At 42.9% G+C, this 122,500-nt stretch overlaps 1 protein-coding gene across 1 annotated transcript; it reads right to left on the bottom strand.

Moving 5' to 3' along the window:
* Positions 1-35,010: 35,010 nt before the first annotated feature.
* LOC123770541 (methyltransferase-like protein 27) lies at positions 35,011-116,700 on the bottom strand. The gene is made up of 5 exons (XM_069301904.1): positions 116,655-116,700; positions 95,292-95,407; positions 72,100-72,192; positions 43,562-43,674; positions 35,011-36,812 (listed from the first exon to the last, which is right to left on the bottom strand). Exons 2-5 carry the CDS (start codon positions 95,374-95,376, stop codon positions 36,738-36,740), a joined length of 366 nt encoding a protein of 121 aa, XP_069158005.1. The 5' UTR covers positions 95,377-95,407; positions 116,655-116,700; the 3' UTR covers positions 35,011-36,737.
* Between the last annotated feature and the right edge of the window lie 5,800 nt (positions 116,701-122,500).

Here is a 122,500-nt window from a genome sequence, read left to right as displayed (position 1 = left end):
TTCCCTCCAAACGCCACCGATTTGGACTGAAATTCTTTGCACTGTGTGACTGTGAAACAGGAATTGTGATACACATGATCATGTATACTGGTACAAATGTAGACATTCCTGCTAATGACTAACATGGGTTCTCAGGTAGTGTTGTGAAGGCACTGCTTGCACCATAAGTGAACAAGGGCCACATATTGTACACAGATAATTATTATACCAGTCCTTGCTAACCAGGTTCTTGCTTGATAATAGAACTGTGTGTGGCACAGTGAAGGCAAAACGAAGAGAAATGCCTGTGTTTCACACTGCTATGCAGGTTGGTGATTGCGAGCTAATGAAAACAGGTGCAATGCTTTTAGTGCAGAGGAAAGACAGACGTGAAGTGAACATGTTGACCACCATTCACAATGGTAAAATGTTGGACAGTAGCAAGGTGAACAGAACAACAAAACAAATAATCTATAAGCCAGATTGTGTCTTGGACTATAACATCAACATGCATATGGTGGATAAATGTGATATGATGTTGGGGACAGTGGAGTGTGTACACAAAACAGTAAAGTGGACCAAGAAAATATTTTTCCACCTTGTTGATGTAACAATGCTGAACAGTTACAATATGTATCTTGTCAAAACAGGTGGTAAACGAAATTTCCATGCGTTCAGTTTTACTGTAGAGACACAATTACTAGAGAAATTTGGCAAAAGTAATTCCTGGCATACAGAGGCCCATTCTGAACCCGGTATTGCACCATGCTCCAACACCCAGGCTCGCTTTCATGGATGCTTTTGTCACACACAATCTCAGGTATTTACCACTAACTGCAAAGCGTGCTGTTGGCCAGCGTGAGTGCATTGTATGCAAGACAACTACCAAGAGGCAACAGAAACGAAAAATGGTGATGACTTGGTGCACAGTGTGTCAGGTCCCTCTGTGCTATGTCAAATGTTTTGACGAGTATGAGTCTTGATGAGTTCTAAATGTTCAACACTGGTGCAAAAACATGTAAATACAGAATAAGTGGGTGAAAATATGGAAAATAAATCATAAGAAATAATATATTTTATTGAAAATAAGACATTTTTGTGCAAATACTTGTGACACTAATATGTTGATATAATATACACTAATTCTATGATATCAGTTCTATGATAACAAATCGTCAAGTGAGAACATATTGAACCACACCAGTGAAAAAAATGGGTGTAAAATACGCCATAGATGCTGTAAATAATACCGCGAAAATAAATTCACTTCAACTCTGGCTCCTCCTCTGTCGCGCCTGACTCATCCCTGGGCACACAGCGCTCCAGATGAGGCGTGACGTCATCACCAATCTTCTCGGCTCCTTTATATTGTTGTAAGTACCATTAAATTTTTTTATTTTTCTCCCCGTGTTCAGGGAACACAAATAAAAAGGTTAAAAAGATTTTTTGTTGTTGTTGCACCTGTGGGTGTTGAAGCCATTTGGACCCCCTTGCGGTTTGAGGGTTAAACATATTTTAAATGTGCCCAAAACAATGAAATGTCGTTTTTAGCAAGTTTGAAAACGTGAAAATGTTTTTTGGGCATACCTATCCTTTGGGCAGTTGTGGGCCAATACCCATCCTGCAAGTGGTATGGATCCCTTACCCACCTAGCAGGTGGTAGTGGACCCTATACCCATCCTACATCGTCTTCGCCCCTAAATCAACAACAATAGCATACCTATTCTACAGTTAGTAGTAGACACCATACCATCCTGTTTGCTGTAGTCTACCACATACACATTCTAACATAACATCTAAGTCATTAGATGTCATCATAACATCATTAAGTCTCCGTGGTGTAGTGGTAAGACACTCGCCTGGCGTTCCGCGAGCGCTATGTCATGGGTTCGTATCCTGGCCGGGGAGGATTTACTGGGCGCAATTCCTTAACTGTAGCCTCTGTTTAACGCAACAGTAAAATGTGTACTTGGATGAAAAAACGATTCTTCGCGGCAGGGGATCGTATTCCAGGGACCATAGGATTAAGGACTTGCCCGAAACGCTACGCGTACTAGTGGCTGTACAAGAATGTAACAACTCTTGTATATATCTCAAAAAAAAAAAAAAAAAAAAAAAACATCGTTTTCTGTTGACGTTCCTACCATACATTTTTTAAAGATTTTTAAAGCACAAACTAGTGTATATAATGTTGATTGGTAAAGCACACTTATTCTATGTAATAATTTATAGTGCTTATTATAATTTCCTGGGAACAACTAATATTTCTCAAAACAAAACTACGAGCCTTCAATACGATGTAGCTGATCCGTAATATTTTAAGAGCATGGACAATATTACGTAAATTTCACCACACATGTGGTACTGGAAACTACCATTTTCATTAAAATTGAACCAATCACGACTATTCTGCTGTCTACAGCGATGAATGGGTACTATGAGACGTAAATTGGTACAAGAGAAGAGTTAGTGCCTTGAAAAAATATAACTGGGAATATATTATATATGTACTTATAAGCAAAATATTGACTATAAGCATTAAGTCATATATGTGCTGTCATGTGCAAGAACAGGTTGTATAGTATTATAGATGCCAATATATTAGCTATAGCAGAATTTGTTTTATCCAATCTTCGAGTAACTAAATGTTTTAAGAAAGTTTCATACAGTATGGAACAGTATTCACAATTTAAATATATATAATGTACAAAGATTTAATATTTAAACATGAAAACAATATTTTGTCTAATATATAAAGAAGAGACTGTTGTTAAAAAAGGCAACATTTGTCATATTACATGAAGAAATGCTTTTACAGTTCATGAGTTAAACATTGCTCATGAGCCTGTTGAACCATACTTTAAACTTTTCTTTCCCACAACCCAATGGTAACGTTAGTGAAGGCTACAATAATATTTTGTGCTTGCTGGGTATGGGTAGTCCTCAATGGACAAGAATCCAAAAGCCTCTCAATTGGTGCCAGCGTTCTACAGGGTAGTGTGCTTGGCCCTCTGCTGTGGAATGTTTAATTAATTATCTTCTTCATCTCATTCCTGAAGCTCAAGCCAGTGCTGATGACTGTACTTTAACCTTCATATAAAGAAAGGAAGAAATACCAAATACTGCAAGAAACATTAATCACCAACTTTCAACAATTTCTACCTGGGGAAGGAGATGACTGGTCACATTTGCAGCTGAGAAGACACAAGCGATGATGATAACTAAACTGCACATTGCATATCAGACAGGTTTGCAAATAGCTGTCAAAATCCTAAAGTTCACAGATGAAATTGACATCTTGGAAATGAAGTTCGACTCTTCAATGACAATATAGAGTCATGTGCTTAACCTTGTCGGAAATCCGGCACACATGTCACATAAGTTAACCTTTAAAGAAAAAGAGAATGGGTGTTTAGTGATGTCATCATACAACATGTATGTATATTAAACACTCATCTCTTTTAAACAACAGTCTAGTGGGGGATTCCTGGTTCAACCTTGACGTCGAGCGGATGTCTGGATACTGTTATGATCTCAGCCTGCAGGAGAAACGAGTCTCCCTCCTTGAGAGTTATTCAGCAAGCCTGACCAGATTAGAAGGTCTAGCAAATATTGAGGTAATAACCCATATGTAAAATAGTTGCTTGGATATGTATAACAGTTTGAGATTATGGGCAATGAAGGAGAAAACAGATAAATGACTGGCTAGGAGATGTGGACATTTTGCTGGAGGCGTGAGGCTCGCTTCCGGAGGACCTTGACCTCACTTGAGTGCCAGACATCGCAGGGGAAAGCTGCGCTCCGTGAGCTCCCGTCAGAAGGGAACCCCTAGTGATATATCTCGAAGAGAAGAGAAGTGTGTAGACGTGCCAGCTGTGGAACCGAGCTGGGAACGTTGTGGTATCAAGTCCTGGTCGACGAGCAGAGTTTAATAAGCTACTCAGAGGCATTTTCGTGGGCTGTGTGGAGCGCCCTGACCAGACGCCGTCAGAGGGAAAGCGCCCTCGATCAGTTAATCTGTGGTAAGCACGATATACGCCAGTTCATAGTGATTGCTTGTAGTTTGGTCGTGTGCCCAGCGACAGTAGCAATGTTTATTTATAAGTTAGACATGTTTTAATAAGGCAGAAGGCCTGAAATAGGAGAGTGAAGAGGGAGGAACACGGAGCGACGTCCGTCCTCTCTGAGCTCTGATGGACGACTGAGGGAGGAAGACCCTCCCAGCGAGTGAGGACCGCCGCCGGGCGAGGTGGAGTATGGACCCGCCCAAAACGGGGGAGTCCACTCTCACTGTATGTAGAGAACAGATAGAGGTTGGAGGCAAACATATTGTGTGGTTATTTTTGTTTATGTGTCAATGGGGAACATTTTTATTGGAGTGTCGATGGGTTGCAGGTTTGTCTTTGGGGAAGAAGTTGCTGAGAACTTCGAAGCCAGCAGATGAAGTAGCTGATGAGACTCCAAGGTAGTGGAGCAGAGGACCTCGAGCTGTGAGGAGAAGCAGCAGTGAAGAGGAGTGTCACGTGCTTCTGTAGAGGTGGAGAAGCACCATAGTTGCTCGGGGAAACTTCATGGTGTAGCAGCCAAGAGAGCTGTGGAGGACCCTAGCAGAAGGGTGAAGCACCGTAGTTGCTCAAGGAAACTTCATGATAGCAGCCTGGAGAAGCTGCAGAGGATCCTGGTAGTGAAGCCCGGAAGAACCTAAGGATATTAGGGTAGTGAACTTCCAGAGGTGGAAGGGAAGTTCTGGTGGATTACTTATAGGGAGTTGATAGTGTTTGGTTGTCATTAGCGTGCAAGACGCAGTGAGAGGTGAGTGACTGTTTGCATTCTTATGTCAAGGAGTGATTTATTCTGAAGCTTAGAGTTGCAGTCGTAGGCTTGATTACCTACAGATGTATGTGCTCGAGGACTGACAGTGATCGATTAATCATTGTTGTGTATCAATGAACATTTATACTGATATATGTTATTGCATTCAAATGCTGGTTTTCTATATATACATTATCTTGCTGATAGTGCAACAGTGTATGTAGGCTTGATCAACTTGAGGAGGTTAATAGTATCAGGTGGTGAACCAGGAGATAGGATACCACTTGATAAGCTGATAATAGAGTTCTGATGGTATTGGAGTGCAACCTGATTGTGATATTATAGAGTATAGGATTCATTATTATTATATGTGTGTATGTATCGTGTATGTGCTTTGTCCAGTAAATGTGTCACAATTTGCTGGTGTTTGCCCTTGTCCTAGTGAGGCTTCCCAGGAGGTAGTAAAGAAGGAGAGAGAGAGAGAAAGAACCAAGAACCACTGCTGTGGACAGGGTAGGAGGTAATACTAGTAAGTCATAGGGGATTGAGGAGATCATATCTCATAAGGAGAGAGTGGGGAGTCACAGCGGCTCGAGTGGGTGTGTGCACGTGACAACGAGGCTAAGTGTTGGAGCCGCATCCCCTAAACGTGTGACGTTGAGCCCCTCTCCAAGAGCCAGAAGCGCCAAGGGTGATCTCCTAGTATAAGCACTCTGCCGAATTGTGGGTTGGGTTGTCCATAGAGAAGGATCAACGACGACAACACCAACCAACCCACAGTCTATAATAATACCTCCTCCGCCTGGGAACCGTCGAATCACGCCCTATTTTCGCGTTTTGGCTTTGCTACTGCCGTTTGGCATCCCCTCTTCAACGGTCCGATTGTACGACGCCTGGTGCACATATCGCCTTGGGTCACGGGATTGTTGATAGATTATTTTTGGCGGGTTCTCCCGGCGGGGTGACGGTGTTCAGGGGCCGGCTTGGCCAAGAGGTGCCAGGGGTTGGCAGGTCTTGGTGGGATCCTGGTGTGCCCTCAGCCGTGGTGGGCTGCTGGCTTCTGCTCTGCCGGAGGACACTGGATGACTTTTTGCGTTTTAGTTGGGGGCAGAGTTTTGGTTTTGCTACCTGGTGTTCTCTGTGTGGGGCGGGGCCGGTGCTTGTCACCCTGAGGGACTCCTGGGGCTCCCCAATCATCTGCCTGACTGTGTGTTTATTTGCCGAATGGCATATTAGTTTCTAGTGATTGGCGTCATTCGTTTCGCGTTTTGGCTTGGCGTTTCACCTTTCCTGGCTTCGCAATTCACCCTTAACGGGTACGCCGGAGCGCATCCGATCCCATGATCGTCGTCGCCCCTAAATCAACAACAACAACAACAACAGTCTAGTGTTTAAACTTAATAAAATAGTATTCACTAGCACTGGATATAATTAAATACATCACAAAATATAGCTTATCTTCCTTGCTATTGTTAAATAAACCTAGTCCTTAAGACAGAGTATGGCTTCATGGTATGGTATGGACATGTCTTCAGGAGGGAGCGGCGAGTCACTCTCTCACAGAGACTCATCAACAACAAAAGCACAAGACAGGGAGACACTCCCTGACTACTTTTACAAAGAATAGTTCTCCCTACGAGCTTCGACACAGGATCCCAACGATCCGACTAACTGAAGACCTCACAATAAAGGGAAGAACTACTTTTGGTGTCTGTAACATTTAATAGTGGCCATTATTATCATTGTGGGACACGGGGCATCTACCCCAAACAAGTGAGTTTTACTCAGCCTTACATTACACAAATATTCCATGTCATACCTGTGCTTCTTATGTTAAAGGAGCCAGTATTAATTTCTATTACTTTATAGATACACTTGTGATTTGGAGTTACTGAAAAGAATAAGCTGGTCAGCATAGCTGTGAATTTCTTGCTACCCTGTTGTACACACAAGCCAGGTTGGCCGCCATTATGTGGCACCCTGATGCACATGGGCCACACCCTAAACAGATGGTGGGAGAAATTACAGCCTAATCTGACCACACCTACAGTATCAGCTAAGGAATAATACAAAGCTTTTTAAACAAACTATAGATAAAGTACATAAATCATAATAGTAGATTAGGTTACATATGTAGTATAATTTATATTTTTTATAAGATAAGATAAACATTTGCATTTTATCATATATCCACTCAGATGGTATAAATTGCAAATGTCCCTCCCATTGTGTGTAGATACGTTCTAGCAGGCTGAATCAAAATACACAGTCCACTTTAGAATCATAATAATTCAATACTGAAGTTTACTAAAAAATAATATAATAAAAATAAATAAATGCCTGCTAGGATTTTTCCACATAAATAGGGTCCTCAACGAACCGGATAAGCTAACAGTAACCATTGGTTAATCAAATTTAGGATCAACATAAACCAATAGTGCAATATACACACATATATTAACTATAGCAGGAAGAGACTGTTATACATATTTCTAGCCTAACTTTTTCAACCTCGGCCAACAGTGGACAGAACTTATAGCTGGCACTAATATTGTTCCGAGGACTGAACCAGAGAACAATTATGTGCCTTTTCATTACAAGAGGTTGATAAGAGGCTAATTATACCCATAAATGTATATTACTTTAAGTGATTTTATATAAACACTACCTGTACCCGCCACGCGTTGCTGTGGCTCAGTCTGGTTAAATGGAAAAGAAGAATTGAGAAGGTGCACATTTCTAATATGTTTAATTTCACAATGCTTGTGGGTATACAATATTTTTGGTTGTCCCATTGTCTGTGGGGATATAGAGATTGTCTGGTTTGCAGACTCTAGAACACGCAACATATAATTGTCCATATGAGAAGCATTCCGTGTCTAGATATAAACTGCACAATTCTAAAGATTGGCCCTGAGCTTTGTTGATGGTAATTACAAACGCCAATCGAATTGGAAATTACAATATCTTAAATTGAAATGGATATCTGTTGGAATCATAGGAATGCAAGGAATGAGGACATCTTCACTTTTCCATGGTCCTGTCAAGATTGTTGCTTCCACGACGTTGATCACTAATTTTTTGCTGCAAGAGGCGTGGTGTTGCAAAGTTTCGGCTGGTTTATATTTCGCAACATAATAATTGGCACGCCGATTTTCAATTGACGTACGTGTGATGGTATCCCTGGCAGATCGAGTGAAATAAAAATTCTGTTGGATAATTAACCGCTTCATTTGCTTCCTCAACAGTGTCGAGGGACTTGTATGTGACTGCCTTGCTTTGAACGTTAGACTAAATAATATTGTTTAGTTCGTAGACGTCTTTGTTCTTGCCCGCAAGAAGAGCTCGTTCATTCAGCCAATAGTGATTCTTATAATTGGTTTGAATATTGGGGAATACTTTTTTCAAAAATATCTTCTTTGACGTCACTAAATTGTAGAAGTTAGGAGGCAATGAAATTCGCCTTGAGGTCAGATCAACCGGCACATTTCCGTTCTCAATTTTAAGAAATTGATGTGAGAATATCCCGGTTGATGGATCGTTTTGCTGCTAGACACGCATATTTGTAGTAAATTTTAACGTCTTTTCGTGGTGCCACAAACTAGATTATTTCAGGTTAGGATTTATTTCGTCTGCTGGTGTCGATCGAGAATTAAAGGTAATATTTGCCTGAAATCTCCTGCAAGAAATATTAATGCATTCCCAAATGGTCTGATGTTTCCACACAAATTTTGTAATGATCGATCAAGAGCCTCGACATTGTGGGACATTGTGCATTCATCCCAAATAATAAGTTTACATGTGTGCAATGCTTTTCCCATGCCGGATGCTTTGGAAATGTTGCACGTGGTTGTTTCAATGAATTGCATGTTCAATGACAATTTCATAGCCGAAGTAGCAGCTCTTCCACCTGGTAGCAATGTCGCAGCTATTCTGGACGATGCAAGAGCTAAAGTTAGGCCATTTTGGGCTCGAAATGCTGCCAGAATCAATCTAATTAAAAAGGTTTTAAAGTTCCTCCTGACACATCTAAAAGATTTCTCCAAACCCGTTATTGACAGTTTAAATTATTTTGATTGTAATGCCTTTTCGCTCAAGTGTTAGCTTAGGAATGTTAGACTGCACATACAACAACAGATCACCCGTGTTGTAATTTTGTTTATGATGCAATTCTACATCTAACGAAGCAGCAGCCTATCGATTCAGTGATGACCTTTCCAATTGATTTAGAACTTTGTTCGCGATTTCTAAGCACAATTCTTCAGTCATTATCAACGCTTCGTTGTAGATTTCTGATGTAAAATCTAAGTTCATATATGAATTTTCCTTAGGTATTCGACGGATAATATCTTCAGCCATGTTCGATTTATATTTCTCCCATAACTCTGATGGAGACAAAGGAGAGTAGGTGGACAATATGATTGCATCCCTGTGTCGGTTGTTCTCCAATAAATTAAGAGCTTGACATGCACTACGGACATTTACATAAGTTAAGCCGTTGACAAATCTCAATGGCTGGAAAGACATTGGACCGGTCACATTTACCAACAGCATGTGAAGAAAGAAGCATTCATCTTGATTGGGATGCACCATGTGCAGTCTGCCTATCGTAGTTTATTTGAATATGCCAGGTTGTACGTCGACTCCCTCTCCTTGTTTGTGTCGTTCAAATGATTTTCTACTCATATTTTATGTGTAATACGTAGGCACTTCCGAATACACCAGTGTTTTTCCAAACATGTCGTTTTGACATAAAGTGAAGAAAGCAGTTAACGTTGTAGTCGGTGGATTCATAGCTGTTTGTTGCACATTTGCAGCTGTGAAATAAACGTGTTGTCCATTTTCTTGTTTTCAAAACAAAAGCAAAAAACACTTAACGAAATATTTAAATTCAAATGCAGATCAATCGACACAGTTTAAATTCACCACCAATTGCACTGGAAAATAATAACAGTTAAAAGAAACGAAATGAAAAACAATGAAAAAAGAAACAAATAAGCTGTACCCATGAAATAAATGGTATGGTAAACAACACAGCTCAATTCCAACGCAACGTCAAAAAACAATTAAATCAAAATGAAAATATATCAAAATCTTTAAAAATTCAATTTATCAATGCAATTGGGAACACTGAAATGGAATTGTAGCATATTTTGTATATCATGTGTTGCTCTTACGTGCAACAGATGGCGCTGTTTTACAAAAAATGCATGTATTCACCTGTCACAGGTGTGACATCTAAATAGTATGTATATAAAAACATGTATGTATTCAAATGGAACGCTGTGTCAAAATTTCAAAGCAATCGGTGAAGAACTTTTGGAGATTACAACTTGTGTTGCACTTACGTCCTACAGATGTGCAGTTTTTCAAAAAAAGCATGTTTTTTCCTGTCACAGGTGAGGCATGTATATAGTTGTATATAAAAACACTCGCATATTTGAATGCAATATTGTGTCAAAATTTCAAAGCAATTGGTAAAGAGGTTTCAAAGATTTCCCTGACATGAAAAACACACGAAAAACACAGCTTTTCAAAAAAGCTTGTTTTTCCCGTCACTGACGTGACATCTATATAGTATGTATATAAAAACCTGCTCGGATGCGAATGGAAAGTTGTGTGAAAATTTCAAAGCAATCGGTGAAGAACTTTCGGAGATTAGCGATTTTGAACAAACGAACATTTCCATTTTTATTTATATAGATTACATAATATTACACCATAACAATTACTGCATATATTACCATTATTTACAGCCAACTCTTATACAAGGGTAGGACAATATTAGACTGGTGTTGTACAGCATCCTAGTCTAACTTAATTTATTGTACTAACCAGGTGTAAGGGTAGGATTTTACACTTGTCTCAAGTTGAACCTATTTTACAGCCTAGCAAATATATATATTTATTGTGCAGTATTTATGACAACACGAGTTGTGTTGTACATGCAATATTACCATAACCATAAGAATTTAACTATAATCATTTCACCCCTGAGTGTTAATCTGTGTCTCTGTACCAACTAAGAGTGATAATTGAGGAACTAACTTGATGTGAATCCAGCATAGATACAAGGTTACCCACTCAAATCATAGTGTGTATGTTTATATATAGTGTATTAATTAAAGGATAAGTGGCTCTAGTTCAGGTTCTAGCAGCCCAAGTCCAAGTCCTATCAAAGCTTGGCCTTAGTACAACTACAGCAAAGCTAGCAAAAACAGCCATCATTTTACTGTATTAAAAGTGAAAGCTACCCTCGTAGGTATGAAAGGCCGTTTAACCAGTCAGATAAAAAATGTGAGGATCTGAGTAACCAAACTCCAGTTGATCATGTCGAACTGGAAGGCTATCATAAAGTTGCCGAGAACAAATTTGACCAAGTAATAAGCCAAATAGAAAAATATGAGGCTGTTCTTACAGACACTGCAATACATGAAACATCAATAGTGGCTGTCGTACAAGAACAGTCAGATTACAAAGATGGCATTCAAATAAAGGTGCAACAATTTGTCAAGGTAATAACAAATTGCAAGGCAACAACAAATATTACAACCACAATTTCCTAAAACCCAACACATTCAGAAGTCAAACTACCATCACTTAGTCTACCAGCTTTCTCTGGAACAGAGGACGAAAATTGGGATAACTTCTGAAACAAATTTGTCGATTCAGTGGATGCTAATGCCAATATTCCGAAGACCACTAAATTTACATACTTACAGGCTGCTTTAAAAGGTGAAGCTTTAAAAGTGGTCTGTAATTTAACATTGTCAAATGATGGCTATGATAGCACAGTACAGCTCCTTAAGGAAAATTATGCTAAACCAGAACTAGATATCAGACTTTTAACACAAACATTGGTGGACATACCATCTACAGATGGATCTGCTGACTCACTCCGAGCCTTTAGATGGGAGCTTGAGTCCTTACTCAAGGCACTTAGTGGTAAAGTAAACCTAGATGAATCGGATTGGATAATTCAATTTCTTATGAGATGCAAATTGCCCAGTGAAATACTGGATAAGTTGTGTGTCTTACATAATAAATCTTGTCTGACAGTAAAGGAGATTACAGAAGGTTTATGCTCTTTCATAGAATGACAAAGAGACGACACAGATGGTAAATCAACATCTAAACCTGCTTTAACCACCCATAGTAAACAACACAGTACAAACAGTACTCCAAATAAATCTAAACAAAATACCTCCACCCCAAGGTGGAGGTATTTTTTACCTCCACCTTGTTGTTGTTGCTAATTGAAATTGGCAACAACCTGTATGTGGACAAGTTCCAAGGAACAACCAGCAGTGAAAGCAAACTGCTGAATATATATGACGAGGTCAATCAAGAATTATTGGGAGCTAATATGCCTCTCCAGTCGTGGGTCTCCAAAAAATGCGAAATTAAATCACCTGATCGAGACAGAATTTCCTGACTACAAGGTACCCCAGAAGACAAAGGTACTAGGCGTCGAATGGGATACGACTGCAGATCAGTTGACAATCAAGTCTGTGGAGACAGATACCACAAACCAAACAATGAGAAAATTACTCTCCTAAGTCAGCAAACCCTTCGTCCCATTGGGACTATTAAGTCCAATCTTAATAAATGGGAAGATGATAATGCAGGAATGTTGGCAATAGAAGATAGGCTGGGATGATCTTCTAACACCTGTCTTACAAGAAAAATGGCAGGGACTAGTGAAAGATTTAAGTATCCTAGAGTCTGTCAAGTTTCCTCAGAACAGTGTAAATGAAAAACAACCAATTAAGCTACACGTATTCTGTGATGCCTCAGGAAAGGCTTATGGCACAGTAGCTTACCTGGTATCAAATGGGCAAGCCAATTTGCTCACCTCAATGGCCAGAGTGGCACTGTTAAAAAAACGATCATTGCCACAACTGGAGTTAACATCCCTATTAATAGGAGTAAGATTAGCTCATTATCTGATTAAGGCCTTAAGCAACATCCACTTTGAAGAAACAGTGGTATGATCAGATAACGAGGCAGTACTATAGTGGATGAAAAACAATAACAGTAAAAATCATTACGTGAGTAACCGCGTTAAGGAAATACGAGAGTTTTTTGCAGGGTACAAACTATGTACCAACCAAAGGGAATACAGCTGACTATCTCCCCCGAGGCTTGACTTTACAATAATTAACCAAAGCAGAGATGTTGTTCAATGGACCTCAGTGGCTAGTCAGTTACCTGAGCAAAAGCCTACCTGAGCCAGAGCAAAAGCCACAAGTCATTGTGACTAATGTCACTGTTCCCACTGAGATTCCAGAACCACCTAGGACTTTGGTAATTGATCATAATCGGTACTCTGAACTGAAAAAAACTAATAGGTGTCACCCAAGTGGTGTTTAATTTTCTAAAGAAAGCAGGAATCAACATAAATTCGCTAGTGCCCTAAGGTGCTGGGTCAAAAGAGGCCAGACAGACACATTCGGGATAGAATTTGACAATGTCCCTAAGAAACTTCAGAAAATCTGGGTCTCTGGATAGACACCAACAATTATAACCTGATAACGTGCGGAGGCTGCTTACAGCATGCGGACATAGAGCTGGAAGCAAAAAGTCCAATAGTGCTTCCTCGTCACCACATAATAAGTAAGCTAATTGTGCTACATATACACACATACAACACTCTGCACGGTGGGATATTAGATACCCCTCACAGACTTAAGACAACAGTACTGGCTTAACTTGACTTCTAAAGGTCGACTGTTTCTTCAAGTATGCTTCCAAAGTTGCCTAAAAAAATTGCTTTGATTTGTTTTGGTGTTCAGGGTGCTTTGTCTTTAAATGACATGCAAGTTTTGAAGGAACAACATTTTAATTACTAAACGTAGCATGACAAAAGAAGCCTGGTGCCTTGGGAAGGGATGTGACGCTTCATGTACTGGCTGGAAGAATCCAAATACAATGTGCTCATCATTCAACCGTTTTCGTCGCTTTTTATGTGATGAAGATGCATCCTTTTTGGAAGCCTCCTTTTCCCCTGTGAGGTCCTGTGATGCAGCTCTATCTTGATTTGAAACATTATCTTTTCTTGTTGCATCAACTGCTGCACCAACTGCAACAGGTTTTGCAGGCTCAGGATTACCATCTATCTTTTTTAAGTACTTGTAAATTGACAAAGCCAGCAAAAATTTAGCAATAAGGTTGAAATCTGGAAAAAATTAGGATGAGTTAGCTTTTTTGTTATAATAACGCATAATAATTCAAATATAAAATCTGGAACCAAACTAATCAAAATGGGAACGACACAGTACTAAGACAAAAAAACTAATCAGAATTAGTGTGGCAATAATACTTGATTTAAATATAATTTTGAAATATAATAAAAACCAATTAGTTCTCCTAAGACTGTATTAAAGGCAAGTTGTAATAATAATAATAGTAATAATAATAATAATAATAATAATAATAATAATAATAATAATAATAATAATAATAATAATAATAATAATAATAATAATAATAATAATAATAAGTATTACTTACACACAGGAGTCACAAGAGGTGCAGGCTCACGGTCCAACGTGAAGTGAACAAGCACAGTTACACTGCAGTAATAACTGATATACCAGTCACCACTCCCTGAGTCCACAGTTGACAGTGTTGCAATTCAGCCAATTGAGAGCAGGAACTCAGCCGCGTGATTCGTGACAACCAATAGCGAGACTGTCTCTTGCGTGGTTGTACTATCGGGGTCTTGCGACTAGGCGAGGTGGCAACCTCGATGTTACAATAGGTAAATATGTATTTGTAGTATGTAGCTTAAGAAATATAGGAGAGAGAAAGAGAGAGAGAGTCTCTTGTAAATTATACAGACACGTGCAGGTAAGGATCTCGTCCACCCAGTAGTCCACCCCTAGACAGCCGTCCACCTATCACTTATTCTTGTCCTTTATAAGGTTGACTGTCCACCCAGGTTGAATAGTACTGGTCTAGGTCACCTTGCAGCCTCATACTATCTTCCTCTGTCTTAATCCTCCTCATAATCTTTGCATCATCAGCAAACAATGAGAGGAACGATTCTATATCCTCTGGGAGATCACATATATATCAGAAACAGTATTGGTCCAAGGACTGAATCCTGCAGGACTCCACTGGGGACGCTCGCCATCTAAGACCTCACCTCTCACAGTGACTCCCTGTCGTCTGTTGCTAAAGTACTCCTAATCCAGTGGAGTACCTTACCTTTCACTCCCGCCTGCTTCTCTAGCTTGTGCATTAGTCTCTTATGAGGTACTGTGTAAAAGGCTTTCTGGCAATCCAGAAATATGCAGTCTGCCCAGCTCTTTCTATCTTGCCTGATTTGAGTTGCCTTGTCATAGAATTCAATTAATCCTATGCGGCAGGACCTGCCATCTCTGAACCCATGCTGCTGTTGTGTTAGAAAGTTCTTTCGCTCCAGATGTTCCACTATTTTTTTTTTGGCATAATCTTCTCCATCATCTTGCATGGTATGCAAATTAGGGACTCTGGCCTGTAGTTCAGTGCCTCCTTCCTATCACCCTTCTTGTAAATTGGGACTATATTGGCCATCTTCCAAATTTTTGGCAGATCATCTGTTACCAGTGGTTTGTTGTACACCATGGATAGTGGCAGGCACAGAGCTTCTGCTCCTTCCTTTAGTATCCATGGTGAGATTCCATCTAGGCCTATAGCCTTTGTCACATCCAATTCAAGCAGATGCTTCTCGGTCCCTCTCACCCTCACCCCCGGTAATCACAAACCCCTCAAATAGTGTTGGTTTGATATTCCATCTCTTTGGGACTTCTCCTTACTCTACTGTGAAGACCTCCTGGAATTTCTTATTGAGTTCTTATTATACCTTATCATACATTGTTCATTACTTCCCACCTTTTAAACTGAGAGGAATAATTCATTAGCTACCCCACCTCTCATTGATCTAATGCAGAGGCTACATTAATATCTGAAATTCTATCCCCAATCCAATTCAGATTCAATTCCATCCTCATTATCTTAATCATAGCATTTTTTGAGCATCCTAAGATCATTCTCATTTTGTATCTTCTTCAACTTGCCCAGTCTACCATTATCAAAACAAGAAATGACAGGTGCAGCATAATCAATAAGGGATCATGCAGTACTCAGGTTTATCATTCGTAGCACAGGGAAATGTCTTGTACACAATGTGTCAACTTTGTGAAAGAGAAAACATGCACTCTCTTGAACATTATATTGTAGAATGTCCCTTACTGACTGACTTTCGCCTTCCTAAGGTATGCTGAACTCTGTAATAACTATATGAGTACTGGAACACTTGATGATATATTGGACTTGTACCCAAGATTGACCATGTAATGTATCAATTATACAATGTATGTATGTGATGTAACTATATAACCAGAGCTTGTAAAAGCACCTTAATCACCTTCAGTGATAAAGTGCTTAATTACACACTAGTTTCTCAATCTCACCCTGTCAGAGTAAAAGAGACAAATGTATGTGAATGCATGTGTGTGTATATATATGTATGTATATGTGTGTGTGTGTGTGTGTATGTATATGTATGTGTATAAAGTATATAGGAAGCTGATCAGAATTACATTTCACCTTTCTAAATGCACATTAGTGACACTATGTAAAAGACGCATTGAGCACGTTATGTAGGGCATACGTAAATCTGTGTATCTACGTATTTACGCATGTAGATTAGCTTAGCATTTTAAAAGCACCAATATCTTCTGTGGTTGATTGTTCAATAAAACCCTGAACTATATGATTAACACATCTCTAACCCTGTCCATGGAGGACAGAAGAAAGTGTATATATGCTGGTTAGCATTATAAATGTGTGGCCACGTCTGTGGTAGAAAATAATAATAATAAAAAAATACTCCCTTTCTACAGCATGCCAAGTCCATCAGAGGGTGAAATCTTTTCCGACATTGACCTAACAGTCTGTTCATCTCAGCTTCCAAAATCTCATGCGTATATACCACATATGTGCCTAAATATTTATATGAATTAACTTTCTTTATTTTTACTGTTTATTTTCAATATAATAGGCCTCCGACTTCTACATTCAAACTTAGTTTTGTCTTCATTAACCACCAGTCCCATATGGTAAAATAGAATTCCGAAATTATCCAACATTGTTTGATCCTTTGAAATATCTTTGCCCTGAAACAAAATATCATTATCAGATATGATCGGAGTTACCCCATTTGAGTATCTCTAGATGCTATCCTATTCATTAGTATATTAAACAGGGTGGGACTCAGCTCTCCTCCCTGAGGTGTGCCGAGTTCAAAAGATCTCACGCCTGACATACATCCTTGATACCACACCTGAGCCTTTCTTTCGTGAAGATAATCCCCTATTCAGCGCAATAATCTCTCTTTAACACCAAGACCAGCTAGTTCATATAAAACAACTTCTTTGTTAGGTTAATCAAAAGCTCCTAGTAAATCAATAAAATTATATTGTAATCATTATCATTAGCAAGACATTTAACAATGCAGTCAAGGGTACTTTTGCCTCTGATGAACCCATACAAATTATTAGACAGCTGATCACCTATCATATAAGTCTATTTAAAATTATCCTCTCCATCATTTAACAAAAACACGAGGTTAAGGACAGAGGTCTATACTCTCCATTGGCTTTAGAGATAGGGATGATCATAGCTTCCATTTAATAGGAATAGTACCCTCTGTGTAACTAATATTAAAGTAGTCTAACAGTGGGCTTTTCTTCATAATGGTAAATTCATGAAGTATTTCATAAGTTACTCCATTCTCCCCAGGGTCGATTTCCCAACTTTAATCGGCATTATTAGTATTTCTCTGGTTAGAAACTTTCTGTATGAAGAAAGACTTACAAAGCTTAATTTACATTCTCTAGAAAGGCAGAGAATAAGGGTGTGATATGATAATACATGATATAGGTGTACTCACCTATTTGTATTCATCTATTTGTACTTGCGGGGTTGAGCTTTGGCTCTTCGGTCCCGCCTCTCAACTGTCAATCAACTAGTGTACAGATTCCTAGGCCTACTGGGCTCTATCATATCTACATTTAAAACTGTGTATGGAGTCAGCCTCCACCACGTCACTGCCTAATGCATTCCACCTGTTAACTACTCTGGCACTGAAAAAGTCCTTTCTAACGTCCCTGTGGCTCATTTGGGAACTCAGTTTCCATCTGTGTCCTCTTCTTCGCATACCACCAGTGTTGAATAGTTTATCCTTGTCTACCCTGCCAATTCCCCTGAGGATTTTGTAGGAAGTGTTCATGTCTCCCCCTACTCTTCTGTCTTCCAGTGCCGTAAGGTGCATTTCCCGCAGCCTTTCCTCGTAACTCATGCCTCTTAGTTCTAGGACTAGTCTAGTGGCATACTTCTGAACTTTTTCCAGCTTCGTCAATTCTCAATGATTCTTTACACAGGTTCCTGAATGCTGTTCTGATGTTAGCCAGCCACGCATATGCTGCAGACGTGATTCTTTTTATGTGGGCTTCAGGAGACAGGTTTGGTGTGATATCAACCGCTAGATCTTTCTCTCTGTCCGTTTCATGAAGTACTTCATCTCCTATTCTATATCCTGTGTCTGGCCTCCTGTTTCCACCGCCTAGTTTCATTACTTTACATTTACTCGAGTTGAACTTTAGCAGCCATTTGTTGGACCATTCACTCACTCTGTCTAGGTCATCTTGTAGCCTCCTACTACTCTCCTCTGTTTCAATCCTCCTCAAATTTTTCCCATCATTAGCAAACATTGAGAGAAACGAATCTGGGAGGTCATTTACGTATATCAGAAACAGTATAGGTCCAAGGACTGACCCCCGCGGGCCTCCACTTGTGACGTCTCGCCAATCTGAGACCTCACCCCTCACAGTGACTCATTGTCTCCTGTTGCTTAGGTACTCCCTTATCCAGTGGAGTACCTTCCCTTTCACTCCATCCTGCATCTCCAGCTTTTTCACTAGCCTCTTGTGTGGTACTGTATCAAAGGCTTTCTGGCAATCCAAAAATATGCAGTTTACCCACCCCTCTCTTTCTTGCCTGATTTTTGTTGCCTGGTCGAAGAATTCAATTAACCCTGCGAGGCAGGACTTGCCGTCTCTGAACCCATGTTGATGCTGTGTTACAAACGTCCTTCGCTCCAGATGTTCTACTAGCTTTCTTCGCACAATCTTCTCATCAGCTTGCATGGTATGCAGGTTAGGGACACTAGCTTGTAGTTCATTGCCTCCTGTCTATCCCCCCTCTTGTATATCGGGACTACATTAGCAGCTTATCAAATTTCTGGCAGTTCCCCTGTTGCCAGTGATTTGTTATACACTATGGAGAGTGGCAGGCACAGTGCTTCTGCTCCTTCCTTTAGTATCCAAGAGGAAATTCCATCTGGGCCTATAGCCTTTGTCACATCCAACTCTAGCAACAACTTCCTTACTTCCCCACTAGTAATCTCAAACTCTTCTAGTGGTTCCTGATTAACTATATCCTCTCTTATCTCTGGAATTTCTCCTTGCTCTAAGGTGAAGACATCCTGGAATTTCTTAATCCCAAGGTGTTCAAGTGGATGAGCGGGGGAAACAAAGGGGATATTATTAGGATATGAAAAGTATCAACGCAAAATAGAACACAAAAAAGTGGGTATAAACTGGATAAGATTTGATTTAGGAATGACCTGGCTAAATACTGGTTCGGTAACATTTGATTTGTGGAACCCTGCAATTACCGCATAACATAATAAAAGTAGGATCACTGGTTGTTTCAAGCGTAGGTTATATGTGAATGAGTTTGGGAGTATATAAATGAGCTGCCTCGTATGGCCAATAGGCCTTCTACAGTTACCATCACTGTAGATTGGTAACAGTTATGTTCCTAATTCTGTTCTTATGGTAATCACATGGGCATACATAAGAACATATAGAATCAAGGTAACTGCATAAGGCCTATTGGCCCATATGAGGCAGCGCCTTTTAATTTCCAGCCAATCTCATTCATATATATTTCTAACCTATATACTATAACAAATAGTATAGGTTTAAGAATGTTAAATTTGGCAGATCATTGATGTATATAAGAAATAGGAGAGGTCCTTAGATGCGGCCCTGTGGCACTCACTCCTACTGTTATGATAGAGTGGGAGAGGTAATGTGTGTATTTATATTATATTTATTTATATATTTACAAAAGTTCTTTCATTTTTGTACAGCCAGATGCACGCAAAGCGTTTCGGGCAAGTCCTTAATCCTCATTTTCAGATACACACTTCCCCTAAAAGCAGCCAGAGCAGCTTTTTAAATCCCAGGTACCTATTTACTGCTCACTATATAAGTGAACAGGGGGCATCAGGGTGAAAGAAACTGCCCGTTTATTTTCGCCTCCGCCGAGGATTGTCATTGATTGCTACATATTGGTGCCTGTCACTACAATAGGATCGAATATAGTTCAGAGAAAGGCTTCGGATTCTATAGTGGGGATCTTTTAGTAAGAGATAGTTATAGTTGACAAACAATTGACAGTATCAAAGGCCTTTCGCAGCTCAATGAAGGCCAATTGGGGACTCATTTTTGTCAAGGTCTGCGTCGAGTATATCAAGCAAACTCGATCTCTCTTTGCTTGATTTAATCTACTCATTCGTACTCTTTTGGCAGCGGAAGCCAAACTGCCAGTGGCTTATTAATATGTGGATTTTTTACAAAGTAAGAGTAAAGTTGTTTGTAAATAATTTTTCTAACATTTTTGATAGTATTGGTAGATATGATATTGATCTTTAATTGTTTGTCAGTTGTATCACCTCCTTTGTTAACTGGCGTTACTCCGCATTTTTTACGGATATCAGGAAAAGTATGTTAAGACGATATATCTTGACAATAATCTTGATATGAATTGTAACTCCTGTCCGCGTGTTACTGAAGACCTCAGCCATTGTGTTTCTGGAGAGCAGGTGTGAGGTATTTGGATATCGTGACGATACGGTGTGGGACTGGCCCATGTTAAGTAAGGTGAACTTGCCGGTGTTGGAAGTAGATAACTTATACTTGAAGATAGTGGACTGACCAAGATTTGAAGAACATTGCAGATATATTAAGTGTCGTGTGCGAAAGAGACACTGTGCACACATGTGTATTTATATGAAATAGATAATATATTTGTGAAGTGTTATTTAGTCTTGGTCTCCCCCCCCCACCTTTACTTCTTGCACAATTATTTGCCACCACCAATGCTTGATTACCTTCCACTGACTTGGGGTGGAATCACAGAAGATGAAGCTCTAAGGGTCCATAAGCAGAATGAGCCCGGTTACTGCCTCAAGCAGGCAGCAACAGTGTCAAGCTGTGGGATGGCACAGGCCCAGTAGACGTCAGTGGGTTAATATATGACGAGATGGAATGTCTGTCGTTAACCCTGAAGCAAATTGGAACGTGGAAACGCGGTTGGCTCAAATTTAATTGGATTGAGAGATAGGAGTGAGTCAGGGCAATCTCACTCCTGACAGGGTCAGGAAAGAGATTGTCTTCCTGTCAAAACATGGCCGCCAGGAAGTCGGTCACCATAAATCTGTCAAGGTCGTCTGGATGAATGGCGATTCTCCGAGTGGTGTTTTGTTATTGTCAGCAGAACTTAAAGGGATAACTAACGGTGTCATGTGCGGTGTCAGAGTTAGTGTCATGTGCGGTGTCAGAGTTAGTGTCATATGACACGGAAGGCGACAGTAGCCGACGATATGGGCTTATCTATCGCTACAAAGAATTTAAATATCAGGAGAGACGATGTCATCCTTGGTATCATTAGGAGCGTCAAGTGTAACAGGACACAGGTTGAAGAGGTAGCTTGCAAGGGTTTAAGACCGAAGCCAACTGCGCGTGTTGACACTCATGGGAAATGGTATAATATTAGTGGCAGGTGTCAACCGACACCAGAGAAGATGGAGGCAGCTGACAGGGGTGTCAGACTGGTCTCTACGGGAACGATAGACTCTGTGGAGCGGTATGTCACTCGGTGTCATTCAAAGTGTCAGGTGTCAGATGACAACTTATGAGGATATGAAGAGAATTGAAGATGTTAGATTTTCAGTTACAACGGAAGTTGCATCTTAAATTGGGGGTGGAACATAGAATTCTAACCTAAGTGTCAAGTGCCATATGACACCGGACCAACTGACAGTTGTCGATGGTGCAGAAGCGAACTGTGTTGAAAAGGAAAGAGGCGCTGCTTGTGTTTTACAGTGCTTGGTTTGCTTGTTTTACTGTCAAAAAGGATGAGACAAGGTGATTGGGCCATTTTTACATTCGCCTGGAGACGAGCGAAGTGTCAAAAAGATGTAAAGGTTTTAATGTTTTTGACAGCCAGCGGTTATTTCAGCTAGGAGTCACGTGAACTCCGATTGATAAGGAGTTTGTCTCCTGTAGTTTGATTGGTTGTGCTAGTCACGTGTCTGGTGGCATATTCGAGGTGTTGTGCCATTTGTTGCAGCGGTGCATGCACAAGCGCTTTACCAAGCAGCTGCACGACAGTCCTAAGTATGAGAAGCAGAAAAAAAGATTGACACTTAAGGGAAAATAGTAAGTGTCATCAACAGATGGAGAGGATAGAGTGGTCAACATTAATCACTCACGTTGTCATATTGCAAGCATGCTTGTGCATTACTTGTTGCAATGTTCTATATGCAAGCATAAGGTTGTGCTTGTGTTTATGCATGATTGCAAGCAATATGCAATTGAAATTGGGGGGTGATGCATGAGGTGGATCTCTCAGCACCCTAACTTATTGCTTTCATATGTGCTTGCAAGAACTAACTTTGTTAGCTGGTGGCCAATGTTTGTCAAGAGGAGTGTCATTGTACTTGTCTTGAGGAGTCTCAAGATGTCATTGGATGTAACCTGAGTCCTCTGGATGTCGTGCAAAAGATAATGCAGAGCCATATTACCAGGAGTGTGGATACTCCCTAATAGGGGGAGAAATTTTCAGAGTGAAGAGTGGTGGAGGGGGGTGAGAGAGAGGCTTCCCCTCTGAAAAACGGTTGTTCTGTGGTAAGAAACCGCCCCCTTCCCCCGTCTATTCCCGAACGACAGTGCAGACCTCTGTCGGGATGCTGGCAAACTAGGCCTCGTGCCACGAGAGAGAAACATGCCGGACCCAATAGAAATAGAGTACATGAAAGCGCGGGAACAGCCTTGTGACCTCCATTGACCTACAGTGGATGACATCACCGCATTCTCAAGACCGCATGAGCCGACTAGAGACGCCATTCGGGAAGGACCTACACCAGTGGAAGGTGGACAAGAGCTCCGAGATATGACGCTTGTTCCAGGCCCTGAAGTATTGGTATAACCCTAACACCAGCCATTTCACCAGCAACCAAATCACTGAGTAATTACAGGTGTTCAGAGGAGTTATTTGCATCACTAAGAAGGATTTACGACATAAACGGTGGTCAAGAACGCCGGGACCACGTGCGTCGTGTAGTTGGTACAGCAGTGTGTGAAGAACCAGCAACGTGTAATTTCACAAGAAGGAGATAAGGATTTAGTGAGAGAAGTGAAATCAAGCATAATTAATTCAGGGGAAGACTCAGTGTCATATTCCAGTCTGAGAGAGAGGTGACTGTCCATCTAGCAGCGATCATCTGTAGGAGACAATCAAGTGAAAATTCCCAAGAGTGTTAAAGGCTTCTTGAAGTTATCTTGAGATGATTTCGGGGATTAGCGTCCCTGCGGCCCGGTCCTCGACCAGACCTCCTTTTTATTACACAACCCCAGGAAGCAGCCCATAGCAGCTGTCTAACTCCTTGGTACCTATTTACTGCTAGGTAACAGGGGCATCAGGGTAAAAGAAACTTTTTGCCCATTTCTCTCTGCCTCCACCGGGGATCGAACCCGGAACCTCAAGACTACAAATCCGAAGCGCTGTTCACTCAGCTGTTAGGGGCCGGTGTCAGCTCTCACAGGTTAGTGGCAGTAACAAACCGGTTGGTGTCTCGCCATAGCGTAAGAGTGAGGAGAGTTGTGTGATGCCTACCCTCTCCCGGCGGGTTTACTTACCAAGTTGCACGTACCTAGTTGTGATTGGGGGATTGAACTCTGGCTCTTTGGTCCCGCTTCTCAACCGTCAATCAACTGGTGTACAGGTTCCTGAGCCAACTGGGCTCTATCATATCTACACTTGAAACTCTGTATGGAGTCAGCCTACAACACATCACTTCCTAATGCATTCCAGTTGTCTATTACTCTGACACTGAAAAAAAAATTCTAATGTTTCTATGGCTCATTTGGGCACTCAATTTCTTACCAGTGTCCCCTAGTGCGTGTGTTCTTGATGTTAAATAGTTGGTATTTTTCTACCTTATCAATTCCTATGAGAATCTTGTATGTGGTGATCATGCCCCCCCCCCCTAATGCTTCTGTCTCCCAGTGACGTTAGGTTTAATTCCCATAGTCTCTCCTCGTAGCTCATACCCACTCAGTTTGGGTATTAGTCCGGTGGCAAACCTTTGAACCTTTTCCAGCTTAGTCTTATGCTTGACTAGATATGGACTTGTTACGGTCTCGTCACCTTCGTCGGTGTGTAGTGGCAATACCAGCGTCATCTATGAATCTGCACTTCAAAACCCCCGATATTGGACGTTACGTGGACAACGCCATCTATTGGTAGTGGCGTGACAGCAACAAAAGGCTCTGGTTTCCTGCCCCAGTTAACAGAAGGTACGGGCTCCATGCTGGGGCCGCATACTCCAGGATTGGTCTTATATATATGGTTTACAAGATTCTGAATGATTCCATACAAAGATTACTGAATGCTGTTCTGATGTTAGCCAGCCTCACATATGCCGCAGACGTGGGATTCTTTTTATATTGGCTTCAGGAGACAGGTTTGGTGTGATATCAACCCTTAGATCTTTCTCTTTGTCCGTTTCCTGAAGTACTTCATCTTCTATTCTATATCCTGTGTCTGGCCTCCTGTTTCCACTGCCTAGTTTCATTACTTTTGCATTTATTTTAGCAATTTGTTGGACCATTCATTCAGTCTGTCTAGGTCATCTTGTAGCCTCCTACTATCCTCCTCTGTTTCAATCCTCCTCATAATTTTTGTATCATCAGCAAACATTGAGAGAAACGAGTCTATACCCTCTGGGAGGTCATTTATATATCAGAAACAGTATAGGTCCATGGACTGACCCCTGCGGGCCTCCATTTGTGACGTCTCGCCAATCTAAGACCTCACCCCTCACAGTGACTCGTTATCTTCTGTTGCTTAGGTACTCCCTTATCCAATGGTACCTTCCCTTTCACTCCAGCCTGCATCTCCAGCTTTTTCACTAACCTCTTGTGTGGTACTGTATCAAAGGCTTCTGGCAATCCAAAGATATGCAGTCTGCCACCCCTCTCTTTCTTGCCTGATTTTTGTTGCCTGGTCATAGAATTCAATTAACCCTGTGAGGCAGGACTTGCCAGCCCTGAAGCCATGTTGATGCTGTGTAACATAGTTCCTTCGCTCCAGATGTTCCACTAGCTTTCTTAGCACAATCTTCTCCATTAGCTTGCATGGTATGCAGGTTAGGGACACTGGCCTGTAATTCTGTGCCTCCTGTCTATCCCCCCCTCTTGTATATCGGGACTTCATTAGCCGTTTTCCAAATTTCTGGCAGTTCCCCTGTTCCCACCTACTCTCAGCTTGGTCCTGGAAGACGGAGTGTACACCAGACCGGAGTTTATTCAACGTAAAGAATGTGGTCACTGTCTAATTTAGTCAGTAAGTTGTTGAATAAACTTATTTTTGCTAAGACACTTTCCTTTGATGTTATTCCTCTTTCTGCAGTACTGCCTCCTCCCATTATTTACTTGCTACTATGCCATTGATTTGAATTGCTCGGGTTCTAGCACCATAACTCCACATCACAATATATAAAATTTGGTGTGAGAATCCACCCTCTACCTGCTAGATTTGCTTGCAAGCAAACAGTAGAGGGAACGACCCAAGTGAGAAAAGTCTGGTATTGCTTGTTGAAATTGAAGACCGCCTGCCATCATCTCCACCTGAAGTACTTAGACCTTTGGCGTTTTGCTCATGTGACCGGAGTGTATTCATTTATTTGTCTAGGCAAGCATTCGTTCGAATCCACATCGCCTTCAGCAGCATTCATCTCACATTCTGGGGCTGAATGCGGTGCAAGACTTGTGGGGTAAAATTGGTCATTTCACATCTGACGTCCAAGGTTGGGCAAAGTATAAGGTGTGACGGGAAAATGTAGGAGTGTTGATGTTCGGCAGTCCTCCGATGGCTGGTGTCAATGCCTAGTCACACTTACAAAAAAAGATAGACTGCTTGGATGTTTATCTGTGGTAAAGTAAGGGTAGACACACAAAACACATAGTATGAACAATGAAACTTTAATTAATATAGAAAACAAATTAAAAACAAAGACAATCCCTTGGCTATGTACAGTGCAAACAAACAAGTCAAAAACATAACATAAATGAAGAATAGGGATGACGTTACACTACAATAATATAAAGACAAAGTGAAAAATAAGCAGGTGCTGAGAATATAGCGCTAGCTGAGAAACATCCACCTGATAGACAGCGTATATCAGTTAGTTGTTCACAGCTTAAGAGCACAAGGATATTCTGACTTCAATGGCTGGTTCAAGCCCAGACATCGACTTGTAAAGGGCGCTGAGGTACAGAGGTGCAGGTGTGCAGTCAGCGAGTCACCAATCAGAAGCAGGCAAGCTGGGAATGGTAGTTTGCTGGTTGATGACGGAGCCGGCATGGAGGGAGTGTGGAGTAGGAGGGAGTCTTGGGTACGTTTGCCTCCTGGTCAAAGCGTTTTGTGCTACTGGTAGACGTATCTTGACGGTAGCATCTTATTGTTGTATAATATACGTAACTTTATGTAGAGAAGAGCAGGCTCAATCTCTCTTGAAAGAGATTATCGTCACAACTCTCCCCCGAAGCCTGCTCTAATGGGTGAAGTTACATCTTCAGATGGTAGAGTGGTAGGTGGAGCTGCCTCTATCTCATAGACTCTGGAGAGGGCATCTGCTATGATGTTGTCAGAACCCTTGATGTAGAAGATCTCCAGGTTGAAATTCTGCAGATACAAAGCCCATCGTAGAAGTCGTTGATTATTGAATTGGGCTTGCTGCATGAAGCGTAGGGAATTGTGGTCCGAGTAGATGGTGGTAGACCGAGCACTTTGTAGGTACGATTCAAAGTGCTGTAAGTTCAGGACAATGGCGAGAAGCTCCTTTTCGATAGTGCTGTAGTTCTTCTGGTGAGGTTTTTAACTTGTAGCTGTAGTAGCTAACAGGCAGAACCTCCTAGCCTCGATGTTGCATCAGGACGCCCCCGATGCCGGTACCACTGGTGTCGACCTTGATGAGGAAGGGCTTCGTGATATCTGGAGAGGCGAGAATGTGATCAGAACATAGCAAAGGAGCACTATTATAGTCCTGTAAATTGGTATGAAGATCAGTTAGGATTTCCGAGTTGGAAGGCCCTGACTCAGTGTTAGTGCTTTCGGGAGGAGAAGCAGGGAAGGTCTCACTGTGGAGGTATGGACCTTTAAATGTGGATACCAATACAGTATTGGTAATGATACCAATACAGAGGGAGGAATACCTTGATACTGCTTCAGGAGGTTGACATGGCACAACTGGGTCTTCCGCTGCCTATCTGGAGTCTCAAGAACGTAGTTGTGGCTGTTTATGCACTCCTTGATGCGGTAAAGTCCTGAAAACTTTGTTTGCAATGGAGAACCTGGGACAGGAAAATATGCCAACACGAAGTCTCCTGATTTAAATTTCCTTAGTTTGCTGCGTTGGTCAAAATGAGTCTTCATCCTCTCCTGAGCTTTCAATAGATTGTCATTAGCAAATTTATGTACTCTCTCTAGAATGTGTTTTAAGTTTTGAAGAAACTGGGGGCACATTCTGAGGGTCACTGAAGGTGGTATTACGTAGAGAGTCTTTGAAAGCTTTGAGAGGAGTACGGCACTTACGTCCGTAGAGTATCTCATAAGGAGATACTTCTAGAGACTCATTGGGGAGACTTCTGAAAATGCACATAATGAGGTCAAGTTGTTTATCCCAGTCCTTCAAGGTTTCATTGCAAAATTTCTTTAGGAGTGCTTTAATAGTCTGATGACTACGTTCAAGAGAACCCTGTGAAGCAGGATGATAGGGGCTGGACAATACCTGTGTGATGTTGAAGTCTTCCAGTGTCTTCTTGAAGAGATCACTGGTGAAGTTGGTGCCACAGTCACTTTGAACCTCTTGGAAATCCATACTGGGTGAAGATCTTCAATAGGTGTTTCACCACAGTAGCAGCCGTAATGTTCTTTACTGGAACTGCTATGGGGAATCTGGTGGAAGGACACAGGATAGTTAGTATATAGGCGTTGCCAGAACTGGTCCGGGGTAAAGGACAACACAGTCTATGATGAGTCTGTGGAAAGGTTCCGTAGGCACCTGGATGGGAGTTAATGGAGCCTGGGGAATAGAGATGTTAGGTTTACCTGCCAACTGACATGTATGACACTGTTGCACGTAACTTTTGACGTCTTTAACCATACCTAGCCAGTAGTAGTCTTGTCTGATTCCATGGTAGGTTTTGTTATCACCATAGTGAGAAAGTGCTCCGTGGGCCAGGTGTAGAATATTGGGCCGTAGGCTGGTGGGAACCACTAGTTGTTCGACATTTGCCCAATCGTCGTCCTCCTTCAGCTTACTGGGTCTGTACCTGCGGTAAAGCAACTGATTCTCTAGGAAGAACCCAGGGATACTGTCAGGTTTAGTCTCAGCCTGGAAGAATAATGGTGTTAATGATAGATCTTCCCTCTAACTTACGGAACTCCAAACTAGTAAGATTCGGTGGTAGATTCTGAGGGTCTTGAGAGACAGAGGTAGCAGTAGAGTCAGCTGGTTGCGGGCGGCCAGCTTGTGCACGGGTGGTCACCAAAACCAGCGGAGAAACTTACTTTTTTTTTGGACCTCTGCTGAAACATAGTTAAAGATGGGATTGTCCACTACAGAGTTACACACCTGGGGTTTGTCCATGATGATCAGGTTGGGCGGTTGCAGAACTTCTGCCAAGTCGTTGCCCAGGAGAAGTTGCACTCCAGACATGGGAAAAGGCTTTTCCCCGATGGCGACTTGGACTTCACCGGTCACAAAAGCACAATCCAGGTGGACTCTGGCGAGTGGATAAGGAGTGTAGCAGTGAGGTCAGAGATAAGGACGGTTTCCCCGGTGAGGGTGATGTTAGGCACAGCTGATTTCAATATTGACTGAAGAGCCGCTGTGTCCCTCAAGATCTTCAATTTGAAACGTCCCTCCGAATCTGTACTGCTGGCAGAGACAGTTCCAGGATACAGGTGTTTGCTGAAGAGAGAAAGATCGCTAACAGGAACACCAACATTCATCACAGGCTTACCGGACTTAGGAAGAGTCGGTTTGGGTTTAGGAGTTTCATTGCCTATGTATTGAGCCTTCCTACATCTATCTATGGTATGTCCATAGAGTTTGCAATACTTACAATACAATTGAGAGCTCGCTTGATCGACACTCACTTTATCATAACTATACCAAGACTACTTACTGGGAGGTGGTTCTGGTGTAAGCCGGTGGATGAGGCTGTAGGTGTTAGCTGACTTCGCACATCTGATGTAGTCGGTTTCTTCTTTGTCTGCTAAATATAAACGGATCGAAGGGGGAACACGTCTCAAAAATTCCTCAACTAGCATGAGGTTGACGAGTCCTGAAAATGGAGAGACATGTGCTGCTTCCAGCCTGGTTGATACCTGGTTGATGGGGTTCTGGGAGTTCTTCTACTCCTCAAGCTCGTCTTCGGATCAAAGCACCCTATCTTCTGCAATCCGACCGAAGGAGGATAAAGAGGGCCATAGATCCTCTAGCACGGACTAAGTTGCTGAGTTGGGACCTTAACAGCAGTTCTCGTCACCAGTTGACACTCGCACCCCTACACGTCGGTCAGAGATGATGATATTTACTTAGGTAGGGAATTTGCTTTCTTTTTTCAGAGTACAAAGTTCGCTAATACTGTAAGTATCATATTTCATTTAGTGGGGAAAACCTTGCTTTTGTCCTACAGAGACTCGGCAATGTATGCCTACATTCTTTGACTACGTTATTCACTTTTGAAACAATTAAATGTTTCATTTGTTTTAGAAACTATCGGTTTCATTTGTTTAGTAGGATTTTCTTGCCCTTATTCTCTTACACTGAGTACCGGGTACAAGATTTCCTGCGCTTTTGATTGACTAATCATTTACCCTACTAAAATTAACATTAATTGTTAACTATTAAAATTCCTCAGGATAGTTACCAGTTGCCACGTTATCCTGTTACTGACACTTCCATATCACAAGTATTCGTTGTACATTGATTTGCTATTTTTCACCATGTTTCGTCTCCAAGCTTTTCGTAACGATCCAGCAGGTGAAATAGGGAACTTTAAGTCGTGCCAAGAAGACCGAATTACAAACTCTTGCACACGAGTATCAACTAGATGTTCCCCATGGAGCCAACAAAAATGAATTGCACAATTTAATATTGGATCACCTCTTAGATAAGATTGACTCTGAAACTCCCGAAAATTATTCTATTGCAGATAGACATGCTCTGACAACTATGAAACTCAAGCTCGAACTTGCAAAGATCGAGCGAGAGCAACAAAAAGCTCTACAAATGAGGAAAGAAGAAGCTGCAATCAGGAAAGAAGAACAAGAACGAGAGGCGGCCCTAAGGAAAGAAGAAGCGGCCGTAAAGAAAGAACAAGAACATGAGGCGGCCCGAAAGGAACGCGAGATGGCCCTAAAGAAAGAAGAGACGGCCCTACTCCAAGAGCGTGAGCGAGTACAGCTTGAAGCAAGACAACGTCACCTGGAGATGCAACGCGAGCATGATAAGAAGCAAGCCGATATGGCTATAGCATGTCGTCAACAAGAACTCGCGTTGGAAACTACACACCACACTCAGCGCCAACAAGCTACCGCTAGTCTTCCCGTAAGTTTCAATGTCTCCCATGCAAGTAAGTTAACGCCACCATTCCTTGAGACAGAGATTGATGTATTTTTCACCACATTTGAAACCCTAGCTAAAAAACTTAGCTGGCCTGCAGATCAATGTTCTACCCTTCTCAGAGTGCATCTCACTGTGCGTTTTGGACGCCTACCTTCTCTCCACCGAAAGCTACAGACGAAAATTCCTTGCTTATCTAATGGCAAGTACCACCACCTTTTTAGAATTTGCCAATACCAAGAAAAGATATTTCATGAAATGGCTCTGTACCTCAGGGTACAGTCCTTGCACCGCTGCTTTTCCTTATTCTCATATCAGATATAGACAAAAATACAAGTCACAGCTTCGTATCATCCTTTGCAGATGACACAAAAATCAGTATGAAAATTACCTCGGCTGAGGACATTGAAAAACTTCAAGCTGATATTAATAAAGTTTTCGACTGGGCATCAGAAAATAACATGATGTTTAACAGTGATAAATTCCAGGTACTCAGGTACGGTAAAAATGAGGACCTTAAACATAATACAGAGTACAAAACACAATCAAATGTACCCATAGTAGGAAAACAGCATGTAAAGGATTTGGGAATAATAATGTCTGACGACCTAACGTTTAAGGAGCATAACCAAGCAAATATTGCGACAGCCAGAAAAATGATAGGATGGATTACGAGAACTTTCAAATCCAGGGATCCCATCACAATGGTTGTACTCTTCAAGTCACTTGTGTTGTCCCGTCTTGAGTACTGCTCAGTACTCACTTCCCCCTTCAGAGCAGGAGAGATTGCTGAAATAGAGGGAATACAGAGAACATATACGGCACGCATAGATGCAATAAAGCACCTAAATTATTGGGATCGTCTCAAAGCCCTCCAAATGTACTCACTAGAAAGAAGACGAGAGAGATATCAAATAATATACACCTGGAAGATACTGGAGGGCCAAGTGCCAAATCTACACAGTAAAATAACAACGTACTGGAGTGAACGACATGGAAGAAAATGTAGAATAGAACCAATGAAGAGCAGAGGTGCCATAGGCACAATCAGAGAACACTGTATAAACATCAGAGGTCCGCGGTTGTTCAACGTCCTCCCAGCAAGCATAAGAAATATTGCCGGAACAACCGTGGACATTTTCAAGAGGAAACTAGATTTATTCCTCCAAGGAGTGCCGGACCAACCGGGCTGTGGTGGGTATGTGGGCCTGCGGGCCGCTCCAAGCAACAGCCTGGTGGACCAAACTCTCACAAGTCGAGCCTGGCCTACAGGGTACCAAAATGATGATCTGTCCGAGATTGAGAAATATCCTAGGGACAAAAGGTAGAAAACACGAGTAATAACACGGAGGGAGGGATGACCAATTAAGAGAATGACTGAGGCCTACAGTCACCACGTAATCCAAAGTTATCCAACACTCACAATATGCTACTCTCGGAATGCATAATACACACAGCACCATATAAATATTAAAAGTAATGAAAATATTGAAAAGCAACTCCATCAAAGCCAAGTACACTTACCACAAATTGATGTTCTGGTACTAGTACCTGAGTGAAGCTCCCGGACAAGCCCCCATTAAATGTGACGGGAAAGTGTAGGAGTGTTGATGTTCGGCAGTCCTCCAATGGCTGGTGTCAATGCCTAGTCACACTTACACAAAAAAAATATAGACTGCTTGGATGTTTATCTGTGGTAAAGTAAGGGAAGACACGCAAAACACACAGTATGAACAATGAAACTTTAATTAATATAGAATACAAATTAAAAACAAAGACAATCCCTTGGCTATGTACAGTGCAAACAAACAAGTCCAAAACATATAACATAAATGAAGAATAGGGATGATGTTACTCTACAATAATATAAAGACAAAGTGAAAAATAAGCAAGGTGCTGAGAATATAGCGCTAGCTGAGAAACATCCACCTGATAGACAGCGTATATCAGTTAGTTGTTCACGGCTTGAGAGCACAAGGATATTCTGACTTCAATGGCTGGTTCAAGCCCAGACATCGACTTGTAGAGGGCGCTGAGGTGCAGAGGTGCAGGTGTGCAGTCGGCGAGTCACCAATCAGAAGGAGGCAAGCTGGGAATGGTAGTTTGCTGGTTGATGACAGAGCCGGCATGGAGGGAGTGTGGAGTAGGGGGGAGTCTTGGGTACGTTTGCCTCCTGGTCAAAACGTTTTGTGCTACTGGTAGACGTATCTTGAAGGTAGTATCTTATTGTTGCATAATATACGTAACTTTATGTAGAGAAGAGCAGGCTCAATCTCTCTTGAAAGAGATTATCCTCACAAAGGATAAAGGGAAAATCCATACTCTCACTTTCACTGACTGTGGTTGTAGAGGGAACACTCACACATCTGTGTGGTTGTGTGACCCGGGAGTATACTCCTACGGGCGGTCATATAAACAAGAACGCCTATAATAACCAAGGGGTCTGTGAGATGACCGACAACCCCCAGAATAACCAAGGTACTGTGAGATGACCGACGACCCCCAGAATAACCAAGGTACTGTGAGATGACCGACAACCCCCAGAATAACCAAGGTACTGTGAGATGACCGACAACCCCCAGAATAACAAGGCTTTTAAAAATTAACGACAACCGGAGTCTTTCATCTCACAGTTCCTGGTTATTCTGGGAGTTATGGTTGATAACACCACACTCTGGAGATGCTGGGAGTAATGGTTGATAACACCACACTCTGGAGATGCTGGGAGTAATGGTTGATAACACCACACATGAGCTTAACCCTGGATGGTATTTATAGAGTGGAAAATCGTCATAAGTAATGGCCTGTAGAATTCCACGAGTGCTATTGATAGTGTTAATAGGATCTCCAGCATATACACTGCACTTGAGGTGGTGTCGTGTGGAGGTGACATGTTAAACACCATTTACGTCAACGGATGAAAAAAATGAATGATTGTATGCAAGTTATGTTGGGGAGGAAAAATATTCGGGATTCTATGCATGGGGAAAGAATAGGAGAAAATATTAATATTACAGACGATTTTTGTTTTCAGAAAACGGGATCAACACAATTTCTGTCTTAGTGCTTATGGAAACAATGTAGGGAAAGCTAGAAAGCAGGCATTATAGTAACTGTCTTCCTTTTCTGTCGACAAGAAGTAGCAACAGTGGTATTCCAATCATATAAGAAATTCATAGTAGGTGGCGTGTTTGTATCAGATGATTTTCTTGAGCAATTGGTATTAATTGTCATCTTGACAATTATTTCTAGGACAATATAATATTATATATGCAGAAATGGGAACATTTCTTTGAAAGTAATTAAGTAATTGCATAAATGCAAGTGGAAGTGTGGGCTTTTATCTAGGAGCAGAAGGTAATAGGCTTTGTCGGTGTTAAAACTTTAAATAGATATGAGTATGGTCAAAAAACTAATAAAATAGGACCATACCTGTATGTTTACAAAGGACATGAGAAATAAGAGTTAAAAAAGACAAATTAATAAAACTAAAATGTAATTGGTGAATTTGTACATAAGCCAGCATGTTTGAGTAGAATGAAGATAACTTTGATTTGGGGTGAAATATGAAAGGCCTCAAGGAATGACAACATTACAGTGGCACATTTTCAATATAATACAACAAATCCCCAGAAATAACTGGGGATAAGGATACCAAGGCCTTCTTGGGGAACATTAGTTATTGCTTTTTGACAAAGATTGTTCACAATCAAATCAGGTAACACAATATTCTTCATATAGGGTCACTAAAAAAAGGAAGTGTAATTTTAAACGTTGAAATATTTAGAAATAGTATTCACAATGAAAATAGTATTCGATGTTGTTTTGACACGTTATATGAGGAATAGTCCGTATTCAAGATTTTCATAAATCTGATTACATGAGACTGGGGCAGGATTTCTGGGAGGTCAATAAGACACAGTTAATCTCTCAGCACATAATTCCAGTCACTACGAGAAACATACAATATTTGTACGGGCATTATACATAGTGCTCAGGAGCCGACCGTTCCAACTTGATTAGTTAAATGAAGTAATAATAATTAGAAATGTATAAATTTTGTACAAAATGCTCTAAATGTGGAAGATGAGAGCTCTGTTTAGGTAATTAAAAAATCGGGAAGTTTTGATACGTGAATAGTTTAAATAAAATATAGCAAGAGGTGTTGAAATGGAAGCAAAAAATCTTTATTATAATTTTATTCTAATCTTTACAATGGGAAAACTGGGTTAGTAAATTTGTAGATGCGGTGAAAAAAAATTAACTGACAATTATCTATAAACTCAGGTCTATAACTGAGAAGATCTATAAATCAAAAAGAACATAAGCCTAACAAACCTCCAGGTAAGGATGAAATATTTATTAGCATTCAGAAAAGTTCAGAGGTAAGCTTAGTAAGCCTAGGTAGGTAAAGGCCCTGACAGCTGAGTAGACTGCGCTTCGGATTCGTAGTCCTGAATTTCCGGGTTTGAACCCCGGTGGAGGAGGAAACAAATGGGCAGAGTTTTTCACCCTGATGACCCTGTTACCTAGCAGTAAATAGGTACCTCGAAGTTAGACAGCTGCTACGGGCTGCTTCCTGGGGGAGTGTAATGCGGCCCGGACTTGGACGAGGACCGCGCCGCGGTGACACTAAGCCCCAACATCATCTCGAGGTCTCAAGATAGCCAACACTTGTATTAATAAGTCGCTAGATTCCGGTAGGGTGCCTGAATCATGGAGGGATGCAAACGTGGTGACAATTTTGGTAAATGTGGACACAGATCTCATTCATCCAAATATCTACTAATAAGTTAAATGTCTACAGTGGGGAAGTTGCTTGAACCAAAACTGAAAATACAATGCAGACCCAACATGAGGATCATTGTTTGATAAGGGTTTCTCAGCATGGGTTTACTATGGGCCAGTCTTGTCAATTATATTATCAATTAATATTATTATCATTATCAACATAAACGATTTAAAGTTTGGAGTAACTGGCAACATCATTTAATTTGCAGATGATTAAAAAATATAGAACATCTTGAATGCCTTAGAAAATGGATAAGTGCTTCAAAGATTCCCGAATAAGCTTCTGCTTTGCTAAAAGACTGATAACGGCAATTTACTTAAAAATTGCATAAATTTTTACTTTATAAATTTTAAATTGGTAACTGAAAGCTGTAATTTAAAGCAAACAAATACAGAGCACATAGCTTTGGAAATAAGTATTGAGGTGCTATATATCAGTTCAATAATGCCAAATCACAAGTGTTTTTTGTAAAATGGATCTTGAACCATTGATTAATGGTAATCTAAGACTAATCAAATATTGGCTAAGTACTCGAAATAAGCAAACATTATGCTAGGATTCATGTTTAGAACTGTTAGTAATAATTCCTCCTGTGTTATTCTTCAGATTAACATCACCTATGTTGGATACGATTTGCATTATGCAGATAAGTTTTGGTTATCATTATATTGGATGGACAAAATTTCTATCAAAGAATACTAAGATGGAAAAATACTAAAATGATCTCAGACACAAGAAACCTTCTGTGTGAATAAAGAATAGGCAAACTTAATTAACATTCATTAGAAAGACGGACAGGGAGTGATATGAATGAAGAATTCAAAAGGTTGATGAGCTGCAAAAGGGGATAATAATAATCTAAATCACATAGAGGATACCCAGAATACAAAACAATTGGTTTTAATTTTGATAAAGTTTTGATTTAGAAGTCTGCCATATAGTATATCGGGGGTATGCTCGTTGGATTCCTTCTGTTGTTATCTGGATCAATAAATGAGTTTAAGTGTAAACGGTAACTGTAGATACTTTTTTTTTGTTTATTTTGGTGAAGGAATTGATGGTTAACCAGAGCATATCTTGGTGATTGTCAGTGTGGAGCTCGCCGCTGCTGGCAGGGACCTACTTGGCCACACGATAGAAGAACATGGCTCCATCGTCGTCTAAGGAATAGTTTGGTACCACTTTTCTTCCTTCCTGTTGAACAATAAGTCGAAAAATTATAGTAAATGTTATGCAAAATTACACTGGAAACAAAGTAAATTGAATAGAGGTTCAGTGTTATGGGAACAAGTTAGAGTAATATATTGTACAGATAAACACTCTCAACCTGATATAGAATTTACATATAAATATACTCAACCAGTTATGAGTCAGAAGCAACCAACTCGTACTTGGATCTTGCCACTTTCAAAGCAGAAGCACTCCAAAGAATCATAATTGTTTTCTCGGAATTCTCGTGTTAAAAAGATTATATAATGCTAAACAGAACAAGAAAGTAGTTGAATTTGTATTTTCATGTTATTTACATGAAATGATATAAGCAAATATATACATATGTATTCTGGAAAAACTACCTGGATGTGACGAGGATTGTGTATCACGTACCCCTCTTCCACCCTCTTCTTTATCTTTCCTCCTCCTCTTCCCTCCACCTCTGTCCCACCCCTTCCCATTCTTCCCTTATTGTCTCTTTCTCTGCTCCTTCATCTCCCCCATTTTCTCCCTTCACCCTCCCTATCCTCTTAACCCATCTACTTACCACTCTCCCTTCTTTTCTCCCCTCTTTTCTGTCTGCCCTCCAACCTCGAACAGATAGACTCATATCTATATAAATAAAAATATAAATATTCGTTTGTTCAAAATAGCTAATCTCTGAAAATTCTTCACCGATTGCTTTGAAATTTTCACACAACGTTCCATTCGCATCCGAGCGGTTTTTTTTTATATACATACTATATAGATGTCACGTCTGTGACCTGAAAAAACATGCTTTTCTGAAAAACAGGTGTTTTTCATGTGGTTATCTTGAGATGATTTCGGGGCTTTAGTGTCCCCGCGGCCCGGTCCTCGACCAGGCCTCCACCCCCACAGCCCGTGACAGCTGACTAACACCCAGGTACCTATTTTACTGCTAGGTAACAGGGGCATAGGGTGAAAGAAACTCTGCCCATTGTTTCTCGCCGGCGCCCGGGATCGAACCCGGGACCACAGGATCACAAGTCCAGTGTGCTGTCCGCTCGGCCGACCGGCTCCCACTCGCCGGCTCCCACTCCCACTTGACACAACATTGCATTCAAATAGGCGCATGTTATTATATACCTAATACATACAGACCTAACCTGTGATAGGAAAAAAAAGTGTTTTGTTTGAAAAACAACGCCATCTGTTGGACGTAAGAGCAACACACGCTGTAATCTCCGAAAGTTCTTCACTAATTGCTATGAAATTTTGACACAACATTCCATTCGAATACGTGCATGTTTTTGTATACCTACTATATAATTGCCACACCTGTGACAGGCAAAACCATGCTTTTTTTTTTTTTAAAAACAGCACCATCTGTTGCATGTAATAGCAACACACGTTATTCTAAAATGTTACAATTCCATTTCAATGTTTCCGATTGCATTGATAAATGGAACTTTCATAGATTTCGATTTATTTTCATTTTAGTTTATTTATTTTATGTAACATGGCGTTGAAATTGAGCTGTGTTCTTTACCATACCATTCACTTCGTAAATATAAGTATAGATGCCTTCAGTCGTAGACGGGAATCCACTGGTTTCGACCCAGTGAGGAATATAAAAATGGTGCCAAACGTGAATGAGGAGGTGTCAAAGTTCTTTGCTGCCTGGCCGAGAGACAATTGGGCTATAATGATTCAATCAGTGATGACTGGTAAAGCCCAAACCGCGCACTCCACACTTTCATTAAGTGACTCGAGTGACTATAACGCTGTCAATAAGGTGGTGATGATGGGTTACCAGTTGGCGCCTGAGGCATCTCGGCAGAAGTTTCGTAACTTTAAGAAAACATCTGAGCACACTTTTAAGGAGTTTGTTGGAATTAAAGAACGGTTATTTAAGAAATAGTGTGCGTCTCGGAAGGTCGAGACTAAGGAGCAGCTAGAACAACTAATCCTGTTAGAAGATTTCAAGGAGCGCCTGTCAGGTGATCTGAAAACGTTCTTGGAGGAGCAGAAAGTATAGACTTGGGTGCTGCAGCTACCATGACTGAAGAATACATTTTAACCCAAAGGCCATCTACAAGGTAAGTCTCAAGACCTACTAAAAACCGTTTACCAAGTATAAGCAGGAAAGAATTATCCCCCATGGTGCCTTAAAGAAATCCCCATGTAGTCCAAGACGAACAAGCCCATGGAGAGACGTAGTGTGTTGGACATGGAGGAAGAAAAGACACGTGTCTGGTAAGTGTTAGAGCAGGGCAGGTAACGACCTGCATGTGGGAAATTATGCTGGTAAGTTGTGACACCAAATGTGGAAACCCGCTCCATATGGAAAGGTATGAGTGAGAAACCAGGATTATTTGCCCCATTAACTTCGAAAGGGTATGTATTAAGTGACCAGTGTGGCAGGTTAGTAGTAATTCTCAGTGATAGTGGAGTAGCCCAATCTCTGATTTTGAAGAGCTCATTACCCAAGGAAGTGTCTACTGGAGGGAAGAAAAGTGTCATTTTAGGTGGGTTTCCCTCGACTTTGTTCGTTGCCCCGTTAGTAAAGGTTCACTTGGAATCACCACATTTCAATGGGAGTGTACATTGGAAGTAGCAGACCATCTTTCTATTGAAGGGATAGAAGTAATACTAGCCAATGACTTAGTTTTGGGTTTGGACAGTAACCATCACATAGTTGTTGCAGATCCTGTAGAAGACGTGGTAAGACCAACAGTAGCAGTTCAAACCAGTTCACAGGTAAAGGCACATCTGAGGTTAGATGCTCTATTTAACTTTACCCCTACCCCACAGGTTATCTACAGTACTCCATCTAACCCTCTTGAGTATATTACAGAACAGAAGCACTCGACTAGATCCACCTTGATTGCAGAGCAACAGAACAACCCCCAGGTGAAAGCACTCGTAGACACTATGGAGTCCAGTTCGTAGGCAGGTGACCAATACTTTCCAAAGAATAAGGTACTATGCCTGATGTATCGAAGAGGAACACCCCAGACTCCTGATGTACGAACTCGGGGAGTCGTATCCTCAGCAACGGCTCATGATGGAATATTTTCCGGACACTGCAGGATATCGAAAACTTTTCATCGCCTAGCCAGATGCTTCTTCTGAGTCTTCTGTATTTACCTTCTCTTTGCCATATGATCAGCATCGAATGAGTCTCTGAGCCTATCCCCATTCAAGAAAGTGTATGGTCACACAGTTAAAAGACTATTTGAGGTTATCAAGGACCAGTGGGTGGACAAAGAGAGCAACATGGATGCGCTTGACTAATTATCTACGCACAATAGCAAGTTGTTTACTGCATGGGAACTAGCCAAGGAAAACCTGTTATATTCTCAGGTAACGACAATTTGCAGAAAGTTAATGCCACTAAATATATCCTCAGCACTCCAGGCAGGAAAAGAAAGCAGATGTTGGTACACGTGAACATGGTGAAGATGTGCTAAAGGTCGGGGACATTCGCCCAGTGACGATGGTGGTCTCAGGGGACCAAGACCAAGAGGTAATGGAGGACTCTCAGATAGCCTTTGAAAGCCTGAAATCCATACAGATATCATCTCCCATTCTCATGCCCATTAAATTTCGATGACAGATTCAAATTAACCGTCGATGCTTCAGTATTGGTATACGGTATAGTGTCACGGTATAGGAGCAGTGTTATTACAAAATGATACAAAATAAGTAAAACACCCTGACACCCTGTGGCTTATTATTCCAAGAAATTAAGTGGTTGTCAACGGAATTATTATATGACTAGCTGTACCCGGCCACACGTTGCTGTGGCTTAGCAATGCATATGTGTGTTGCCAAGCCCCAGCATCCTTTCCCTGTTTTCTAGTCCTCCCCTCCATTTCCCCCTCCCACGTCCCCTCGTCCTCCCCACCATCTTCCACTCCCCCGTCCCCTTGTTCTCCCTATCATTCCCCACTTCCCTGTCCCCTCGTCCTCCCCACCATCCCCCACTCCCTCGTTTTGCTGGAGACCCCTGCCAGCATGTTCTTGGAGACCCCTGCCAGCGTGTTCTTGGAGACCCCTGCCAGCGTGTTCTTGGAGACCCCTGCCAGTGTGTTCTTGGAGACCCCTGCCAGCGTGTTCTTGGAGACCCCTGCCAGCGTGTTCTTGGAGACCCCTGCCAGCGTGTTCTTGGAGACCCCTGCCAGCGTGTTCTTGGAGACCCCTGCCAGTGTGTTCTTGGAGACCCCTGCCAGCGTGTTCTTGGAGACCCCTGCCAGCGTGTTCTTGGAGACCCCTGCCAGCGTGTTCTTGGAGACCCCTGCCAGCGTGTTCTTGGAGACCCCTGCCAGTGTGTTGCTGGAGACCCCTGCCAGCGTGTTCTTGGTGACCCCTGCCAGTGTGTTGCTGGAGACCCCTGCCAGCGTGTTATTGGAGACCCCTGCCAGCGTGTTCTTGGAGACCCCTGCCAGCGTGTTCTTGGAGACCCCTGCCAGCATGTTCTTGGAGACCCCTGCCAGCATGTTCTTGGAGACCCCTGCCAGCATGTTCTTGGAGACCCCTGCCAGCATGTTCTTGGATACCCCTGCCAGCGTGTTCTTGGAGACCCCTGCCAGTGTGTTGCTGGAGACCACTGCCAGTGTGTTGCTGGAGACCCATGCCAGTGTGTTGCTGGAGACCCATGCCAGTGTGTTGCTGGAGACCCCTGCCAGTGTGTTGCTGGAGACCACTGCCAGCGTGTTCTTAGAGACCCCTGCCAGTGTGTTGCTGGAGACCCCTGCCAGTGTGTTGCTGGAGACCACTGCCAGCATTTTCCTGGAGACCCTTGCCAGTGTGTTGTTGGAGACCCCTGCCAGTGTGTTGCTGGAGACCCCTGCCAACGTGCTGTTGGAGACCCCTTGTCAGTGTGTTGCTGGAGACCCCCTACAAACGTGTTGCTGGAGACTTCTGCCAGTGTGTTGCTGGAGACCTCTGCAAGTGTGTTGCTGGAGACTTCTGCAAGTGTGTTGCTGGAGACCTCTGCCAGTGTGTTGCTGGAGACCTCTGCCAGCTTGTTGCTGGAGACCCCTGCCAGTGTTGTTGGAGACCCTTTCCAGAGTGTTGCTGGAGACCCCTGCCAGCGTGTTCCTGGAAGTAGTGTAAACCGGGGCCAGAAGCTGCATTTTTCATATTTTGGGCAGCAGGCTTCTTGCCCCTGGGTTTTACCGCAAAAACGGTCATACTGCATTCATATGTAACATAAATATGCAATAAAAACTGGACAGGAGTCGAATACAGTCTTCCTTAATGTTAGCTTGACAAATCATACCATAAATTGGGGCTTAGCATAGTGAATTGCATTTATCAGCGGTTTGCAAAAGATAAATTTAATTGAGTCAACGTTGGTTTCCAGGTTTGTGGGTCTTCATATTTCTTCATCTATATTTCTGGGTTTAAACTCTCCTTTACCTTTCGGGAGACCATTTTACATTATCAGTTTTAACCAGTCGGTTTCCTTTGCTTTCATGTTAGCAGTTTCATCCCTAATGTTCCCGTTGAAATTTAGTTAGATCAGAGAGAATGAGCTTTATTTTCTCCATTTATTTATAATATTTTGGATGACATATATTGGTAATTTATCACCTCTTCTGACAACTATTTCCTTGTTCTGACTAAGCTCCTTAGCTGCCGCTTTCAGCTCCGGAGACAGTAAGAGGCTTCCGTAGTTACCTCGAGTCATTCCTCCGTCTACAATAAGCTATGCTTGCAAAGTATCCTTAGAGGCATTCGTCCGTTGTGTCTTTAGGTCGAATATGTCGTCCAGCGGGATCTACAACTCTACCTTCAGGGCCATCTCTCTTGGCCTGGACATAACACGACAGTTTAGTCCCAGATTTAAGAGAGTAATTTGGTCATTGGTGATTGGCCCACAAGAGAGGGCCAAGCACACTACCTTGTGGAACAATAACACAAATTGAGTGGCTTTCGAACTGACTCAACTCTAAGATGGAGCTTGAGATGCCTCGTTCAAGCTTCACTACTACTCCAGAGTGCTAGAACAGATCAAAGGCTCCTGCTGTGTACAGAGCCATAACACAGCTGATCTTGGATTCATCCAGTGACTGATGCCTCTTAGTGGAGAGATTTAACAAGAGATGAGCAGCAGATCGGCTTTTTCTAAAACGATGCTATAGATCACATATTAGCCAATGATGATAACAAAATTATATCCTTTGTTTAGTGATTAATGATTACAGGATTTTACCAGTAATGGAGAACAGCGACACTTGTATTATTACCAAGCGCTAAAGTACTTTTCATAAGATCTTTGTAAAACAAGCAAGATTCTACAATCCGTGAAAATCACAGGGGATCACTATTAGGGCCGATCCATGTTACAGGGGTTAAGAGGGCAATGTGGTCGATCCTGGCCAACCAATGATGGACATCTTTCCCCTTAGTTATCACCCAGAAAAAATCGTTTAGGCTAGCCCCACGCATGTATCCTCCTCCCCAAAATATAAAGACTACACCAGTGAGAAAGACGAAGACAATAAAGACAGACGAACTGATATGTCCATTTACCGACGCATATATATATGTATGTATGTATGTATGTATGTATGTATGTATGTATGTATGTATGTATGTATGTATGTATGTATGTATGTATGTATGTATGTATGTATGTATGTACATATTGTAAGTATGGAATATAATTTTATCAATTTATCTTATTTTCCTCAAATCGTCTTTCATGAACGTTAAATTTACTTGGAAAGATCAACACAACATTAAGTGAACTATATTACCTTCCGCCACAGCCCCTGTTGCTCTAGATGCTCCATGTGGGGCTCCAGCTTGTCCTTGTATGCCGCCACCTCCACCAGAAGCTTCGTCCCCATCAAAATTATCACTAGACCACCTGTGTGACAGGAACAGCATTAGTGCCTGGAAAATGTGCTGCCTTTTAACACTCAGTGAAGGCAGGCGTTCAACATCTAGTCATGCCAGGCGTTCAACATCTAGTCATGCCAGGCGTTCAACATCTAGTCATGCCAGGCGTTCAACATCTAGTCATGCCAGGCGTTCAACATCTAGTCATGCCAGGCGTTCAACATCTAGTCATGCCAGGCGTTCAACATCTAGTCATGCCAGGCGTTCAACATCTAGTCATGCCAGGCGTTCAACATCTAGTCATGCCAAGCGTTCAACATCTAGTCATGCCAGGCGTTCAACATGCAGTCATGGCAGGCGTTGAACAATCAGTGATGACAGGCGTTCATCACTCAGTGATGACAGGCGTTCAACACCCAGTGATTGCAGTCATTCAACAGAGTGATGGGTCAGCATTCAACACTCAGTGTTGGCAGGCCGTCAATACTCAGTGGAAGCAGGCGTTCAACACTCAGTTAGGGCAGGCGTTCAACATCCAGTCAAGGCAGGCGTTCAACACCGATGATAGGCGTTCAATACTCAGTGCTGGCAAACGTTCAACACTCAGAGATGACAGGCGCTCAACACTCAGTGATTGCAGGCATTCAACACTCAGTGAGGGCAGGCGTTCAACATCCAGTGATAGCAGGCGTTCAACATCCAGTCAAGGCAGGCGTTCAACATCCAGTAAAGGCAGGCGTTCAACACCGATGATAGGCGTTCAATACTCAGTGATGGCAGACGTTCGTTCATAATCAAAATAGAGATCCTAAATGTAGTTATCGTCCTTGTATATAAGTCACCGGAGGCAAACCTTCAGCAGTTTAAAGACCAACTAATGAAAATAGAACCCTGCTTGGAAAACCTCACAAATCCAGCTCCGAACATCATCCTGTTTGGGGACTTCAACCAATGGCACCTGAAATGGAAGCACCTGACTAATACAGTAATATCAGAAAGAATACCAGGAAGTAGCCAAATGAACAGGCACATGCAAATGACCTGCTACGGATATGCGACAGGTTTGCCTTAAACCAGCAAATAGTAGAACCAACTAGGAAGGAGAACATGCTGGACCTCATTTTCACTAATAATGATGAATTGATCGGGAACATAATGATTACAAATACCTGTTACTCAGATCACAACTTAATTGAAGTTCTGACAACCATGGGGAATAGACCTTCAAAACCAGTCCAGATTTCCAGTGGAGGAGATTTCAGCAAATTCAACTTCAATAATAAACAGATAAACTGGGAGCAAATAAACCAGGACTTCACAGAAATAAACTGGGAAGAGCAGCTAGAAAATACAAACCTGAACCAGTGCCTGGAAAAAATAAGCTCAGTAGCACTAGAAATATGTTCAAACCGCATACCGCTAAGAAAAAAGAAAAAGAGATGCAGATTGGAACGGGAACGTCGTTCCCTATATAGGCGAAGAAAACGAATCGCGGAACAATGTGAGAGTCGCACCCTATCTCAAGAACGGCGAAGATGGTTAGGTAGAGAAATAGAAACAATTGAACTCAAGCTACAAGAATCATACAAAACCCAGGAGAGGCAAAGAGAGCAAAAGGCCATCAGTGAAATAGAGAGAAATCCGAAATACTTTTTCTCCTATGCAAAATCAAGATAAAAAAACACATCTAGTATCGGGCCCCTGCGAAAGGGAGATGGAACTTTCACCGATGACAACAAAGAAATGAGCGAGTTACTGAGGAAGCAGTACGACTCTGTTTTCAACGAGCCACTAAACGCACTAAAGATTGATAACCCAAATGAATTTTTCATGGATATGATACCAACATCAAATCATATATCAGACGTCATCCTGTCCCCACTGGATTTTGAAGAAGCCATAAGCAGTATGCCTATGCACTCTGCACCAGGCCCGGATTCTTGGAACTCCATATTCATCAAGAACTGTAAAAAAACACTATCGCAGGCCTTTCACATTCTGTGGAGACAAAGCCTAGATACTGGCGTTATCCCTGACATACTAAAAACAGCAGAGATAGCACCACTCCATAAAGGAGGAAATAAGGCAGAGGCAAAAAATTACAGACCGATAGCACTAACATCGCACATCATATAATTTTTTGAGAGAGTGCTAAGAAGTAAGATCACAAAATACATGGAATCACAGCATCTTCATAACCCCGGACAACAAGGTTTCAGAACAGGGCGCTCTTGCCAGTCGCAGTTGCTGGACCACTATGATATGGCATTAGATGCTATGGAAGATAAACAAAATGCTGATGTAATATTTATAGATTTCGCAAAAGCTTTTGATAAATGTGACCATGGTGTTATTGCACATAAAATGCGTTCAAAAGGAATTACCGGAAAAATAGGCAGATGGATCTACAATTTCCTGACTAATAGAACACAATGTGTAATAGTCAACAAAATAAAATCCAGCCCATCAACCGTGAAGAGCTCAGTCCCCCAGGGTACTGTGCTTGCTCCAGTACTTTTTCTTATCCTCATATCGGACATATACAAGAACACAACTTACAGCACTGTATCATCCTTTGCAGATGACACTAGGATCTTCATGAGAGTAGGCAACATAGAGGACACGGCAAACCTCCAATCAGATGTAGATCAGGTCTTTCTATGGGCTACAGAAACAATATGGTGTTTAACGAAGATAAGTTCCAGCTCATGCGCTATGGAAAAAATTAAAATATAAAAACGGAAACCACGTACAAAACTCAGGCAAATCATAACATAGAACGTAAAGTCAATGTAAAGGATCTGGGTGTACTCATGTCGGAATACCTTACCTTTAAAGAACACAATAAAGTATCCGTCACAACTGCAAGAAAAATGACAGGTTGGATAACAAGAACTTTTCACACTAGATATGCTATACCGATGATGATACTTTTCAAAACGCTTGTGCTCTCTAGAGTGGAGTACTGCTGCACAATGACAGCCCCTTTCAAAGCTGGAGAAATTGCTGACCTGGAGAGCGTGCAGAGAAATCCTTTACTCCTAGAATCCACTCAGTAAAACATCTAAATTACTGGGACCGACTAAAGAGCCTAAATCTGTACTCCCTTGAGCGCAGGCGGGAGAGATATATAATAATTTACACGTGGAAAATAATTGAGGGCTGGTCCCAAACCTGCACACAGAAATAACATCACATGAGACCAGAAGACATGGCAGGATGTGCAGAATACCCCCGTTGAAAAGCAGAGGTGCAACAGGTGCTCTGAGAGAGAACTCTATCAACATCAGAGTCCCGAGACTGTTCAACACGCTTCCACTACACACAAGGGGCATAACTGGGAGACCCCTCACAGTGTTCAAGAGAGAACTGGATAAACACCTCCAAAGGATACCTGATCAACCTGGCTATGACTCATACTTCAGGCTGCGAGCAGCCGCGTCCAACAGCCTGGTTGATCAGGCCAGCAACAAGGAGGCCTGGTCGACGACCTGGCCGCGGGGACGCTAAGCCCCGGAAGCACCTCAAGGTAACCTCAAGGTAACCACAGAGATGACAGGCGCTCGACACTTAGTGATTGCAGGCATTCAACATTCGGTGATGGCAGGCGTTCAACATTCATTCTAAGCAGGCGTTCCACACTCAGTTATGGCAGACGTTCAACATCCTGTCATGGCAGACGTTCAACACTCAGTGATTACAGGTGTTCAACCCTCAGTGATAGCAGACTTTCAACACCCAGTGATGGCAGACATTCAACACACAATGATGGCAGGCAATCAATACTCAGTGATGACAGGCGTTCAACATTCATATTAGGCAGGCGTTCCACACACAGTTCTAGTAGACGTTCAACACCCAGTGATGGCAGGTGTTCAACACTCAGTGATGGCAGGTGTTACACATCCAGTGATAGCAGGCGTTCAACACTAAATGATGGCAGGCGTTCAATATGAAGTCAAGGCACGTGCTCAAGACTCACTGATGACAGGTATTCATCACTCAATGATGGCAGGCGTTCAACACTCAGTTATACAGAATTCAAAACTCAATGATAATAGGCATTCAACACATAGTGAAGACAGGCGTTCAACACTCAGTGATGGTAGACGTTCAACACCCAGAGATGCCGGGCGTGCAACATTCAGATATAGCATATATTCAACACTCAGTGATGGCAAGCGTTCAACATCCAGTCAAGGCAGTCATTCAACATTGATGACAGGCATTCAACACCTAGTAATAACAGGCATTCAATACTCAGTGATGAAAGGCATTCAACACTCAGTGATGGCAGGAGTTCAACATTCAGTGATGACCGGCGTTCAACACTCATTGACTACAGGCGTTCAACACACATTGATATCAGGCGTTCAACTCACAGTGATGACAGGCGTTCAATATTCATTCTAGGCAGGCGTTCCACGCTCAGTGATTGCAAACGTTCAACATCCAGTCAATGAAGGCATTCAAAACTCGGAAATCGCAGGCGCTCAACATCCAGTCAAGGTAGGCGATCAACACCCAGAGATGGCAGGCGTTCAACGCTCAGTGATGGCAGACGTTCAACACTCAGTGATGACAGGCGTTCATCATCCAGTGATGCAGGCGTTCTACACTCAGTGTTAGCAGACGTTCAGCACTCAATGAAGGCAGGAGTTCAACACTCAGTGAAGTCAAACGTTCAACACTCAGTGATGTTAAGCGTTCAACACTCAGTAAAGGCAGGCGTTCAACACTCAGTTATGGCAGACTTTTAACACCCAGTGATGGCAGGATTTCAACAGACAGTAATGGCAGACGTTCAACACTCAGTGATATCAAGCATTCTACACTCAGTGATGTCAGGCATTCAACACCCAGTGATGGAAGATGTTTCACATCTTAATGATGGCAGACATTTTACACTCAGTGATGGCAGGGGTTCAAATCTCAGTAATGGCAAGCGTTCAACACTCAGTGATGGCCGGCGTTAAACATCCAGTGATAGCAGGCGTTCAGCACCCAGAGATGGCAGATGTTCAACACTCAGTAATGACAGTCTTCCTAAACCTTGTGATGACAGACTTTCAATAAATGCAAGCGCTCATCACTCAATGATGGCAGACAATAACACTCAGTGATTGCACACGTTCTATACTCAGTGATGGCAGGCTCAACACTCATTGATGGCTGGCGTTAAACATCCAGTGATTGCAGCTGTTCAATACTCTGTGAATGAAGACGGTTTAACACCATGTAATTGCCGGCGTTCAACACTCATTGATGGCAGACATTTAACACTCAGTCAAGGCTGGCGTTCAACACTGATGACGGGCGTTCAACACCCAGTGATGGCAGACGTTCAACACCCAATGATGGCAGGCTTTTAACTCTCAATGATGACAGGCGTGCAGTACCCAGTGATGGGAGGCGTTCAATACTCAGTGATAACTGACGTTAAACAGCCAATGATGGCAGGCGTTCAATACTCTGTGACTGCAGACGGTTTAACACGTTGTAAAGGCCGGCGTTCAACACTCGGTGATGGCAGACATTTAACACTCAGTCAAAGCTGGCGTTCAATACTGATGAAGGGCGTTCAACACCCAGTGATGGCCGACGTTCAACACCCAGTGATGGCCGACGTTCAACACCCAGTGATGGCCGACGTTCAACACCCAGTGATGACAGCCATTCAACACTCAGTGATGACAGCCAATCAACACTCAGTGATAACATTCGTTCAACACTCAGTGATGAGAGACGTTCAACACTTAGTGATGAGTGGAGTTAAACATCCAATCATGTCAGGTGTTCATCATCCAGTCATGGCAGACAATCAACACTCAGTGATGGCAAACAATAAACACTGAGTTATGGCAAGCGTTCATCAACAAACGATGGCAAACGTTCAACACTCAGTGACGGCCGGCGTTCAACATCGCCATGGCAGGCGTTCTACACTCAGTGATATCTGGCATTCAACACTCAGTGATGGCAGGCGTTCAAAGTGCAGAGATAGCAGACATTCAACACCCATTATTGGCAGGTGTGCAACATCCAGTAATGGCTGGCGGTCAACACTCAATGATTTAATGCGTTCAAATCTCAGTGATAACAGACGTTCAACACACAGTGATGGCAAGTGTTCAACACTCAGTGATGGCAGGAATTCAACACTCAGTGATCGCAGGCGTTCAACACTCAGTGATGACAGGCGTTCACCACTTATTGATGACAAGTGTTCAACACCCAGTGATGGCAGTCGGTCATTTCTCAGTCATGGAAGCCATTTATCACTCAGTAAGGGCAGACGTTCATCACCCAGTGATGGCAGGCATTCGACATACAGTGATGGCTGGCGTTCAACACTCAGGGATGGCAGACTTTCAACACTCAGTTATGACAGGCGTTCAGCACTCAGGGATGGCAGGCGTTCAACATCCAGTGATGCAGGCGCTCAACACTCATTGATGTCAAACATTCAACACTCAGCGATGACAGGCGTTCAACACTCAGTGATGGCCGATGTTCAATACTCAGTGATAGCAGGCGTTCAACATCCAGTGATGGCAGGCGTTCAATACTCAGTGATGACAAGCGTTCAACACTCAGTTATGGCAGACTTTCAACACCCTGTTATCTTCTTGATGTTATCTTGAGATGATTTCGGGGCTTTTAGTGTCCCCGCGGCCCGGTCCTCGACCAGGCCTCCACCCCCAGGAAGCAGCCCGTGACAGCTGACTAACACCCAGGTACCTATTTTACTGCTAGGTAACAGGGGCATAGGGTGAAAGAAACTCTGCCCATTGTTTCTCGCCGGCGCCTGGGATCGAACCCGGGACCACAGGATCACGAGTCCAGTGTGCTGTCCGCTTGGCCGACCGGCTCCCTTCAGTGATGGCCTTCAACAGTCAGTAATGGCAGGCGATCAATACTCATTGGTGGCTTGTGTTCAACACTCAGTGATTCAAGGCATTCAATACTCAGTGATGACAGGCGTTCACCACTTATTGATGACAGGCGAACAACACCCAGTGATGGCAGTCGGTCATTTCTCAGTCATGGAAGCCATTTAACACTCAGTAAGGGCAGACGTTCATCACCCAGTGATGGCAAGCATTCGACATACAGTGATGGCAGGCATTCGACATACAGTGATGGCAGGCATTCGACATACAGTGATGGAAGGCATTCAACATGCAGTGATGGCAGGCGTTCAACACTCAGTGATCCAGACATTCAACTCTCAGTTATGACAGGCGTTCAACACTCAGTGATCCAGACATTCAACTCTCAGTTATGACAGGCGTTCAACACTCAGTGATGGCAGATTTTCAATGCTCAGTGATGGCCGGCGTTCAATACCAAGTGATGGAAGGCGTTTAAAATCCAGTGATGGCAGGCGTTCAACGCTCATTGATAGCCAGCGTTCAACATCCAGTGATGGCAAACGTTCAACAACCAATGATGGCAGGGGTTCAAAATACAGTGATGGCAGGCGTTCAACTCTCAGTTATTTTCAGACGTTCAGCATCCCGATATTAAAGGAGTCCAACACTCAATGATGGCAGGCGTTCAACATGCAGTGACGGCAGGCGTTCAACACTCAGTAATCTGCACATTCAACCCTCAGATATGACAGGCGTTCAACACTCAGTGATAACAGACGTTCAACACTCAGTGATGGCAGACGTTCAACACTCAGTGATGGCAGGCGTTCGACATCCAGTGATAGCAGGCTTTCAACGCTTGGGTAAGGCAGACAATCAACACTCAGTGATGAGAGGATTTCAACAATCAGTGAATGCAGGCATTCAACACTCAATGATAGCAGGCGTTCAACGTCGAGTGATGGCAGGCGTTCAACACCCAGTGATGGCAGCCGTTCAACACCTAGTGATGGCAGGTGTTCAACACCCAGTGATGGCAGCCGTTCAACACTCAGTGATGGCAGGTGTTCAACACTAAGTGATGGCAGGAGTTCAATACCCAGTGATGGCAGGAGTTCAACACCCAGTGATGGCAGCCGTTCAATACTCCATGATGGCAGGAGTTCAACATTCAGTGATGGTAGGAGTTCAACACCCAGTTATGGCAGGCGTTCAATACTCCATGATGGCAGGAGTTCAACATTCAGTGATGGCAGGAGTTCAATACGCAGTGATGGCAGGCGTTCAATACTCCATGATGGCAGGCGTTAAACACTCGGTGATATCAGGAGCTCAACACCCAATAATGGCAGGCGTTCAACGGCGAGTGATGGCAGGCGTTCAACACCCAGTGATGGCAGCCGTTCAACACCTAGTGATGGCAGGTGTTCAACACTCAGTGATGGCAGCCGTTCAACACCTAGTGATGGCAGGTGTTCAACACCCAGTGATGGCAGCCGTTCAACACCTAGTGATGGCAAGCGTTCAACACCCAGTGATGGCAGCCGTTCAACACCTAGTGATGGCATGTGTTCAACACTCAGTGATAGCAGGCGTTCAACATCGAGTTATCTTGAGGTTATCTTGAGATGATTTCGGGGCTTTAGTGTCCCCGCGGCCCGGTCCTCGACCAGGCCTCCACCCCCAGGAAGCAGCCCGTGACAGCTGACTAACTCCCAGGTACCTATTTACTGCTAGGTAACAGGGGCATTCAGGGTGAAAGAAACTTTGCCCATTTCTTTCTGCCTCGTGCGGGAATCGAACCCGCGCCACAGAATTACGAGTCCTGCGCGCTATCCACCAGGCTACGAGGCCCATCCCTCGGGAGTGATGGCAGAAGTTCAACACTCAGTGATGGCAGGCATTCAACACTCAGTGATGGCAGGCGTTCAACATCGAGTGATGGCAGGAGTTCATCACTCAGTGATGGCAGGGGTTCAACACTCAGTGATGGCAGGAGTTCAACACTCAGTGATGGCAGGCGTTCAACATTGAGTGATGGCAGGAGTTCAACACTCAGTGATGGCAGGCGTTCAACACCAGTGATGGCAGGCGTTCAACACCCAATAATGACAGACTCTGCTCGCTAGGCATGTCTGACAGTCATAGTGTTAGTGGCTGTGGAAGGAGCTGTTTGCCACCTCTCAGTAATTATAGGTGCCTCTCACCTCTGTATTTGTATTAATGTATCTATGATCACTGGTGTACTTGTACTAATGTATCTCTACTCACCGGTGTATTTTTATTAATGTATCTCTGCTCTCTGGTGTACTTGTATACATGAATTTCTGCTCTCTGGTGTATATTGTATTCATGTATTTCTGCTCACTGTTGTACTTGTATTAATGTATCTCTGCTCACTTGTAAACTTGTACTAATGTATCTCAGCTCACTGGTGTACTTGTTCTCATAACTCTGCTCACTGCTCACTTGTGATAAATATGCATCTTTATCTTGTTTTTCTGTTTCCCATTAACTCACTCAACTAGAATGGAGAAAAAACTTATATCTCTCAGTTCTGGGATTATCGTGATGAGGCTGTCCTCTGGATATTCTTCTGCTTCATGTTGTGTTTAATATAATACAGACTCCACAATAGTCCAGCATATTTATTAATATATATGATATTTGTCGTATAAGAGGATTACATATACTTTTTGTTGATATTTATAAAACTAGTTATGTTTTCTTTCTCTGTCTACCGTAAACCCATGCATAGTGGCATGTACATTCACTTCTTTTCCTACCATCCTCCTTCTGTTAAGAAAAGTGTCCTCGTCTCTCTCTTCCTCCGCGCTCTACGCATCAGCGACCCTCAGTTTCTTGATTCTGAAATTGCCTTTATCTACAAATCATTCTCTCGCCTTGGTTATCCTTTGCATTTCATCAACTGTGCCCACTCTCAAGCTAAACGAAATTTCTTTCATCCTAAACCTGCTTCCAACACTACTAGCACTGTACTATGCCTTCCCTTCATATCTGAACTCAAAACTTTTACCAATACCTTTCGTCCTCTTGACATTAAACTCGCCTTTCGACAAACTAACACACTTCGTAGCAATCTAGTTCACACTGCTCCTCCTGCTTCTAATGCTGCTGGTGTCTACTCTATTTCCTGTTCATCTTGTCCTCTCCAATACTTTGGCGAAACTGGCCGTACACTGAATGACAGACTTAAAGAACACAAGAGAAGTGTTAAGTCTGCAGACACTAACAATGCTCTCTTCTGCCATGTGAGGGATTCTAATCATTCCATTGATTGGTCTTCCTCCAAAATAATCTTTCCTGCCTCTACTCTACACAGACGCCGTCTTGTAGAATCGGCTCTTATAAACAATGTACCCAACATGAACTTGAGTCCTGGCTTTGTTGCTGTGGACTCTTCCCTTTCACAGTATATACTCAAATGCTCTAATCTTTCTAACAAACGTGACTTAACATAAGCTTTCCCCCTTCCATTTCTTTCTTTCTCTTTCCTTGTCTTTCTCTCTTCTCCCTTTTTCTGTTCATTGTCTTCTCCTACACTCCCTTGCTATCCTCTTCTTTTTCCTATTACTTCTCCTTCGGTGGTTATAATAGGAGCTGCCTCGTATGGGCCAATAGGCCTGCTGCAGTTTCCATTACTACTATCCCCTACACCTGACTTTCCTCCTCAGCTCTCTCTTGCCTATTTATTGCCTGTCCCTACCTCCTCATCACAATCGACTTGAGAATGGTCCAGGACGGACCGAAACGTCGTCGTCCCTTCAATTTCTAGTGTGTGGTCTGTTCAACATAGTTATGTTTTATTACCTATGTGTTTGCAAGTGGTATTTGTTTCATATGGAAGTATATTGAACAGTTCAAAGTTACATTAATCTTCAAGTCAATACATCTGGCTGACTTCCTAAAAGGTTTCCAATATCACTGGTGCCTCATGTTCAGCCTCGAGCATCCCGTCTCGTTGGTACCTCGTGTCCAGCCTCAAGCAACCAGTCTCAGTCTTGATGGATTTATTATACACATTGCGTGAATGATTCTTCTGTGCATACTTACCACTCACCTGGTTATCTTTGTGCGTAATTAACACTCACCTGGTTACCTTTGTGCGTAGTTGCCACTCACGTGGATAACTCTGTGCGTAGTTTCCACTCACCTGTGTTGGAAATTTCCAACACTAATACATCTATCTCTATTGTATCACAATACTCAACTGTTTTATATTAATTACAGTATCAATTAACCTTACTTACTGTAATACTAACGTAAATTAATATTTCTCTATCTGTGCGTCATTTGCTGAAATTCTCACCACATCGAGAGGCAGGATTGCGTCAGTTATTGTCTTGCATGACATATTTATTACCAATATGTTAGAAAATTGAATAAGGTTCTCTACTTTTATCAGTATTCTGTATAATAATTAATTACTGATAATATAACCACTAACGATCCAATAACCGAGAATTATTAACTAAACATATCACTAAATAACAGTTTTATCTGTTATATACGAACGCCACAGAAATTCTCACCATTTCTCATTAATAAGGACACTGCTTTATCAACACCATCTAGCAAGAATATAAACAATATTTAATTCCCAACAATTGCAACCCTATTCTCTTTAACGCATTACCTAAGTAATTACACGAAAAGAATTCTCCGTCCTTACTAAATTCTATTGCGAATGTGAGAGGGGTTGAGGGAGACGCTAGCGGCGAGACGCCATATTATAACAGACGAGACGTGAGGAGTGGCGTGGCTGACGAGTCACACACCATTAGTCGCGTGGTAGCTCCACAGACGGCCGCCATTCAATACCATCACGTGGTCTACAGTGCTCAACTGTTTAATAACGCGTCTACAATTATAGTCACGACCCGTAATTACGCGTACACAGCAGTGGACGCCAGGGACTGACAGACGCGATACCGGCAGTATCGCACGCTCACGTTAAGTATACTTTTCTGGTTTGATGTATCATTCAAGATCGTGTATTTGTGGGTAGTCTGTCGTTATATTACAAGAAGACCTATACTACAATGTTAGTTGATTTTCCTTTTTTATTTCAATTTCAATGAATATTGAAATAATTTATAGCCTAATCAAATGCTACTCAAATTTCCATGATTGCAGCGTGTAGGCGAGGATGTAACAAGTTGTCTCTTCTCCTACGATGTTCACTACTGGTTTCTTCTTTATTGGGATCTGGTGATCACGTGGATGAGTAACGAAACGGACTTAATGAAGTCGTCATACAGCTACGACATATGTTTTCGTAGAAATTTGAATAAGATTATTAGTAATTTATATATATAAATTCATATATGGGATAGTTAAAAGGAATAATCTAACGCAAGAATTTATTACTCGGTGCTTAATGAATCTACATTTATTATTTCTTAATATATAATAATCTTTCAATATATTGATTATCTAATGTGTCATATCTTGAATCTACACTCTAGTTCAGTTTTTGCCATGTTACTAACCTTTAAATGAACTAGTGACGAACCACACTGGTTCCTAGATATATATGAACTTCTAGAAATAACCCCCCAATGTTGATATTTGAGGCTTTAACTTTAATTAATTAATAATACCGTCTATTCATTGTCTTTAAGTGATTGGTAAATCAATTACCATACATAGACACTGGTTCTATAGTGTCAAATTTATAATCACTTTTATTAGTTTTCCCTCTTTTCTCAAAAGTGGGTGGTCCTTAGATTTATGTTAATTATCATTATTAAATAATTCAATATATGAGTCAAAGCCCCAGATACCAACAACCTGGTTATCTTTGTGCGTAGTTGCCACTCACCTGGTTATCTTTGTGCATAGTTGCCACTCACCTGGTTATCTTTGTGCATAGTTGCCACTCACCTGGTTATCTTTGTGCGTAGTTGCCACTCACCTGGTTATCTTTGTGCATAGTTGCCACTCACCTCGTTATCTTTGTGCATAGTTGCCACTCACCTGGTTATCTTTGTGCATAGTTGCCACTCACCTGGTTATCTTTGTGCATAGTTGCCACTCACCTGGTTATCTTTGTGCATAGTTGCCACTCACCTGGTTATCTTTGTGCATAGTTGCCACTCACCTGGTTATCTTTGTGCATAGTTGCCACTCACCTGGTTATCTTTGTGCATAGTTGCCACTCACCTGGTTATCATTGTGCATAGTTGCCACTCACCTGTTATCTTTGTGCATAGTTGCCACTCACCTGGTTATCTTTGTGCATAGTTGCCACTCACCTGGTTATCTTTGTGCATAGTTGCCACTCACCTGGTTATCTTTGTGCATAGTTGCCACTCACCTGGTTATCATTGTGCATAGTTGCCACTCACCTGTTATCTTTGTGCATAGTTGCCACTCACCTGGTTATCTTTGTGCATAGTTGCCACTCACCTGGTTATCTTTGTGCATAGTTGCCACTCACCTGTTATCTTTGTGCATAGTTGCCACTCACCTGGTTATCTTTGTGCATAGTTGCCACTCACCTGGTTATCTTTGTGCATAGTTGCCACTCACCTGTTATCTTTGTGCGTAGTTGCCACTCACCTGGTTATCATTGTGCATAGTTGCCACTCACCTGGTTATCATTGTGCATAGTTGCCACTCACCTGGTTATCTTTGTGCATAGTTGCTACACACCTGTTATCTTTGTGCATAGTTGCCACTCACCTGGTTATCTTTGTGCATAGTTGCTACTCACCTGTTATCTTTGTGCATAGTTGCCACTCACCTGGTTATCCTAGTGCATTTTTGCCACTCACCTGGTTATCTTAGTGCATATTTGCCCTGAGGTGTAGCTCCACTCAGGGAGCCCTGAAGTGTAGCCCCACTCAGGGAGCCCTGAGGTGTAGCTCCACTCAGGGAGCCCTGAGGTGTAGCCCCATTCATGGAGCCCTGAAGTGTAGCTCCACTCAGGGAGCCCTGAAGTGGAGCTCCACTCAGGGAGCCCTGAAGTGTAGCCCCAGTCAAAGAGCCTTCTAGTGTTGCCTCATTCAGGGAGCTCTGAAGTGTAGCTCCACTCAGGGAGCCCTGAAGTGTAGCTGCACTTAGGGAGCCATGATGTATAACTCTGCTAAGGGAGCCCTAAGTAGTGAAATATGTGACTACGGCGACGCGCACCAGCTGCCCCAGGTGGCACTCTTGAGTGCCATCTGAGCTGGTGAGGCGCGACGTCGTAGTCGCAGGGCGTCGTCGTCGTCACACGGGGTTTTTGGGGAATTTCCCGGACGTTTTGACGCGTGTGAGCGTCCGGTGTTTTGGTATGTGGTCAGGAAAGAGGGGAGGTCATGTTGTTGGGTGCCAGGTGGCGCGCGACGTCGTAGTCGCAGCGCGTCGTCGTCGTCACACAGGGTTTTTGGGGAATATTCCGGAAGTTTGGCGCGTGTCGGAGGCAGCCCTGAGTGGCGGGTGAGCAGGTGTACCGCATCGCTCTAGACACAAAGGGAATTTCTGGGAAGATGTATGAAAATACAAGGATAAGAGTGTAATATGAGGAAGGAGACTGTCATAGACTTAATGATAATAGTTTGATGATTGTGAGTAGAGGAGGTTTGGGGAGGGGGGAGGGAGAGGAGAACCCCTGTACCTGAGAGGAAGGCCTGGACGTCCATTAGCTCCCCTACAGGAAGTCACAAGTGTCGATGGGTAAGAGAGCGAGAGGGCACTCTCCAGCGGAAGTGGGGCCATTCCCTTGGGCCATTCCCTTAAAGGGTTTTCATTGTCTTCAGAGTGGCGATGTTCGTCCCACGGCGAGTCCTCATACACTCGATTCGTTAAGGAGGGGAGCTAAGTATATACGACAGACAGACCCACACCTGTCAGCCATCAATCACTTCTCATTTGACCCGGGCATTTCACTCCCCTCACACACAAACGCCGCCGCCAGTTCCCTGCGAGACTTCATCCGCTACACACGCGTCATACAGCTCCATGTCATGGAAAGGCGAAGCTCTACAGCCTGCATGAAATGCGGAGTGTTTTATATTCCATCTCCGAATCAACTGTGTCGGCTGCAATGCGCAAGCTGTGAAAAACCGCCCCTAGGACATTACGACATCAAATGCAAGCGATGTCAGCAGATTTTCTGTGATAACCGTGAGTGATATTCATATTTAATATTCCACAGTTCATTTTATGGCACCCACAGGTGAAATATCGCGTGTAAACTACTATAGTGTGAGAATATTTTCTCATTCGGGCTATTACATTCCACACAGTTAAATATGTTCTTTCCAATTTCAGTTTACAAAACCGTGAAGTGTCCTTATTGCTCACCTGCCCCGCGAGGAGGTCATCGTCGGAATGAAACTTCACATAAACGTAGGTAGCATATAAAAAAATATACTTCTCGTAACTGTATTTCATCCACTTGCAAGCGAACACTCATGCATAATAATCATATTTTCCCCATTCAACTGTGCTGAATATCATTTTGTTCCATTTCAGGTTATAATCCCTACCTCAATCGACGGAGTGAACAGATCGACGGTATCGAGCCTATACCCTTATTCCTCACACACTGAGCTAAGGAGAGCAGATCTCACTCGCGGGCACCCACCGCCCCTTCATCAAGGTCAGCCACCCCGACAGATGAGGGGCTACAGATGAGGGGCTACGAGACCATATCTCATCCTGGTAACACGATGTTACGAATTCATACACACTCACCTGCTCAACCCCTTCACCAGGACATAAGTAAGTTATTACTGTCCGATTTCAGTCTATTTCCTAAACATATTAATCCCCCCCTAGTCTGTTCCCATACCTCATAATATATACGCTTTCATTCTTTCTAGATATATATATATGTATATATATATATATATATATATATATATATATATATATATATATATATATATATATATATATATATATATATATATATGCTTAATTCTTTCTAGAGATAATATGTTTTCTTTTTTTTACAGACGGCACACCGCTGTGCATAGATTTGGCATCCAGCGACAGCTGCAGCAGTGGCAGTGAGAGTGACACAGCAGGGCGGACAGTAGCCACTTCCGGCTCTCACAGGGAGGGGAGGAGGACTCGTTCACCCGCTCACTCAACCCCCCCCCGTTCCTCCATCAGCCCCGTACCCTAATCATCAATCAGCGACAGCTATGACAGCAGCAGCAGCAGCAGCAGCAGCAGCAGTGGTGAGAATCATACCATTTTCATCTCAGACAGCGACTCAGACATCTGCTCAGCAGACCGCGACCTTGACCCGCCAGCGTCTGTCAATTCTGACTTGTTAGCACCGTCTGGCGTAATAGCTGACCCAGCGGTCTCACCCATTCATCTCGGAGGGGGAGGGTTATCACCACCCCCCACCCCTCCCAGTCCTATCCCATCACCCCCGCCACCTCTTTCCCCCTCTCCTCCACCTGCCCTAGAAATTCAACCTCAGTTGCTGGATCGAATTGATAACTATAACGGCAGCTACGTCCGGCTTTCATTTTCCATACCAGAACATGTTAACACCTCCCCAGGACTCTATCTGCGAACATACAGGGATTTTTTCATTAATGAGATACGCGCCCTCTTCTCCCCACAACACCCATTCCTCCTAATTTACCCAGACATCACTCTATATGTGAGAAATTTAAATGTACAACAAGACGGGGAGGATAATCTATTGGATCCCATAAATAACGACGGCTTTCCCATACGAGGTGAGGGGCAAAGAATTACTCTAGAGGAAGTGGAAACTCTTATTGATTTTTGGGCTGATGAATTGACAGAGAAAATATCCCAGTATCTGGAAGCGAAGGAAGGCTCCAATGTCTTGGTTGAGCGGCTCACTGGGTTTTACATTAACTGTGGTCAGATAGAACATCCGATAAGATTAGGCTCGCATGTTGACTATCCTGAAGGCTTGCGTGGAAAGCAGTTGGTTTTCAATCCAGAGGGAGAGGCTGATATTTGCCTTATGCAGTCTGTTGCTGCTTATAAATGTTTAGCTAAGGGAATGCGACTAGGTAATATTCGCGCTAGATCTGTGAATGCTAGTTGGTGTCTCAGACACATGAAATGGCCAGCTGATGTCAATTCTGCAGTAACATTCGAGGATATTCACAAGGTAGAGAAAATGAATAAAGTCAGTATATTCATCTATTCACTAGAAAGAGATGAAAATGCTAGACGACAACAGCGACACTACATTACACTAGCTAGGAAGGGAAGAGGAGGATATACAGACGTCATACCATTGCTGATGTTGGAAGCTCAACATTTAGTATTAATTAAGGATTTTAACCAATATGTACGTAATATGCGAGGTCATGGAGATCTAATCCCAAGTCATCACAGCTTCTGTCACTGTTGTTTGATATCACTCCCAGCAGATAGCATGCAGAGTCATGAAAGGACATGCAAAGTACATCAGACTCTCAAATTCTACCCACCAGAGAGGAAGATTACTTTCCGTAACTATGGACGGGGTTATGGTCCTAGTCACATGTGCTTTTATGACTTTGAGTGCATGCTAGACCGCTCGAACCCTAAGGGAATGATAGAAACACGTCACAATGCAGTGGCGAATGCGTACATCATCATTGACAGACAGAAGAATATTGTTGAGAAAGATACTTATTTGGGTAAAGATGCGGTCAATCACTTTATAACCACGCTAGAAGCGTCATGGGCTAGAATCAAGAAGGGGTTAGCATCCTATGAACTTCACATGTCCCAGCAACAGCAGGCACTATTTGAGACAAAAACAACCTGTGAACTCTGTGATGTACCTTTTAACGGAGAAGATGTAATCAAAGTCCGTCATCACGACCACACAGTAAGATTCCACAATTATCAAGCAGCTTACTGTGATAGATGTAATTTGCAGTGTATAAATTCATACAAGTTCCTATACACTTTTTCACACAACGCTTCCTATGATTTAGGAGTAATCCTAAACGAGATGAGAGATAGACCAGGAAGTGAAATAGATATATTAGCCAAGGATGGATTTAAATTTATGAAAGTTGATGTGAACAACTTAAGATTTTTGGATAGTTTAGCCCTTCTCAACGGCTCGCTAGGAAGAATAGCCAAGGATCATATTGATAGTGGGAAACCTACCACATTCACTTGGCTATGTTAAAAGGGGTAAATAAAGCCGCCATCCCAAAACTGTTGAAGGGTAAACAATCATTCTGCTATGATTATTTATCCTCTATGTCTGTGTTAGATGAACCACAACTCCCTTCTCGTGATAAGTTTTACAATACACTAAAAGACGAAGAGTTGTCAGAAACAGATTATAAACAAGCCTTAGAAATTTTTTATTTGGCTAAATGTCGTAACATAGGGGAGTATCTGCTCCTTTACCTCAAAGTGGACACAGGATTGCTAGCCGATGTGTTCACAGTCTGGCGAGATACCATGCTTGCTCTCTACAAATTAGACATTTCACACTACATTTCTTTACCCTCATTTGCTTGGGATGCGTTCTTGCTTAAATCGAAAGTTCAACTCGATGTTGTGTCAGACCCATTGTTATATGATTTACTTCGTCGGAATCTCCGAGGTGGGTTCACCAGTGTGACGAGACAGTACACGAATGTGGAGAACCAGCACACAGGCTTAGATCTAGGGGAAGATAGTAGCTACATCATTTACTTAGATTTTAATAGTCTTTACGGGGCGTGTATGACTGAACTACTCCCTCGGGGTGGGATTCGGAAACTGACACACAATGAGCGTGACGTGCTGCTAGAGCAAGGCTTGGAGAATATCCCATGTGATGGGACCAAGGGGTATTGGGTGTTGTGTGATACACTGCAGGTCCGACCTTAGGTGGCTAGGTATACAGATGAACTGCCCCTTGTTCTTTCACATACATGCATTACTGAGGAACACATTTCACCCTACAGTAAGAATATTCTTACAGAAGAAAGTCGTGGGCTGCCTAAAAACAACACTAAATTAATTGCTTCTCATCTTCCTCAGAAAGACTACCTCGTTAGTCTGGACTTGTTACAGTTGCTCATGCGCATTGGATTAGAAGTAGCTAAAGTTCACGACATCTACGAATTCGAGCAGGAGAGTTACCTTAAAGACTTCATTGAAACCAATGTTCGTGAACGTGCCAGTACCAAATGCGCGATAAAAAAAAAGGCTTTCAAACTCGTATCAAACTCTATATATGGAAAGAGTCTCACAGATGTATCTAAATATGGGAACAAACACTATTTGGTCACAGATCGTAGTCATTTCCTGAAACATGCTCGAAACCCTTTCTTCAAGCGGAGTCTTTTGTTAAGTAAGGATCGTGTGATATGTACTATCAAGCAGAAGTCTCTCCTAGTCAACACTCCTACCTATCTGGGTTATCATATACTTCAAATTGCTAAGAGGCGACTCTATGAGTTCTGGTATGATGTTGTCAAACCTGCGTATGGGGATAAAGCGAGTCTGTTATATACAGACACAGACTCTTTCATCATTAAACTGGACTGTCAGGATGTGTTTGAAGAGTTGAATAAGTCTCCTCTCTTCGACTGTATGGATTTTAGCAATTTTAATGACACACATCCATCATACTCTAAAGCGCGAGAAGGTGAACTAGGATTGCTCAAGTCTGAAATAGGCTCTAAGATTATTAACCAGTTAATTGCTCTCAGACCTAAAACGTATTCGTTCACCACACATGATGGGGAGCACACTTGTAAGTGTAAGGGCGTACCTTACCATCTACAAGAGAAACTCTCACATGACTCATTTCAACACACTCTTGAAACAAACACTTCAATCAGGTATGTGTCGAGATCTATACGCAACGTGCAAGGAAAGATTTGTACATGTCGCAGTACCTGCAGAGGATTGTCAGCATTTGACGATAAACGCTACATTTTAAGCCCCACACAGTCCCTAGCGTATGGACATCCTGATATTCCCAATAACAATGATGATGATGAGATGGATGTAGAAGTGAGAGAGGAGGAGGAGATGGAAGAAGAAGTGTTTATGGAGGAGGAGGAAGTAGAGCAAGCACAGAGACTCTACCCAATATTCCATCCCTGGAGCAAACGCGATGCTACAGCTCAGAAACTATTCAACCCTCGCTAGATTTTATGTTGTACAATTGTTAGGTAGTATTAAGATGGATGCCTCATATGACTAGAACTTTGTATACTAAATGAATAGGATGTTTAATATTATTGTTTGTGAACTGTAAGAACTATGATTAGTTTTAAAAATATGCTGTTTAATATTATTGTTTGTGAACTGTAAGAACTATGCTGTTTAATATTATTGTTTGTGAAATGTAAGAACTATGTTTAGTTTTAAAATATGATGTTGCTGTACATAAAATATGTGAATATACACCTGTAAATGACTATGTTTGTATAAATACCACCTCAGTTCCTTAGTTTTAGCAGTCTTAACGAAGCATTAATCATGGATAGTTCCTATGATATAATCCATGCGGAACATCTAGATATTTTCAGAGAACCATCTCGTGTTATTATTGCTGGTTATTCAAACAGCGGAAAATCCTACTTGTGCAGTAAACTTGTAAGGAAGTATCAACACAAGTTCTCCTCAATAATCATATGCGGAGGAGGTTACTCTGAATTACGATCAGATCCACAAATTAAAGGGAAGCTGATCGAGCATTCAACCATTATTGATCCTGTGGAAGAGCGAGTAGATAATGACTCGCATATCTTAGTAATCTACGATGACCTTTTTACTGAGTCTGCGAATTCAAAAATCGTATCAGACATGTTTACTAGGGGCAGACATTTCACGGTTTCCGTCATATTGATTACTCAAAATATATTTTTTCCTGGTAAATATTCGAGGAATATTAGTTTAAATGCTTCTCATTTCATATTGGTTAAATCACGAGATCTGTCACAAATTGAAACACTCGGACGACAAGTATTTGGGAAAGTGGATTCAAAGAAATTTGTAGAGTTATATAAGCAAGTTATTAGCCAGCCCTACGGCTATTTGCTAGTAGATCTGGGCTCGAACACTCCATCTACGATAACATTACGCGGTAATATTGTTCACGAACCGCCCTATGAGATAGTTTACCAATGGTGAGCAAGAAAGATGTGCTGGAACGAGTATATAACGACCCCTCATCTAGCGGAGGGCTTGGAGGGGTACAGAGATTGTATAAGGCCGCCAAATTAATTAACTCTAGTATAACTCTAGCCGATGTAAAGGACTATCTGAAAAGCTCTGACTCCTATACGTTGCATTATTTAGAACCACATAAATTCCCTCGGCGTCGGGTGTTAAGCCCTAAACCACGACTATTTCAAGCTATAGACTTGGCCGAGATGAGTTTATTGGACAAACATAATGACTGAACGAAATATTTACTCGTATGCGTAGATATTTTCTCCAGGTACGCCCAAGTAGTACCCTTACGCGCTAAGGATGGGAAAAGCACCACTAATGCTCTAGCTTTAATTCTAGATTCACCTCATTCTCAGGGAGTGCGCAAAATTAATTCTGATCGAGGTGGAGAATTTTATAACGCCACTATGAAAAAAATGCTGGCAGCAAGGAAAGTACGGTTATATAGTGTATTTTCTCAGGAGACTAAAGCTTCAATCGCTGAGCGGTTCATACGTACTTTAAAAGGTAAACTTTACAAGTTTATGACGGCGCACAACACTTTAAAATACATGCAGGCTCTACCAGATATTGTGAAAACATATAATTTAACCCCGCACAGAGGATTGAAGGGGAAGACACCTGAGGAGGTGCACGCTCTATCCTCGCCCAGCGAACACGCCAAACAATTTGATTTAATGTATAAAAGCCCGAGCAAAACAAAGAGAGCTGTCATTCCACGATTGAGTGTTGGTGATACAGTACGCATCACTCTATCCGATCGCATTTCCAAGTTTAAGAAAGGGTTTAAGCAGCAGAACACCCGAGAGATCTTTACAGTTACACGTATTGATCGGAGACAACACATCCCTTTATACTTTCTAAAAGATCTGAATGGGGAAGAAATTGATGGTGGCTTCTATAAACAAGAATTAACACCAACACATTTGCCTCAAACCTTTAATATTGAGAAGGTATTGGGACAACGCAGAGTCTCTGGCAAACTCCAGTATAAAGTTTGGTACGCAGGTTATGATCGATCATTCGATCAATGGATTGGTGCTGGTGAGATATTACATTTATAATGAAGAAGTCCTTAGTTTATAAATACAAGGAATTGATCCAACTATTATCAAAACTTCAGTATTCCTCGAGAAAGCAGTTGATTGAAAAATTGAAGAAACCACATATAAATTGTTTATCAGAAATTTTTAATAACTTTTTAAAAAAAAATTGCCCGTGCCTGACAAGGTCGTTAAAAAGTTGAAGAAATATAAATTGCTTATTCGGTCACTAGCCTGTAAGAAACCTTCTGTGACAACTAAGAAACAGATATTAACCAGCAAACGAGGAGGCAGTATTTTATCCATTATTTTACCGATTGCAGCTAGTTTAATTACACGGTTGTTCAGTAAGTAAGTAAAATGAAAGCCTTTTATCTCGTACCGCGTAAAATAGTGGACAACCGGAAAGCTGCACACAGCCCTGCCTACCCCCCTGTGAAAGCGGTTGCTCGTCATCTTACTGTCAAACCACCTCCTCCTCCTCCTCAGCTGCATACCAACCCTTCAATAAAACATTTAATAGATTTGAAGTTGAAAGTGAGAGATCACGAATATGCGAGATCCTTGCTAAAACCATTATGATGCTACCGGAATCGTTCGTTGGGATCTGAATGGAAATGTATTGGCTCCAGTATCTGGCATACATATAATTAATGACATTATACATAAAATGACTGTGCTTAAATCTGTTTTTTTACCGGATAAACTCCCCATTGCTCAACTGTTTTTCACACTAACATCTACATCGCGAGATTTATTCTGTAATACTACGGCAAGCAGTCAAGTGTATGAGCCTCCATCTGTTAAGAGAAAGGCAACTGTCAAGATTGATCCTCACAGTAAAAGGAAAGCTTCCTGGATCGTATATTAGCAGGTGAGTGTATATAAATGAGCGTGTAATGTGTAGATGGCTTTACTAGACAAAAAGCGGTCTAAGGAGATAGAGCGATGGACACTCACGTGATATACGCCACCAGTGTATCAGATACGCATTTATTCCCCAATAACATCCCCGCATCTTTCCAAAATCGATTGTTTAACCAGCTAGAATTAGATCCCAGGAGGAGTTATGAAATGTGTCTACAAAAATTACTCCTCCCCACTTCACATTACGTTATTAAGCGTGATAATCCTGAGGCATATATACGTGTAGGCGTTACGTATGAGAAAGTGAGCGAGGGGAAATACATGCATTCAAAGCATTTATTATCATCTGATGTTTTAGCTGGAACTATAAAAGAAATTAATACCACGATTAATACAGAAATAGAGGTCATATTTTCAAGTAATGCTAAACTGAGTTTTTTAGGAAAGTCATTAAAACAATTTTCAGCTAAATATGGAACGCATTTTATTAAATATGATTCTTCCTCCAATCGAAACAAGTTCACTACTGTGATTAGTGATGAGAATATTAGCTCTGCAACGGGGCATAAAAACATCAGTAGAGTTACATTATCATTTGGAACCGCTTTTGGGAAAGTGTTGGGCGTAGTTCCAGAAATAGAATATGACATATTCGCAAAACGTCAGTACGCCTCGAGTGTAGTTAACACATGTCTATTCCCGCCAATGCCTAGAGGAGGAGTTGATATTCTGTGTGTTTATTGCGATAGAATCTCTTCTACTAGATATGGAAACCAGTCTGTAAATATTTTGGATGTAATCTCCCTAAATGGAAGTGATAACAGCAACAATAAAAAACTATATGTGCGTCTTAACACTAACATGATAGATAGCGTCAGCATCACTATTAGGGATCAAGATGGTAACCCCATACATTTTGATGAACGTGGGTGCACCATAGCAGTCTTGCATGTACGCCCCGTTGCAGGAGGTATATAACACCAATGCTTTCCCCCCACTCCTCATTCGTCTGAAACAAGCGGAGAAATGCGTGTCCACTTTATTCCCCCCTCTGTTGAGGAATTATACATTCTGTTAACCCCTCCTAGAGGTGGTGGGACTGATGATATACGGATTTTCAACAGCAGTAGACGTTATACGCGAGGAGGAGGAATATTTTCCTTTTTAAGCGGGATAGCGCGTCGAGCTGCACCCTTTATCATGAGGACTCTGGCCCCGGCTGCGCTTAGCTTGGGGCAGAACGTACTAGACGACATTAATAATGACAAACAAACTTTCAAACAATCTCTTAAGAAACGCGGAATTGAAACATTGAAAGGAGTGGGGAAGCAAATGATAGGTGGAAGAGTGCAGAAAAAGAATAAGCAAACAAACAAAAAATTAGTAAACATCAAACGTTTTACTAAAGCGAAATATAATGATGTGTTGTCATAACTTCTTCTCACTCGGTTGGTGTTGTCTAAAGCGCGAACATGGCCGGATATAACGCTCTGGGCCTCCAGGTGCCATTAGAACATTATACAGCTGCTGTTAGTGAAGCCTTTCCTAAAGTATTTTCCCCTCGATTGGTAGAATCAACAATTGCCAGCAGACAAACGGTGGATGTATTACCTGTGAATTCTGGGGTCAATAATAAGTTTACAGACACTTATCTGGAATTCATCATCAAGGGAGTGAATGGTCAACTGGTGGATTTATCATCTATAGCTTTGGAGTTGACTATTGATCTAACCGAAGAAGATGGAATAACGCCTTTAGGAGATGCTAAAAACGCATCGTTGGTGAATGGATTATCGCAAACTCTATTCAAATCCGCTATTGTGTATTTAAACGAAACAGTAGTTGAAACCAGCTCATTATTCTCATTCTGGTCATACGTAAAGTTATTATCTACGATTTCTGGGTGTAAGGCTAACCGCTATGATAAACTGTCGCAGTTTTTTAACCGAGTCGATCCTGGTAAAATTGAAGCTGGTTATTTCACTAATGCCTCGGCTAGTGAGAAGCAGCGGATGACTGATATGAAAACGAGTGGCGTGAATACATGTTTTAAACTAATGCTGGATGTCACATCCGTTAGTGAATACGTTTTGGATAATGTGGACATCAGGGTGAGGCTCGAACTTCAACCTGATAAGTGGCTTATACTCAGCGATAATGAACATGCTAATTTTAAATATAATATCAAGTCTACACGTCTATGGGTGGATCGGGTATTGCCATACCCTGAAGGATTAGTAGCCATTAATAAAGCCATGGTGCAGAACAACTCTCCTATTACGTATACTTTTAATAAAACTTTATACAAAACGTATATATTGGGCACAGGTCAGCGCTCTATAACAATGGACCAGCCGTGGGGGACTGTTATACCAGAACATTTATATATGATCATCCTTGATATGGAGGCCGTGTCTGGTGCATATAATCGCAACCCACTTTATTTGGAAAACTGCGAGCTTAGTAAAGTATTAATATCGCAGAATTGCAGTAATATTGTCAATATTGGGTGCGACTTCCCTCATAACTGCGCCAAGTTGTATTACACAGCATTACAAGCCTTAGGCTTCGATAAAGACAATATATTATCTTATGACACATATGTGAATGGTGGAACCATACTGGCCTTTAATTTACAACCCGAGGATATCGATGACACCATCCCGATTGAAAAAAGTGGTAATCTGAGGATCGCTTTGGAATTTAAACATGGAGTAGCTAGAAATAAAGTCATTCTAGTTTATGGGTCTACAACAGGTGTGATTAGCATTAACGCGGATCGTCGCGTTATTTGCGATACGCGAGGATAAAATACTAATATGAATTGTTTGGAAATAAATGAGGCTATCAGAAGTAATTTAGGTGATAAGGTGGTCTATCTAGGATGTTTCCTAGCTGATGACGTACGGCAAATACTGACAAAAATACATAAAAAAAGACCTGTGGTGTTCATAATGAACACTCTGGACTCGGGTTCTCGTAATAAAATGGGTCATTGGATAACATTCTATGTAAATAAGGATGAAGGTAGAAGCGAGATAGTTATACTAGACAGCTATGCCAATCCAGCAATAGGATCTTATTCAAGATATTTCGAAGAGTTTATGTCTTACTTCCAAGACTATACCCTATATATTATGAAGAAAAGGATTCAATCCTTGAATAGTTACTTCTGTGGGAATTACGCCGTTTATTTTGCATATCATTTTTGCAGACTAGGCTTAGAGACTGCCCTGCTTCACTTTGATGAAGCGTTTAAATATGGTAATTTTCGCAAGAATGATGAAAAAGTGTTGAAATTCAATTACGCTCAGATGAAAATGCCTGTGTGTAAGCAAACATTCTGCTTAAACGGTAGTGATGCTGAGTGTGAAACGCTGTGTGACGAAGTTGGCTAGGATGATAGTGCGGTGAGTAATACTTTATGTTAGGATTGAATGATGAACACAATAATGTCTGTAGTTATGTTTACAACATTGACAACAACAAAACTTATAACCTTTTCCCCTTTCTACAGATTGACTGATTGACTAGCGTGTCGGGAAGGATCGATGGACTGAATGAAAGCCTTTCTACATCTGTCTGCTAGCTAAACCACCAAGAAGAAGTCTTATTATTATTATTATTATCATTGTAAATCGCTTAAGTGTTTAATAAAGAAATAAATTTATATAATGTGTTTACTTTTCCCTCGTTATTGCTCTCACCATGTTGATCACGTTACAATATAGCTTACACATACTAAAAGGTTTTGCACAGAACAATGGTTGATGGTATGGGGGCGGAAGGGGCTGAGGGGTGGGAGTAATTGATGGCTAACAAGTGTGGGTCTGTCGTATGTACCTCGCCCCTCCTTACCGGAATCCGCAGTGTATGAGGACTCGTCGTGGGACGAACATCGCCACTCTGAAGACAACGAAAACCCTATAAGGGAATGGCCCAAGGGAATGGCCCCACTTCCGCTGGAGAGTGCCCTCTCGCTCTCTTACCCATCGACACTTGTGACTTCCTGTAGGGGAGCTAATGGACGTCCAGGCCTTCCTCTCAGGTACAGGGGTTCTCCTCTCCCTCCCCCCTCCCCAAACCTCCTCTACTCACAATCATCAAACTATTATCATTAAGTCTATGACAATCTCCTTCCTCATATTACACTCTTATCCTTGTATTTTCATACGTCTTCCCAGAAATTCCCTTTGTGTCTAGAGCGATGCGGTACACCTGCTCACCTGCCACTCAGGGCTGCCTCCGACACGCGCCAAACTTCCGGGAAATTCCCCAAAAACCCTGTGTGACGACGACGACGCGCTGCGACTACGACGTCGCGCGCCACCTGGCACCCAACAACATGACCTCCCCTCTTTCCTGACCACATACCCAAACACCGGACGCTCACACGCGTCCGAAACGCGTCAAAACTTCCGGGAAATTCTCCCAAAACCCCGTGTGACGACGACGACGTGCTGCGACTACGACGTCGCGCCTCACCTGCTCAGATGGCACTCAAGAGTGCCACCTGGGGCAGCTGGTGCGCGTCGCTGTAGTCACATATTTCACTACTGCCCTAAAGTATAGCCCCACTCAGGGAGCCATGAAGTGTAGCCCTCCTCAGGGAGCCCTGAAGTGTTGCCCCCCTTCAGGGAGCCCTTAGGTGTAGCTCCACTCAGGGAGCCCTGAAGTGTAATCCCCCCTTAGAGAGCCCTTATCAATAGTCCTACTCTGGGAGCCCTGATGTGTAGTACCACTCAGGGAGCCCTGTTGTGTAGTACCACTCAGGGAGCCCTGTTGTGTAGTACCACTCAGGGAGCCCTGTTGTGTAGTACCATTCAGGGAGCCCTGATGTGTAGTACCACTCAGGGAGCCCTGATGTGTAGTACCACTCAGGGAGCCCTGATGTGTAGTACCACTCAGGGAGCCCTAAAGTGTGGTACCACTCATGGAGCCCTGATGTGTAGCACCACTCAGGGAGCCCTGTTGTGTGGTACCACTCAGGGAGCCCTGTTGTGTAGTACCATTCCGGGAGCCCTGTTGTGTAGTACCACTCAGGGAGCCCTGATGTGTAGTACCACTCAGGGAGCCCTGTTGTGTAGTACCACTCAGGGAGTTCTGAGGTGTAGTACCACTCAGGGAGCCCTGATGTGTAGTACCACTCAGGGAGCCCTGATGTGTAGTGCCACTCATGGAGTCCTGAGGTGTAGTACCACTCAGGGAGCCCTGATGTGTGGTACGACACAGGGAGCCCTGATGTACAGTACCACTCAGGAAGACCTGATATGTAGTCCCTCCCATGAAGCTCTGATGGGTATTGGGCTCATAAGTCAGATTATTCATTATTCATCATTCATTCCTCACAAAATCTGTGGAACACTGTAGGAACTTCATCCTCCTTACTATCACATAAATACAGTCAACAGTAACAAACTACAAACAATTCATCAGTGTTGCAGTAAAACAAATATTGGTTTGTTATCTACTTAGTAAACTGTATTCTGTAACGGTTCCTTTGTGTGTTGGGAATACAGTTTGAGTTCTCACCTGGCTTGGCGACCCGGATAAATTCATTGAGGCCTTGAACAGGCATGTGGCTCTCACCCATGCCGCCACAGATCAGCACAACGTCATATGTATCTGGCAACACAACACAAGATAAACATTACCACATGGGTTATTATAAACACAAGTGTTGCCACCACGTCATAGGTATCTGGCAACACAAGATAAACATTACCACCAGGAACATTATAAACACAAGTGTTGGTACATGATCACACTCCTCAACATGTCATTGGATGGTCTTCAACATGTCATTGGATGGTTACAAAAACAAATTAATAATGGAAATAAAAATCATCTAATCGAAGGCGTTTAATTATTTTTTTATTTAATCTAAATAATTTAATATTAATTTTAAGCCATGAGACTAAATAGTCGTTGACATTTTGACATTTGACAGAGAAATCAAAACTTTTGCATTCTCAATTTGTCAAATTATTATATTTTTTCAAGTAATAAACATATCTTTACAAATCAGTCAATCAACGGGTTTACCAGCCCTCCATGTTATGGAATAATGATGATGATGACTGAGGCATGAGATAAAGCCTGAGCTGAGTCTTAGTCGAGATGATGACAGGATGTACTAGAAGATAGTAGGATGTACTAGAGGTTGGTAGGATGTACTAGAGGATGGTAGGATGTGCTAGAAGATGGTAGGAAGTACTAGAGGATCGTAGGATGTACTTGAAGGATATACTAGAGGATGGTAGGATGTACTTCAGGATTGTAGGATATACTAGAGGATGGTAGGATGTACTTGAGGATGGAAGGATGCCCTTGAGGATAGAAGGATGTATTTGAGGGTGTTAGGATGTACTTGAGGATGGTAGGATGCCCTTGAGGATGGAAGGATGTACTTGTGGATGTGTAGGATGTACTTGAGGATTGTAGGATGTACTAGAACATGCTAGGATGTACTAGAGGATGGCAGAATGTACTTGAATTTGGTGGGATGCCCTTGAAGATGTAGAATGCCCTTGAGGCTGGTAGGATGTACTTAATTGAGGATAGTAGAGTATACTAGAGGAAGGTAGGATGCCCTTGAGGATATAGGATGTATTTGAGGATGGTATGATGTTCTTGAGGATTGGCACCCAGTAAATCCTCCCCGGCCAGAATACGAACCCAGGCCAAAGCGCTCGTGAAATGCCATGCTCTTCCTTCCTTAGTTAATTACGATATATATATACCCATTTACGCTCGAGATGTCTATCGAGAACCGCGCATCGGCAATCGAGAGGAGGAGGAAGAGGAGAGAACGTGCCAGCCACCTCCCGACTCGGACGCCATTGACAGCGTGCAGCAGAGAGCTACGTTTCGACCGTACTTATTTCGCCCGCACGACCAGTAGAGCGGTGCCACGTTATCTGGCATATTATAGCTGTGTTTCAGACTAGTATATCTGCAATTCTATAGTCAACGCCTTTCAAGCAGCAGCTGGAGGACGAAGGATTGCTCAGTTATCTACATCAACGGACACGCGGCTCGGCAGCTAGGTTCACCAGTTTGTTATCATGTGGCCACAGTTAACATTTAGGCTAGATGTCGTTAGGCCGTATATAAAATAATAAAATCCCGTACGTGTCTTTAGTAATTTTACAATCTAAATAGATAATTATTTTCATTATTTCTGCAGAAGAAATTTACAGTGCTTTAATATAAATTGCACAGATATTGGCTGAAGATTTCTACAGTTATCTTTATAATGTAGGATTTATTTGTAGTTACCTATTATGTAGAAGATTTCTACAATGTAATTGCCTTCCAGTTCCAAGTCGACGTCAACCAAGGTGCTAGGCTTCCTCAACTTCACGTGCAACAATTTGCTCTAAGCAACACGTCGTCGGTGGAGCGTGGCAACTGATTACACCTCACTAGATTCACAGCTAAGCTGTCTCTCTTTTATCTGTAGTAATAACTCTGTAGTTACAGTAATGATCTCTCAAAGAGATCAATTACATTAACCCGTTGATTTATATCCACTGTACTATTCTATCCAGTAGTATATTGAGGTGCATTTACCTCCAATTAATATTATATAATCAACCTTGTTTACTTTCATAAGTTATTTACTCTGGTGAAGAACCAGCACCAGAATAATGCTAGGGATGTATTAATCTTTTAGCATGTAACCCCCCAATTTTGTGCAGGTTAATTTGGCTCCATTTATATAAGAAATACAGTTTCACTAAGATCCATAGGACACTAGTTCTTGGGGTCAGTTTAATCCATTGTCACATTTTGTTTTCCACTTTTTCTCAAAAAGTGGTGGTCCTTCATATCTATGGAAGTATTTATTTAATACAAGTTATTGGAGTCAGGTTTTCCCCCACAAAGTCCGTCTTCCTGCCATTAACTTACCAGTATTTCATGGCAAGGACGATGAAAATTTTGAATGTTCCTGAAACACGTTTGATTCATTTGTGAACTGTAAAGGTTCCATTACCAAATAAAAAAAATTCCTTTATTTGTAAAGGACCTTGAGAGGTGAAGCAACAGCAGTTATTGACAAACTGATTCTTAGCGATGACGACTACAATATCGCCATACAGTTGTTGCAACTCAATTATTGTGACAAAGAGCCAATAAATTGGCTCTATAAATTACTATAATTTGAGAGCTGAACCTACACCAGCTTAAACACTTGAGGCAATACAAGACTCTAGAGTCCAAGTAAAGTCTCTTAGTCAAAGCTGTAGCTGCTAAGGCACATGTTTGCCACGCAGAATTGGTGTTAAAATTACCAATCTAGAGCAAATTACCCAAGGAAACCTTGGAATCTCTTTGCTCTCACTATAAAACAGACATCCTCTCCCTGGACGAAATTTTTGTGGGTGTGAGGATGATTGTGAATCGTATGAGAGCACATGAGAAAATACAACAAATACAGAGTTCATCAACTGACAAGTCTAAAACGACGAAGTCAGAGTAAACAAATAGTACATCAAGTACTAATCCAAAACACAAGCAAAACACTTCCACTTCTAAGTGGAAGTCAGGCAGTGTAGGCACTCATGAAGTGGGTCCCTTAAAGCCTACAGATACTGTGTCACCCAAGGGAGTGACTCGAGAAGGTGCTGTAGGCTGGCAGACATGTCTATTCTGCCAAAAGGAACATTCTGTCTACCACTGCACAAATTATCTTGATCATGTCACCCGTGTCAAGCGACTGAAGGAATAGCAAAAATGTACTATGTGTCTCAGATCACATAACATTAACACCTGTGAGACCCAACTACATACCTGCAATAGGTGTAACAAGGATCAACACAATGTAGTACTTTACACGAAAGTAAAGTCTCCAAAACCAAAGGTGGAGGAAGATAAATCTTCCACCTCAGTAAGTACTATAAGGTGCGACAGGAGATTATTGTCCTGTTGACAAAGTCCAACAATAACGCGACTTTGCCCACTGCCCAACTGACTATCAAAAACATGGGAGGACCAAGGTCTATACTAGAGGATTCTTTGACCAAGAGGTCCCAGAACACTTGTCACTGTAAAGGTGGCAGATGATCTTCAATTAACACCTGTTACCCAGGTAAAATAGAATATTTTGGGGTTCTTGAGAAACACAGGGCCTCAAGTACACCTGGCGGTACAACGTCTTGTACGTTTGGGGTTTATGTCCGTTCATTACAGACCATCATAGTTGACATAATTCCGTCGGACCTATATGTTCATAGTCTATGAGCAACTGCTAAACTCCTGAACGAAAGAAGAGTTAAATTTGCAGACAATAAAATTATGTCCGACCACCTCACCAAAATTGGAATCCTTGTAGGTGCGGACTACTACCATAAATTCATCACTGGACACATAAAACAACCGGGAATGAGCCTGTTAATGTTCCTGAGAGGCAAATTATTAACAGGTCCAGTAATGTTTGTTGTATACACCTATAGACAACAAACAAATCAATTCAGTGGTGGTTTCGTGAGTAGCCAAAGAGGAGTCACCAATAATGTTCTGAAACATGATAAAGTAAGAGCTGGATCCCCCTGTCCTTAAAATATGGGATCTAGGTACCTTGGGCATCGTCCCTGAACAACCTAGTCCAGACGATGCCTGGACATATCAACAATACCTCGACTCAGTTGTATACAGCGACAAACAATACTTGGTCAGGCTACAATTTCATGGCACAAAACCAAATAAGGTCTCAGGTGTTGCGCTTACAGAGACAACTTAAGCACCTGAAACTGTACAATGAAATAATCCAACAACTCTGAAATATAATAATTTGAATCGTAGAAAACGACGACCCTATGGAGGAACACATTTCCTCATTCTATTGAAAGCCTCAGTTACTACCCCACTGAGGATAGTGTTTAACTGCAGTGTCAAAGGCAAAGAGAATAGTGTCTCTTTGAATGATTGCCTTCAAACTGGCCCTAGCCTAACCCAAAAGGTTTATGATGTGTTATTAAAATTGTGAACAAGAATTTATACATATACAGCCGACATAAGCAAGGCATTCCATAGGGTAGGCCTCCAAGAGGAAGTTATCTTGAGATGATTTCGGGGCTTAGTGTTCCCGCGGCCCGGTCCTCGACCAGGCCTCCACTCCCAGGAAGCAGCCCGTGACAGCTGACTAACTCCCAGGTACCTATTTACTGCTAGGTAACAGGAGCATCAGAGTGAAAGAAACTCTGCCCATTGTCTCTCGCCGGCACCCGAGATCGAATCTGGGACCACAGGATCACGTGCCGAGTGTTCTGTCCCCTCAGCCACCGGCTCCTCTAGAAACCGGAGGACAGAAACTTCACAAAGTTCCTTTGGATCAAGGATCTCAGTGATCCAAATAGTGATTTAATTTGGAGGACTTCTTCTCCCTTTCAGCTTCAGGCCACTTTAGACATGCACTTGAAGAAGTTCAATAGCTCCTACAGAGACTGAAATTAGTTACAATCTGTATTTTGGCAGTTTCCATGGAACTACTAGCAGCGGAAAAGAACTGCTAACAATTTACCATGGAAGCCGATCGAGAGTGGTTGGGAGCCAATATGCCTCTCCAGTTGTGGGCTAAAAATAATGAAAAACTAAACAAACTTTTAGAATCATAATTTTCTGACTACCAAGGGCCTCAGAAAAGGAAGGTATTAGGAGTAGAATAGAAAACATTAACTGATCAAATCGCAATCAAGTCGGAGGAAACTGAAACTACCAACTTAACAATGAGGAAACTGCTCCCCAAATAATCAAACCCTTCGACCCCTTGGGACTATCAATTTCATTATTAATTAAGGACACGTTATTGATGCATGAATGATGGATGGAGATATAGGCTGGGATGATCCTCTGGCTCCTATACTTCAAGATAAATGGCAGAGGGTTAGTGAAAGCTTTAAATGCCCTAGAATCTATTAAATTCCCATGAACGGGAAAGGGAATTTAATTTAAGTCGGGAAAGAAACATGCCTGAGGGAAAAGCTAAGTAGTGTTCGCCAAAAGTACAGCAAAGTGAAACTCACACCAACAAAATTCCAGACTATAGTTGACGAATTTTCTGATCTTGATCTTGAAAGTGTAGAAAGTGACAGTGATGTAGATTGTGAGGTGGTTGAAACTGAAACAGCAGGTGAGGGTGAAATTAAAAGCGAGCTGAGTGATGATAATGTTGATACCACCCTGCTATTAGAACACAGACTACTCGTACCCCATGCACAAGTTCTGTTGAAGCTTGGTCTACTGACAACACTCCGCCTTTTGTACACAGTTGTACTGGAGCATCAGGCCTGTCTTTGCCAGTACCAGCATTCCTCTGGGATTTTTACAGTTATTTATCACGCAAGATTGTCTGAAATTTATGGTATGTGAAACCTACTTGTACGCATCACGAAGCTTGTCGAATGCTTGTAACACCACAAACAATTATTGGGTTGAAGTGAGTAAAAGATCTTGCCAGACATTTGGGACTGACAATATTGATGGGCGTTGTGAAGATGCCAACGATGAGTATGTACTGGCAAACATATAAATTGTGGCATTTATTTCTTTTCAATACTTTTATAACTGCGAAACGATATGTACTGATAGGAAAGTGTTTTCATACTTATAACAATAATGCCATTCCCAAAGACAATGAACACAGTCTAATAAAAGTTAGAACACTCATGGAATATCTAGCATATAAATATAAAGCAGTATACAATCCTTAGAAAAAATTGTGTTTGGAAGAAGCCACAATGCCACTGTCTACATTTCATGGTATATAACCCAAATCAACCTGATAAGTATGGAACAAAGCTGTATATGCTGGCTGAATCGCATACTGGTCACATCTATGATTTTGATGTGTATGCAGGAATTAGGAAGATAACAATTCAAACGGTTATGGGCTTGAATTGAACCACAATTATAACAAAAGTTATAATTTATATATGGATAACTACAATAACTCTGTTCAACTTAGTGAAAAGCTGTTTGAACAAGGTGCATACACCTGTGGTACTCTCAGACTACAGCGTGGTGCACCAAAAGATTTTCAGCTACAAGGAAAGGGTAAATTGCTAGTAGATAAACCTTTATAAATGGAAGAAAAAAACTTTTATAATTATGTGGAAAGATGAGCGAGTTTTTCACTCATCACAACATGCCACAATGCAGATACACAAGAAGAGGAACGAACTAACGAGTACGCAAACCTGACGGAACATCTTCATAGCAACAGGTCACTGTGAACAAACTAAAGGCAATCTGTGACTACAATAACAACATCAAAGATGTTGATCACTTCGACCAAATGGTCATATATTATCATTTCACATGGAAATGTTACAAGTGGACGATGAAATTCACGTTCTTCTTTCTGCAAATGGCTATCCATAATGCTTTTCTGTTATACAATTACTACACAACTGGTACAAAGAAACTCTCATTGTTCCAGATCCACGAAGTAATCATTTGGTCACTACTGAACTTTGAGTACAAGAATTGTTCTCTCCAAAATTGCAACATCATACGTGCAAGTGATGTACATGACGATGAGAGCAGACCAACTGGAGACAATGTTGCAACACCTGTACCATCAGGTGTGAGGCGGCCACTATTCCCTTTTTCTCCTCGAAATGGAAGTTCATCATCTGACTCAGAAGATGAGGTTCAGATTACTCCTTGTGGTGCTGCTGCTAGGAAAAACCCTCGCATTGTTGATAAACCAGAACGTCTGAACCGGAACTTGAACCATTCCCTAATTCGCATCGACAAAGGTCTGAAGTGTCGTGTTTACTACAAGTCTGGAAAAAGGAAGGACACCAGGTGTAAGTGCAAGTCGTGTGTTGTGGCACTGTGTTGCAGCACCATGCTCCGGCTTGTACCATCGCAAGAGGACATACTGGGTTGATTAGCAGCAATGCTTACTCCCATCCACTCCACCTATAAAACATTGGTTGACAAACTTCAGGAAACCTTTTCCTGGAACAGGTGGAGTGGTTCAACCAAATGCTCAACTCATGCTCTACAAACATTATTAGGTGGTAAGTACAGACATGTACTTACCACCTAATTTAATATTTACCACCTAATGAACTTTGTATTTTCACATGATGACATAATTATTCTTATGTTATTGGTAATGTTGTTCTTCCATTTGACTTAATATGCATATATTCCTTTAGAGAATTATATTGCAAACAATTTTACACCAAAATATACGATGTAACACGGAAATTGAGGCAACTGAAAGGCGTGTAAACATTTCAGTGCGAGTGTGCAGATGGGTGCTTGCTCTCTGGTAACACTCGCGCAGATTTTCGAGTTTGCTGCAGGTGGCACGCCAGGCATTTTGACGTAATATGCATATATATCCCATTAGAAAACTCTACTGCGAACAATTTGATACCAAAATTAACGACATAGTGCAAAAATTGATGTGGGAAAAATTAAAAGAATATTCACATTTTAGTACCGGCGTGCTCACGGGAAACGCCCGGCCCACCTTGGGGTAGGCTGTGGCTTGTATGCAGGGCCAGTCATAGTAAAAAGGCAGCAGTACTGGCTTCCTGAGGGTCGCTATACTGAAAAGTCGATACTTAAATCCTGTGTTGTTTGCCGAAGGTATGTAGTGCACCTTCATCCTTTTGAGACCACTGGGGTGACTTCACAGGACCATAAACCTAACTGGCACCAGGGACAAAATCTCAGTGAAGACATACATCTGCCTTTTTCCATGTGCCACGACTTGGGGAATCCATTTATAGGTGACTCCTGACATGAGTGCAGTCATTTATCCAGGCCTTTTGTAGGTTTACTGTCCGCCGATCCTGCCTCCATGTTAATGATCTCAGACGATGGGTCCAGCTTGTTGGCCGGGGAAGCATGCTTTAGGGAGGTCTGTGATTATTCAGTCGTTTGCATTGTCTTGAACCAACAACAGTGCTACTGAAAGTTCATCTCACCCTGAGCACTGTGGTACAGAGGCTTTTATGAGTGGATGGTTGAGGCAGTAAAACGCTGTCTAAGGAAAACCTTACACTGCCCAAAAAAAATTCTCCAGGAGCTCCAAACCGTTGCCATGGAAATTGGAGTCTTGAGTCAATAAGAAACTACTGACGTAGCTCTCTGACGATAACTCAAAACATCCATTCCATCTGATGTATAGAGGAACTCTCACTCCTGTTGCATCCCTCACTGACAAGGAACCTGGAGATATTTCATATATTGGAGAGAGCAACTTGGTTCAGAGTTATAAACACCTGACCAGAGTAATCAGTCAGTGGAATGAATTTTGGACTAGAGAATATTTAACTGCTGTGTGCGAGAATTATTATGGGACAATCAACTCCAATAACAGAATCCAATTAATGTCTGGCGTTGTATTTCTGGTGGACAAGGAATGTCCATGCTCAGAGTGGCCGCTAGGCCGATTAGTTTCTTCATCTTCTTCTTGATATTAGGTGCAGTTTGCATGAATGGTTAGTCCTCCCAATGACTTCACAAGTACAGATGTAGGGAGACTCGCGTATTTTGAGAATAAGAAGAGTGACAAAAGTGCTTGTTGCGTCGATCCGTAGATATAGAAGCGTCGACGAGAACAGAGGCGTATGTAAGAGGGAGACTTGCCGCACTGGAGGTCTATACGTGGCGTTTAAGGCGTCGCAAGATGATCTACAAGTTCAGTATGGAGTATACCACATTGCGCTGGGACCCATTGGATAGAAAATACAAAACACGGAACATAACTAAAGTCAATGCACACAACCATACGTCTGATGGGCCCACATCAGACATACCAAACGGGAGACGAGAGCAAGCTATGCACACCAACTCATATTTCCCTGGAAAGTCCGCCACCCGAAACCGGAGACAGTACGACTCCCAAAGACACTTTGTATCAGGATTGACAGGTGCACGAGAACAAACCATGAATTTCGGAACCCTGGACATTAAAACATATACACGAGGTACCCAAATAATAGACGGGCACAGAGGGATCGTCAACACCCGCTCCCACTGTAAGGGCGTCTCGCTAGTACGTATTTTGTCGAAAACATCTTCACCAAGAGGCCGGTCATCCAGGTCAACCTTGCCAGACACGTCCACAGCGGGCTGCATCACAGGAGACGGCACGTCAAGGGACAACACCACAGTGGCCACATCCGAAACAACAGCTACAGGGTCTGGCACTGGCACAGAATCCCCGCGACGGACATCCTTCCGGAGGACCACCACAAGACGCTGACCCACACCACCACCATTCGCGTTACCCACCACAGGAGGAGGGACCTCCTCCCCCCCCCCCCACTGTGGGGAATCTCCCTGAAGGAGAACAAACAGAGGTTAACGGAAAGACTTTGTTACTGGCGGCAGCAGCAGGCACGTGAACCCCCTCCACCACTGTCATAAGTGGGGGAGGGGGCACTGCTGCTCTACGTACCACCCCATCGACATCCACAGACTCACAAGCATCAAATTCTTCCACATCAGCCCAGTCAGGAGGAGTGAAATACTGAGAGCGCTTGGAACCCGGCGGCTGCACATCGTCAGAGCTGGAGACAGAACCTGAAGCCTAGGAAGCGCAGGAGGGGCGTACTTTCGCACGACACAAGACATCAGCAGCCACGACGACAGGGGGGGGGGGGGGGGCGGGGGACCGGTCCCAACATAGCAGGAGACCCAACCTCCACATCACCCCCTGCACAGCCAGGACAAGCAGCAAGGATGGAGAGACACTATCCACAGGACAAGGCAGATTAACAGGCGCAGAAGACGAAGAAGCTGGAGACAGAAAGTGGAGCACCTGGGAAATCCACTACAGCACCAGGAACGTCACCAGCAGCATTACACCTAACCGAGGACGGCACAACCACCGAAACACAAGCCCCACCAGGAGCAAGCACACCGTCCGACACAGGGCGCGTCACATCAGCCAAGGGCATGTCCACAAATGCATCCACCGGGTCCTTCTCCACAGCCAGTGGCTGGAAATCTTCCTCGTGAAAGAGATACACTGAAGGGACGACAGCCGCCGAGCTTGCAGCAGCTAGGTGACCCGGCAAACCACAGCGAAAGCTGGTGGAAGTCAGACATGGGTAGTAGACTCGGACGTAATATTCCATGAGCAGCACCTAGAACGGGATGTCCGACTGCACCCATATCCCCAGAGTGCTGATACTAGGTCGAATGCCCTTATGCTTCCCGGAAGAAACCATATTGAGCCGCACACTCAAGACAGCACCAAACTGCCCAAAGTAGCGCCGTAGCAGCTCCTCCGGGAATTCAAGGGGCGCACCAATCACGATGACAAAGGTAACATCCCTACTGCGGACTGAGATGACCACCATATAAGCAGCATCTGGCAGGGGCAAGGACTGCCCCTCGTAATGGCGGAGAAACACCCTGTAGTCGTCGTCACTCGCAAACTTCACAATAGCCCGATGTGATGACACTAATTCCACACCATAGATCACCACCACGAAGACATGCAGCATATCACACAACACTAATTCCACGACTGCATAGTTGGCCCATCCAGTAAATTCCAGGCCCACCGAATGTGCCTGCAAAACGGAGAAAATGGGGCCCCCCCTCCCCATTCACGCAAGCCACGTCAGTAAATGACAAGGCAGACAACCATAACACACGCCGGGCAACGACTGGGCACAGGTAAGCACCTCCGTGCCCCCTGCCAGCTGGGGGCGAACCCGTATAGTTTCTGTCTATCGAGACAGCCAGTGTGACTTGAGGATAGTAAACGTGAAGTGCAACTGCACCATTAGCCTCCAGACACTAGAACAACTAGTATCATTGGAATTACTGGTAAATAAAGTCACCCAAAAGCATTCACAATCTGCGGCTCTAGTATGGGATGTCCATCCTGTATGAACTGCTGCACAGAAGTGCAAAACCAAATAAACAATCTATGTAAATAAAAATATGTTGTTAAATATGACCGAAAAGGTAAGTTTAATAATTCTAACACAAATTTTCTCAATATATCTTATGTTTCTTCTCACTGTCGATGGTAATTGAAAAATCAATTCTCCAAGATTCATTTTTATTTCTAGTCTGATGAGACGCCTGAACGCGTTTCGTAATAAATAATTACATTTCCAAAGACTTTAGCTTACACACACAACTGTAACCTGTAAACACTCTAATCTAATCATACTTAGACTCACATTTGGGTGAGGTGATATGGTACAACAGTTTTGGGTTAGGTGAACAAACTTGTGACAAACACAAAACAAAACACAAAACTATGGGTATTAATTGGATATGAGAACATAAAAATGGAAGTAACTGCAAAGGGCCTATTGGCCTATACTTCCTCGTGATGCTTCTATATTGGAGCGGAGTCTTGAAGTGGGTAGAATATAGTTGTGCATTAATTGGCTGTTGATTGTTGGTGTTGACGTTTTGATGTGTAGTGCCTCGCAGATGTCGAGCCACCTGCTATCGCTGTATCTATCGATGATTTCTGTGTTGTTTGTTAAGATTTCTCTGGTGATGGTCTGGTTGTGAGAGATTATATGTTCCTTTATGGAGCCCTGTTGTTTATGCATTGTTAATCGCCTGGAAGGAGATCTTGTCTTGCCTATATACTGAGTTCTTTGGGGGCTTATAGTCCCGAAGTGGGCATTTGAAGGCATAGACGATGTTGGTTTCCTTCAAGGCGTTCTGCTTTGTGTCTGGAGAGTTTTTTAGTTTTTTAATTTTCGCTCGGGAGCCGGTCGGCCGAGCGGACAGCACGCTGGACTTGTGATCCTGTGGGCCCGGGTTCGATTCCGGGTGCCGGCGAGAAACAATGGGCAGAGTTTCTTTCACCCTATGCCCCTGTTACCTAACAGTAAATTAGGTACCTGGGTGTTAGTCAGCTGTCACGGGCTGCTTCCTGGGGGTGGAGGCCTGGTCGAGGACCGGGCTGCGGGGACACTAAAGCCCCGAAATCATCTCAAGATAACCTCAAGATGAGTAGATTGCCCGTTTTTTGGGCTTTATAATAAATTGTCAATTGTATTTTCTGATTTTGTGAACTGTGTTGTTTACCATATCGTTCATATTGTCAGTATAATTTATTTTTTATTTTTCTCCATTGTTTTTCATTTGTTTTTTAACAGTTTTTTCAGTGATGGGACCATCAGATCATTTGATTTTCCTATTTTTCTGATCGAAGCATCAGATCACTTGGAAACGCATTGGATGATGGAGTGGAGAATGGTGGGGAGGATGAGGGATAGTGGGGAGGATGATAGGATGGAGGAGGGGGGTATTAGTAGGGATGATGAGGGGACAGGGGAGTGGGGGATAGTGGAGTGGAGAATGGTGGGGAGGACAAAGGGACAAAAGAGTGGGGGATGGTGGGGAGGGCGAAGGGCTGGTGAGAAGGGAATGGTGGGGAGGACGAGGGGACGGGGAAGTGAGGGATAGTGGGGACGGGGAAGGGTGGAATGGTGGGAAGGACGAGGGGATGGGGGGAGTGGGGAATGATTAGAAGGTCGAGGGGATGGGGAAGGGGGACTGGTGTGGAGGACGGGGGAACAGTGAAACAGGGGAGAGTTGCTGTGGCTCAGCAATGTGCATGCGTTGCTGGGTACAGCTAGTACAGCAATGCGTGGCTGGGTACAGCAATGCGTGGCTGGGTACAGCTAGTACAGCAATGCGTGGCTGGGTACAGCTAGTATTTTGACAATTCTGATGATTAGTAATGAAGTGTTCATTCTGTCCTTAACAGTGGACTCCAAACCGTGTTTTTCCTCCCTGGAATTATTTGGGAAAATTTCCCTTATCGCATAAGGTTTTTTTATACAGCAAACAGCAGGAAATTTCTACTGTTCTTGTGTTAATCATGTTACGGTATCGACACCATTATTGGAGGATGGAGTGGAGAGTTCGGCGCCATCTATGGGTCGGCATCTCAGTCCCCGATATTGGACGCTACATGGACAACGCCATCTTTTGGTGGTGGTGGCGTGGCAGTGATAAATGGCTCGTTTCCTGCCTTAGTCAGAAAAAGAGGTCGACGTGGATGACCTCTGGAGCGTGGCGTCACGATCAGCACTATCTAGGTTATAGCCACAAAGCATAATGTCAGCTCCCCGGTGAATGAGTGTTACATCATGGTTTCCCCAGTAAACTGTCCCTAATTAATGACGGTTATGTCCACAGAAGCGACGTGTGGAGGCGACTGTACTGAGGAGAGCAGTTTACCTTGGGCAGTCCACGAACTCTTATGCTTGGTTCTAAAAGAAGACTAAGCCACTGCCGACAGTGGTATACCTATTGTGAAGTGCTGCTAGCAAGTTGCTAGAGGCTTCTTCCTGGGTATTCGCTATCTCTGTATATGGTTGTTTTGAGACCCGCTGTCAGCGTGTTGCTGAGGCCCTCTGCCAGTGATTGCCTGGAGTGAAGTTGGTGCGTAGGTACATCGTGATACTGTGTGGTTTACGGGCCCAGGTAAAAGGTGAATTCGCCAGTGTTTGCCAGTACGAGTGGACAGGGTACTGGACGTCGTAATCACTAGAGTTAGTGAACACTGCTAACGCATTTGTGACCTCAGTTATTACTACACTATTGTTCATAAGTGTAGTAATAATTATATATATATTATATAATGGAAATGTTCGTTTGTTTAAAATCGCTAATCTCCAAAAGTTTTTTCACCAATTGCTTTCAAATTTTCACACAATGTTCCATTTGCATCCGACCAGGTTTTTATATATATACTATATAGATGTCACGTCTGTGACGGTAAAAAAAAATGTTTTTTCTGACAAACGGTGTTTTTTTTGTGAGGGAAATCTTCGAAACCTCTTTACCGATTGCTTTGAAATTTTAATGCAACGTTGCAATCAAAAAGGGACAAAAGAGTGGGGGATGGTGGGGAGGGCGATGGGAGCATCAGATCATTTGATTTTCCTATTTTTCTGATCGAAGCATCAGATCACTTGGAAACGCATCGGATGATGGAGTGGAGAATGGTGGGGAGGATGAGGGATAGTGGGGAGGATGATAGGATGGTGGAGGGGGTATTAGTAGGGATGATGAGGGGACAGGGGAGTAGGGGATAGTGGAGTGGAGAATGGTGGGGAGGACAAAGGGACAAAAGAGTGGGGGATGGTGGGGAGGGCGAAGAGCTGGTGAGGAGGGAATGGTGGGGAGGACGAGGGGACGGGGAAGTGAGGGATAGTGGGGACGGGGAAGTGAGGGATAGTGGGGACGGGGAAGGGTGGAATGGTGGGAAGGACGAGGGGATGGGGGGAGTGGGGAATGATTGGAAGGTCGAGGGGATGGGGAAGGGGGACTGGTGTGGAGGACGGGGGAACAGTGAAACAGGGGAGAGTTGCTGTGGCTCAGCAATATGCATGCGTTGCTGGGTACAGCTAGTACAGCAATGCGTGGCTGGGTACAGCTAGTATTTTGACAATTCTGATGATTAGTAATGAAGTGTTCATTCTGTCCTAAACAGTGGACTCCAAACCGTGTTTTTCCTCCCTGGAATTATTTGGGAAAATTTCCCTTATCGCATAAGGTTTTTTTTTATACAGCAAACAGCAGGAAATTTCTACTGTTCTTGTGTTAATCATGTTACGGTATCGACACCATCATTGGAGGATGGAGTGGAGAGTTCGGCACCATCTATGGGTCGGCATCTCAGTCCCCGATATTGGACGCTACATGGACAATGCCATCTTTTGGTGGTGGTGGCGTGGCAGTGATAAATGGCTCGTTTCCTGCCTTAGTCAGAAGGAGAGGTCGACGTGGATGACCTCTGGAGCGTGGCGTCACGATCAGCGCCATCTAGGTTATAGCTACAAAGCATAATGTCAGCTCCCCGGTGAATGAGTGTTACATCATGGTTTCCCCAGTAAACTGTCCCTAATTAATGACGGTTATGTCCACAGAAGCGACGTGTGGAGGCGACTGTACTGAGGAGAGCAGTTTACCTTGGGCAGTCCACGAACTCTTATGCTTGGTTCTAAAAGAAGACTAAGCCACTGCCGACAGTGGTATACCTATTGTGAAGTGCTGCTAGCAAGTTGCTAGAGGCTTCTTCCTGGGTATTCGCTATCTCTGTATATGGTTGTTTTGAGACCCCCTGTCAGCGTGTTGCTGAGGCCCTCTGCCAGTGATTGCCTGGAGTGAAGTTGGTGCGTAGGTACATCGTGATACTGTGTGGTTTACGGGCCCAGGTAAAAGGTGAATTCGCCAGTGTTTGCCAGTACGAGTGGACAGGGTACTGGACGTCGTAATCACTAGAGTTAGTGAACACTGCTAACGCATTTATGACCTCAGTTATTACTACACTATTGTTCATAAGTGTAGTAATAATTATATATATATTATATAATGGAAATGTTCGTTTGTTTAAAATCGCTAATCTCCAAAAGTTTTTTCACCAATTGCTTTCAAATTTTCACACAATGTTCCATTCGCATCCGACCAGGTTTTTATATATATACTATATAGATGTCACGTCTGTGACGGTAAAAAAAAAATGTTTTTTCTGACAAACGGTGTTTTTCCTGTGAGGGAAATCTTCGAAACCTCTTTACCGATTGCTTTGAAATTTTAATGCAACGTTGCATTCGAATAGGCGCGTCTTTTTATGTACCTACTTTATAGATGGCTCCTCTGACAGGTAAACACATGCATTTTAGAAAAAACAGCGCTATCTGTTGCACATAATAGCAACATTCACACTATACTAAATGTCACGAATTCCATTTCAATGTTTCTGATTGCACTGATAAATTTAATTTTCATAAATTTTGATATATTTTCATTTTGATTTAATTATGTTGTGTGAAATGCGTTGGAATGGAGCTGTTTTTTACCATATCGTTCACTTCTTGAGTATAGTTTATTTTCTATTGTCATATTTTCATTTAATTTTTTAACTGTTTTTCTTATATATCAGTGTTGGGAACATCAGAGTACTTGATGTTCCCTATTTTCTGATAGGAACATCAGACCTTTTGGGAAGGCATCTGACGAGGGAGTGGGGAATAGTGGGGATGACGAGGTTAAGGAAGGGAGAGATGGTGGGGAGGATGAGGGGACAAAGTATGGGGGTAATGATGGGGAAGGACGAGGGGACGAGGGAATGGAAAATGGTGGGGAGGACAAACGGACAGGGGAGTGTGGCATGGTGGGAAGGAAGAGGGGATGGTGGAGTGGAGAATGGTGGGGAGGGCGAGGGGACGGTTAAGTGGGGAATGGTTGGGAGGCCGAGGAGACGGGTGAGGAGGGAATGGTGGGGAGGACTGGGGGACAGGGAAGGTTGCTGTGGCTCAGCAACGCACATGCGTTGCTGAGCCACAGCAATGCGTGGCCAGGTACTGCTAGCTAGCTAGCTAGATTATATATATATTATTTATATATATATGTCGTACCTAGTAGCCAGAACGCACTTCTCAGCCTACTATGCAAGGCCCGATTTGCCAAATAAGCCAAGTTTTACTGAATTAATATATTTTCTCTAATTTTTTTCTTACGAAATGATAAAGCTACCCATTTCATTATGTATGAGGTCAGTTTTCTTTTATTGGAGTTAAAATTAACGTAGATATATGACCGAACCTAACCAACCCTACCTAACCTAACCTAACCTAACCTATCTTTATAGGTTAGGTTAGGTTAACCTATAAAGTGGCGTATTTTTTCCATTGAGGGGTTCCTGTTGCTACGGTCTTTCTTATGGAAGTGTCGGTGATATTTTGCTGTGGGCTGTAGTAGTTTCTAAGTGGAGTGTTAATTTAATAACACTTTCACGCTTTAGATTAGAGATTACTCGTCACCGTTTTTTCTTACAATTGCGCATAACAGCCTACTTTTCTCCTCCATCGAAAAAATATTTCTATAAATTCCATTTTTTAACCGAAATGGATGGGGATACTCTCAGATTGGCCTTAGCCTTATGACTCAGCCTTATTGGCGTGGAACAGTGAGGAATGGCCAATAACAACAAGCATACCACATGTTCCCGACATAGATGCCAGCGCAGCTCCTCCTGCTGACGCGGCAGTTTCAACACCCGGCCCAGCTGGTGCGAGGCGTCCTCTGTTCACCTCAACACCTCAAGCCCACTCATCAACCACAAATTCTGAAATGGACATTGAGGACATAGAACCACTTGATGTTTCTGATTTCATAGAAGATTCTACTACAAGTTTGGTGGTTCCTGTAGAAGACAATATTCCTCCAGTGCATCCAAGAAATACAAGAATTATAGATTCAGAACAACGTCTCAACTACAAGTTGACGCATGAACTAGTGCACTTGGCTAAAAAAAGAAGATGCCGTGTTTGTTTCAAGTCTGGCAAAAGGAGGGACGTGATATATGGATGTAAAACTTGTGATGTGGCACTGTGCGCTGCGCCTTGCTACACAAGGTACCACCGAAGAAAGATATTTTGGGTGGAGAAAAAATAACCACCGGCAACAGCTTCACTCCACCTAAGAAACATCAGATGAGCAACTTCAGGATCAGAAGCCTGAAGATGGTGGAGTGAAGAAAATATGCTCAACTGTTGATCTTCAATCAACATAGACAGGGTAAGTACACCTATTTGGAATTTTTTATCATCTATAAGAAGTTATATTATATACGTTTTGTAGAGAATTTATTTGCGAATTTTTTGGTACCAGAATGAATATTATATCACATAAACTTCTATGAGTAAAAAAAAAAAAAAACAAAGTATGTTTGGGGGTGTGGCGGGTGTGGCTCTGGGTGTGGCGGGCGTGTGGCAGTGGGTTCCCTTTAGCCGTTGATATATCCAACACGTGGGAAATATTTGTATGTGTTATGTATATGTCTGTGTAGGGAATTTTACTGCGATCACTGTCATACAAATTATAAAATGTTTCAACAAGTATAAACATGACAAACATCAAACGAACGAAAACAATGCGTTCGTTTCTGCCGCGAACGCATACTGAGCGACGTGGTTCTATATTTAGCGCTTCTCTTACACATGCTTTGTACAAATGTTATACATTTCATCTTATAGAAAATTTTATTGCGAACACATTGGTATAAAAAAGAAATACGTACATAGAAAAGTAGGGTCAGGAAACGTATAAATGTATAAACTTTCCAAGCATGATTTCCCCCCTGTGTTTTCGCCAGTGCTCTCGCGGCCAACTACTCTCCACTTCACACACTCTTGCGGGTGGGCAATTACCTATATTAAACATTCATATGCATATGTCCGTGTAGAGAATTTTATTCCGATTCCAATGATACCAAAATTAGCGATGTAGGACAACTGTAGGCTTCGCAACCATTAAGAGAGTGGAAACATTTTGTTGCTGTTTGGCGCTCTCGGCGAGTGATTTGCATAGTTTTTTATTTGGTGTTGATACTCCTTATGCTTGGGCGGCATTTTATAGGTATGCTCTTATAGACAATTTCATTGCGAACACAGTGATACCAAATTTAAATACGTGCGCCTTCAATTATTGTCAGGACAGTCAAAATGCCCGAAGTTTATGCCCCAAACGCTTTGCGTAATAGTGGCTTTAGGCATTGTATGTACTAGTACCTATAAGTCAACCAATCCATGTAAAAATTTATTGTATGTATGTACCTTACCTAAATAAAATTGTATTGTATTGTATTGTATAAAAGAGTGTACACTTTTTCGGTCTTACCGCATAGGCGCGCGAAGTGCCGAAAGCATCTGGGGTATTGATTTCTTTTTGAGCGCCGAGAGCGCGAAAGTGTGATGTTTTTTGTTTGAACCTATCTTTATAGGTTAGGTTAGGTTAAGTAGCAGAAAAAGTTAGGTTAGGTTAGGTAGTCGAAAAACATTAATTCATGAAAACTTGGCTTATTAGGCAAATCGGGCCTTGCATAGTAGGCTGAGAAGTGCGTTCTGGCTACTAGGTACGACATATATATATAATATATATATATATATATATATATATATATATATATATATATATATATATATATATATATATATATATATATATATATATATATATATATATATTATATATATATGTCGTACCTAGTAGCCAGAACGCACTTCTCAGCCTACTATGCATGGCCCGATTTGCCTAATAAGCCAAGTTTTCCTGAATTAATATATTTTCTCTAATTTTTTTCTTATGAAATGATAAAGCTACCCATTTCATTATATATGAGGTCAATTTTTTTTTATTGGAGTTAAAATTAAAGTAGATATATGACCGAACCTAACCAACCCTACCTAACCTAACCTAACCTATCTTTATAGGTTAGGTTAGGTTAGGTAGCCGAAAAAGTTAGGTTAGGTTAGGTTAGGTAGTCGAAAAACAATTAATTCATGAAAACTTGGCTTATTAGGCAAATCGGGCCTTGCATAGTAGGCTGAGAAGTGCATTCTGGCTACTAGGTACGACATATATATATATATATATATATATATATATATATATATATATATATTGGTGAAGGAAACCGTGTATTGTTTATTCCCACCTTATTTCTACATTGCACTATACAGCCAGTTCTTGAAAGCATACTACCGACTTGGGGGTCGGTCACTATAAAAAGGGTTAACATCAAGAATCGGTTACTGGCCCTAAGTGACCATAACAATCAAATGATCAATTAAATAAAATAAGTTAGCCCAAAAAAGGTGTTAGTGATAATTTATCTCTAGAAAAAGTATAACGATAAAAGTTTTCCCATGTCATCCAAAAATCCTTTGGCAACCAATTCTGATTACCTATTATAACCATAACTGTTTCAGTCTGAGGACTGAATATATTACAAACTGGTTCTCTAAATTAAATTATGAGTTGACCAAAATACACTTTAGAAAGTGAAGGGACGACGACCTTTCGTCGTCGTCCCTTCCCACCACAATCGACATGAGAATGGTCCCCCCTCCCTGTCCAGCTCGTTGTTGCCGTGGAGGGGCTTGGTGGGTGGCTGCCGGAGTGATGCTCCTTAGGGCGGTCCCCTGTCCTTTTCTAGCCTTGTGCTCCTGCTGCTGTCCTCACAAATTTTGCCGGACGCCTTTTCCTTTTGTTTCGTTTTTCTTCCCCCCCCCCCTCTTCTCCTTCCTTGTTGTCATTTCCTGCTGACCTTGTGCCTGTTTTGATCATTCTTTTAGCCTTCTTTTGTTTTGACGCCCGGGTGTTTGAGGAGGCATACTCTTGCACCCGTAGAACTGCAGAACACAACGTCTTAAGTGAGGGGAACCTTTTTTTGTCAATCCTCCTTTCGACACTGAACCCGATCTTGATGGACTGACGGTTCTTAAAGTGGGGTTTGTGGGGTGTATACTCACGACGCACCCCCTAGGAGGCCCCGGCATGATCGGCGATAGCTTGTTGTTGGGTGTCCTGCCTCTAATTGTTGCTCCATGGGGGGTATGGGGGCACATTCGTAAATGAAAATGTCTCTTTTTCGTCTTTATGTCATTGAATGTTTCTCTTGTACCCTCTCAGGCTCATGGGGTGAGTGACCAAGTCCCCGAGTCGGACTGTATTGGAAGACCAGGCTCTGTTGCCCCTGCTGCGTTGGGCCCCGTCCTTGCTATTCCTTTGACCCTCCTGACTTCTCCCCTCGGCTCCCCTCCCTACTCTGTGGTTGGGTCGAGCCACAAGCTCCCAGTGGTGACCATTTCGTCCCTTGGCACGGATCAGTCTCTCATTGCTGCATACTGCACCTTTTAACCCCTCTCTGGCGGTTCTCAACGCCGTCCATGCCACGCCCGCACTCGCTCGGTTCTTTCCCGTACTGATGTGTATCAGGCCTTGTTTGGTCCCGCTTCATGAGCCAAATACTTTGATCTCCTCCCTCTTGATTCTACGCCTCCTGCCGATTTCTCCCTCCATAGGTATCTTGTTGATTCCGTAGATACCTCTGTTACCTTCAACCCCTCTCGTCTTGGTACAAGTGTCGTTGCTGCTCCTTCTCAGGATGCGGCTTCCCGCTTGGCTGCCTTATCCTGCCTTGGCGAGACCCCTATTCAACCGAGACCCCTCGGTTGAATGCCAGTGTTGGCACTATTCTCCTCCCGCCCCATGTTGCAACTGGTGTTCAAAATTTGCAGGACTGCCACGATGATATTCGGCATATCCTCGATGCCCAAGGCCATTCTGTCCTCCAGGTAGACACGTTTACTCGTCCCCCTCGTGGTCGTCGCCATCAGCCCCTTCGGGTTATGAAGATTACCTTTGATGGTAGGACCCTTCCGCCCTCAGTCATCCTTGCTTGTGCCAGGTGCTCTGTCCAGGAGTACATTCCCTCTCCTCGGCTCTGTAATAAGTGCTGGAGGTTTGGGCATGGTGCCCTCCGCTGCTCTGGAACTGTCTCGCTGTCCTTTGTGTGGGGACGAAGGTCACTGTAAGTCGGAGTGCACTTCTCCCCAGACTCGCTGCCTCAATTGCAGTGAGGCCCACCCTACCTTCTCCCGTGCGTGTATACATTACAAGCTTGAGGCAGCTGTCCTCAACTTGAAGCACCGGGAGTGTTTATCTTTTCCTGAGGCGAGGCACCAGGTTCGCCGGCTCCCACCTTATATTAACGTCTCTTATGCTCGCATGTTGCGCTCTTCCTCTCATCGTCCTTCCCACCTTCCTCAGACTCAAAACCGTATATAAAAACCCGTGCATATTCGACTATAACATTGTGTCAAAATTTCAAAGCAATCGGTGAAGAACATTCAGAGATTACAGTGTGTGTTGCTTTAACGTCCAACAGATGGCGCCGTTTAAAAAATAGTGTGTTTTTACCTGTTACAGATGTGTCATCTATATAATAGGTATATAAAAACACTCGCATATATGAATGGAACGTTGTGTCAAAATTTCAAAGCAATCGGTGAAGAGCATTTGGAGATTACAGTGTGTGTTGCTGTTATGTCCAACAGTTGGTGCTGTTTAAAAAAAAATGTTTTTACCCATCACAGGTGTGCCCTCTATACAGTAGGTATATAAAAACATGTGCGCATTCGAATGAAAGGTTGTGTAAAAATTTCAAAGCAATCGTTGAAGAGCTTTTATAGATTAGCGATTTTGAACAAAACAAACATTTACATTTTTGTTTATATAGATTGGCTTACGTTATTTAGTATAATTACATTGACGTTAGGTAGGAGGTAAGTATCTATACATATATTAACATTTACTTTATACACGGAGAGTAATCACATTAACGTGATGTGTCAATGAGAAAATCCGTAGGCACCGTATGAGAATTCAAATCTATGTGGTGGGTGTTCCCACGCACATGCTATAGTCAGCTAGACCATGACATGGTCAAAAGAATCGCAACCTGGAGTTCTACTGAGCTCACCAGGGTTTCCTGAGGATTCCACTGAAGCTGAACCAGAATTTTCACACAATCCCCCCATTCTCTCTGGCTCTGTCATCCAGGAAGTAATGAGAAAGGAGTGTCAGGGGAAAAACATTCCTTGATAACAGAGCCAGAGTGCATGGGGTGATTGTGTGAAAATCCTGGTCCGGCTACAGTGGGAGCCTCAGGAATCCCTTGTGAGTTCGGTAGATCTTCAGGTTGCAATTCTTTTGACAGTGTCGTGGCCTAGTTGACTAGGGAGTGTGCGTGTGAACACCCACCACATAGGCTCAAACCCTCATCAAGGCTCCTATGAACTTTCTCAATACTTTATATTACAGAAGCGACGACACATACGGTTCCATACCCCAGATTTTGTTACTTATTCATTACAGCATTAAGGCTGAGGACAGGGACGTGTTCTAACCTTGAGGAATGGTTGTCGGGTTCTTGCTTATGAACTCGTGATATGTAAGGTTGTACACTCCTTTCTTTTTAAGAACGTTCAGCATTCCTTCCGAGGGTTCCAGGGCATCTATGTTCCTGCAAGGTTACAGTCATTAACTTTTATGGCCAGAATCTTTTGTTTACATTTTAATTATAAACTATATTAATTTATAAATGAAATATTCGTGTCTATAATGCCACAAAACACAATTAATTTTTTTCCAGTGAATACAAAATCAATTGTCCAGGCACGAAACATATTATTTCTGTTGAACTGCAGAATAATTTTCCTTCCAAAATCATTTGACAAATAAAAGATGCCTGTGATATACGAGTGACTGAGACTGAGAGAACCATTACCTGATTGTTGCCTAATGTTATATATATATATATATATATATATATATATATATATATATATATATATATATATATATATATATATATATATATATATATATATATATTAGTATATTTTGGTAGCAGTCTTTCCCGTAGACATATATTATTAAATATGACCGAAAAAGTAAGATTAATAATTCTAACACGAATTTTCTCAATCTTTCGTACATTACGCTTCACTGTTGGAGGTAAATAAAAAATCACTTCTCCAAAATTCATTTTTATTTCTAGTCTGACGCGACACGGGCGCGTTTCGTAAAACTTATTACATTTTCAAAGACTTCACAAATACACAACTGATTAGAACTTACGTCTCTCTGATATTATATCTACATTTGAGTGAGGTGGGAAGGATGATGTGGCATTAACACAAGACAGAACAGGGGATATTAATAGGGTATTAAAAGTATCAACACAAGACAGAACAGAAAACAATGGGTATTGAATAGAAGTGTTTGTAGAAAGCCTATTGGTCCATATTTCTTGATGCTTCTATATTGGAGCGGAGTCTTGAGGTGGGTAGAATATAGTTGTGCAATAATTGGCTGTTGATTGCTGGTGTTGACTTCTTGATGTGTAGTGCCTCGCAAACGTCAAGCCGCCTGCTATCGCTGTATCTATCGATGATTTCTGTGTTGTTTACTAGGATTTCTCTGGCGATGGTTTGGTTATGGGAAGAGATTATATGTTCCTTAATGGAGCCCTGTTGCTTATGCATCGTTAAACGCCTAGAAAGAGATGTTGTTGTCTTGCCTATATACTGGGTTTTTTGGAGCTTACAGTCCCCAAGTGGGCATTTGAAGGCATAGACGACGTTAGTCTCTTTTAAAGCGTTCTGTTTTGTGTCTGGAGAGTTTCTCATGAGTAGGCTGGCCGTTTTTATGGTTTTATAGTAGTCAGTTGTATCCTCTGATTTTTGTCTGTAGGGATAACGTTTCTATTAACAATATCTTTCAGGACCCTTTCCTCCGTTTTATGAGCTGTGGAAAAGAAGTTCCTGTAAAATAGTCTAATAGGGGGTATAGGTGTTGTGTTAGTTGTCTCTTCAGAGGTTGCATGGCTTTTCACTTTCCTTCTTATGATGTCTTCGATGAAACCATTGGAGAAGCCGTTATTGACTAGAACCTGCCTTACCCTACAGAGTTCTTCGTCGACTTGCTTCCATTCTGAGCTGTGGCTGAGAGCACGGTCGACGTATGCGTTAACAACACTCCTCTTGTACCTGTCGGGGCAGTCGCTGTTGGCATTTAGGCACATTCCTATGTTTGTTTCCTTAGTGTAGACTGCAGTGTGGAAACCTCCGCCCTTTTCCATGACTGTTACATCTAGAAAAGGCAGCTTCCCATCCTTTTCCGTCTCGTAAGTGAAACGCAGCACGGAACTCTGCTCAAATGCCTCCTTCAGCTCCTGCAGATGTCTGACATCAGGTACCTGTGTAAAAATGTCGTCAACATACCTGCAGTATATGGCCGGTTTCAAGGAGGACCTATGGCAATTCAAGGAGGATTATATGGAGGACCTATGGCAATTCCACGACCAAGAGATGGCTTCCTGAACCTTGCAGGAATTAACCTCACTGAGGACCAAGTCACTCTCCTAAATCTGGGCATAAACTGTCATGTTATGTCCAGACCGAGTGAAATGGCCCGGAAAGTAGAGTTGGAAATTCTGTTGGACGACATATTCGACCTCGAGACACAAAAGAGGGTCACTACCAAAGATACCTTACAAGCAGAACTTATTGCAGAAGGAGGAAAGAATCGAGGCAACTACAGAAGCACCATACTGTCCCCCGAGCTTAAAGCGGCAGCTAAAAGCCTTCGTGAGAACAAGGAGATAGTTGTCAGGAGAGGTGACAAGTCGCCAATATATGTCATTCTTAAAGACGAATATCTGGCGAAAATGAACATCATACTCTCTGACCAAACTAAGTTCCAAAGGGTAACGAAGGACACTACAGCCGAATTAAAAGCAAAGGTCAACAAACAGATCGAAACTGTGAACGCCAAGAAATCCGGACTCCACCTGCCAAAGATCATTGGGGAATATAAACCTGGATATGCGTATGGAAATGTCAAGACGCACAAGCCTGGAAACCCACTTCGGCCAATCATTAGCCAGATACCCACACCCACGTACAGACTGGCGAAGCGACTCGACGGCCTGCTGACTCCTTATGTTCCTTGCGCCTTCAGCCTGAAGTCTCCAAAGGAATTTGTGGACTTACTGCGGGGCACACGGGCCACAGGGATAAGAGCCTCGTTGGACGTAGAATCGCTGTTTACCAACGTACCTGTGGACGAGACAATCGGAATGATAGCCGACAGAGTGTATCGTGATCCAGCCTGTACTCCTCTTGACATGCCAGAAAGTATTCTGAGGAAACTACTCCAAGCTTGTACTAAAGAGGCACCCTTCTTGAGCCCGGATGGGCACATGTATAAGCAAGTAGATGGGGTCGCCATGGGTTCTCCCCTAGGTGTCCTGTTTGCAAACTTCTACATGGGTACCATCGAGCAAAAAGTCTTAGTCGACATGAACTTGAAACCGGCCATATACTGCAGGTATGTTGACGACATTTTTACACAGGTACCTGATGTCAGACATCTGCAGGAGCTGAAGGAGGCATTTGAGCAGAGTTCCGTGCTGCGTTTCACTTACGAGACGGAAAAGGATGGGAAGCTGCCTTTTCTAGATGTAACAGTCATGGAAAAGGGCGGAGGTTTCCACACTACAGTCTACACTAAGGAAACAAACATAGGAATGTGCCTAAATGCCAACAGCGACTGCCCCGACAGGTACAAGAGGAGTGTTGTTAACGCATACGTCGACCGTGCTCTCAGCCACAGCTCAGAATGGAAGCAAGTCGACGAAGAACTCTGTAGGGTAAGGCAGGTTCTAGTCAATAACGGCTTCTCCAATGGTTTCATCGAAGACATCATAAGAAGGAAAGTGAAAAGCCATGCAACCTCTGAAGAGACAACTAACACAACACCTATACCCCCTATTAGACTATTTTACAGGAACTTCTTTTCCACAGCTCATAAAACGGAGGAAAGGGTCCTGAAAGATATTGTTAATAGAAACGTTATCCCTACAGACAAAAATCAGAGGATACAACTGACTATTTACTATAAAACCAGAAAAACGGCCAGCCTACTCATGAGAAACTCTCCAGACACAAAACAGAACGCTTTAAAAGAGACTAACATCGTCTATGCCTTCAAATGCCCACTTGGGGACTGTAAGCTCCAAAAAACCCAGTATATAGGCAAGACAACAACATCTCTTTCTAGGCGTTTAACGATGCATAAGCAACAGGGCTCCATTAAGGAACATAGAATATCTTCCCATAACCAAACCATCGCCAGAGAAATCCTAGTAAACAACACAGAAATCATCGATAGATACAGCGATAGCAGGCGGCTTGACGTTTGCGAGGCACTACACATCAAGAAGTCAACACCAGCAATCAACAGCCAATTATTGCACAACTATATTCTACCCACCTCAAGACTCCGCTCCAATATAGAAGCATCAAGAAATATGGACCAATAGGCTTTCTACAAACACTTCTATTCAATACCCATTGTTTTCTGTTCTGTCTTGTGTTGATACTTTTAATACCCTATTAATATCCCCTGTTCTGTCTTGTGTTAATGCCACATCATCCTTCCCACCTCACTCAAATGTAGATATAATATCAGAGAGACGTAAGTTCTAATCAGTTGTGTATTTGTGAAGTCTTTGAAAATGTAATAAGTTTTACGAAACGCGCCCGTGTCGCGTCAGACTAGAAATAAAAATGAATTTTGGAGAAGTGATTTTTGATTTACCTCCAACAGTGAAGCGTAATGTACGAAAGATTGAGAAAATTCGTGTTAGAATTATTAATCTTACTTTTTCGGTCATATTTAATAATATATATATATATATATATATATATATATATATATATATATATATATATATATATATATATATATATATGCAATTGACGATCACAAAACACTGATCATTTTATGCGGAAAATCCACAGAAATAAGAAATGAGGTGAACGTTTCGGCTTTGTTAAAGCCTTTGTCAACACCAGACTGACTGAGTCAGTCTGGTGTTGACAAAGGCTTTAACAAAGCCGAAACGTTCACCTCATTTCTTATTTCTCTGTGGATTTTCCGCATAAAATGATCAGTGTTTTGTGATCGTCAATTGCATATATATATATATATATATATATATATATATATATATATATATATATATATATATATATATATATATATATATATATATATATATATATATATATATATATATATATATATATGCAGAATAACCACATATGAAAAATAGAAAATGCTTAACGCGTTTTCGGCTAATTCGCCTTCATCAGAGCAAAGTAGAATGAAGATAAGTTTGCTGATCAGACCTTTATATCCGCCTGGGCAGATCACCTGACCACCAAAAATAAGTGGAGGAAAGGAATTATAAGAAAGAATATTTCTTTCTTATGATTCCTTTCCTCCACTTATTTTTGGTGGTCAGGTGATCTGCCCAGGCGGATATAAAGGTCTGATCAGCAAACTTATCTTCATTCTACTTTGCTCTGATGAAGGCGAATTAGCCGAAAACGCGTTAAGCATTTTCTATTTTTCATATGTGGTTATTCTGCATACTTGGATCAGTGTTTTTGTGATCATTGTTGCATATATATATACATATATATATATATATATATATATATCACTGAAAACTCACACCCCCAAAGTGACTCAAACCCATACTGCCAGAAGCACTCTGCAATCTGGCATGCAGGAAGCCTTAACCACTCGACCAACATGACCGGACAAAAGAGTATGGTAGCCGAGGCTATTTCCATCCCCCCCCCTCCATGGTGCCTCCTTGCCGTGGTGGGGGCTCACGTACACCTCCCTGGGACAGGTGTGGGTTGCCTGTGCCCCCTCTCCTGCCCCCTCTTTGGGTGGTGTACGTGCTGAAGGGCTCCATGTAGAGGCCTTGTGAGACATCAGACCACCTGCTGGCGGGGTCGCCTGTGAGAGGCCGCCCTGAGTGGATGGTTGGGTGTCCAGGCTAGAGCGATATGGAGACTGGGGTCTTAGCACCAGTGTGGGAGAATGAACGAAGTAGTAGGACTCCCCTGTTGTAAAGGGGGAGCACTGCTGGGGACGACACACCCTTCCTGCACTGGCCCGCTTGGCCAGAACCTCGGCCGAGCAGGCTGCCCTGGTAGGCGGTATCCCTTGGTTCCGGGTCCCATCCCTTATATATTGGTTTGCTATATGGATGACGACTTGACTACTCCTAACCAGGCTCATGGGGTGGGCGACCAGGCCCCTGAGTTGGACCGTCCTGGAAGACCGGGATCTGTAGCCTCCGCTACAGGGCCCGGTTTAGGCCCAGACGTGACTCTTCCTCCCTGCTCTGTGGTTGGGTCGAGCCCCAAGCCTGCTGTAGTGACCGTCTCGTCCCCTTGCACGGCTCCATCTCTTCTTGTGACTACTGTACCTTTCGACCCGTCTCTCTCTACGGGTTCTCATCGCCGTACCCGCCACGGCCACTCTCGTATGCTCCCTTCCCATCCTACTTCGTTCCATGCTTTGTTTGGTCCTGCTACATGGACTAAGTACTTTGACATCCAACCTTTTGACTCAACTCCTCCTGACGATTTTTCCCTTCATAGGCATCTTGTCGATTCCATGGATGCCTGTGTCACCTTCAACCCCACTCGTCCTGGTACCCGTGTCGTTGCTGCTCCTTCTCAGGATGCGGCCACTCGCTTGGCCGCCTTATCCTGCCTTGGCGAAACCCTTGCTCGGTTCTCGAAGAACGCTCGGTTGAATGCCAGTGTGGGCACTGTTCTCCTCCCGCATCATGTTGCGACCGGTGTTAGGGATTTCAGGGACTGCCACGAGGATATCAAGCATGTCCTCGAGGCTCAGGGTCATTCTGTCCTCCAGGTGGATACATTTACTCGTCCCCTCTCGTGGTCATCGCCGTCTGCCTCTTCGGGTTGTGAAGGTTACCTTTGATGGTAGGACCCTTCCATCCTCTGTCATTTTTGCTGGTGCCAGATGCTCCGTTCAGGAGTATATTCCATCTCCTCGGCTCTGCAGTAAGTGCTGGAAGTTTGGGCATGGTACCCTCAAATGCTCTAGTCCTGTCTCTCTCTGTTCCCTGTGTGGAAGCGAGGGTTCCATAAGTTGGAGTGCACTTCTCCCCAGGCCCGCTGCCTCAATTGCGGTGAGGCCCACCCTACCTTCTCCCGTGTGTGTATTCGTTACAAACTTGAGGCTGCTGTCCTCAACTTGAAGCAACGGGACCGTTTGTCTTTTCCTGAGGCTCGGTGCCAAGTTCATCATCTTCCCTCTTTCACCGGTGTCTCCTATGCTCGCGTGGTGCGCTCTTCCTCTCCTCGTCATTCCCGCCTTCCTCAGTCTCACAACCGTTTCCGAGCCTTAGACCCAGACACGCCCACCACCACCTCCCCTGTTTCCCTCCGTTCTGTCCCGAAGGGTCCCTCTCCTGGTTCTCTGTCTAGGGCTCCCCTTCTTTCTACCCAGTCTGTCATGTCTCCTGTGTCTCCTATTTCCTCTCCTTCTAGTCCTCCTTCCCGTCCTTCTCCTCCGTCTCTTGGCTCTCCACGCCGCCTGACTGTGTGGGCCGACGTCCATCGCTCTCCTGATGGTTGTGTTGTTCGCTCTCGCTCTTCTTCTCCTATCGAGACATTGGAGTCTGTTGCCCAGTACATTGCTGCTGGGACGCCTGTATCTTTGAGTCAGAAGTGGAAACCTGGCTCCTCTCCTTACTCCTCCCCTGTCGGTAAGAAAGCTTCGCTTTCTTCTTCATCCCCTCTCTCTGATTCTATCGTTCCTTCCCCTCCCGCTTCGGTGGTGGTGCCCCCTGTTCCTACTGTGAGGGTTTCTTTAGCCCCTGGTTCCATCTCGGTTACTGCCCTTGCTGAGGTGCGCTCCCCTCTTTCTGCCCCCCCCTCCTTCCCTTCCTTCTCCTCCAGACCCTGCTCGTCCACCTCTGGTCCGTCCTTCCGCTTCTTGCCCTCCTTCTTTACTCAGTTTACCCATGCCCCCTAACCCTGACTTCGCTGACCCTGATCCTGACTCTGTGCTTTTTTAGCGTGCTGTGTTCCTTCTTCACTTTTGTTTCTTCTTTGCTCTCTGTTGCTCTCCTCTCTCTCTTTGGGGAGATGTCTTTTCTTCAGTGGAACATCCGTGGATTTTACGCCAATTTCCTTGTCCTCCAACTTCTCATTTCACAGTTTTCGCCCCTTTATGTCTGTCTCCAGGAGCCAATGCTTGGTTCTCATCCTGGTCGCTTCCGTGGCTATTCTTTTCTCTCCCCTCCCGGTCCATAATTCTTCTGCTCTCTTGATTCGTTCCGGTGTTCCCTTTGTCCCTTAACTTTTTTCCTCACCTCTCCACTGTTCTGCCGCCTGTGTCTTTTTGCGTAGATGGTACACGGTTTGTTTCATTTATCTTCCCCCCACTGTCCCACTTTCTCTTCCCGATCTTAAACACCTCTTAGACTCCTTGCCGGAGCCTGTGTTCCTGCTGGGTGATTTCAATTGTTGTCATACCCTTTGGGGTGATGTGCTGACAAACACCCGGGGTCGCCTCCTTGAACCTTTCATCTTCTCTTCTTCCCTGTCCCTTCTTAATTCTGGTGAGCCCACTCATTTGGACTCTCGGACTCGCTCCCTTTTTTGTCTCGATCTTTCTCTGTGCTCGTCATCCTTTTCCTTAGATTTTGGGTGGCGAGTCCTTGATGACCTCCATGGCAGTGACCATTTTCCTATCCTTGTCACTTTTTTCTCCTTTCGCCCTCCTCTCTCCTTCCCTAGGTGGCGGTTTGCCGAGGCTGACTGGCACCTCTTTACTCTTCGTGCTACTATTTCCAACCTCTCCGATTTACCTCTTCCTTGCGCCCTCCTTCTTTTTCATGACACTGTCTTTGACGCTGCCCTCCAGTCTATTCCTCGCTCTTCCTCTCGAGGAACGCGGAAGTGCGTTCCCTGGTGGAGTTTGGACTGTGCTCGGGCTGTCCGCTGTAAGCGTGCAGCCTGGATGAGACATCGCCACCGGCAGACGGTTGAGTCTTTTCTTTTGTTTCGGAACGCGAGTGCGGTGGCCTGTAGGACCATTTGTGCGGCTAAACATGCTTGCTGGGCGTCTTATGTCTCCATCGTTACGTCCGAAACTCCTCTTCCACTGGTCTGGAAGCGTATCCGCAAGATTGCGGGTAAGTTCGTTCCCGATGTCACACCGGTCCTTCGCCTCCATGGTGCTCTTGTGGCGGACCCGTTGCAGGTTGCGACCGAACTGGGATCCCGTTTCTCCTCTGTTAGTTCTGGTTCTCATCTTCCCCAATCCTTCCTTCTACGTAAGCCTCTCCTTGAATCTCGTCCTTTAAATTTCTGTACTTATCTTCACCTTCCCTATATTGATCCCTTCTCTCTCTCTCTGAACTTCGTTCTGCCCTGGCCCTCTGCGGTTGTACGGCAGCGGGCTCCGATGGCATTCATTATGAAATGCTTCACCATCACCCTCCTTGCACGTCTCAGTATTTACTGAGTCTGTACAATCGGATCTGGGAATCGTCGTCAGTCCCTGAAGATTAGCTCGATGCTGTTGTCCTCCCTGTTCAGAAACCAGGGTCTCTCGGGTCATCCCCCCAAGGACTTCCGCCCTATTGCCCCTCATGAGTTGTGTCTGCAAGCTCTTTGAACGTATGGTCAACGTTCGTTTGATGTGGTTCTTAGAACACTATCGCCACCTCTCCCCTTCTCAATTTGGTTTTCGCAAGTGCCGCAGCACGACAGATGTCCTGGTGAACTTGGAGGTCTATATTCGTACTGCTTTTGCTGCGAAGACCTCCATTGTTGCCGTCCTTTTTGACCTGGAAAAGGCTAACGACACTACATGGCGGTATCATATTCTGTCTCAACCTCATTCTTTTGGCCTTCGTGGGAACCTCCCTCTCTTCCTCCAGAGCTTCCTCTCTCGTCGTTCCTTTCGTGTGCGGCTTGGTACTGCTCTCTCTGCCCCTTTTCAGCAGTATGAGGGTGTACCCCAGGGTAGTGTTCTGAGCACTACTCTTTTTCTAGTTGCGCTCAACGGTCTTCTTTCCTCTCTTCCATCTGGCGTCTTCTCTGCTCTCTATGTTGATGATCTTACCCTTTGCTGTCGGGGTGATGATTCCCCTCTCCTTCAACGGCGGCTTCAACTTGCGATTGATGCCGTGTCGTCTTGGGCCACCGATCATGGCTTCAAGTTCTCTGCGTCTAAGACTTGTGCTATGACTTTTACTGGGAAGCATGTCATTCTTTGTCCCTCTTTGTCGCTTTATGGTCATCCCATTGTGTACAGGGATTCTGTGAAGCTTTTGGGGTTAGTCTTTGACACTCGATTGTCTTTGTCAGCCCATATCTCTCACCTCCGAGTTGAATGCTCTAAGTCCCTTAACCTCCTTAAGGTTTTGTCCCATACTTCTTGGGGAGCGGATAGGCGCACGCTCCTCTATTTGCACTCCTCTCTCGTCCTGTCTAAACTTGATTATGGTTGCCCTGCATACTCTTCTGCTTCTCCTTCTACTCTTCACCGTCTTGATGCTTTGCACCATACTGGGTTGCGTCTCAGCTCTGGTGCCTTTCGTTCGACTCCCGCCCTTAGTTTGTATGTTGACACTGGCTTTCTCTCTCTTCAGGACCGCCATGATCGCTACTGTCTTCGCTATCTTGCGCGGTCCTTCCAACATCCTTCTTCTCGCCTCTGTCATGCATTGACTTTTCCTCCTCCTGGGGTTCCTGTTCCTCTTCATTGTCTCCCACTTTCTGTCCGGTTGTCTCGCTTACAGGATTCTCTTTCTGTTCATATTTCTAATGTTTCTCCTCGTATTGTTCCTTCCTTACCTCCGTGGAGAGTCCCCCTTCCCAAGTTTTGTACGTCCTTGACATGTATTACTAAAGCCTTTACCCCTCCTACAATTCTGAAAAGCCTCTTCCTTGAGCACTTTTCTTCGCACTCCCACTCTATTTCCATCTTCACTGATGGGTCTAAGTCTTTGGACGGTGTGGGCTACTCTGTTGTTTTTCCTGACCGTACTTATACGTGTCGCCTCCCTTCGGAGGCTAGCGTCTTTACGGCAGAACTTTATGCTATTCTCTATGCTCTTTGTCTCTTGCTTTCTCATTCTCATTCCTCCTTTGTGGTTGTAGTTGATTCTCGTAGTGCCCTCATGGCTTTAGGGTCCTTTAATCCTGTCCATCCGGTGATCATCGAGATTCAGCATTGGCTGTTTCTTATTTCTAGTAAACTTAAATCAGTATAGTTTTGCTGGGTTCCCAGCCATATTGGTGTTTCTTTCAATGAGCGTGCGGATGCTGCCACTAAGGAAGCTGTCCGTTCTTGTCCCATCTCCCGTAAAAGTATTCCTTATTCCGACTTTTATCCTGTTATTCATTCTTCCATTCTTGCCCGTTGGCAGGGTTGATGGTCCTCTGTGGTTGGTAACAAGCTGCGTACTCTCAAACGTAGTGTGTCCCCGTGGCCTTCCTCCTACCACCGTAACCGGCGGTGGGAAACTGCTTTGGCACGGCTGCGGGTTGGTCATACCCGCTTAACCCACGGTCACTTAATGGAGCGCCGCCCTGCTCCTTATTGTCCGAATTGCGTTGTCCCTCTTACAGTTGTGCATATCCTTGTTGAATGTCCTGACTTCCAGGACGAGCGTGTGTCTTCCTTTCCGACCGTCCCTCGCGGTCACTTGTCCCTCGATAGAATTCTAGGTGAATCGGATACTTTTGATATCGTTCGCCTTATGCGTTTTTGTTCTCGTATTGGCATTCTTGGTGATATTTAGCGCTCTCTGATTATTTCGCACTTTGAGGGTGCTACATAGCCTTCTCGGTTTGGTGCCTTCTTTCGATAATTACCTTACCTTTACGGCAGAACTTTATGCTATTCTCTATGCTCTTCGTCTCTTGCTTTCTCATTCTCATTCCTCCTTTGTGGTTGTAGTTGACTCTCGTAGTGCCCTCATGGCTCTAGGGTCCTTTAATCCTGTCCATCCAGTGGTCATCGAGATTCAACATTGGCTGTTTCTTATTTCTAGTAAATTTAAATCAGTAGAGTTTTGCTGGGTTCCCAGCCATATTGGTGTTTCTTTCAATGAGCGTGCGGATGCTGCCGCTAAGGAAGCTATCCGTTCTTGTCCCATCTCCCATAAAGGTATTCCTTATTCTGACTTTTATCCTGTTATTCATTCTTCCATTCTTGCCCGTTGGCAGGGTTGTTGGTCCTCTGTGGTTGGTAACAAGCTGCGTACTCTCAAACGTAGTGTGTCCCCGTGGCCTTCCTCCTGCCACCATAACCAGCGGTGGGAAACTGCTTTGGCACGGCTGTGGGTTGGTCATACTTGCTTAACCCACGGTCACTTAATGGAGCGCCGCCCTCCTCCTTATTGTCCGAATTGCGTTGTCCCTCTTACAGTTGTGCATATCCTTGTTGAATGTCCTGACTTCCAGGACGAGCGTGTGTATTGCTCTCCGACCGTCCCTTGCGGTCACTTGTCCCTCGATAGAATTCTAGGTGAATCGGATTCTTTTGATATCGTTCGCCTTGTGCGTTTTTGTTCTCGTATTGGCATTCTTGGTGATATTTAGCGCCCTCTGATTATTTCGCACTTTGATGGTGCTACATAGCCTTCTCGGTTTGGTGCCTTCTTTTGATAATTATCTTACCTTGCCATCCCCCCCGCCGGCACTCGGTTGGTAATCTTGGGCATGTTATTTTATCAAATCGCCTCATTCTTTGGGGCACACGTGAGGAACACAAATGCGAACAAGCCTGAACGGTCTCCAGGCATATATGCCACTGAAAACTCACACCCCCGAAGTGACTCAAACCCATACTGCCAGAAGCATTCTGCAATCTGGCGTTCAGGAAGCCTTAACCACTCGACCAACACGACCGGTCGTCCTCCGTTTTTTTTTATCAAAGCTGGGGGTGTGAGTTTTCACTTGCATATATGCCTGGGGACAATTCAGACTTGTTTGCATATATATACCGAATACAGGTGAATTTGCGGCGAGGCAGAGGCCGACAGGTACGGACGGCATGGCTTTCTCTGCCAAAGGACAGGAGGATGGCATGCAAGACACGGCAAAGTCAACGACATTATTAAGAGAAGCCTTACCACAGCCGGTTGTCCAGCAGAGAGAGAGCCCCATTACCTAATGTCCCGCAACTCTGATGAGCCTGTCGGTCACCCAGACAGAATCATGGTGAACCCCTGGAAGAATGGTAGACAGTTGGTGTGGGACTACACTTGCGTTTCAACTTTAGCCAATACCTATGTTGACTTCAGTGCTACACAAGCAGGAGGAGCTGCCAATCACCGAGAAGCGGCCAAGTTACGTAAATACAGAAACTTTGAGCACCACTACAATTTTCTCCCCATTGCCTCAGAGACACTTGGTGCCTGGCGTTAAAGTGCTGCTAGCTTTTTGAAGTTGTTGGGGCCTAAGCTAATCAAAACAACTAGAGACACTAGAGCTGCCAGTTTTCTTTTTCAACGCCTTAGTGTGGCAATCCAGAGAGGAAATGCTCACTGCATCCATGGTTCCTGCCCACCATCTGAGGTGCTGGAGGAGCTATACAACTTGTGACAAGCAGACTTGTACCCTGCATGTAATCAATATTGTAATTTTTTTGTGTCCACAAGGATCCACAAGGTCTTCTCTGAGTACTCTTTATTATCTTCTCCGAGGCTATGGGTCCCTACACTTGCACCAGAGGTGGTACCCCATCTTTCCTGTAGAAATAAATTATTATTAAATATGACCGAAAAACAAAGATTAATAATTCTAACACGAATTTTCTCAATATTTCTTATGTTTCTTTTCACTGTCGATAGTAATTGAAAAATCAATTCTCCAAAATTCATTTTTATTTCTAGTCTGACACGACACTTGAATGCGTTTCGTAATACCTTATGTTACGGTGCCCTCTCCTATTTCTTTCGTTTGCCGGCTTAAAGAGTCATATCAGCTCTCCCTACTGATTCTCTGAGGTTCAGGGAGTCCAATGATATATGTGGCGACCAGACCGGCTGCCAGTAAAGGGAAGGAAGTTACATTATAAGTTGTAAATATGGGGAAATTGGCGCCCTGATATAAAATGAAAGAGTATCCCCTAATGCAGATATGACCTTTTGGAAGGGACACTAGCCGATCGCGGATTGGCCGACTTAGGTCACGGGCGACCAATCAGGGCCCGCCGTGACGTCACCGAGTGCCCCGGGCGGCGCCAACGTCAGAGTTGACCCGACCTTGGAAGCGACAGGACGCACCTCGGTCTGCTCTCAAGGATTAGAGGCTCTACAAGCCTTTCTTAGTGGATTTGTGCAGGCTATCGCAGCCCATCGGATATATTGGAGACCCAGCGCTTCTGGGAAGCAAAAAGGAACCAAGTTTATTGAGCGAAAGAGGGCCAAACTTGGAAAATATTCGGCGACGACGCTGGGCGGCGACGCTGGACGTTTGGGGGCCCGAAAAGGTGTGGCGGGCAAGCCTAGCTGTGACCGGGTCACATCCACTGAGGGTCTTGGAAGGACGACACCGTGCCTAGGACAAGGAGCAACGCCTTGTGGAAGGGGCGAGTGTGGGAAAGATAGTGATTAGCTCAGCGCCCATCGATGAACCAGGATTGGGGTAGCTGAATCTCAGGGATTGGAACGGCGACGACGCGAAGGCTCCACGACACCTGAGGACCTGTGGAGCGTCCTGGATCGTCAAGGATCGACCCAAGGAAGCGTGGGAACCTCACACCATCGAGGGACAGGCGTCGTGAGCCAGGAATGTAAGGTAGATCATTTTCCCTCTCATTACCCCTTGTGTGAGTAGGCTAGTTAGGCCACAATATTTACTTATGTATGTGGCAACAGGACATTAATACTTTAGTAGTAGAATAGGTTGCAAGGCAGCTTGTGTCCAGGACTGTCAGAGGGGACAGTGTGTATGGATGGCAGGACAGTGAAGAAGAGGCGCCGACGTGGTGAAGAGGCCCTCCTGTGAGAGAGTGTGGGACTCCTGTCTTTCTGCCCAGTTGAAGGAGTGTTGGAGGTCGTGGAAGAAGAGGCTGATGATCTTCAGACTTATTATCCTTATTTTCATATTCATGTATTACTTGTGATTGTATGTGTGATTATGTAATTTGCGTCAGTAAATTCACACATTTTATCATTGTGTTTAAGTGTGCCTCCATTTATAACATTTCTCTATGAGCATACACGAAGGTTATCATAGTACCACCTAGGGAACACTACATTCTCTATAGAAGTTCTTATTGCCTGGAGACAGCACAGACTTACATAAAAGTGTACCCTTAGCCATCTGATCAGTGTCAGTGCCTGAATGGTGGCAACTATTAATGTAGCGGCTATAGAGGTAAAGCCACACAGACCTTCTTGGGAGAGTACCCTGGGCCAACAGTCTAGTAGCAGATCTATGGGAGTAGCAATCTTCTGGCTACAAACAATATATAATACATCCACTGAACTGCATTGCTGGGGTGCAGATATAATAACCCAGCTGGCGACCTTGTTAAGAAGAAGATAGAGAAGACAGGCGGGAAAGGAGTTCCTGCAACCTTTTTGTCTGGCAGGCAAGATTCAGGGAGGTTATTGTTATAAGGTAAGCCTGAGTCTTCCTTCACTCCTCCACGGGTCTAGGCCGGAACTGTTAACAGCAGTTTCCCCGTGTTTGACTGAGGGGCTTCCAGGGTGAATCAGTGGCACCCCCTTTTGTGGTGGAAGCAAAGACCTGCAGAGGTGGGCATTGTTGGTCCTCTCCTGTGTGACCAAGGAGACTCCGGTGAATCCTGATAGTCGGAGGGGCTGAGTATTCGGCCTTTTGAGCCCCTAGCAGCCGAGTGCTAGCAGAGCCCCGGCCCACCTCCACGTGACACTTATTACATTTTCAAAGACTTTAGTTTACACACACACAACTATGACCTGCAAACACTAAACAGTTTAAACAGCTTTCATTTTATACCTGCATTTGAGTGAGGTGATATGTTACAAAAGTTTTGGATGAGGTGAAAACAAACTTTCAACACAAGACAGAACACGAAACAATGGGTATAATATTGGGTAAGTTAAAGGTAAGAATGCAAGTAACTGCAAAGGGCCTATTGGCCCATATTTCTTGATGCTTCTATATTGGTGCGGAGTCTTGAAGTGGGTAGAATATAATTGTGCATTAATTGGCTGTTGATTGCTGGTGTTTACTTCTTAATGTGTAGTGCCTTGCAGATATCAAGCCGCCTGCTATCGCTGTATCTATCGGTGATTTCCATGTTTTTTGTTAAGACTTCTCTGGTGATTGTCTGGTTGTGGGAAGAGATTATATGTTCCTTAATGGAGCCCTGTTGCTTATGCATCGTTAATCGCCTGGAAAGAGATGTTGTTGTCTTGCCTATATACTGAGTTCTTTGAGGCTTACAGTCCCCAAGTGGGCATTTGAAGGCATAGACGACATTGGTCTCTTTTAAAAACGTTCTGCTTTGTGTCTGGAGTTTCTCGTGAGTAGGTTGGCCATTTTCTTGGTTTTATAGTAAATCGTCAATTGTATCTTCTGATTTTTGCCTGTAGGGATAACGTTTCTATTAACAATATCTTTCAGGACCCTTTCTTCCATTTCATGAGCTGTGGAAAAGAAGTTCCTGTAAAATAGTCTAATAGCGGGTACAGGTGTTGTGTTAGTTGTCTCTTCAAAGGTTGCATGGCGTTTCACTTTCCTTCTTATGATGTCTTCAACGAAACCATTGGATAAGCTGTTGATGACTAGGACCTGCCTTACCCTACAGAGTTCTTCCTCGACTTGCTTCCATCCTAAGCTGTGGCTGAGAGCACGGTCGACATAAGCGTTAACAACACTCCTCTTGTATCTGTATGGGCAGTCACTGTTGGCATTGAGGCACACTCCAATGTTTGTTTCCTTAGTGTAGACTGCAGTGTGGAAACCTCCGCTCCTTTCCATGACTGTTACATCTAGAAAGGGCAGCTTCCCATCCTTCTCCATTTCGTAAGTGAAGCGCAACACAGAATTCCGCTCAAATGCCTCCTTCAGCTCCTGCAGATGTCTGACATCAAGTTCCTGTGTAAAAATATCGTCAACGTACCTGCAGTATATGGCCGGTTTCAAGTTCATGTCGACTAAGACCTTTTGTTCGATGGTACCCATGTAGAAGTTCGCAAACAGGACACCTAGGGGAGAACCCATGCCGACCCCATCTACTTGCTTATACATGTGCTCATCTGGGCTCAAGAAGGGTGCCTCTTTAGTACAAGCTTGGAGTAGTTTCCTTAGAATTTTTTCTGGTATGTCAAGAGGAGCACAGGCCGGATCACGATACACTCTGTCCGCTCTCATCCCGATTGTTTCATCCACAGGTACGTTGGTAAACAGTGATTCTACGTCCAACGAGGCTCTTATCCCTGTGGCCCGTGTTCCCCGCAGTAAATCAACAAATTCCTCTGGAGACTTCAGGCTAAAGGCGCAAGGGACATAAGCTATTGAGTCGCTTCGCCAGTCTGTACGTGGGTGTGGGTATCTGGCTGATGATTGGCCGAAGTGGGTTTCCAGGCTTGTGTGTCTTGACATTTCCATATGCGTATCCAGGTTTGTATTCTCCAATAAACTTTGGCAGGTGGAGTCCGGATTTCTTGCCGTTCACAGTTTTGATCAATTTGTTGACCTTTGCTTTCAATTCGGCTGTAGTGTCCTTCGTTACCCTTTGGAATTTTGTTTGGTCAGAGAGTATGTGGTTCATTTTCGCCAGATATTCGTCTTTCTTAAGAATGACGTATATTGGCGACTTGTCACCTCTCCTGACGACTATCTCCTTGTTCTCACGAAGGCTCTTAGCTGCCGCTTTGAGCTCGGGGGACAGTATGGTGCTTCTGTAGTTGCCTCGATTCTTTCCTCCTTCTGCAATAAGTTCTGCTTGTAAGGTATCTTTGGTGGTGACCTTCTTTTGTGCTTCGAGGTCGAATATGTCGTCCAACAGCATCTCCAACTCCACTTTCCCACAACCAGACCATCACCAGAGAAGTCTTAACAAAAAACACGGAAATCATCGATAGATACAGCGATAGCAGGCGGCTTGATATCTGCGTGGCACTACACATTAAGAAGTCAACACCAGCAAACAACAGCCAATTAATGCACAACTATACTCAACCCACTTCAAGACTCCGCACCAATATAGAAGCATCAACAAATATGGGCCAATAGGCCCTTTGCAGTTACTTCCATTCTTCCCTTTAACTTACCCAATATTATACCCATTGTTTCGTGTTCTGTCTTGTGTTGATAGTTTGTTTTCACCTCATCCAAAACTGTTGTAACATATCATCTCACCCAAATGCAGGTATAAAATGAAAGCTGTTTAAACTCTGTTTAGTGTTTGCAGGTTATAGTTGTGTGTGTGTAAACTAAAGTCTTTGAAAATGTGATAAGTTAATTCGAAACGCATTCAAGTGTCGCGTCAGACTTGAAATAAAAATGAATTTTGGAGAATTGATTTTTCAATTACCATCGACAGTGAATATATATATATATATATATATATATATATATATATATATATATATATATATATATATATATATATATATATATATATATATATATATTTAGTCTCATAATTTGCATTAAAGTTACTAATAATGCGCAGCATTTAATGGTTTTATGACGCAAAAGGTTTCACTGTTCATTAGGTTCTATTGCCATACTTATAAGGAACCGTGCATGACATAAAGGTCATTGACTCACTGCAGGCGATGAGTCACAATAACGTAGCTGAAGTATGTTGGCAAGTCCACACACTAGAAAATGAAGGGACGCCGAAATGACGAAACATAAATGTTTTGTCGTCGTCATTCTTAAGACAATCGACTTGAGAATGGTCCAGGGTTTACCGAAATTTCGTTGTCCCTTCATTTTCTAGTGTGTGGATTGGTCAACATTGACTCGCTGCTCATAAGAGTTCCAGTGTTCTGGGAACCCTTCGGTAGAATAAATGCAAATTTACTTAAAGCAATATATATATTGATAACCATATTAAACCTATGGCTAGAAACCTCCCTAAGGCAGAGATCAATAAATCTCAGTTTACATTTCTTAGAGCGACGTCCATATATACGCTTTGTATAACGTCCGAATCACACACCGGACAATAAAGAAACGACAGCGTTTCGGTTCGTCCTGGATAATTACATTTGTAATTGTGTGATCTGACGTAGCTTTGCCCCGTCTAGACTTTCTTTCCTGTCTCTCTCTTTCATTACTAGATTTTTTCTCTTCGTTATCAAGTTATCGTTGCAGTTTTCTTCTCTTTTATTATTTTTACCTTTCTGTTTTTAAAACTTTTGCTTATTCATACTTCATTTTCTATTCTTTCCCGTCTTCCTTCCCTTCCCTTCCCTTCCTTTCCATCTAATCTTTCCTTTACTCTACCTATTGTCTTTATTCTTACTTTTTCTCTTTTCTAACCTTGTTCTCGTATTCTTTCCTTTCTTCCTAGTTTTCTTTCAACTTATTCTTACCTTTTATCTTATTATTTCCTTCCTTCTCCTTCATTCATCGCACCTTTCATCTCATTCTCTTCCCTCATATTGTCTATCTCTTTCCATCACACGACTTGATAATGCAGACCGAAACGTCGTCGTCTCTGCCTGTTGTGATGTGTTATTTGGTCATCATATTCAGCCACGTTATTGTGACTCATCATCTAAATACGTTTTGTATTACTGAATTAACCGAAATGTGATTCCAATAAATCAGAAATGTAGCTAAAGGACCTAACCTAACATCTGCAAGTAATGTTACATGCTATGTTACACATAATATAGTACCTATACGTACTATTTTAGGTCTAAGAATATTTAATTTTGAGTTTACTTTTTCTCGGACTCTATCAAACTAATGTTTCAAAACGTGAAAATGTTTAGGTCCAACAGTATACTCTGGTACGTTCGACCAAACAGTGTATTTGGTTCAGTGAGTATTATCGAAGAAGTATTGTGTTCAGAATATTGTATACAACACCTTGAGAAAGGATGTAGGTTTCATATGAAAATTTGGTTTGTAATAGAATTACTCATATATTGGGTCTTTCCTTTACCTTCATTCAAGCACTACGGCAATGTAGTAAGTTTCACCATAAGTATTATAATTTTAGCAGAATGGGTTGCCAAGTATAAGAAATATTTTCACATGGGGATAAAAACCAGGTGTTAAAAATATCTACTAAAAAAATAATTAAATAATAAATTTCAGTGTGGAAAAAATTATTTTTAATCTTAATTAATATATCTAATCTAAATGTTAATCTAAAAATATAAATAAGGGAACACTAACTAGAAAATTTTGATGCAATCTTGTGGAATAAGTTACAGTGAAACGTCAGAGACAAAGACACTGGAATGTTTCAAGTCTTTGTGAGACAAATATATGACCTTTAGTTGTTTGAAATAAATAAGAGCTGCCAGGCATGGTCCTTCAATCTTATGTTCATACATTTGGATGAGAAGAATTGCATTCTCTGTGTGGCTTGAAATGACATATGAATTTAGCTTACCCAAAATGGGGGACAGGAATCCTTTCAGTATTACTGAGGGCCCTTGTTACGGACCCGAGTCCAGTGTCCGAGCACGGAGGAGTGACGACAACGCCATCTGTGAGTCTGCTCCTGAAACCCCCTCCAAATGGACAGCGCCATCTAATGAGGATGGGATATACCGGCCACAGGTGCTGGATTCCCGTCTTGATCAGCTCATAACATAGCCGCTGCTGACCTCTGGTGAGGTGGCGCTTAGACAGCAACGCCATCTATGGAGTGGATAGGTGGACGTTTGTGTCAGCCTGTCAGTGAGGTTCCTTAGTCCCATTATTAATGACGTGTCTGATTACAGAGTCGACCTGGGACTGCTGTATTGGACGATGGGGCAGTCTACCCAAGGCAGCCAAGGTCTCTTCATGAGTTTGCTCTGCAGAAGCTGTGAGTCACCCCTGGACGAACACTGTTGAGAGTGTTAGCCTGCCTGTGACGTGGCAGTACCAGGAATCGTCCTATCCGGGGCTGGCTGCTGGAAGAGACTAGCCACTGTGGTGCTGAGAGAGGAGAGTGATCAGCGGAATCACACGAGGCTCCTGCCTAGGGCTCGCAACCCTAGTATCGGTCGTGGAGTGGCCTACACAGCGTAGCTGATCGGAACCTTCCAGCTACAGGCTGGATTTGTAGTTGAAGGACTCCACGACAGAGCACCCAGTGGGACTGTGATTTGGCTGGCCTGTGGCCAGGGTAGATTCGCCTAGAGAAGCCAAGAGGATTCAGCGTGGGCCACGAAGAAGGGAACCAGAGCTACTCATTGTGAGCACCGTGGAGCATCCCTCGTCTTCAGAGGAAGACGATTCTGTACATTGTGTATTTATACCCCCCGTGTGACAGTTTATATATTTATTTATGGTGGTGGTGTATATATATATAAAGCAGTGCATTTGTATCCCTTCCCCTTTAATTTAACTTGCGTTACGGAACTCACCCCTTGAAAGCCACTACTAACTTGGGGCCGGATACCCAAACTCTAATAACATCAGAGAAGAACCCGGTTGCGACCCAATAGGGCCGTAACAGCCCTCCTTATACCAACTACTGACCTCCCACAGGCTATAACCCAAAATAGTTGGCCAACTCCTAGGTTGGGACAATGTCATAGGGTAATCGAGCACAGGATTTTTCTGTTGTCAGCAGACTACGCTGACCACTGTGCTACGGATATTTATAAAATCTTCAGAACTTCAGTTAAGAAGTTGTTGTCTGGTACAATTTTCCATTATACTCACGTGAATCCTTTCTTGTGCAGCTCGCGACCGACAGCGCCGGTACCTGTGGAATATATTCCACTCAGTTAATAAATAGTAAAATAATAGGTCTTTGGCATAAGATTATATATATATATATATATATATATATATATATATATATATATATATATATATATATATATATATATATATATATATATATATATAATTTATTTATATATATATATTACTAGCTGTACCCGCTACGCGTTGCTGTGGCTCAGTCTGGTTGAATGGAAAAGAAAGAAAAGAGAAAGTGCATGTTTCTTATATGTTTATTTTCACAATGCTTGTGGGTTTTCAATATTTCTTGTTGTTCAATTGTCTGTCGAGATATAGAGACTGTCTGGTTTGCCGACTCTAGAACACGCAACATATAATTGTCCCTGTTAAAAGCATTCCGTTTCGTGATATAAACTGCACAATTCTAAGGATTGGCCCTGAGCTTCTTTGATGGTGATTGCAAACGCCAATCGAATTGGAAATTGCAATATCTTTAATTGAAATGGCATCTCTGTTGGAATCATAGAAATGCGATGAATGGGGACATCTTCACCTTTGGAAGGACCTGTCAAGATTGTTGCTTCTGCGACGTTGCTGATTATTTTTATTACTGCAAGGCTCGTGGCGTTGCATAGCTTTAGCTGATTGATATTTCACAACATGATAATTTGAACGCAGATTTTCAATTGCCGTACGTTTGATGGTATCCCTGACAGATCAAGTGAATTAAAAAATTCTGTTGGATAACTAACAACTTCATCTGCTTCCTCAACAGTGTCGACTGTCTTATATCGAGGAATTACAGGCAAGTTTGCCTGAAATCTCCTGCAAGCAATATTAATGTGTTCCCAAATGGTCTGATGTTTCCACGCAAATCTTTCAATGATCGATCAGGAGCCTCGAGCGATTTTTGTGGGCCATTGTGCATTCATCCTAAACAATAAGTTTACATTTCTGCACGACTTTTCCCATGCCGAATGCTTTGGAAATGTTGCACGTGGGAGTTTCAATGAATTGCATGGTCAATGGCAATTTCAAAGCCGAAGTAGCAGTGTTTCCACCTGGTAACAATGTCGCAGCTATTCCAGACGATGCAACAGCTAAGGTTATGCCATTTTGGGATCGAAATGCTGTCAGAATCAATCTAATTAGGAAGGTTTTACAGTTCCTCCTGGCGTATCTAAGAAGATTTCTCCAAACCCGTTATTGATAGTTTGAATTATTTGATTGTGAATGCCTTTTCGCTCAAGCGTTAGCTCAGGAATGTTTGATTGCACCTACAACAACAGATCAGCTGTGTTGTAATTTTGTTCACGACGCAATTCTACATTGAACGAAGCAGCAGCAGATCGATTCGGTAATGGCATTTACAATTGATTTAGAACTTTGTTAACGATTTCTAACCACAAAGCTTCAATCATTATCAACGCTTCGTTGTATTTTTCTGCTGTGAAATGCATGTTCATATATGAATTTTCCTTCGTATTCGACGGACAATATCTTCAGCCATGTGCGATTTATATTTCTCCCATAACTCTTTTTGGAGATGGAGAGACGGTGGTCAATATGATTGCAAACAACGCACGAATTTGATTTGGATGTGACGTGTTGGACGAGTCATTAATGCATACATCCTAGTGTCGATGGTTCTTTAATAAATTCAGAGCTTGACATGCACTACGGAAGGTGGCATTTGTAACGCCGTTGACAAATCTCAATGGCTACAAAGACGTTGGACCGGGCAAATTTACCAACAGCATGCGAAGAAAGAAGCATTCATCTTGATTTGGATGCACAGTGTACAGTCTGCCTATCGTAGTTTATCTGAATATGCCAGGTTGTTCATCGACTTGCTCTCCTCGTTTGCGTCGTTCAAATTATTTTCTACTGGCATTCCATGTGTAATACGTAGGCACTTCCGAATACAGCAGTGTTACCGCAAACGCTTCATTATGAAAACGTGAAGAAAGTAGTTTACGATGTAGCCGGTGGATTCATAGCTGTTTGTTGCACATTTGCAGCTGTGAAATAAACGTGTTGTCCATTTTCTTGTTTTCAAAACAAAAACAAAAAAATACTAACGAAATATTTCAATTCAAACGCAGATCAATCGACGCAGCTCAATTTCACCACCAATTGTACTGAAAAAAACAGTTAAAAAATAACATGAAAAGCATTAAAAAAAGAAACATATAAGCTATTCCAACGAAATGAACGGTACAGTTAACATCACAGCTCAATTCCAATGCAACGTCACACAAATAATTAAAACAAAATGGAAATAAATCCAAATTTATGAAAATTCCATTTGTCAATGCAATCGGAAACATTGAAAAGGAATTGTAACATATTTTGTATATCGTGTATTGCTCATCCGTTGCACCATCCGTGCAACGGATGGTGCTGTTTTTAAAAAAACGCATGTTTTTACCTGTCACAGATGTGTCATCTAAATAGTAGGTATATAAAAACATGCACGAATTCGAATGGAACGTTGTGTCAAAATTTCAAAGCAAACGGTGAAGAACTTTCGGATATTACAGCGTGTATTCCTCTTACGGCCTACAGATGGCGCTGTTTTTTTTTAAACATGTTTTTTTCCTGTCACAGGTCAGGCATGTATATAGTAGATATATAAAAACACTTGCATATTCGAATGCAATGTTGTGTCAAAATTCCAAACCAATCGGTAAAGAGGTTTCGAAGGTTTCCCTCACATGAAAAACACTCATAAATCACAGCTTTTCGAAGAACGCATGTTTTTTTCCCATCACAGACGTAACAACGTGAAGAAATAGTATGTATATAAAAGTCCGCTCGGATTTTATATATAGTATATGTAAAAATCCTCTCGGATGCGAATGGAACGTTGAAGTGATTTAGTTGAAGAAAAGAAGTGATTTACTATAGAGTGTATTACACTTATTTGTATAATTTGCACAACGTTTCGAACCTCCATGGTTCATTCTCAAGTGAACAGATCTTACAATACTAGTTGATTTTATACCCGCACTGGGTCAGGTGATAATACAATAAAGGTGAAGACATGGGGGGATACTTAAGGGATAAATGTGAGGTGAAACATAGGGGTAACTGCAGAAGGCTTATTGGCCCATACGAGGCAGCTCCTATCTAAACACAAAGATTAATCCAGTGTAATTGGCCTATTAAGTTGGACATTGTCTTCTGTGTTGGCATCGATATGTTCTTGTCTTGTCCTTACTCTCATGGTGGGTAGAGTAAATAGTTCCGTGATTTGGGTGTTCATGGTAAGTCGCTCTATTCTTATGTGAATTGCCTCAAGAATTTGTAATCTTCTTGCATCTTGGGTTTTGTCTATTATGCAGGTATTCTTGTTCAACATTTCTCTTGTTAGAGTAATGTCATGGGCTTGTCTCATGTGATTCCTAGGGGCACCGGATTGAAGATGGCATGTCAAACGCCTCGTCAGCTTGGTCGACGTCATACCTATGTACTTACATTGAAGATTACATCCTTCGTGGGGGCAAGTGTACATGTATACAACGCTTGACTGCTGTAGAGGGTTCTCCGTCGGCTTCGGGCTGTTTTTGATAAGGAGTTCGGAAGTCTTCTTGGTTTTGTAGAATATTATCAGGTTTATGTTTTGGTTAGGAGTAGTGCTTTTTACTCTTTTACGGATTATTTCTTTCATTATTCTTTCCTCTTTTATATGTTCACTGTGCATGGTAGATTTGTAATATCATTTTATTGGAGGTGTTGTGGTTTCTGTTCTAGGTTCTGGATTATACCAACGGTCCAAGTGTCTTCTTATAGCAGCGTTTATTTCCGCGTTGTTATATCCGTTGTTCACCAAATACCTGACTACAAATTCATCTACAATCTTAACCCCACGACTCAAAGAAGCAGCGAAACAACTAAAAAATCTGAAAGACGTAACAATAAGAAAAGCCGACAAAACAGCAGCATATGTATTGATTCCTACCCATGAATACATGAACAAAATTAGCGACATCCTTAGTGACGACTCCAAATTTCAACGAATCACGAGGAACCCCGTAGAAGACCTTAAGCGGAAAGTAAACAAAACAATTACAGCAATCAACGCAAAGAAAGGTAGTGTGCATTTCAATAAACTTCAAGGCGACTATGGCTTAGGATATGCCTACGGCAATGTTAAGACGCAAAACCAGGTAACCCACTACGCCCTATAATCAGCCAAATACCAACCCCAACTTATCACCTGGCAAGGAAACTCAATGAACTCCTAACTCCACACACTCCAAGTAAGTTTAGTCTACAAACATCAGCAGATTTCCTAGAATTGATCAAATCTACCCAGCCCGATGGAATCATCGCTTCCCTGGACGTTGAATCCCTATTTACCAACGTCCCAGTCGACACAACCATAGGAATGATACTGGACAGAGTATACAGAGACGAGAGCACCCCCAAATTAGACATACCTGAGCCACACTTGAAGAGTTTTCTCGAAGCATGTACAAAGGAAGCCCCTTTCATCAGTCCACAAGGAGACATGTATTTACAAATAGAAGGAGTAGCAATGGGCTCCCCCTTAGGAGTTTTATTTGCTCATTTTTATATGGGAACCATCGAAGACAAGGTCTTCAGTAGCAGACAAAAACCAACTGTATACTGCCGTTATGTAGATGACATATTCGTAATAGTAAAAGACTCAGATGAACTAATTGACCTAAAAAGACACCTAGAGAGAGAGTCAGTACTCCGATTTACACATGAAAATAGTGAAAATAAGTCTGCCATTCCTGGATGTACTAATAACAAAAACAGGAACCTCTTTAAGCACCAAGGGAGCTTTAAGGGAGCCGGTCGGCCAAGCGGACAGCACGCTGGACTTGTGATCCTGTGGTCCCGGGTTCGATCCCGGGCACCGGCGAGAAACAATGGGCAGAGTTTCTTTCACCCTATGCCCCTGTTACCTAGCAGTAAAATAGGTACCTGGGTGTTAGTCAGCTGTCACGGGCTGCTTCCTGGGGGTGGAGGCCTGGTCGAGGACCGGGCCGCGGGGACACTAAATGCCCCGAAATCATCTCAAGATAACCTCAAGATAACCAACGTATATACCAAGCCCACCAACATAGGATTATGCCTGAACGGTAGAAGTGAGTGCCCGCAAAGATACAAAGCCAGTGTTCTCAATGCTTATATTCGTCGAGCGCTTACCCACTACTCTGAATGGTGCAACGTAAGTAGAGAGTTTGAAAGAGTAACTCAGGTATTGGTGAACAACGGATGTAGCAACGCGGAAATAAACGCTGCTATAAGAAGACACTTGGACCGTTGGTATAATCCAGAACCTAGAACAGAAACCACAACACCTCCAATAAAATTATATTACAAATCTACCATGCACAGTGAACATATAAAAGAGGAAAGAATAATGAAAGAAATAATCCGTAAAAGAGTAAAAAGCACTACTCCTAACCAAAACATAAAACTGATAATATTCTACAAAACCAAGAAGACTTCCGAACTCCTTATCAAAAACAGCCCGAAGCCGACGGAGAACCCTCTACAGCAGTCAAGCGTTGTATACATGTACACTTGCCCCCACGAAGGATATAACCTTCAATGTAAGTACATAGGTATGACGTCGACCAAGCTGACGAGGCGTTTGACATGCCATCTTCAATTCGGTGCCCCTAGGAACCACATGAGACAAGCCCATGACATTACTCTAACAAGAGAAATGTTGAACAAGAATACCTGCATAATAGACAAAACCCAAGATGCAAGAAGATTACAAATTCTTGAGGCAATTCACATAAGAATAGAGCGACCTACCATGAACACCCAAATCA

Source organism: Procambarus clarkii, chromosome 46 (assembly GCF_040958095.1).
Source record: "Procambarus clarkii isolate CNS0578487 chromosome 46, FALCON_Pclarkii_2.0, whole genome shotgun sequence".
NCBI lineage: Eukaryota > Metazoa > Arthropoda > Malacostraca > Decapoda > Cambaridae > Procambarus > Procambarus clarkii.
The sequence above is the reverse complement of the archived record's forward strand: the minus strand, read 5'-3'. Positions and strand labels throughout refer to the sequence as shown.

Excerpts from the sequence above, each read along its gene's own strand:
- LOC123770541 (XM_069301904.1), bottom strand. The coding sequence starts at position 95,376 with ATGCTGAACGTTCTTAAAAAGAAAGGAGTGTACAACCTTACATATCAC. Across the intron at positions 43,675-72,099 it reads TATCCGGGTCGCCAAGCCAG|GTGGTCTAGTGATAATTTTG; the intron begins GTGAGAACTCAA and ends CCTGTCACACAG. Across the intron at positions 36,813-43,561 it reads AACAGGGGCTGTGGCGGAAG|GAAGGAAGAAAAGTGGTACC; the intron begins GTAATATAGTTC and ends ATTGTTCAACAG.